Source organism: Rhinolophus ferrumequinum, chromosome 20, assembly GCF_004115265.2.
Source record: "Rhinolophus ferrumequinum isolate MPI-CBG mRhiFer1 chromosome 20, mRhiFer1_v1.p, whole genome shotgun sequence".
In the NCBI taxonomy this organism is placed as follows: domain Eukaryota; kingdom Metazoa; phylum Chordata; class Mammalia; order Chiroptera; family Rhinolophidae; genus Rhinolophus; species Rhinolophus ferrumequinum.
The window spans coordinates 12,831,579-12,975,757 of NC_046303.1; the positions used below are offsets into that span (position 1 = coordinate 12,831,579).

Here is a 144,179-nt window from a genome sequence, read left to right on the forward strand (position 1 = left end):
AACACATATTTAGGTTACTTACAAGAGAAGTGACCCTGGATGGGACCCATAACCTCTTTAAGCCTCCCTTTCCCACCTGCAGAATGCGGACACAGTACAGACCACCACAGGTGGCTGTCAGATTGCAGTGCTGCAGCGCGCAGAAAGCACTGGACACAACATTGGCACTCAGTGTTCTCTCAGTATCAGTGTGGCTGGAATGTGGACTATCGATGAATGCATGGGGGTTTTTTAACGTGGGAGTACAACACTGCTCGGTTTCCAGATGCAGACGCTGGCATGCAAGCACGCACTGGCGTGGGGAAATAATTTTAAAATAGTGTTGAAATTCTAAGATAACAGCTTTTAAAAAGTGGGAGAGAAACTTAAAACACAAACGAACAAACAAAAGGAGCCACAGCGCACCAGATCTTTCTCTGCTAACTTTTAAGGTTCCACGCTGGGGCTGCTGGCTTCTCCCAGGCTGGGGGGGGGGGGGGGGGGTGCTCGCTGGGCGCGGCCAGGTCGCGGAGAGGGTGTGGGAGGGACGTACCTTCGGCTGACAGCTCTCGGTCACGTCGAGTGGCCGACAGGAGCCTTCAAAAGCTCGCTTGCTGCAGGGTCCTTGTGACTGGGAAGTGCGCGGGGAAAGGCTCTTCGACTTCTCCCTGCCTGGGGAACCGCAGCGGGGAGCGGAGGGCTCGGGGCCGCGCGCGTCGCGACGCGGGAAGGAGCGCCGACTGCCCGGCGTGAGTGCGCGGGTCTCCGGGAGCCGCGCGGGCGTCTCGGGACGCGGGGAGCGCAGGGCGGCTGGTCTCGGGAGCTCGCAGCACGCGGAGGACGGGAGCGCCGTGGAGTACGATTGGGTTCAGGTGGGCTTGGCGGGCTCGGGGTTTCCAGCTTGAGATACTTGGGGATGTTTGGCACCGGGCTCTGAGTGCGCTCCACCTGGAGAAAACTCCCGAAGGCCCGTGGCACCATCAGAGGCGGTCGCACCTGGGCTTTTTCCAGCCCAGGAGGCGCCTCCTAGTTCAGGAACCCCTCCAGGGAAGCGCGAAGCGGTGGGGTCCCCCATTACGCCCGGAGCGAGGCTCAAACACCATCGCCTTCCTTCCTCAACACGTCTCTTTGGGGTGCTTTGATTTCAGGGTGCTGTGAAGGAGTGGAAGTGAAAAATGTCTTTGATTTGAACATGCCCCACCAAATACCTGGCTTGAGCGAAGGAAGGGAAAGCACACCACAAAGACTTATTCCTAGGATGTAGGATTACCAGAAAACCCCGGCATGGGACAGGTGGAAGCTGCTCCCTGCCAAGTGGATTTGGTCCTTGCAGGGGAGTTGGTAGGAGCCAGTGAGACACGTAGAGACGTGTATGAAATGGAAGCATCCGATACCTTTCAGATCAGCTTGGTGTAATGGGGGGGGAAATGGGCTTTGGCATATTTACGAATTTAAATCCCAGCTCTGCCTTTTGCTAGCTGGTGACCTTGAGCGGATGATTTAAGTTTACTCAGCCTTAGCTTCCCGATTTAGAAGACACTTCTTTCCCTCTCCACCTAAACGTACATCCATCCACTTGTTACTTTTTTTGGTGTGGGATGAGTAAGAACAGAGATGTGAGGAGAAAAAAGAGGTCCAACTAGAATGCATTTTACTAATTTGAAAAATAACTTCTAAGAAAGTTGTTCAAACTAAGAATTGGAACATTTTTGGAAAAGCACTGGCTTTGTTGGCATGTGAAAGTCTGTACAGTTGTCAAAACCCTTTGGCTAATTGGGCTTTCTAGACTTCTGTCCCAGGTGAATCAAGTCCATGGGAAACCCGTTATAATGTTCTGCCCGTGTTCTTACCAAGAAGCTGTTTTCTTTTATAGGAGTCGCTTGTTTCGGAGGGACATAATTGTCCCCACAACATACATGAATCCAGCTTATAAACCAATTTACAGTCAGGTTCTACTAGGCTGATTTTATAGCCAGAGAAATAAGTGGGCTTTGACAGACACGGAGTTCAAATGACGTAGAAGAGAGTTCAGCAAGTCTGCTGGGCTTACCAGTTCACTCCCCTGGAAAAAATGAAAACCAGAAGCAAACAGCCGGAGCGTATTTTGTTAATGACTTTGTTTTTGTTTCTGGAAGCATATGATTTATTAGAGGAAAACCTAAGTGTTGACTACTACCCTGGTATGCACAGAACTAAGACAGTGAGAGAGGAAGAGCTTAGTTACTGCCAGATAATATCACATAACCGTTAATTATTAACACCCAAATACCCAAGATAAATAGGCAATGCCCAATTCTTAAGAGGAAATACATTTCATCTATTATTAAAAGAGCAAACGTGATTAGTTTAACATTCCCAGGGGTTTAATACTGTGGAGTTTTCATGGACCGAACCAAGAACATTTAAAAGAACTTAAGTAGGGAAGTCTCTCATAATTAGAAAGATGGCTGTAGAAGAATGACTTGTTCATATCCATACTGACCTGGGAGAGGGGTAAGTTGTGCAGAAAGCTAAGAACTGTATTTTCCTGGCCAAAACCAGAAATAGAGTTTGAACTTTTATGCTGTATATTTGCAAGTTCAAAGACTTAAGCAATAATGGACACAGTTTATAGGACAGTGATCAGGTGCTTTCTTTATAAAACCTGTGCTCCTAAGTATAAATGAACTGAAAGCAGAGTATTGAGATTCTCCATCCTAGATATTGCAGGTACAGCCTTGAGCAAGAAACCACGTTTTTCTTTTATTGCTTTGACCTAGAGCCTGGGGAGCAAGATGGGGGTGGGGAGACTGACTCTATGTGTGAAAAAGCAAATTCTTAGCATCTTTCCAATGTTCTTGAGTCTTATCTGTTAACCTTTTCTCCCTATTCTGATTCTAGTTAGTGGTTTTAAATTGCTATGGTTGTTTATTGGCTCAAATACTTATTTAGGGCATCCTTTAAGGACTTTCTCCTTTTCCTTTTGGGACTCCATCTCCCACCCACTACTCATCTTTCAAAAAGACCTCTTGGCATACCCTGTTTCCCCGAAAATAAGAGCTGGACAATCAGCTCTAATGTGTCTTTTGGAGCAAAAATTAATATGAGACCCAGTCTTATATAAGACCCAGTCTTATTTTACTATATTAATAAATATTAATTTTTGCTCCAAAAGACGCATTAGAGCTGGTTGTCCAGCTAGGTCTTATTTTCAGGGAAATATGGTATTTTCTTGGACTTGTGTGGTTCCCTGGGGAGAAGATAACTCAGCTCTCAGGAGATGCATTCCTTCATCCGTTTATTCATTTAACTGATATTTTTCCCAATGTTTGATTATAAAAATTTTAAAACATTCAGAAAAGGAAAGTGGAAAGAGTTTCACAGTGCATCCCCCACCTAAATTCTCTTCTCATTCAACTGATACTGGTTAGTGCCTACTGTTTGCCCGGAGCTATACTGAACTGTAGAGACATAAACAGCAGAGTCAAGTTAGGGGACAACGAAGGGTTTCATTTGGCTGCAGCATAGAGTTTGTGAAGGGCTCATGTGATTTGGGCCTAGAAGGTTATGCTGGAGTCGCATTGTGGAAGACATTGCATTTCACAGCAGGAAGTTTGTACTTCACCCTGGAAGGCATTTGAGGAGAGGGGGTATCTTGTACTTTAAAAAGCTCTTTCGGGCACTAGGGTTAGGCTGAATTGGGTGAAGGGGGACTGAAGTCTGAGAGATGAGTTAGGAGGTTTGGCAAATGTCCTGGGGCTAGTAGCAGTCAAACTGTGAACAGAATGGATTGCAGAAACTGAAAAGAGGAAGAAAGGTGGGTGTTGGTGAGTGGTTTGACAAGAGGACTTGGCTTTAGAGCTCAGGCCTCTACAATATAGCGTGCCATTAAGGATAGGGAAGTCAGAGGAGGAGGAGTTCGAAGGGGATGGTGATGTCTTGTGATATGACTCTGTTGGGTTTGAGGGACCAGTTGGGTACCCACGTGGAGGTATCAGCTAAGAGTGGAGAGACCAACAGCAAAGTCGGGGCTGAACAACTATCTGGACTAGCAATTCGTGATCAAGGGGTGGTTGAATGCGAATGGATGGGCAGAGAAAAGAAGGACAAGACCTTGAGGGAAATCTGACTATGAGTTCTTGGAACAGAAAAAGAAATACTGATGTTCACTGTCACTTAGCATTTTAATGACAGTTCTGGCTACAGTGTTGTTGTAGCCACAGTTCTCCTTGATAACTTACAAGAGTCACAAACTAAAAAACATGTGCGTACCAGTAGAGTGGAGTCGTTCCTACTCCCACGATAGGAGGCAAGGGGCAGGGAATAAGGCAGCAGTGTGGAGGGAAGAGGGAACGTGAAATACTTTTTTATCTAGGACTTAAAATATACAGTGCTTTATCCCTATAAACCATTTCCAAGTGTTAGGAAGCCAGGTAATTTAATGAATTAGTCTATATTTTCAGAAGGCAGCACCTACTTAATGTGGGAACCACAACAACCTATCCTGATGGTGGCCATATTTTCCAAACCAAACCTCAGGTGTGACACATGTTCCCGATGCATGGTCGGCAAGCCTTCATCCAAATATGTAGCAACCCAAATGCCCCCCTCCCTTCCCAATACTTTAGTACAGGCTCAATGGGCTGAATAAATAAATGTTCAGCTCTGTAAACCCATTTTATTAATTGATGTACCACTGACAAGGCAATTTATTAGAAAATAGATTTATTTAGCATTTACTCTGTGGCCAGGGACTGTTCCAAGGCCTCAGCTAGAAGGTGAGGGCAGGGACAGTCCTTTGTCTTTCTGCAGTACCTGGTACAGCTTTATACTGGGGGTGCCAAAGAATTGTATACAAGTGGACACTTTGGTCAACGTTGCTCAAGCAGTAGTTTGCCATCATCAGAAGTGTCTGGACGCTGCTGGTAACCACTTTGAGCACCTCTTGTAATTGCAGAAGTCAAATGTGACTTGTATTCATCTTTTGTTATCGGTATATATTATTACAATTTTTTAAATTAGTGTATTGGGGTGACACATGTTAGTAAAGTTACATAGATTTCATGTGTACAGTTCTGTAATACATCATCTATATAAATCACATTGTGTGTTCCCCCCCCAGAGTCAGTTCTCTTTCCATCACCATCTATTTGATCCCTTTACTCCCATCTATCACCCCCCCCTTACAATTTTAATATGGTTTTCCTTTCTTAAAATGTGTATACATTTTTTTGGCACCCTCTGTATATGTACGTATATCATCTCATGTATCTGCCACTACAACAATGAATAGTAGTGTGGTTCTACTCAAAGTAGAAGTATTTTGTCGAAAGGTACAGGGTTTTGAAGCTGTGGGGCTGAATCCTTCCAGCCCTTCCCATTGGACAGCATTTCTTCCCACATGCTTACCATGTGCCACGCATTGTGTTAGGGATTTGCACACATAGGTTCCTTCCTGTGGTCCCTCTGGTTGGCAGTCTTTTCAGCTCAAAACTGCTCAATTGATTATTATTGGTGGGGTGTCTGCCCTCTGGCCCTGTCTTATTTCCACCCAACTTCTTGAACTCTGTAGGGAGTGTCAAACCTCTCAGAAATGACAGCCCCTGAGGCTGAGTTAAGCAATCACTTCTTAATTCTCCGTAAGATCACACTTTCAAACCCTCTGCTGATTTCTTTCAGAGTGAAGTAGAGGAAAGCTCTATTTTTAATTTGTTTACTTGTTTGTTTGACTCCATCAGTCTTCTGCTTTTCCCGTTGTCGCACTTGTTTATACGTGTACGGTCACTTTCCTCTTTCTCCTTACTTTCCTTCCTCTGTGAGTCTGGAGAGAAGGTGGGATAGGATACAGGGCCACCAGCAAGATTATATTAGCTCTGTAATGGATTGTAATCGACTCCGGTAGTCAAAAAGATTGTGCTGTTTTCTTCCTCCTTCTTTCCTGAAGTTCAAAGTAGCCAGTGGCACAACTGGCAGTAGGACTCGGAATGGGAGTGAGGTCATTACCCCTGACGACTGGAATAAGTGCAGTATTGATTGGCAGGGGCTTAGAGAACTGAGTTTCTTGTGCCTTATTCTAACACACACTCAGTCTGCCTGGAACTATGGGGTTTTGTACAGGTCTCTCTTTTTCATCTTTGACTCCCCCACAAGTTTTAGCAAAGTATCTTACACTTGAGCAGATACCTGGAAAGTCTCTAATGAATTGAGTCCTGTTAAAAGAGAGAAAACTGTATGTGGAAAAGAGTGGAGAGGCATCTATGTTTGAAAGGACCGGGAAATGTGGTTGTTGTAGGAAAGACCGGGCTGGGGCAAAGCTGAGTGGCAAGAAATGTAGAAAGTTAAAGACAAACCCATTCTGAGTCTGTGTGGACCCTATAAATACAAACTCCTTTGTGGAGTTTATATGTTATACAAGGGGGGAAAGTACAGCCATAGCTGATTCCAAACATGAAAACTTCCTTACTGGGTTTCTTGATGAAGAATATTACTAGCCATCAACAAATCCACTGTAAATAATGTTTTCATTTTTGTTTTTCTCTCCCTCCAAGTATTGGAGTGTTTGTAGAATTCACTTGGTTTAGGGGGGAATCCTGTATATTCAGGAACTGTGGCAAAGGCTTTCTTGCTTGTCTCAGAATAATACAGAGAGCCCTCAGCAGCCCTTAGCGTCCTTGTCGCTTCTCTCTGTATTTTGTGGCCTCCCTAACTTCTCTACCTGGTCTCAGTACACCCTTCCAGGGGATGTTAAGCCCATGAATGAGAGACTACCAGGAATACACTTGTAATGACACAAAGTTAGTTTTATTAGCTTACCTGCAGCAAAGGAAGATGCATGCTCAAAGGATCGGGGACATCATAGGAAGAGGCCTCTGAAAGGTGTGGCCTTGTGCTGAGTGGGTGAGAAGGGGACCCGTTGGATTGGGGGCTGTCCAGTCGCCATGGTGGATCAGCAACCCACTATCTCAGCAGTCTTTGTTCAGGAGGTGGGGGAACGAAGTAGGGCTGGGCACACATTGGTAAGAAACCAGTCACTGCCAGCTGCAGTACAGCCCTGGGTCTGGGTATGGAGAAATATTGTCAGTGTTCTGGGAACATGAGAATGTGATTACCAGGAGGTTGATTTTCACTTACTCGGGGATCTGGTATGCATTCACGTTCTCTCTCTCTCTCTCTCTCTCTCTTTCTCAAGCACTGGTCCATTACTTCCATGGCAAAATCAAGTAGTGGGGGATCTTAGTTAATGATGCCACCATCTGCCTAGCCACCTAAATCAAATTTGGGAGTCATCCTCAATTCCATTCTATTTCCACATATAATATTTCATCACTCACAAGGTTCTGTGAATTTTACCTTCCAATTAATTTCAAGGCTGCCCTGTACATGCTATTCCTATTGCCCTGCCCTAGCTTAGGCGTCATCATCTTTATTCTGGATTACTATAAAGCCTATTAAATGGTCTCTCTGTCCCTGTCTTTTTAGTTTAAACCCATCCTTACACTATAGCCATGATAGTCTTTTCAAATTATAAAGCCCTCAGTAGTTTCTGGTCACTAGAGACTGAAGAGTCTGAGCACATCTACAAGGTGTCCTGCAACCTCCTCTATTAACTTCTTCAGTTCCATGCTGCTCTTTATCCACTTCCTACTTTATGCTAATAATATCTTGCCTATGTAGTGGTTATCAACTGCTGTGCAACAAAGTTAGAGAAGGTATAAAACCCATGGCCCAAGGAAATAGGAGAGCCAACAGCAAATGAGGAGAGTGGGGAATTCATTTGAAATTAGCTTGGAGATTTGCCATGGTCCAGGTAAGTAATGGCAAGTCCCCGGTTGAGGACGTGGGAGTAGAGTTAGAGAGGAGTGGGGGAAATGAAAAATATCCAGGAGACTCAGTAGGTGGTTGATTGGCTGTGGGAAGGCAGCAAGAGAGAGACAGAGAGTCAAGAACAGGGAGTTGTCAGCTTTAGTGCTGGAGAGTATTTTTAACCGAGGTAGAAAATAGAGAAGTAGGGACACATTTAGAGAAGAAGATAATAAGGTTAGTTTTTAACTTACTCTTAATTACTTTTGATTTTTGTCAATTCACATACATGGGTGAAAAATCCAAGTCATAGTGCAGTTCTCATAATAAAAATTTAGTCCTCTTCATCTTCCACGTTTCTCTCATCTTTGAAGTCTCTTCCCCATGCTTTCACCTGTTTATTCTAGTATTTCACTCCAATGTCTAAGTATTCTGCCTAATCTGCCTCTTGATTTCTTGATTTCTTTCTTGATTTCGAGTTGTACTTTTTATCAATTTGAGGTATTTTTCTGTTGACTTCCTATAAAGAAAGGAGAGAATTTAGTGCTCTTACATACCTTACTTATGTCCCAGCTTATGTACCTTCCATCCTGTCCAAATGGTTACAGAATTTTTTTGTTGTTCTTGCTGAAATCATATCTTATGTTTATTTATTATGTAGCTATTCCTCATCGGTAAGCTAAGAAGTATACTCAAACTGTAGTGCCTTCCTTGAACAGTTTGATATTCTTCGAGTTAAAAATTGCCTCTTTTTGGATTGCTTAGTTCTCTATTCACTATCAGGACTTCTGTCCAAGCCTGGTGACAGAACTGTAGTATCTTTAAGGATATGATTTTTCACAAACATTCATGGGGGAGTCAGTATGTATTGTTTTTCTTGAGGCTCTTCCCTTCGGCTCCAGTCTGCACTAGCGGCTCGTTAGCAGAACTGTCAACCTGGGGCCTCTCTCCTGCCTTAGTTCCCCTGGTACTGGGACGCCATGTCTTTCTTTTTTTGGTTTACTTCTTTGTTTTGGTGGAACACTTCTGCCAGTACCTTTCTGAGAAGTGGCATACGAGAACCAATTTTTTGAAACCTCATGTAGTACCTGAACATTTCTTTGATTTATCCTCACACTTGTTTGATAGTTTGGCTGAGTATACAATTCTAGTTTGGAAATCATTTTCCTCTTAGAATTTTTGAGGCTTTTTTCACCAGTGTCTTTTAGTTGCTGTTGCTGCTATTGAAAACTGCAATACCATTCTGGTTCTTGACTTTTTTTTTAATGTTTTCTCTCTCTCTCTCTCTCTCTTTCTCTCTCTCCCTCTCTCTCCCCTTCCCTCTCCCCCTCTCCCCGTTAATCCCCCCTCCCTCCCTCTCTTTCTATCTCTATCTTCCTCTCAAGTTTATGGAAGCTGTTCTTTGTCATTTCATTCCTTGATCTGGGAAACTTGGTAACCCCTTTAAATCTGCAAATCATGTCTATACCTCTACTAAAGGTTTTTGTATTATTTCTTTAATAATTTCCTCCCCTGAATTTTATCTGCCTCCCTTTTCTAGAACTTTCATTACTCAGATGTTGGTTTTGGTTTTCCAGAACAAATCTACTTATCTTTTTTCTCCTATTTTTTAAGTCCTTTTCTCTTTTAGTTATATTTTTCTGGGAGATTCGTGCGATTTTATTGTCCCACTCTTTTATAAAAATTTTAAAATTGCTACTACCCTATTTTTAATTTTCAGGAGTGTGTTCTTGTTCTTTGTTTCTTTTTAAGACAGCATTCCATTGTTTGATGAATGCAATGTCTCCTCTTATCTCCTTAAAGGTGTGTGTTTGTTTTCAAAGAGCTCTTCTGTTCCACGCGTTCCTGTTTCTTTTGAGGTGTGTTTTTTTTCCCTCCAAGTAGTTTCCTTTGGTTTTTCTTTCAAATTAGAAGCTTTCCTCCAACATCCAGTGGTTCTTTGCATTCTGGTTCTATATTAAGTGTGAGAAACTAAGTTGCTGGTTGGAAGTTCCACTGTGGGAAGGGATTTGTCAGCAGCTCCCTGGCTCCCTGGAATTGATTGGCAGGTCCAAGAAGTTTCATTGGAGGACCTCATGTGTCAGTATGGATAGGTGCTTTCTGTAAGAGCTTTCATTTATTCCAGAGAAGAATCCTTCAGTCTCCAGTGCAGGGTGAGAGATTGAGGATTATAGTGTTTGCTGCCAGCTTTCTTTGAGCTGAGTGTACAAGGGGTGTGTTTGGGGTACATTCAAGTTCAAGGGGAGCGTTGGTATGCAGTTTTTGATTGGGTACCTCTCCCCCAACTTTTGCTGTATTTCATATTTCCAAGTCTAGAGTTTCTCTGGTTTAATTTTCCAAAGAATACGTTTTCTACAGAATAAGTCTCTCCTTTCCCGTTGGAGTCAGGGAAGGATCAGAGTGTCTGCCTGCTGTTACAGACTCCCACCAATCCTTATGTCCGCCCATGACGCACGTTTGTCCTGTGCAGTGTCCAGTACTTACCATCTGTGAGTGTTTCTGTGGTTTTGTAATGTGAATTAGCTTGTTTCTCATCTATATTCTACTTTATAGTTTTCCCTGAAAAACTATCTGTTCACTTTCCATCTAACAACACAACAAAATTTGACCTGTCTTACTTGCTATTTGGGGAGGCTATGGGGTTTATACCTTTTAAACATGTCTTAACTTTCACTTCAGAGGGGTTTTATGAGAGAACCGAAATAAATGTGTCTGGTTCACTATGTTTTAGCAGAAGGATTAGGTTCTACTTGGACAAGTTGAGTTTAATATACCCATGGGACATCAGGTGAAAAATGGTCTTCAGGCAGTTGGCCAGATGGGCCTGAAGCTTTTGAGAAGAGATATTATTTTGAGCTGTGTCAATAGAAGGTGCTACTTAACGTGATGAGGCCACTCTGGAAAGAGTGTTTGGAGACGAGCAGTGGACCAGGGATAGAACCCATTATGTAAGGGAAGGCAGAGGAAGAGGGAATTATGAAGGAGAACTGTGGGGACGGAGTCCCAGAGAGCAGTTTCCAGGCTCTCAGCCTCACGTGGAAAGGTGCTGGCTCAGGTAGTAGATGCCATCAGCTGTGACTAGTTGGCCATCAGCTGTTACGGGTTAGCCATTAGCCACTAATATAACTGCCATGGCTACGCTGTGGGGGTTGGTTGGTTGGCAGAGAAGCGGACGGCAGATTGCTCCTGCTTCCTGTGTCTCTACCCCAGCCGCCCTCGAGACGATAGTGGTATGACTCCATCTATGGCTCTCTTGGTGTTCCTTTTTGGCCTCACCATATCCTGCATTCTTGTGCAGGGAGCAGGAGCTGAGTCCCTGCATGACAGGAACATTCTAGAAAATCCATGAAAGCACAGATTACAGAAGGCTAGGCAACAATAAATTTATCAAAGGGGTAATGTCAACATGTCAGAGAAGTCAATTAAGATAAAGATGGAAACTTTTGTTTTGAGATTGGAGGTCATTGATGCTTTTGGCAAGATAGTATGGACAGAAACCAGAATACAGCAAGTAAAAGGGTGACAATAGTTTTTTTGCTTTTAGAAATTGCAGACAGAAGGAGTAATAGAGGGCATTTCCATAGCTCAAGCACTAGGTGAGCAAGTCTGTGGGGTTTCTCCTGTTGTCCCCACTTTGGATACTATGCACACTTGATTTTAAAATACTTGTACTAAGGGGATTCAGTTCTGCATCCTTTTGTTCTTGCTAAATCGTCCTTTTGTGACTTTGCTGCAACACCTTTGATTAGCTGTGTGCAGATAGTTTGACGGGTTTGATTTTAGAAATCATTTCCCACAACTCTCCTATCTTTTCAGGGCTGGTGTGAGCAAACCAGACTGTATGGGAAATTCAGACTATTCTGATTATGTGGGGGAAGCTGCCTCTGTGCAGTTACAGGGATGATGAAATGTTTGCAGCGTTACACAGTGGGGTGCAGTGGGGAAAAAAATTCCAGCCCTTTACACTTAGAATAAAACTCAAATCCCAGAGACTGCTGTTAAGGTTTCTGAGGGCGCCCCCAAAATAGCAAACTTCTCTCCATTGCCTGAGTTCTGGAGAAACTAAGAAGACAATAGAGCAAGGCAGGTGGGTCACAAACTATCACCTTAATCCTGAGAGACGCTGGGCTGGGTTGGAGCTTTTACTTCTGGACAAGTGTGCTTCCTGTGACTGAAGTCCACAGCTGAGAAGTCTTGCCCAGCCATTCATAGGCCAACACCAGGTGGAGAGAGTAAAGCACTGCTTCCTGTGGGGACAGCAAGGGAGTTGAGACTAACATGCCCCGTTGACCCAAAATCACATACATTTTTCCACCTCTGACCCCCCCCCCCATGGTAGAGTGAGCAGGAGGGTGGCAAGAGGCCAGCCTCACCACTGATGGAAACATCATAACTGGGAAGAAGTGAGCCTCCAAATATGTGGTAGCTTTGAACACCCTGCATGATCTGATACCTGACCCCATTTTGCAGCACTCTCCCCATCACCTGCTGGACTCCAGACACTCTTGATTCTGCCTCCTATTACAGAGCCTTTGCCATCACTATTCTCCAGCCTTGAACTCTCTTCTCCCTAGATATTCACGTGGAACTCTCTCATGTCCTTCAGATCTGTTCAGATGTCACCTCCTCAGAGGCCCTTCCCTGACCACTGGATCTAAAATAATACCGCTCCTCGACCCCACCCCTCTCTAACCCTTTATCTTGCTTTAATTTTCTTAACAACTCTCATCTCTCTCTTCCCTCTAGACGGTAAGCTTCATAAAGGCAGAGACACTCTGTCTCTTTTGTTCTCTATGCCTAGACTGGAGTCTGGCACATAGTTAAAAAAGCTAAAGATACAGTTGTTTATTAACTGAGCGGTGGTCGCCTTGAGCTTGGAGTTTGTCCCAGCTGTGCGACTGACTGGTGTCATTTCTTGGGAAGGTGCTCCATCCACATGGGCCTCTGTTTTGGAGCTGTACTAACTCTTATCAAGAGTTGCGGTGAAGATCAAATGAGACAATGTGTGGGAAAGAGCTGAGGAAATCAGCTAGAGTAATTACTAAAGTAATCGAAGGCAATTGCTCTCAATAATAATAGTACCTCTCTTGGAATCAGGCAGGAATTTCTTGTCACCTCAGCTAGTGATGGATAGGGTGACAACATTCAGAATTTCCGAGGTTCATTCTCATTTAAAATATCCTCTTCCATCGGGCCCAGTCTTACCCTTCGATTGGCTACACTGTGTATCCTAATTTTTTAATTTGAAGAATGCAGTCATAGTAGGGAGCAAAAAGGCCGATTCTGAAAGGAATAGGGCTACATTTTTACCTCAGTGAAAGTGAAGCATTTCTCAGTGGTGACACGGCATTTCTCAGGAGTCTGAAAGGACTTAGGGCTTCAGCCACCCCCCTCCCCCGTCACTTACCCTCCCTCAAAAAAAAAAAACTAATTTTAAAACCGAAGGAAGTACACTAGAAATTCATTGTAAAGCGAAGTCTGGGCATGTGATTTTTCACTTCTTTGAAAATAAACATGTACTTAAATCACTTGCAATTTCAGCACCTGTAAGTCTTACAAACGGTATGTGCAGATCATCCAGTTTACTTAGAATTCTGCTTTTGTCAGAATTTGCCTGGAGGCAGATTTTGTCACCTTATGTCATTTATGCAGTGACATATGGGAAACATAAGGGATTTGGAACCTTCTAGATCTGGCTTCAGATTTCAGCTTTACTACTTAATGTCTGAGTGGGGAAGGGAGGTCTTGAGAAAATTAACCCAGGACTTGAGAAACTATTCAACCTAGGACTTAGTTTCCTCACCTGGATATATCTTATAGAAAGCATTGGAATTAAGGCTTTTCTAAGAATAGCGTCACAGTCAAATAAACAATGCTGCCTTGCCACAGTCTTTCCAGCCTCCAGTGTGGTCCCACTACACATGCAATAGTGTCCTAGGGCAGCCATAACAAAGCACCACAAACTGGTGGCTTAAAACAACGGAACTGTAGTGTCTCTTCGTCCTGCAGTCTACAGATCCAAAATCAGCATGTTGCCAGGGCTATGCTCCCTCTGAAACCGAGGGAAGAATGCCTCCCTGTCTATTGTTTGTCAGCAATCCTTGTTTCTTGACCTGTAGATGCATCATTTCAATCTCTGCCTCTGCTGACACATGTCTGTCACCTCCCTGTGTCTCTGTCTTTAAATGGCATTTTTTTCCTCTCTGTATTTCTCTCCTGTTATAAGGATACGGGCATATCGGATTCAAGGCCCACCCTAGTTCAGTATGACCTCATTCTAATTTAATTAGTGACATCTGCAAAGACACTATATCCCAAGAAGGTCACCTTCTGAAAGACTGGGGGTTAGAACCTCAACATATCTTTTGGGGGGAAACAATTCAACGCATAAAAATTCATGCAGTCACTTTGGGCAAAAAGCTTAGGAGTCATCCTTGCTTCCTTTTGCCCCTGAGCCATTGTATTTCAGTCTATTAACAAATATTGGTAGAGGTGCCTTCAGACGTCTTCTCACCACCTCCTGGCCCCAGCCTCGCTCATCTCTGCTGGATTATTACATTATTATTAGCCTCCTAAGTGGTACCCTGATCCATCCTTATTCTCCTAAAGTCCTCTGGCTACATAGCATAGCAATAAGTGATCATTTCACACTTCACAATTCTAGTCAGACCATATTATTCCCTTACTTAAAAGCCTCCAATGGTCTCCCATCACAATTAGAATAAAATGCTGAAACATATGAATACAGATAAGATTCGACATGTGTTGTTGCCCATGACTACTCTCCAAACTCATCATGTACCACTTCCTCCTTTATTCACTGTACGCCCATCAACCAACAATAAACAAAGCTTCTTTGCACCTCAGGGCCTTGGCACTGCTTCCTCAAGGCTGGTTTCACCCGGAGATGTGTTTCCCGACCAAACAATGTTTTAGCCCAAATACTTTATTGAGGGCATTTGGAGCAAGGAGAGCCTAGGGTATAGGTGTTCCTCCAACATAATTGTTTGAATGAATAAAGATCACAGAATGTGTTCCATTACGTTTTTAGATATTATAGAAGAATAAAAAGTCTTATCAAATATTGTTGGTTTGGGAAATACTGGGGTAAAGTTTTAACACATTTATTTACAGCAAAACTTCTCAGTGACATAATAATTTAATTCTGAGGGGCTATAGTATGTTGTATTTCCAAACTTACCTGCATAGGGAGTAGGGACCCAGGCACACACAGCACATTTTGGGAGATGCTGGTATTGGAACTATATAGAGTGGTCTTTGGAGACTAATAAGGACTGGCCTCTTATTGCTCAGCCACTTCTTAGCTTTGTGAACCTGGGCATGTAAGTTACATTCTCTGAGGATCGGTTTCTCACCTGTAAAATGGGATAATAATAGTACTTACATGGAAAAGATTAGAAATACATATACAAAGCAATTGGCACAATGCCTGTAGGCAGCATTCAATAATTGGTGGCTCTTGTGTCATTATCATGATGATGCTTTTGATTATGGGAATGGTCTTTCTAACATCAAAACTGTTACATTTTGGGACATGTCTACTTTTTATTTCCCGCTCCCACTCAAAATTTTCCTTCTGGTTGGAGTGAGATTTCAAGGTAAAGCTCCCTATTACATTGTCAGATAACGTTTTCTCTTCTTCCTGATTCTTTTCATTCTCTACCTGCCACATAACTCAGGTTTGTCTCCCTTTCCTGTGAGTCCCAGGATATGGTGGCAGAGATAGGGACAACTAATTCACTAGCATGATTAGACACCACTATCTGATGCCAGAGGGGCAGCCTGTGTAAAAGAGATAGGCACGTAAGTCTCAGTGCCACTTAGTACCAGCAAAAGGTTGTCTGTTACCTTGTGTGGCATGTCCTGTGTCCTTTCTAGGAAAAGAGTGCTTCAAATACCAATTTTAGAAATTACAATGATGACATAAGGAAGATGAACAGTGGATCCTTCAAAATAAAGGTTTTCTTTCACCATTTGTTTGCATGGAAATCATTTTTGCAAAATAGCTAGATTTGGGATTTGAGTTGGTATTTAATTCTGGGTTGCACAATAGCCTATTATTACAGGATTCAAATGCTTTGGATATGCTTGAGTAATTTTCAGAGGTGACTGAATCTTTTTTAAATAAAGGAACCACTTTTTCGTACCCTTCTTTTATTACAGATTTCATGGAAATGTCTGCTACTAGTTGGCCCGTTTTTTTTTGTTTGGGGGAATGCTTTTATTATGTTGGGAGTTACTAAAACCAGTTAAATATGTAAGGGAGCTCCAAATAACTGTTTTAATTACAGCTATAATGTTTATTACATGAATGATTTTTATCCTTTGGTTAGAATAATCTGTAATATAAAATGGAGAAGTGGGAAGGAGAGAAAGGGAAAACAGCTGCTTGAAACATGTGCTGTTTTTTTTTCCTCATTCTGGAGTTTTTGTTTTGGATTCTTTTTTTTTTGGTAGAATACACACCTTCCAGTGGCTTTTTCATGTTGCTTTTCTGGAGGCCTTGCGTATCTAGTTGTGTTGTTGGATGCTTCCACATACAGATGACAACTTGGCAGGATTTTCCCTTTTTGTCTCTTCTGCTGGTCATTTCATATGGTTTCCAGCTCATTTTCCAAATAAGAACATGAGACCAACCTGTGCAGGTAAATGTTTAACAACTGGCTCCCTGGGGGTGGTGGCGGGGAGGGGGACAATACAGGAAAGGCCTGACGTGTGATGTTTGCCGATTTCCATGGTGTAAATATTCCCACCATAGCTGGTTTCACACTATCAACATGACATCATTGAACACAAACTTGGAAAGAAATGCACAGTGACAAACCATCCTATAATCCATCCATCCACGAGTCAATAAATACATAAATAAATAACTCTGGAGCATACATAATAGTAAAATGTAGTAAAATAAGTTGGAAGTGATGAGTTTTGAGTATTTATGACATTTTTAAATACTACTTATGAAGGGTAAGTTTTTATAGTTTAATTTTTAACAATGACCATGTTGAACAGCTGGTTCTCAAAGTTCCTAGAAACCTAATCTTTGGTTCTCACACACTGGCTGGGACGTAGAGAAGTCACTGTCTTGCCCGAGGTCCCCTGAATCAGTCATGGCAGAACCTGGAGAAGTATGAACTCTGATATACGAAATTTCTCTGGAAAGATTTACTTATTAATGTTTCAGTTATTTATTTATTTTGCTACATCCTCTGATGATCTACGAAAAGGTTTAGGACCGTTATAGGCTGTTATTATCTATTGCTAAAATAAGAGTTAAAATAGCTGAATGTGATGGTAACCAAAGATGGGGGAGTGGAAAGCAGGTTGGATGCCTGGCTTTGAGTCTTGCTGGGTCCTACTGCTCACCAGTGGTATAATCTTAAGCAAGTCACATACTTACTTTTCTGGCTTCAGTTTTCTAGTCTGTAAAATGAAAGAATTGGGCCATATGAACATCTGTTATCTCATCTAGGTCTCAAATATCATGTGATTCATTGTTTGGATCCATCAGTTCAACAAATATTTGCTTACTACCAATTATACACCTATTGGTTATGAATTCTACTCCAGGCAGAATTAAATACAAAAACAATAATTATTATGATTATTATAACATCTCACATTTATGCAGAGCCTTCATATTTACCAAAGAGAAAATGCACTTTGAGTCTCTGAGGTTCTGTTGCGTTAGGAGATCAGGACACATCTTCACATAATGTTAGAGAAAAAAGCACCTATTCTAAAAGAACAAACAGAACCTTAATCCTAGGAAACGCAAGAGGTCATAACCAGGTAATAATAAGGAATAAGAAACAGGAACAAGCATTTTTTTTTTTTGCCATGTCTATCCGTTGCTTCACTTTGTCTTAAAAAAGCAAAACCAAAAATTACATTTTTCTGATTATCAGAGTAATTATTGTAGAAAATTTAGAAATTCTTAAGAAGTATTAAATAAGGATAAAATACCATATATCCATTTTAATAGCCTGCTTTTCTTTATCTAATATTTTAGTATATTTTCCAAAACATTATCATAGAGTCATATTCACTGCTACCATGTTTCCCTGAAAATAATACCTAACCGGACCATCAGCTCTAATGCATCTTTTGGAGCAAAAATTAATATAAGACCCAGTCTTGTTTTAATATAACACAAGACCGGGTATAATATAATACAGTATAATACCGGGTATAATATAATATAATACTGGTCTTATATTAATTTTTGCTCCAAAAGACACCTTAGAGCTGATGTCCGGCTAGGTCTTATTTTCAGGGAAACATGGTATATATAATAATTTCATCTTTTTGGTATACTGTAACAATTAAATTGCTTACATTGTTGACTGTTTTATTCTACAGAGCACTGTGATATTCTAAGATTAGCCTGAATCATTTTTATTTATTGAACATTGTACATTGGACGCAGTTTCCAACTATAATATTTAAAGTTTAATAAGATAGTTTTAGCAAATCATATACTTTTGACCTTTAGCTTATTTGATTCTGCCAACATTGCTTTATGTTTGCCTAGATTTTATTCTGTTTCTAAACATTTATTAAGAGGAATAGTTTGCCTGAATCCTTCAATATGATATGTTTGAACTGGAAATAACACCAATGTTTTCATATTATTTCAAATAGACATATGTTAAAGTGTATGATTAACAATTTTTTCTTGCACCTTCTGTGGGCATTAGCTTCAGGTACAGGGTTTATTAGTTTAGAAAGTACTCAATACATGTTCAATAAATAAAAATGATTCAGGCCAATCTTAGGATACACAAAAACACTTGAGAAGGATATTAAGAAAAAAAACACTTCCATTCATGATAATAGTTTTCATTTCATTAGGAGAGATGACAACTGAGCACAGTTCAGGAATTCAGACTGTTAAATGAGAACTGTGTAATGAAAAATGTTGTTGCTTTAATTCTCCTACATGGGAAAGCGTGACTCTAATAGTTATTTGATTAAATGTTAATGAGATCTACTAATGTGACCCAACTCTGACTTTTATTAATTAAATATGTCAATTAAACGAAAACCAGTTTTACCTCTTCTTTAACATCTTTGAGTCAACATCTGCTTACAAGAGAAGTGCTGTAACTACCCTGGTTATTTAAATATTAATGACTTCCATTAAAGGGGGCTGGAGGTTGGCATTAGGAAGATTGAGAAATTAGATGGCATTCTTAGTTTCTTGTTTCTGACCCCAGGGGGAAAAGAAAAAAGAAAAAAAAAAAAAACCTTTTACTGGAAGAACTTCTAGTATATTTTTAATACCACAGATTGTTTTACCCACTGAACCAGTTAGAAAGATTGTTGATTTCAAGCATTCCATGAAAGTAGCTGTTATTAAAACATCAGCACAAGTTCACATCATTTAAAAAATGTTTTATCAGTGCCATAGTGGTCATTACCCTTGGGCTTCTTGGGAACCTAATTTCAGTGTCTAAATTCATTTTGTTCTTTATTATAGTCAATAATAGGCAAAGGCAATTTTTAGCTACATGTTGTATGTGCTTGGGCTTGTTTAAATTAAGTATGGGGAATTCTATTAAGTTAACCGTGAAAGACTTTACAAGGATTATATATTCAATTCAATTATAGTTATAAACTTTTATCTTATGGGGGAAATGTGGCTGAAAAGCTTTTCAAATTTGCTACAACCAGTATTTTCATATTATGCCAAATTGGATTGTGATAAGCATGTGGTTAGTAGATTTTTACACATTTTGTTTTTAAGATGTTTTAATAGCTTGGTATTTTAAAGCAGCAAACAGTCAAAAGCAGGCATTATATTTGCATAATTGTATATTTCTTTTTGCATCTAGAAATCTGAGTGAGCAGCGTATTTATTTATTTCCTGTATTTTACTTAGACTTTAGGACTAAGAATTTGAATCGTGCTTAAACAGGAGTAACGCCGAGTAATGTAACAGCATCGATGTAGGCATCATAATACTTAGCAGGGTCAGGATTAAGTGCAGAAGCGAGACACCCACCTTGGGTGTAAAATTTAAGAGTGCCAAAAAACTCAGTCATCAGGATAAATAGTATGCAAAAATTGATGACAAAAAAATTCACGATGAACAAAATATCAAAATTAAAAAAAAACAACGACGGGATCCGACCCTGCATCTCCACCTGACTCACCTTCCCCTGGTCCTGACTCTGGTTGAGTTCTAGGTCTGATTGCTCCAAGTTCATGTCCTTGGATAAGGCACTCCTTTGAGTCAAGCTTTCGTGATATAACTCTGGTGATAATAATCCTGGCTTTCCTGGTTGAGTTACTAAGAGGTTCAAATCAGCTAAAAATACAAAGGGAAAGCCCATTTTAAATCTAATTTACGTGTTTGTATATAAGTCAGGGAAATCACATATAATTTTAAGCCATTATTATTATCAGCCCAGGTGAATAAGCAAATATCAGATTTGAAGATCCTTGAAGAGCTTTGTGTTAGTGAAGCGTGAGACCTAACTCTTGAGTTTATCAACTAGCTTTGGGGTAGGGACCCAAAGATAATTCTAGAACCCTTCCTCTCTTCCTTCTTTCGTTTTTGTTCTTGGATGCCAAGTTTCCTGATTTTGTAAGAGACATTAGAGGAAACCAGAAATTCACTTAGTTTGTTTTAAATTTCCCTACAAAGTGCCCGTCAATAAGTAAGGTGTCAAGGTTGCTCAAGCTACAGCTGTTCCACCCACCAGTGCCGCCTTCCCCATTTCTCCTGCCGGTCTGAGTTCCACCCACTCTTTATTCACATCCGACCTTGGTAAGCCCTTCCTAGGTTCTCAGCCTGAAATGTTCTCTGCTTCCTGTAGCGGATAAACGGTCTCTATCATTCATTCGGTGGTCAGTTACAGAGTCCTTGTTGTCTCGAGGCTTTAACTAATTCTGCGTTGAATTTACTTTCCAGACCACAGTATTAGAAATATAAATTGTTTCTCCAGTTGCATAGTAAACCCCTGGGTAGCCTGCCATTAGCCTGTTGATTTCAGGATAAGCAGGGATTGGGTCTGTTTTATTTTGGTAGTATCCAAGGGGTTTAGCAAAGGAACTTTACATACAAATTTTTTTTTGAATGAATAAATGAATGCCTTGCATGTAAAATGGTAAATATTTACTCTTTTGATTCATTTGTGGAATTTCATTGTTTTTATCCTAGGCGCAGACGGAATGATGGGTGCCATGTGGAAGGCGACTGTTTTGTTGGTCCTGTTGATATTCAGCCCTGGCGGTGATGGGCTGTTTCACTCTGTATACAGAAATGTCCGAGTGTCCATACCACAGAAGGGAGATGCAGGACAGCCATTGTTTCTTACTCCCTATGTTGAAGCTAGGAAACTCGCAGAAGGTCAGTTTCATCAGAAAACCACTGGGATACTTTCAACAGTTTTTCTTTTTTTGAGCAATTATCCTGCAGGATCCCAAATATGTTCTGGTATTTTTCTTCACTTGTTCTATTTCAAATGCTAGTGATTTGATGTCACATATTATCAGAGTTGTGAGCTAAAAGGAGAGTTCGTCAGGGCCAGTTTATCTAGTTGTTGAGTCCCCGTACTTCTCTTTATAAGATTAGTACAGTGTCTGTCTAGTACTGGACACTTAATAAGGTTATTACCAACCTTAGAACTTACTATGTGTCAGTTACTGGTTCCAAGTATTCTACATAAACTCATTTAAGCATGTCGACAATCCAGGGAGGCATACTCATTTTAACATACAGGAAGCTAAGAAGAAAGAGAAGTTACTTGTCAGAATCCACAGACCCCAGAGGCAGGATTCACACCCAGAACCTGTACTCCCAGTCATGTGCTGACCCCCCTTACCTGGCAAATTACCCAGACATCCTACACCTCAGTTTCCTCATTAATTAGCTGGAGATGTAAGAACTTACCCCAGTTGCAGGGATATTTTAAGAATCAGATGAGAAAATGCAGGTGAAAACTCTTTATGCTCTGTAAATCGCTCTCTAAAAATTAAGTGTTTGTAAATGGGGTTTTCTACTCTTATTAGTAGTAGGAAAAAATGTTTCATTTGGTGTCAACAGAGACTGAAAGTTATGACCTGCCTCCACTCTTCATGCTTTTTCATGCTTCGGTAAATCACAGTGTAGATAAATTTATCATTCTGGACCTCAGTAGGCTCCTGAGCTATAAAATAGTATATAGGTGGCTATTCTGATGAGCTATTTGTAAATGGAAGCAGGGATGGTGGCTGGAGGGAGCTATGGGTGCAGGAAGCGTCTTTAAGAGGGTAGGAGATACCGTGTTTGGTGGAGGAAACGATCCAGCAGAGGGGGGAGGGCAACTCTTGGGGTGGGGGCAACTCTTGCTGGAGCACTTTCTTTAAGTAGTTGAGAGACATGGCATCTGGCACATAGATGGAGTCATTGGTGTTTGCTCTGAAGGACCAACTTTGTGCCCGGTCACAAGCGGATCGGCAGAGTTAATGCTTGTGTCTGGTGCGTTGGTAGGTGTTGCACAGGAGTGTGGAAGTGAGACTGGAAATTTTAGGGAAATGATCGTTTGAAAGATCAAAAACAAATCTATCTACTCCATATGGAAGTTTAAAATAAAACAGCCAATGTCATTGTTCTTTTTCTTTGTTTGGTATAAAACCAAAACAGTGTCGTATCTTAAGGACCCATTTGAGTCCTGTTCATCTCTCTTTTTCTAAAATACACATTGGTTCCATGTTTCACCATCTCTTTTCAAAGAAAAAGTGAAAAACTTTGATAATGTAGTCAGTGTACATTAGTGTACGTTTGATAACATAGCCAGTGGTCATATAGTCAGATAGTGTAGTTAGATAATGTAGTCAGGCTTTTTTAAAAAAAGATTCATTTTTACTTGCTGTAGAAGAGTCATGAGAAGACGGTAGCCTCCTACACTTCGGCTCATTCACTAGACTTATATGAAGAGGCAATCATCAATCCAAATTTACCAAACTTCCTTAATAAGTAGACACTACTGTCTTAATTATGTTCACAACAATAAACCAAAGCAAACCATTTAGTTTCGAGTTGAAAAGGAATTAAATACTCATAGAACCAACTCTACCAATCCACAGATGAGACACAGTTACCTGCCATGACTTGCCCAAGGGGATACAGATAATAGTAACAAACGTGTTTAGGACCCAAATTTTCTCTGTGATGTGCCTGCTATAGTTTGTTTTTCTTTGTTTAAGAAGCTTGTGCTTTACCGGGGTGACCAGATACACACATAAAACGATGAAGGACTAAGGCAGTGAATATTAAAATACTAAAGTATTGCATTTGAGTTCGGCACGCTGGAGATTTTGAGGAGAAAATGATCCCATTGGTTGGCATAGTCCAGGGAGACAGTAGTAATAGTAGTAAATAGTAAAAATCTCAAGTAGCTAGCATTTAGTTATTATATCCTAGTACCTAGCAAAGTGCGCCTATGTAATGGGCACGCAATAAAAATTTGTAGAATTTAAATTTTAGACCTGAATATGTGCCAGGCATTGTGCTTTACACACACCAGCTCCTTTAATTCCCAGAGCAACCCTAATGAAGAATGCATAATTATAGTTCCCATTTTACAGATGAGAAAAATGAGGCCCAGAGAAATTCAGTATCTTACCCAAGACCATTTAAAGCTAGTACGTGGCAGAGCTGGGATTAAAACCTATCTCTGCTAATTCCAGAACCCAAGGTACAAACCGCTGTGCTACGTGACTGGCTGCAGATCTGAGGGTGCTGACCAACATTTGGGAAAACAGACAAGGGCCTGTGCGTACTGAGTGAGGACAACGGCTTAAACAAAGGCATTACATGACAGTGACCCTGGTGTGTCTGGATCAGACACCTGGTAGGATCAAGTGAAATCCACCTGGGGAGATTGTCCACCTCCCTCTCTTTCCTGTATTTCGTGACTGTGAGTGTTGCAGTGATGGTCGTCAGCCATAGCAATGAAAAGATTTCAAGGGAGGTAGTTTCCTCTCGTCCTTTGTGCCAGCCCTGATAGATCACCGTCTGAATAGTGACAATACTTAAAATATTAAATCTGATGTAATGTCACTTTCTAATGTTCTGTTACACAGTCAGAATCTTTGATTGGAATTTTAAGTGGCTGATCCAAAATCTGGTACATCTGGGTATGCAAATGCAGCCCTGATAATACAATTAAGGATAATTTTATTCAAGTACTGAAACTTTTGGAAGCTCTGGACAGATGGGCAGTTTGTTTCCCTAAATCTCTCTTGTTTATTGAGTCTGTGAAAACCCGAGGAACGTGAGTCTTAATATTGCAATGGAACATTTTTGAGATAGTCATTCACTGAAAGACAAGGGAAGTTTCATTTTTCTAAGCCCCAATTAGCTGGTTTAGTTTCCTGTAATTGGAATTGCATGTTTACTTTCTCTGCAGCAAGAATAAAATCCCTACGCTCTGAAACAAAATGAATATAGGAGGCAAATTTTAACGTGTTTACATACACGGCATTTTCACACATTTTAAAGAATATTTTGCTATTGGGTCTTAATTTATTATCACTTAGGGTCTGGTAGTGTCATGTCTATACTGATGATGACCCTAGTCTTGGCGGATGTGAAATGCACCCTGATAAGCTGGTTTATGCCCTTTTTGGGGCACACTCCAATCTTTTTGAACATGGTACTATTACAAACACTGGTAACCGCAGTAAATAACAAGAAGGAAGTGAAATCGCTTCAAAGAAAACCTTTTTCCTTTCTTTAACGGGTTTAAACATTTGTATTGTGAGTCATGGTTCCAGGAAGAAAGAAACTTCTACAGGGGTGTATTTTCCATATTCCATTAATAGACTCTGGAAGGATGAACAGAATATTTGAAAATATAAAACAATCGTTTTAGTTGAAAGAATTTTTAATTATTTTATTGTGGCCTACTTAAAGGAAATTTAAAATTTGGAACAGGATGAACCAGTTTTCTGTGGGCCAGGGAAGTTTTTCAAAATTTCTTAAGATCTTAATAAGGCCTGCTTGCCTTAAAAGGTTTTTATAGAAATAAGCTAATTCTAGTGCATTGTCAGTGTGGCCTGTTTTAGTCCATTCGTTCATCCATCCATCCATCCATTGAAAGTATGTAATGAAAGTCTTAAGTGTGTAACTCAAGCATGCTATGTCCCCGGAAGTACAAAGGTAAACTAGAGAAATTCTTTGCTTTCCAAAAGCCGCTGATCTAGAAGGGAAGGTAGGAAATGTACCTGAGTAAACATAGGTAGCAGTGAAACAACTTTTGAGTCCTCAAAAGGGAGGGTAAGCATCTGAGTCATTTTCAGATAGATTGGTTCAGTCATCTCTCTTCCATACTCCATCCCCTCCAGCTCCTTTCTATTATATATTTTCTGTTTTTCTTGTTCTACTTTGACCGTTCTCATTTTTCTCTGTCTTCTTTCTCGAATCCTCTCCTGTTCACTTAGCTCTCTGTGTTTCACATCTCACTCATTCCCAACCCCTTACTTTTTAGTTCTCTGGCCTCCTTTTGTGAAGGGTGGGGGTCTCTGACTCTGAGAAGATTGATAGTTTTGTGAAAAAATATTTCAAAAGTGTTTTAGGTACAAACTTCTGGTTATAGAAGAAATAAGTCCTGGGGATGGCATGTACAGCATGGTAACTATAATTGATAATACTGTATTGCATATTTGACAGTTTTTAAGAGAGTAGACCTCAAAAGTTCTTATCACAAGGAAAACAAAATTGTAAGTGTGTGGTGACGCTGTTAATTATACTTACTGTGGCGGTCATTTTGCAATATATACAAACGTCAAACCATTAGGTTGAACATCTGAAACTAATATAATGTTATATGCTAATTGTGGCTCAATTGAAATAATGGCCCAAAACAAGTGTTTTAAAGCCTGCCCAACAATGGACGGTGATCTTTTCTTGGGCTAATTTGAGAAAGGAAGCAAAGAAGGGGAAAGGAAAGGAATGACTGCTGGAGGGAAGGGTCTGCTGGGTGGGAGGGCTGGGGGAGGAGGGCTGGCACACACGATGTTTCCCTAAACATCGCTCTTTTCTTTTTCTTCAAATCCTTCTCTCTTCTTTTTTCTTTGCCTTTTTTCTGGTGGGGAGGGTAGATCTCATTGGAAGAGAAGGGGAAGAGCTGGAGAAGTTAGATTAAGCAATTTTCACTGAGGGACCTGGACTGAGCCCAAAAAAGGCAAAGCCTTCCAGACTTCGGATGGCCTGGGATGTTGATAGTTATCCCCCACTTTGCCTGTGCCCTTATTTCATGTGCAGCTTCGTGCTATTGGTTCGTCTACCCGTTTTCATTTGATCCTCACAGAAAGTCCAGGGTGGGGAAAACAGCATCCCCGTTTTGCATAAAAGACAGACGCTCAGAGAGATGAAGTCACTTGCTAAGGAGCCTAGTTGGGCTGCAAACCCAGGTCTGTCCGACTTGGAAATCCGTGCTCTTCCCATTGTGCTAGCCCAGCGGGACCCTCTGGAAACTACCTGTTGTCACCTTTCCTATGTCCCCACCGTAGCCTCTGCTCCCAGGTCCTCCCAGTTCCCAGTCAGTGGATACGTTTCCCAGACAACAGCAGCAATGCTCTCTACAAGCCAGCCTCTTTCCTACAGGTTCTATGTGCGTGAACTCTTCAGGTTGTCCGTGTTTCATAGATGAGAGACTGGAGCCCAAAGAGGTTAAATATCCGCCTGTTAAAAGTGTCACAGAGCTTGTCATTAGTAACCCGAGAATCAGCAAAGCACCAGGGAAAAGGAACTGAGTGGTCCAGAGGAGTTTCCCTTCGGGAAGGCAGATCCATTTTAAAAGCAGAACTTGTGGCTCCAGAGCAGTGGTGTGCAGGGAGAAGTTTAACAACCAGCGGGGGGGCTTGGGCCCTGATTTGGAGCTCTGATTCCCTGAGTGTAAACATTCTCCCTGTGGCTTATTGCACCCTGTCAGTGATGTCACTGAAGGTCAAGTTGGTAAGACATGCGAACCATGGGTACTCCAGAGCCTATGGGCTTTGGCAGCCACCGAAGCACCTTTAGTTGATGGCATGTGTAAAGGATCAAGCTTCCTACCTACTCCTGCCTACTAAACAGTCTCCAACTTAAGTCTCAGACTTAAGTGGCTTTTCTTGAATGAGTCCTTTTTCAAGAAACTATTTGAGACCCTTGCTTTGTCACTACTAGAGAACTCCATTCATACTTCTCCTTCCACTTCCCTACCACACCCTGCGATTTAATTTCTGTTCTTTCTTAACTCCTTTCCAAATCACGCTTCCCCTTCCACTTACACCGCATGACTAATTCTCCAACAGAAGCAGCGTAGGAGGGTGGGGGAAGGAGCAAACTCTGCAGCCTGACTCCTCAGTTTTAACCTCTCCTTGACTGTCTGTGTGACCTTGGACAACTTACTTAACCTCTCTGTGCTGTACCTACCGCCAATGTAAAGTCCTCGGTACAGTGGCCTTTTAAGTGTTAGCTCCTATTAGTATTATTTCCTCCTGGGTGGCCGTGGTTTTCTAAGCATTCCCTCTTTCCCCCTCCTCGTCCCTGTCCCTTTGCTGCCATAAGAAAGCCAGGACCTCGGCCTCCTACGACTGTCCTATCTGGCTCCCTCTAAGTAGCCAGGCGGTCACCCCCAGTTTCACTGCCTGCCTCTCCCCACCGTCCCCAGCCATCCCGGCTTCCCACATGCCTCAACCTATTTCTCTGGATGGAAGTTAACAGGCCTTTTGCTTTTATGATAAGGAAAGTGTGGAGGCCTCCCATGGCTGAAGACTAGTTAGCTATGTTGTTTCTCTTGCAAGCCTCCCCGCTTTGGGGTCAAGTGACTTTATCCTGCCCTGGTCCTCCAGGTGGCCCAATATGAACACTTCAGTTTATTTTACTTTTTAGAGTGGAGCTGAGATTAGGCGATTTTTTTTTTCTTTTAATGAAAGTCTTATTATCACTCATAAAATATATTTGGGGACAAAAAATAAGTAAATAAAAAATTAAAAACTCTGAAAGATGTCACTGTCCTTGGCTCATTTATGTATGTCGAGTATATAGACTTGGCCAGGGCACGTTGGAATTTGCTACAGTAAGTACCTTTCTGCCAGTCCCCTTGTAGCCTTTCTGATCACTCCATCCCCAACCCAGCCCCTGGGAAAATGAGTCCGGGAGAAGATGGAGATGGCTAACCACCTATTATTTCTCTGATCCTTGGGTACATTTTTCTCCTCACTAGGGAGACAATTGAGTTCGGTCGCTCCTTTCTCAGGATCAAATGTGGAGAGTTACGCCGGCTACCTCACCGTGAATAAGACTTACAACAGCAACCTTTTCTTCTGGTTCTTTCCGGCTCAGGTAAGCCTGCCACAGCGCCCTAACGGAACACTGACACTCAAGAGCAGACTGCGCTGCTCCAGGGTAGAAATATTAGCCTACAACCAACCTAAGGCTGTATTTATTTTTAATCTTTTAGATGTTTTCTTCTTTTTCTTTTCTAAAAATAAGTGCCAGTGACTCGGTGTGGTTTTCCTGTTTATGTGCAGGAAACAAATGTTTGCGGGGAGGTCCAACTTTTAAATTCCGTACAGCCTTATTCAGAATATTAATCCTACCACCTTCTTCCTGCCATAGACTTCTTCCTATCTTTTTGTGGTTTTGTTCTAAAAATACCTGAGGGCAGGGATGGGCGAGATTTCTGAAGTTCACAGGTAATAGTCTTAATGGCTGCCCTGTCTGTGGGTTTGCTGGGCCAGTTAATATTCCTGCACTCACTCTTTCATATATCCAGTACCCATTAATTGAGCAGTACTACCATGTTTCCCCGAAAATAAGACCTAGCTGGACCATTATAGCTGATGCATCTTTTGGAGCAAAAATTAATATAAGACCTGGTCTTATTTTACTATAATATAAGACTAGGTCTTTATAACGTAAACAACATAATATAATATAATATAATATAATATAATATAATATAATATAATATAATTAATGTAATATGATAATATAATACCTGGTCTTGTTTACTATAATACAATATAATACCCGGTCTTATATTAATTAATTTTTGCTCCAAAAGACGCATTAGAGCTGATTGTCTGGCTAGGTCTTATTTTCTGGGAAACACGGTATGTGGAGACACAGAGGAGAGAGAACTGAACTCACTCTGGGCCTTTGGGAAAGGGATGGGGAAGACTGGTAATCAGGGATGGCTTCCTGGAGGAGGAAGCCACTCACCCTCTTAAATCTATAGAGACACAAGTGGGTATTCCCTTGTATTTTACCAATCCTAATTAATTACCTTTAAGGTCACATAGTTCTTCAGCATGAACAAATCATTTTAGGCTTATGGATACTGTTAGGGGTATTGGCAGGGGTACTGAGATGCATAAACAAATATTATACCACCGCAAGGTAATTTTCTATTTTTATTTTGCAAATTGGATTTGCTTTAGAAGCCAGAGAAAACAGTGAGAAAGCCGTCCCTCTGGAGGGTGGTATTTATATTTGCATATGATTTACATATAGCAATGCTGTATATATAATGACTAGATAAATTGCTTAATCTAGGGTAGTTTTCAAATTAAATTGCTTCTGTTGGTATGGTTGGGTTGTATTTTCTTGACTTCTCATTCCTGGTTTCCCAACCATGACCTCTGATCTGACATAGTTCACCACATAGTTGTGAATGGAGGGAGGCATGTAAGAAATGGTGAGGAATTCTAGATACTTTTGGGCTGGACTCATCGTAGTCTTCAGGCTGTCACCTACTCTGGGAAGACTTCCCTGGGCCCTAGATAGATTTTCTCATTTCTTCTTCAGTGTTACTGTTGAGTGTGGTAAATGAGGACCCTAGAGCATAAAATTTAAGGAAGGATTCACATGCAGCGTTTGACAAATGCAAGCTGGATACGTGACTATCCTCCAGACTCCTGCTGGTACCCCCCACTGTTGGTACCCAACTGGAAACCAGAGGATCAAGGAGTCTGGTCCATAGAGGTCTGCCTTCCAGGGCACAGAGCAGAGAATGGAACTCCAGGTGCAATCAGGAAAACATCCAACTATCCAGCACGTCTGTCTTAAGGAGAATTGATGTAAATTAAGCCAAGAAATATGACCTCATTCTAACAGGTGGAAATTTCCTTTGTGTTCTTGGAAGTCTCTTAAACTTTATGCCTTTCAGACACCATAGTATAAAAGTGTATTTTTGATATCGTATCTATCAATATTATTGAATACAGGTATTTATCATGAATCCCTTTGTATTAGTTTTCTATTGCTTCTATACAAACATTCACAAACTTAGTGGCTTAAACAACAATAACTTATTATTTCACAGTTCTGGAAATCGGAAGGCCGACACGAGTCTCACTGAGGGCTGCAGTCCTTCTGGAGGCTCTAAGGGAGAATCTGATTCCTTGCTTTGTGCAATTTCTAGAAGCTGCCGGCATTCCTTCGCTTGGCACCCTCCTCCATTTTCAGGGAAAATGGGTGGAATCCTTCTCCCATCGCAGCACTCTGGCTGACTCCATAGCCACTTCACTTTCTCTGACTTGTTTTCTGCTTCATTTTCCTACGGGGAAGGACCCTTGTGATTACATGGGGCCCACCCCCGCATTATCTCCCTACCTGCAGCTCTGTTGACTGATGATCTTAATTCCATCTGCAACATTAATTCCCCTTTACCATGTAGCTTAACCTGTTCACAGGTTCTTGGTATTAGGATGTGGACATCTTTGGGGAGACACTCTTCTGTGCAAAATGGATACCTGAAAAAACTTTGCCTATATTAGTGACTCTCAGGAATGTTCTCTCTCAGTGATTCTCACATTTTATTGTATTTAAGAATTATCTCCGAATTCTCCCAGGATGCTGACTTGTCAATTGGGACAGTCCATCCAATTGTAGAATTAACAGGTGGAGCACACCTAAGAAACCATCACTCCAGCCTGTGGGCCACCAGCCTGTATTCAGTGTTTCTGGCCCCCAAGTGGCCCACATTCCTTTTACCAGAAAGAACAACTAGAGCAGGCAACCCCGGATATAGGCAGTGTGTGGTCCCATGCACACACCTGGGATGAGGGCTGGAAAGGGGGGCTGGGGACACAGCCTGTGGGGATCAGCTTCCCTAATCCTGCTTGGTATTCCTCTAAGGGCCTGTTGGGGCTCAGCATCCATTGCAATCTCTGCCTCCCCCACCCCGACCCCAGCCCCCAGAAACCTGATTCCTTACTTTCTCTTCTGCTTTGGTAGCTGTTTGTGATACCAGTAAGTTCCTTCAGTAAGTTCCTCAATGACTTTTGCATATTGAGTCTTCTTTAGTAATGATTCAGATTTGTGAAAACAGGAATTAATGGTGAGGGAAGTGATCAAATGAAAATAAAACAAAGACCCAGTCTTTTCTTAGGTTGCCGCTGAGCAGGTTAACAGCTGTGTGCAGAATGTAGGTGATGCCCTGGGGTAGTAAAGCTGGTCAGGAAAATGGGCTTAGGCTCTGCACCCTCTCTTGGTTGCTAGACTGAGGTCTAACCCCCCCACTCACTGCATTAAAAAATGACTGAACTGTTGGGGTTCCCCCCTTAATTAAATGAAGTCCTAGCTATGCATCTCCTGATTGGGTTATGTTTTGAGGGGATTAGTACTGTAGGCCTAAACACGTTCTAAGATGATCCCAGCGGACATAAACACCAGGCCGCCATGACAGGAAGAAAGATGCTTAAGCACAGAATATACTATTGAAAATGACAGACTACGCTTCAGGGAAGAGAGGCAAAGATGAAAAGACAGCACCGCTGACAGCTGTCACCCTATGGCAGCCAGGATGGATTGTTCCAAAGCCTCCTTACCAGGGGCCCCCTGCAAAGCCAGGTCTCTGAGGCCCCAAAGCAACCCTTCCTGCTGAGTCAGTTGGGCTATAAATGACGGAATGGGCCAGTTTGGGTAAAGGAGATAAAACATGTGAGAAGCAGCAGCAGTGGTCACCCAGATGGGAGAGAGTTCCTTTCATTTGGCAGATATATTAGTTCCTGGCCTGTCTCAGGGAAGCAGCTGATATTGTCATCCAGAGAGAAATGACCCTACAGAAAATGAAGGTAGAGAAAATAAGAGGTCCAGGAAGGATGCGACATTTGTAATATCCTCTGTGTATTTTTTTGGGTTGCTCTTTGTCAAATTAGTTTTGTTTTCCTGTTATTTCTGTGAGATTCCCCTGTTATTGTATACAAATCAGTGCATAATGGATTCTAGAACTTGAAATTGGTGTGCAGTGGGGATACAATCTGCAAGAGAAATGAATAGGCATTTTGTATGAGATAAAAACTATAATGAAGCCAATAAAAATGGAACAGTTATAATAGCTATTGTTAATTGAACACTGACTCCATGCTAAACGCTGTGCATTTTTGAAACATAATCCTTAAAATAACCACACGAGGAAGGAATTATCCTCATTTTATAGATGAAGAAGGTTACAGAGATTAAATCAGTAGCCCCAAGTTGCCCAACAAGAGATTGGCAGAATTGGAATTTAAAACTAGGTCTGGGGTGGAGAAATTCTTTGCTCTTGTCCAGCATGTGATGATCGTGAGAAAACAGTCACGGAAGGTACTAGACTCCAGTTGTTACAGGTAAGGCTCTTGAGTTAGTCAAGCTTGCATGAAACCTTGGCTCCACTGCTCGTGCCAGATGTGACCTTGGGCATATTTTCTTCACTTCTCGGAGCCTTGGTTTGTTTTAAAGTGAGGCTCAAAATACCCACTTGACAATGGTTCTGAGACAAAGGAGATAATGTGGGAAAGTCCTTAGTTTGGGGCCTGATCCATAGTGAGCAGAGTTGCGATTGTTATTATTTACACATTATCGCAATCCTTATCATTATTAGTTTTCCTGTGATAAACAGACGTACTGTACAGAACCGAGCCAAGCCCAGTGTGGGAGGTTAGAGAAGACGGGAATGAGAGGGCTATTCCAACACGGGAGGAGTTGAAGGCTGGCCAGGAATGTGGATTCATTGCTTACTGGGTGAGGAAATCACAAAGTGAAATTGGGGTTTTTCACATTTAAGAAGATAAAAAGGCGTAGAGATTATTATTTTTTAAAATTAGAATCCTTCTCATTGGAAAAAAGTATCCAATATTTGACTTTTCGGTGGGAATGTAGAAAATCTGTTGGATACATTTAGCCAAAGCCTGCGGATTATTTCTCTCGAATGTCATGGAGCCCAAACCTGAGATTTTTGAGGGTAGGCCTAGGCCCCTTCACTCAGGACCCCGTCTTGCTCCTCGGGCCAAAAGGAATAGCTGGGATTCCTGGAGTCTGAGTATACAGTGACTGAGAAAGACCAGTGTCACGTCGAGAAGTCAGGCTGGGGTAGGGTGCGGTCTGGGGCACCTGGAGGCAACATTTGAGGTGTGCCCTCCCTCAGGATCATGCAGGTGCTGACCCTTCTTAACCAGACACCAGGAAAATCAGGAGAGCACAGGATTAGGTTGGCACAGTCCAGAAACCCACAATCCATGCAAGGGCAGTGAACTGCTCTGCTATCCCTGGGCCAACGCAGAAGGCCTTCTCTCTATGAGTGGGATTGCATGTCCCCGAGAATACCTGGAAGCCTGCAGGACCGTCCACTCTGGGGGTGAAGGTGTGGAATCAGGCCCCCTGGGCCTCACCTGTGCTAGGTTCACTCCCCCCTCTGGATGGCAGAATTTCCTGGGCAACAGTAGAAGTGGTAGAGGGCAGTGGCTCTCAGACTCGCAGCTGCTCCTCAGACATGCCTGGGGAGTTGTACAAATATGAAGCTTTCCTAGCTCAGCGTCCAGCCCCTCCCAGTGGAGATTCTGATCCAGTAGATCTGGAGAGGGCTCAGGGATCAACATTTCTAACAAGCACCACAATGATTCCAGTACAACTAGTCGGAGGGCTTGCATTTGGGAAGCGAGAACTAAAGGCTAGAACACCAGGGTTCTCGTTCTACGTCCACAGTTCCTGGCTATGCAGCTCGGGACTGGGCATTCGTACTCTCGGGGCTTCAGATTTCTCATATAGAAATAAAGCTGTTAAGCCTAGTTGATTTCTAAGGTCCCTTCTCAATCTTACATTCTATGGCTCATGAGTTTTAGCCAGTTTGCCTACTAGACATGCCTGAATGTGCAACCTCAGTGATAAAAACATTCAAGCAGTGTAAGTCAGGGTCTGGATTGAATGAATGAGCCCTTGAACTCGTGGCACCTGTGGTAACTAACCTCCAAGGTAGTCGCCAGCGATCTTCCTTTCTTGGTCTGCATGGTCCGGTGTAAGTCCCCTTCCATGTTGAATCCAGGCCGGCCTTTGTGGCCAATACATCATAGCAGAAATGACGGTGTGTGACTTCCAAGGCTTACACCGGGCAGGGCTGCTTCTGCCTTGGTCTCTCAGCTCACTCAGTCTGAGGGAAGCCGGATGCCATGTTGGGGACTGCTAAAGCCTATGGACAAACCTATATGGAGAGGAGGTGAGGCGTCCACCCTCCCGTCAACACCAACCTTGGCTGACGTCACCTCGCCCCAGTCAAGCGTTCAGATGACCGCAGCCCCAGTTGATAACTTGACTGCAACATTCTGAGAGACCCTGAGCCAGAACTGTGTAGCCAGATATCCCCAAATGCCTGACCCACAGAAAACATGAGAGGTAATAAGTGATTATTGTTGTCTTATGCCATTAAGGTTTGGAGACATGTTATGTAGCACTGGATAACTAAGACAGCCTCTTCTCATATATGCTTGGACTGTGACCGTGCTATCTTGGGACAACTAGAACTTCGGGTGTGGTGACTACTGTGCCAGGTTTTTATGTTTTTTTGGGGGGTGGTTTTGTTTTGTTTTTCCCTCTTAGCTTCAATTCTACCCTCTTACCTGATTTAAGAGTTTTAAACGTGTTCCTATGCAGCTAATATGATGTTAAGCTTTGTCAGTAGAGGGCGCTGGAGGGACATTGTAGGAGGAAGTTGGCTTCTCTTCCTGTTCCCTGTCTGGTGTTTTGCTTTCTCTTGGCCCTACTGCCTACTTTGTCAGGAATATGTGTGTGGGGACATTCAGAGACTCTGCCTTAGCTGGGGACCCAGACCATGGAGACCCTCGGCAAGCATATAGCCCTGGCTCTGTCCCAGTGATGCCCACCTGGCTGGGGCCCTGTCCACACAGACACCACACATCTCAGGCCTTGCCAGCGCGACAGGCTCCCTACAGCTCATTCCCCGCCACAGCCCTCTCACGAACCTGGACCACCTAGGCCCTGCAGGATGGTTTCCCACAGCCCACGCATCACACACACTGTGCACTCCTGGTTGCATGCCTCCTTTCAAGCAAGCGGGCTCCCAACATCCTGACTTCCTTTGCACTCCCTACCCTTCCAGCCACAGCCCGCTGTCCCTGGAGGCCTTTCCTACTTGTCCAGGGACTGTTGGCCATTTTTAGGCTGGGGACCTGTGACCTTCTCGGCCACCCAGTGGGTTCTGCTCTACCTTCTCCAACAAGGTCTGTACTGTAGCCTTGGGAAGGGCCCCAAACACCTTATGAGTTCGTTCATCCTGGGCACGCTCTCAGCCCAGGTAGTCTTTAGAATTCTCTTTACATATTTATGGCTATTCTCCCATTATAATGAATACCTCTTTATATTAAAATGTCCCTGTTCCTGGGTGGACACAGGAAGCCCACCCAGCATGCTGGTATTTGCCCAACTACTGAGGATGTAGCTCCTGGGGCATTCCAACTCCAATCTTGCCCATGGCTGGCAGGGGCCACAACAAACACTGAAACTTGTAACAGAATTAAAGGTCAATGTTTCTGGGTTAAAAATAATAATACCAATTTAAAAAAAATAGAAAAATTTAAAAATTAAAATTACTGTGTGGTTTCTATCTCCCGATTGCACCCTAACTGATATAGCCACCCCGTTCTAAATCCTTCTCTCCTGCCTGGAGACCCCAAGGGCGAAAAGTGTGGTCTGGCCTAAGGAACCAGGAAATGAAGAGGCATCAGGAGCCAGAGGAGCCAGTCTTTTTGTCTCAGCCTCATTCCACCCAATGCCACAGGATCACCCATCTGTACTGTGTTCTTCTTTCTGGGCAGATCAACATGTTTTGCTTCTCCAGGCATTTGGCAGAAGATGGCTTACCCACAGTTTCCAAGTTTACCTGTCTTTGGACCATGCAATCAACAGAGATTAACTAGGGGGAGAGTGTGATGGGCCAGTTTGGGTCAGGTGTTCTTTCTTGGTAGAATCAGCTAAGGCTGCTGGTGCTGTATCATGTGACATAAACATGGCTAATGGGCCCTTTCTATTGTTAAATAAATGGAGTCAGTTCTTAGAGAAGTGGGTGTGTGCTGGACAGATCTCTTAAAATATGTGTCACCACAGATGGCTACAAATCCATTTGTCATACAGCAAAGATTTGGAGGTCACAGACGTTTGTCTTTGAACTTTCACTGTTTATCTTCTCTGTACTATGTACTTAATGGCATCAGGGATCAAGAAGAATAAAAGGTAGGTGAGAGAAAACCAGAAGAAAGTAGCTAAAAATGATAAATTATAGGTCATTCCATCTATCGGCATATTTGAACTCTGCAGAAACCTTTGTGTGTGCCTGATTCCCTTTGAGAAATGAAAATTTAACATAGAGAAGAAAGTAGCTAACTTTTTCAGACATTTCTTTCTTTGCATCAAGAAGGGTAAGTAGGTCCTTTTCTCTGCGATTCTCCACCGCCCCCCCGCCCCCACCTGCCCATTGCCTCTAAAGTTCCGCTTTCTGGCAGGGCACAGAGAAGCCATAACTAGGAAGGAAAAAAGGTGAGAAGGAGTCTCATGGAGTGCAATCTGCCTCAAATTAATGATATAATTTAAGAGTCAGTGGGAGCTTAGAGTGTTGTAAGGAGGCCTCTGACAGAAGAAAGTTTGCAAATGTTCATTTTCCATTGGTAGTGTGGTGGCAACAATCATAGTATAGGAAGATTTAGTGAGTGGTCAACACCAACTACTGTAACTAAAATCCCTCCGAAAAGCACGGAATGTCTTAAGCAAGTAGTTTGTGTGTGCTGGGAGCATGTGTGTAGAATGAAAATGGAATTAGGGACCTATTCACCATCTGGTCACTAAACCAATTGCTTGACCTAAGAAGTCCTACCTTCATTTATGGCATCAGTGCAGTAGCTGAAGTGTCAGCTGAACTGGGATCTGGATGGCAAAATGGGAGTCCATTCAAACATACGTGAGGGAATCTCAAGACATTTACTTGGGGCACTAACGACCTCAATTAAGATAGAACACATTACTTAAACCACACAAATGATCAACCTCTGCATATAGAAGTGTGAAGGGAGCCTTAATTAATTTACTAATTGCACTTCTCATTTTCAGTGGTACCATTTAAAATGGATTTGGGTCCATTAGTGGTTTAGTTGCTGTTTCTCTTACAAAGTGCGAGGTACCTTATTGGGGGTGGTAAGAAGGGGGTAGCTGGAGTATGTACCTGGCCCTGGCCATTGGCAGAGAATGTTTCCCTAATGCATATCGAGATACCTAAGATTCCCTAGTGTCACTCCAATAAGTCCTCTGTATAAAATACAACCATGGTACTTGTGAGTACTGAAATACATAAGTCCCGAGTGGCCCCCACCCAGCATATGAACTTACTGCCTCAGTGATGTGTGTAAGGCCTCAGAAGAAGGTTATCTCCACCATGTCACAGAGAGGAGGGCCCAGAAGGATGGAACAGAAGATGGGTATGGTTTGATGGGGGAGGCAGGGTGGAAAGGGAGACTATCCATGGAGGACATGTCCACATGAGAGCAATAGGGGAGGAGGGTTCTAGTTTAGTTCCATTTAGTTTACACATAGAGTCTCCACTCGGCTCACTTAGACGCAAGGAGAAAGGAAGAAAGGAAGGGTGTTTCTGAGAATCTTTTTATGCACAGCATGCTAAACCATCTAAATGTTTCACTTACTTCAAATGACAGTCTATTGAGACATACGGTCGAGTTTCCACCATCATTGTGAATAAGTAATGGGATGTGCTAATGTGAGAAATTGTGAAATTTCCTTCTGTAGTGATTCTAAAAAACGGACTAGATAACCTGACTCCTTCTAAGCTGTTCACTTTGGAGCAAACCCTCCAACTTCATGAATTGGCCACCAGGGGTCACCAGAAGAACCCAAAGGGTTCTGAGACAAAGCAGTAGTTTCTTGTTCACCAACAAGAAGTGCTGGTTTGTGGGACCTGTTGTTGCTACAGAGACTTCTCACTTAAATATTTAGGATTCGTTTTATATTTAGAATTTTTGTCCCTTCTTTCTTATCATCAGTTTTCACTACACCTCTGTGTCATTTATAGAGATTTTATTTTCTTTTTAATTAAATATATGTAAACACTTATCAGTGAGGAATTAGTCGTCTTTTAGGTCTCAGCTCAAATGTTAGCCTGTCACCAGAGGCCTTCTTTAAGTATTCAATCTTATGTCCCTCATTACTCTCTCATATCACCCATTTATTTAATTACTTATTTACTTCCTCCCTCACCAGAAAAGAATCAGAGCTAACTAAATGTGCCAGATACTGTTTTAAGGGCTGTGCATATATTAACTGTTGCACTCTGCACAACAACTATATCAGATAGACATTATTCTTATTATTTTGAAGCAGAAGACGCTGAGACACAGAGAAGTTAAGTAACTTGCCCAAGGTCACACAGAGGTAAAATAGCATAGTTGGAACTCAAGCCTTAGCAGTCTGTTGCCAAAATCCATGCTTTTAATCATTTGGTATCCTACCGAATGGGAGCTGGTCGGCATCCCCAGCCCTAGAACAGTGCCTAGGAGTAGTCCATGTTATTTGTTAAATGAATGTGGTAAATTCAGATGATAATATATACTGAGGTGAAGAGATTTCCACATGTTGTTAAGTGAATACAGCAAATACAGAGTATTATTTATAGCCTGATCCTATTTTTGAAAAATAAAAAGTATGTATATAGCATGTATAATATCTAATATATGTACACACATATATATCATATATATATAGGGTGCACAGAGAAAAATCTGGAAGACTAAACATCTAAACATCTCATGATCATCTCTAGGGACTAGGATTGGTGGGGCAAGGGGTATTTTTTTTTTTTATACCGTCTTTGAAAAAAAATTAAGAATAAGTACTTTCTTTATAATGTAAAAAGTTTTAAGGAAAATTTTAAACACTTTTGACAAAAATAAATGTCCTATATCTCGTGTTTCATACACTCTTCGATTATAGCTTCAAAATAACAAACACTTTAACGTCCTAAATTGTGTAGAATTGTAAATGAATTAAAGCAGTTGTTTCTCATGTCACTTGATACTAAGCTTGGCAATGTATTTTTTGTTCAGGATGTTGCATTTACTTTCATTCTTTCCTAAGTGGGGGTAGAGCATGGGAGAAGGGCTGCATTCTCACAATTGACGGCTACTGGAAATGTCACCCTAGGAATTGTCACATAATAACTTTATGCCATTCTTCTTGACATAATTATTGTTATATGTCAGGACATTCTGATGTCATATTATATTATAAAAGTCTGCATGCTGTGATATAACTAACTACCTCTTGGGTTTTTAGCATGGAACGTGTAAACCTTTATTTTCCAGCATCCGACTTTTGCATTTCATTCCAGATAAGGGCCGTATCAGTTCATAGGTTGGTTGGCTGGCTCATCAAAGTAGAAAGGTGTGTGTGTGTGGAGTTTTCTTTAAAAATGGGCTTGTTCAAGGGCTGTTGAGATCATTCACCTCCTTCAGGAAAGTACATTTGAGGAACAAGGTCAGCTGAGGTTGGAGGTGTATATGCAGATCTCTTATTATTTAAGCATTCCAAGAATGCAGTGTCCTGAGCTTCCAAGTTGCATAATAAAGATGTTTGGCACTGAGGTGTTTGACTTGACCTTGTAGTGTGGCCTCTCAGGGTCAGGCTATTTTTCTGAGCTGGGAGCTCCCATCCTTGTGCCAGGTCACAGGAAAGGACATGAAAAGCAAGGGGAGGATAGGGTGGAGACCAGAGGGCTTGGAGCAGCAAGAGGGCAAACTCTTCATCACCCTTGCAGATTCTCAGCCCCGCCTGCACATGGAACCACCTGGGAGCTTTTTAAAAAAGACTAATGTCTGCCTCACCCCAGATCAATTGAATTAGACTCTCTGGGATTTGGGCCTAGGCAGTAGTTTTTAAAAAAAAAAAAAAAAAGTTGCTTTAATAGGCAGCCAAGGTTGAGAACCACTGGCTGGTGTGTAGCGCACTGGGGCTTCTAGAAGTTCATGTGCACATTTGGAAGAAGTGGGGGGGATGTTCACTGGATTGGGTGGACCCACAGTATCTCATATTCTGGGAGGCTGGAAGTACTGCCATCCAGATTCCACTGTTTCTCCTCCTCTAATATTCGCCTACTGCTGAGTAAATACAACTACAAGGTGGTCCTGCTCAGTGGTATTGAATAGCAAGTTAGGGGATCTGAAGGGAGATAAAAAATCACTTATTCAAACAAAATACACACAGTTGGGTCCAGGCAGGTCAGGGCGAAGCTGGTTGTATTTATTCAGCACTGTAGAGTTTGCAACTTCATGCCATACTTTCTCTTCTGGGCCTTCAGGCAAGCCTGTGAGGTGGGCATCACGGCCATTTGATGGATGAGAAAACTGAGGGCCCGGATCCCACAGCTTTTACGTGGCCAGGTAGAACCAGACCTGTTTGGCTACCAACTGCAGGGCACACTTGGCTTCCCCTCAGCAACCTTAAAAGGCTCTCTGATTTTAATTTTTCCTGCGTCAACTTATACAACAAACCCTTAGTCCTCTTGAATTCTTCATGGACATTTTAGGCAAGAGGACTAACTTGTGAAAAACCAAGCAGGGAAGATGTCGGCCAAAGGAGCAAGGAAAAACACCAAATGACCCTCCTTTCCTATTCTCTCATTTATAGATGGTTTACCTGAAAACCACCTATACATTTCTAGTATTTATCTATTATAGCAATAGCTAACATTTGCAGAACAAGTGCTATAAGCCACTCACTGGGCTTTATGTGAAGTAATTTATTAATTTATTTCTCCCAACAACCACATGAGAGAGGTACTATGATCCGCATTTTCCAGGTGAGGGAACTGAGGCCCAGAGAACTTAGGCGACTTGCCTAAAGCCACACAGCTAGTAGGCAGTCAAGCCCAGATGTGAATCCAGGGCAGTGCAAGAACTCACACACTTATCCATTGTGCTGTGCTGACTCTGGGAGCCATAGGCCTGCTGAGGTAAGTTCCTAGTCTCACCCCGGGTTCCTACCTTTGCCACCTGTTTCCTTAGTTATAATAATCATTTATACCCATTGTCCTTTTATCATGCATTAGGCATTGTTCCAAGGGCTTTACAAATAGTATCTCATTTAATTCCTTGATGCTGGAAAGTGGGCCCCAGAGATAGCCCCCCATAAGGAGGCTGTTCATACCACCTCCTTTTTCAGCAAGGCCCCCTCGGCCCCTTTCCAAAGCTGCTAAAGGACTCCATGTCTGACTTTTCATGACTGGAGAAGAGAAATCCCTCTAGCCCCTCTGTCCTCATGGTTAGAATCCTGTATGACAGCTCGTCCTGCAGGTTCGCGGCTGTGGCATCCCAGATCCCCTCTTGGGTCAGTCTTCCCTTCTGCCCACAGCCTGCTCACATCATCGAAACAAAGGAAGGCAGTTCTCTCAGACTTACTAACGAAACGCTGATTTGTCTCTATGACTGAGCTAAGTAAGAAGAGGTTGAAGGATTTTGTTCTGGGTTGAAGCAATAGGATCCTCGCTTGCCGAGCCTGGCTGACTGGACATGAAATGATGAAATGAGCCGAGTGTTCACCGTCACGTCCTGCTGTGAGCCTGGTTGGGGCCAGGCGGAGCTTCTTTGAGATTGATCTGGAGGAGCCACTTTGGTCTAGGCAACCTCTGTCCTCACTGCTCTCATACTTGGTTCTTTTTTCTTGAGGATTTTCCCCGGCATTTCCTTCCGTCTCCAGCAGGGTTTCCAGGCTCTTGTCATGGCTGGATCCTTCTTTGCTTTCAGGTTTTAGTTCAGCTCTCAGGACTCATGGAGTCCTTCCCTGATCACCGTGTCTAAAGAGAACCCCTCTCTTTCTCAGCCCTCAGTCACTCTCTTAACATCCCCGTATGTCCTTAGTTGTCACGCTCTTTAGTTGTCACATTTATTTATTTACTTACTTATTGTCTGTACTCCCCATGAAAATGTAAGCTCCAAGAGGACAGGTTTTCTTTTTCACTCACACCTTTGCTGTGTACCTTCTCCTAGCATGGTACCCGACCGGTATGAGGCACTCAATAGATACGTGTTGAATGAAAGAATTAAAGAAGTTTCCGTTGACACCTGAAACTAATAAAAAAAAAGAAAAGAAAGAATCTTCCATTGAGAGTGATAGTATTGACACTTTACTGCCAGAAGCTAATTTTCAGCCTCCCAACCACTGCCAATGACCTTTTCTTGTTGACGTCTCCCACGTCTCCTAAATGAATCTCCCACGTCTCCTAAATGAATCCATTTGTTGCTGTTGTTTGCATGGCTAACATCCCCGTGTTGAATGAGGTTTGCTGTTGTCTCGGTGGGTACCTTCTTAGTGAACAAAATCAGAAAGGCTGTTTGGGCTCTCAGTGAAGGGGACAAACTCACTGAGGACATGGGTGTTTTTTTTTGTGCCTCTTTGGGAAGATGTTGGTCCTATGGGAAAGGACTCTGAAAGTTTAAACAGCTAAAAATATATATGTATGACCGAGCCCTAGGCAGTATGCTGGGTGTCTGGGGGCATAGGAAGGCATAGTTTCTACATTCAACGGGTTGTCTGGCCATGGGCGAGAAAAGGCTTAGCACAAGGTGGACCCCAGGATATGAGGCAAATACTAATCAAAACAACAAAAGATGGCCACCAGTACTCTGCTTGTAGTGGAGAGTGGTCATTAGGGTCTGGGGAGCCATTATGAGATTTATTCAAGGCTGGGAAACACAGAGGATTTGGGTAAGTAAGTGTGCTTAGGTGTTTTCTAGAGGATATTGTGCAGCCTTAGCACTCTGTGTGATCACTGCCTTCTCTGTCCCCTCTAGGGAGATCCACTGGAAGCTCCAGTAGTTCTTTGGCTGCAGGGTGGGCCGGGAATTTCATCTATGTTTGGACTCTTTGTGGAACATGGACCTTATGCTGTCACACAAAACATGACTCGTAAGTATTGCTTGGACTTTGTTTTCGCATGGAGAATTTATCATCTGAACCTGTTATCTGCTCCAGAGATAATTTAGAGTGTACATGGAACCAGTAGGAACAGCTTAACAGTTCCAGGTTATAAAAACATAGCTTTCTGGCAATGTCTGCCCAAGAAGGAGGAGCCACCAGGGTGAGCATCCTGGCTGGGCTGCTCTCACCCTTGAAATTTGGGGGAAAGCTATTTCCTCGCAGTCTGCTGCTAACTCAACCAATCTGGCCTTACAAAAACAGGTGGTATTTATTACTTTTGGGCAAGCCTTTTTGCGTGGGCCTAATGGGTGGAATTACATCCCTAATTATTCACACGAGCTGAACACTGTATGGCTCAGTCACATAAATGATCAGACATCTTGGAAGCAAGATTCTGTGGGTGTGGGCTGGGGTGAAGGAAGGAATGGAGAAGGAGCCACATCTGGCCATAACCCGGGTTTACCTCCGTCTTTTTTTGGGGGGAGGGGGTGGGGAGTAGGGATTGTTTACTTTCCCTGGGCTAGAATTTGAAGGGTGAACCAGTTCATGACTCAGTAGAAAACCATGTGTGCCGATTCTGTGGAAGTTGTTCTCTTCAGTATTGGGTGGGACGACAAGGATTCAGGAGGACCGGATGTTAGGATGATTCATTGGATGGGACAGAGGGTTTATCACGTGGGTTGTTGGTGGGTGTTCTACATGAACCAGTTGCACAGGGTTTTATTTTCAAACTTCATCTTAGATGTAGAAGCCCTCTGGGTCTGGGGAAAAATGAAGGAGAGGAGAGGAGAAGGAAAAGGTGCTGGTGCCTCTTCCCCAGTGTGAGAGGGCAAAGCAATGTCAGACACGAGAAGTGCATTGACGTGGTGAGGACAGGTGGGCGTGTGGGGCTCCTGATCAGAACTAGGCCTTCAAATAGAATTCAATGGGATGCTTTCCCCCACCCGTTCTCAAACCTCTTCTCTGTTTTACTAGTGCATGCCCGAGATTTTACTTGGACCACCACGCTGTCCATGCTTTACATTGATAATCCAGTGAGTATCTGATGGTCCTACCAATGTCAGGGTTAGCCTCTCTTGTCTTTTTCCTCTTTGTTAAGTACATTTATGAAATGGGGGCGGGGGGAGGAGGAAGTAGAGATTCAGGTTTTGCCTTCCTAAAATAGAATTTAATCTATTGAATTTTTTTTTGAGATTTAGTTTCTCTAATAGGTATTATTATATCCGAGTTTGGGAATTTTACTTGCTGCTTTCTCTCCTGCCTCATTTTTAATCTTATGCAACGGCACCATCCAGAATAAGGGATTCATTTCTTCCCACTGATAATACGGCTTCCCCACATCATGGGTTATTATTATATAGTGTCAGGACTCCGAACATTTCAAATAGAATTCTAGATATAAAAAATCAGAATTGGTCATCTTCACTTATCACAGTGAGCAAAATGCCTCATCTCGGAACGAAAAGCACAATTCTCGGCAAGTGCTTCGGAAGCTCAGTCCAATAAACTGCAGAATAAGAGAGTAACTTTAGAGTCAGCTTCTGCAGATTGGGAGTGTCTTTGCCCCCTAATTTCTCTAACTTCTCTCACTTCCCAGATGGTTCAAAGAGAAAACAGGAAAATAGAGGGAGAAAAGTCCAAACATTCTTGTCCCCCCAACCCCACATTTTGTCAACCATCCTCTTTCCTAGTCTGTAATTGCATATGAAATGTCCTGTTCCCTTGGGTGTTCTGGGGGAAAAAAAAAATTATACCTGGTGGTTGGTGCATTCCTTACGCAAATGATTTACCCAACATAAGTAGAAGCTTCTTCTTTTGTTTACAACTTTATTGTCTATGAACTCTCGGTATAAGGAAATATTAGTTTAAAACTAATTCTTAATTGTTCTAAAACCTCTGTTCTACTAAACATGAAACGGCTTAGTGGCCATTTTTCTCACAATAAGGAAATGAAAACACACACACACACACACACACACACACACACTCGTACACACACACCAATCTTTTCTCTCCAGCCTAGAGTTCCCTCTTCACAGGACAGCAGTGCACCCTCCAGATTGCAGAGAGGAGACAACTTTGGGTCTTTTGATCCTGTAGCAGGGGCAGGGGAGAGTGAATTTCTCATCCTTCCATCAACATCTGGCAGGGTCCCCTCTGTGGAATCAGGACAGCTCCGCCACTGACCTCAGGGCAGAGTTTGGTGCTGATAGTTTACTAGGGCTTGGAGAAGGGGAGGGGAAATAGGTGAAAGGCAGCGTCCTCCTGTGAGGATAACTACGTGCATGTACGTGATGCAAAATCTAAGGTCAGGGGCTTAGCCTTTGGAATGGCTCCATTTCCTTCCGGGGTGCTGTCTCTCTCTATGGGGCTCCAAAGCATGTGTTTCTCTGTGTTTATTTCTGCTTATGTGTTTCACCTTCAGGTGGGCACCGGCTTCAGTTTTACAGATGATCCCCAGGGATATGCCGTCAATGAGGATGACGTGGCCCGAGATTTGTTCAGGTAACAGGCCCTGGCTTTCTCTTGGCCTCTTTCAGACCAAACGTTTTTCTGTTCCAATAGGAAAATTCTTTCAGTAGTAGAAGTATTATTGCTGGGTCCTCCTAGTCTAACTGCTGAAGACATTTTAAGAGTACTTCTACATGAGGCGTTCACACTCACACATTTCTCTCTCTCTCTGCCTCTCTCTCTCCCTCTCACACACACACACACACACACACACACACACACACACACACACACGCTCTATTTTCCCACTTTGTTACATGATCCCTGGTAATTGTGAAAATGCCCACCAGAGAAAGTAACAAGGAGAGATGACCCCTTAAGGCATAATTTTAATTTGGTGAAAAATATCCTTTAAGAAACAATGGAAACAGCAGAATTATTCAACCAAAGATGATCTTCAAACCTTTCAGCCAGATGCCTGAGAGGTTTCTGCCTGCTTTCCAGCATTAGATTTAACTCTGCATTTGCCGAGAAGCAACATCTCAGATGTTTGTTTTCTTTCCCAGGTTTCCTCCTTTTGTGGCCTTCAGGTGCAGTTCTTCATTCTCTTGCTGCTTCTCATGACTTTTCAGGCTGAAAGCTGAGTTTGTTAGCTAGTCTCTTTCATCTTATAAAATTACTCTTTTACTAAAAAAAAAAAAGAAAGAAAGAAGGAAAATGTAGTTGTAAGCCTGATCAAACAGTATACCTTTCTTTTTCTTATATTATTAGCTATTTTCAGTATATACGGAGGGTGCTAAAAAAATGTATACACATTTTAAGAAAGGAAAAAATTGCATTAAAATTATGCTCATGGTAAAGTCTTTGAGCACCTCTTGTAATTGCAGTCAAACGTGACTTCGGTATATATTGAATATTACAATTTTAATAGTTTTTTTCCTTTTCTTAAAATGTGTATACATTTTTTTTTAGCTTTCTCTCTCTCTCTCTCTCTCTCTCTCTCTCTCTCTCTCTATATATATATATATATATATATATATATATATATATATTTTTTTTTTTTTTTTTTAAGTGACCTTTTTTGGTCACATTTTTCCAACCCATAAATTATTACTGGTAACAGAGTCCTGAATTCTTTCCAGTCACTAAGCCACCACTGTTTCTGCGTTATAATAATGTACTAAAAGAGCCCTAATGGCCAGAAAGAGTTAACTAGCTCCTCTACTCCCAACTTCCCCCAACACTCAATCTGCTAATTACTTGGTCAGCAAACTCAACCAAGTCCAAAAGTGAAAGTGAATCCAACAGAGTCAGAGTTTTCTGATCTCTGACCAAAGCTTTCTGTTTTCCTGGTGACTGGGGAAGAGAGGAAAGAACAACTTCCCGGCCTTTCTCTCAGAGACATTGTTCTCTCTTCTCTGCTTTCTGAGCCAGAAAAGAATATGGCTGGTGTCTTCTACACTTTCATTTGCTGCATGTCCCATTGTTTTAACATTTCCATTCAGTTTCCCGGGGGAGAGGAGAGATGCCGAGGACCCCACACTTCTGCTTCCAGGTACAGTGGGTTCTGGGAGCAGATTAGCCAGATCCTGGCAGAGGTCCCGCTCCCCTCCCTCTACCTCACACACCTCCTCTTTGCCTCCACAGACATAACCTCAATGGCTGCTCTTACGAATGGACTCAAGTACCATGTCTTTCTCATTGAGTACTGACTCTGTGCTGTCGTTTTTCAGACAGGAAACTTACTTCTCTCCTCTGCCCTACCCTCCCGCCTCCACCACCACCACCACCACCACACCACCACTCTTGTTTAAATCCAAACAAGCTTAGTTGTTTAACTAGCACACACCCTGAGGGCAGAGGTTCTGTATTTAAGAAACACATCAATCCCCAATAAGCCATTTCTTTTTCCGTCTCTCCTTCCCCTAAGATGGTCACAGCTTCCAGTTGACCGTCCGTGTGGATATTTACTGCTGACATGTGGTACATCTCCTCTTGCATGACATGGAAAGAGAGCCTATTTCAAAGCATCCATTGTTTATAGCTGTTTTAGTTCTTTTTGCTTCAGGCTCTTAGGACTGGAAAATAGCTAATCAAGGGTAGTGAAGAAAACTGATTTCAGCTGTTTCCTTTATAGTTTACACTATTTGTTTCCCTTTGTGATTACATTCTTCTCTCCAGCTCTCCAGATGGGTGGCTGGAATAAGAAGGTCGCTTTGAAACCTGTAAATGGGCTACTACAGGTTTAAAGAGAAAACCTTTATTCTTCTCCCTTTGAAAACCATCTTTCTTTTTTTCCCCCTGAAAATCCCATTTCTTTTGACTATTAATAGCACCTGGCTTTAAGGAGAAACCTGCTAAAGAAGCATTTGACATTCCCATTCAGGCTGTTTTTCTATGTATATGGAAAAGAAACTTTTTTTATTAACAAGATGTTTAAGTATTCTTCTTTTTTCCTTACTTGGATTGTGCTCTTGAACCACATTGCCGCTCTGGTTTAGAAAAAAATAATTACGGAAGAATAACACATTACTAACTTTGATTTAGAGTACACCAACTGGTGCCACTCTCCTTCTACCATTGTTTATCGATTGCCTACTATGTGCCAGACGCTGTTCCTGGGGCTGGTAATACAGCGGGAAGTAAGCCCCTGCTCTCGTGCTGTGCCTGAAAGTCTTTCCTAAGGAGCCAAATGAAAATGCTACTGTCATTCTATTCCACGTAGTGGTTTGCATGAGAAATCATATCTATTGCTAAACAAAGCTTCATAACACTGTGACTATGAAACAGGTCTCACATATTAAATGAGACCATGGCATGACCCTCAGGGGGTGAAGATCATGGCCCGGCCACCTCAGAGGTGGAGTGAATGCGGAGGGTGGCTCCTTGTTTGATGCAATACAACAAAACCTTCAAGATTCTTGTTGCTGAGCTTGTTTCGGTCAAACTGTCAGTGACTAAAGCTGCACCCTGTGTGGCTTTTGTTGTAATGGAGCTTTCGCTTAGATTATTTTAATTTGGATTCTCCTGAATGTCTTGTATTAATTATGCCTCTGACTCCATTAGGACTGATCAAATCGCAGTTCCGTCTTCTCGTCTATAGGGCATTGCCATCTCCACGCACCTTCTCTGCCCTGAACCCACCATCTTTCCTTTTTGAAAAAATTATCTGAGGAGTCATTTTTTGCTAGTCATTCTCTCTTGCAACCTCTCTTTCTTCCTGTTGTCCTTTAACATACCTTTCCGCCGCCAGGTAGCCTTTGACTAAAATTCTAATTGTTAGAGAAGTCCTTGGTGCAATGCCAGCAAGTTTGCCAAGTGGAATTGCCTGGAAGAGGCATGCTTCCTGTGCCATATAACTATTGTACCTGAATACATGCGTGAGATACATGCACACACACACACGTGTATTATGCATTATACACAGAGGGAGCCAAAAAATGTATACACATTTTTAAAATGGAAAATTGTATTAAAATTGTAGTACTCGACATATATAAATAACAAAAGATAAATACGAGTCACATTTGACTTCTGCAATTACAAGAGGTGCTCAAAGTGGTTGCCATCCGCGTCCAGACACTTCTGATTACAGTGGACTACTGCTTGAGCAATGTTGACTAAAATGTTCACTTGTGTACATTTTTTTGGCACCTCTGGTATTTTAACAATTCTGCTCTTAAAATTTAAAATTTTAATGTGGCCATGATTCTACATTAGATTTTTAAACAAATCCTCACCATATAATAAGATGAGTCCTTAACTAAAACACAGTTAAATGAGCAAATGCCATATGTAAATCTAACTTACTAAATTTGCCTTTTTCATTTTTCACTCCCATTTAACAAAGACCTACCAAGGGCTTGATATTATTAGCCGATTTTCTGTTCATATCATATGTGAAATTAAAACTCTGTGATAACCTGCTTACGTAGGGCCTGGCTTTGGACACTTCAACTAAAGAATCCTGGTATTTTCGAGCTAGAAGCAAACTGGGAGATTACCTCCTTGAGCAAAGATTGCCAGATAAAGTATAGAGTCCCCAGTTAAATTTGAATTTCAGATAAACAATGAATAAGTTTTTTAATCTAAGTATGTCCCACGTTATAGTTGGGAAATATTTGTACTAAAACATTATTTGTTGTTTATCTGAAATTCTAATTTAACTGGACGTCTTGTATTTTTATTTGCTAATCAGGCAACCCTAGCAATTCTCCAACAAATTCTCCAAGTAAATAATCTTTACACTAAGGCATGTGGCTTAACTGAAATTTACAATATTAAATTATCTATTGCCTTTTCAATTAGCAGGAAGAAAGAAAGAAATTGTTTTTAGCCCGAAGGTTAGAGAGGGAAGGGTGGAGGATAAACTCCTATTTTTATCTCTGCTCTAAAGCCAGCTATTGCCAGCACAAATATGGAAGCTATATAAGGCAGCTTCCCAGATTTAGCTGCTACAAAGATTTTGGTTACTATAAATAATAAATAGAAAAATACACTGAAACTCTATAGTAGTATTTAATGGTGGATTTTTATGGAGCCTTTGAAAAGTAAGTACAGCCAGGATCATGGTGCTTATAATGACCCGTTTTGCCTCTCTATAACCCTTGAACTTTTTCCTCCTCCTGGTTTTGCTGGGCCTCCTTGCCTTTCATCTTCACTGGGTGGTTCATGGCTGTTAGTCTCTCAGCAGGAAGCTGGAACAAAAACCCTGTCTAGATTCTCTGGCATTGCAATCTGGGTCAAAACATTCATAGAGCTCCTGAGTTTCACAAGTTTTTGTTTCCTTTTTGAAAGATTTTGGTCAAGTAGAGAATCATTTAATGATCCAGCCTTTCCTTGCTTATTATGAAATCATTTCTTGAGTCTGTTTAAATCCATTGCAGCATAACCCACTGAAGTGGCTGTTGGCATTCTTTAGTAAATGTGATTTTTGGAACCTAGAGGCCACTGTACATTTACTTCCATATTCGTGGCCATTTGGCAGTTTCCTTTAGACTATAGTCATTTTACAGCTTTTCTGTTCTTTGGTTATTAAAACACTGAAATTCTGGGAGCCCCATTAGGAATGTTCAGGGTTGCCCAGAGAGAGAGGTTGGTAAGAAAGTAAGGTTCTCATTATCTCACCACAAACCCAGGTTAATGAGCTCGTAAGGTTTGCAGAACTGCCTCCAAAAATTGCTAAATAATAGGTGAAAGTTTGTATCATTTGGCTCAAGGGTCCCTCCCCTCCACAGGTAGGAGATCCAAGTTGGTAACCTAGAGATTTGGAAACCTACCCAGAGTACTGACATCTATTGTCTCAACTTCTTAGTATCACAAAGTAAGACCACAGTCCTTTCTAACCACCCACAGAGTGTGGGGTGTTACGCACATGAGACATTGAAAAAAAAATGCCTATAGGAGCTTACACCACAATGGTATCTTATTCTCAAAGGTGAAACCTATTGTCAGAGGATTAGATTGGGTGGCACAGCATGACGCCATTCTGATTCCATGTGATTTTTGTTGTTGTTTTTCTTTTTGCAGTGCACTAATTCAGTTCTTCCAGTTGTTTCCTGAATTCAGAAAGAATGACTTTTATGCCACTGGGGAGGTGAGTTGAAGTCATGTTTTCTTGTGTACTTCCAATATCATGAGGACCGAAATATATTATGACACTTGTGGTTTATTTATTCAGAATGTAAACACACACACACACACACACACACACACACAAATATTAATGCAGCCTGTATTAAAATTCTCCAATTATCCCCCAAATTTCCTCCATAACATTTTTTTTTGATCCAGGATTCAATAAAAGTTCATATATCGGAATGTGTTGTCATGTCTCAGACCCCTACGTTTTGTTGTTGTTGTCATTCAAGACAATGAAGAGTCTAGCTCAGGTGCCCCATAACATGTTCTATTTTCTGAATTTGTCTGAGTCTTTCCTCAGTGGTCAGATTCAGTGAAAATATTTTGGCAAGAACACGATATAGATGGTATTGTGTACTTTCTAGATGTCACATCAGGAGGCACATAACGTCCGTTTGTCCCACTGTTGGTGATGCCATTGTACCACCCCCAGTGTAATGTCTGATTCAGACAGGAACCGTCAATGGATGCTGAAAGTGTTGGGTGACAGATTTAGGGGGAACAGGTGTTCACTTGGTCGCAGATTATTTATCACTTTCAAAAGGAAAAATGTATGTGGTAAGATCTGGCAGATACCAGGTTTTTCTGATCATCTTCCTATAAACAGCTTCTGTTAGTCTTCTATAGAGAAGATCTTTCACTCCTACTCTTCTCTCTTGTTTACATTTTAAAATATCACTGTGGACTCATGGATTGTTATTTCTGTTTGATGTGGTAAAATGTATTGCTATCATTATTGTTTCTGATGCTCAGATTGTTCCCTATTGGGTCAATGGGAGCCCCTCAATCTGGTTCCTATGTCCTTTGGACAGGTCCCATTCGTCTTTGAGCTGTTCCTTGCTTTTTGACACAAGCATATTTCTACAATTATCTTGTACTTCCCCTGTCCTAGCCCTGGAATCAGTCATTTCTTCAGGGAAACTTGGTTCCTTTTAATGGGAAATGGTATTTAAAAGATAAGACCCGAACACTTAACTGTACTCATTGCTACTGGAATGCAGTTTCTTTTAGACTTTGTCTGTGGGCAGAGCTAGGAAACAAAATGACTTCATACAAATACTCATCATTCTAATTCAATATCACAAGGTTCTTTTTTCCCCCATTCTGTATTTGTATGCTCCTTCTTTCACATTGAGGGCCAGGGTTCCAACAGTATTAGTATATTTATTATTTTGCTCAATCCTCTACAATATGTGCAAAATGGTAGTGTATCAGTACCATTACCAACAGGAAACCTCCACGTTACTTTCGATATATTTTTTTTTTGCTGCAATTATTTTTACCCTTAGAATATATTTCACCCAAGTTTCACATCAAAGTACTATGTTTGAAAGTGATAAGATTAATTTTTAGGGTGATTATGTTATAATTTAATATATAGGTTCACTTACATACGCTGGTTTCAATATGGGAGTTTGCTTTCTTCATCCTTGTATATTTGAGGTTATTTTAAAAATGTATAGCAGCCAATATTTTGAGAACATACACATTTCTAGGTGTTAGGAATACAGTTGTGAACAAAACAGAAAAATCTTCTATCTTCATACATTCTAGAGGTGAAGACAGTGATAAATAAAAATATAAATCTGTACCATACAGTCAGGCAGTGATAGGTGTCATGACAAAGATAAAGCAGGGTAAGCGTTAGAGAATGATGGAGATGCTATTTTGGATAAGATTGTCAGAAAAAGGCTCTCTGATTAGGGGACAATTGAGCAGAGCCCCAGTAATATTGAACAATGGCTGCAGTCTCTGGAAGATGAGCTTTCCCGGAAGAAAGAACAGCAATGCTAAGATTCTGCGGTGGACAAAGGTTTGATGTGCTCAAGGAAAAACACAGAGCCACTGTGGAAGGAGCCGAGATGGGAGAGGCAGGCTGACCATGGAGGCCCCTGTTGCCCCTGTTAGAGTTTGAATTTCATTGTAAGTATTATGGGAAATCATTGGACGGTGTAGGGTTCATTGAAAGAATAGCTGGAATCAAATTCAGTTCAATTCAACACACATATCTTGAGTGTCTGCTGGTCTGTGGCATTGGACAAGAATTAGAAATTTAACGATTAATAAGACATTGACTTTATCATACATCTGAATGTCTAATAGTTTAAGTACAATACAGAATGAAAAGTACAATTAGAGAAGTAGCTCTAAAGACAAATAGCACAGGAGAGTGTAAATAGCTGTCGCAATATGGGAACCTCAGGAAAGGCCAAACAGAGGAGGTGATAATTAAACTAGATTTGGGAGGATGCATAGGGGTATATTAGTGAAGGCTCCTTTGCTTGCAAGTGACAGAAACCCTACTCAAAGTAGTTTAAGTAAAACAAGGGACCAATTGATTTGACGTCAGGTATGGCTGGATATAGGTGCTGAAACATTGTCCTCAGAATTTTGTCTCTCATTCTCTCTTGATCTATTCACTTGGCCTTGTCTACTTTGTAATACTTCACTGGTTTCATCCTCAGGTAAGTTCTTTTCACCTGTGTTCTTGCCCCTCCGCCTACTCCAGAGCTCCGGTATAGCCTACCAGCTCAACTTCTCTTCCCCAATAATTCTACCCATATTCCTGAATCTCATATGATGCATTTGGACTCCATGCCCATTCTAGAACTAATAACTGGGGTTAGGGGATGGAACATACAGATTCTCCAAAGTGGTACCTGAGGCCCACTCCAATGGCCTGGGAGTGGGGAGGGATCACAGTGGGGCCCTCACCCTCTGAGAGTGGGAGGTGAGTGGTCTCCACAGGAAGATCCAGGTGATGATACCAGCGGAGAAGCTGGAAGGGTGCTGGGCAAGCATAAACCACAGGTGTCCACTCTAAGGAAGTCAAAGCAAAACAACAGTCTCATTTTTTTCCCAAGGGAATGGCAAGTGAATGGGACCAGAAACTTGTTCTCTTGTGCCCACTTTCTTCTCTTTCTAAGCTGCTTGGAAAGGACATTCTGACTGCTTTTCTTTTTTAAGCCATTCATCCAGTTGGGATTTTGTAGGATCTCTACCAATAATTCCCTGCTCTTCCTTGCCTTTTAACTCATTTCAGAGGCAGGTTGGGGAAAGGAGCAGGAACAGACACTCCCATCATTTTTGGTAGCAACTTTGGGAAATGCCCTGTCTCCACCTCCAACAGAAGAGTGATCTGCGGACCGTGTGATTCTTTGTCTCGCCAAGATGGTGGCCATGTTATTAACCACTCTGTTGAACTTTCAACAAAGCTGCCAAATTCCGGATGAAAATTTTGTCTATTTCATGGCTACCTGATGGTTTCACGCATGTCACTTCCGAATGTGTGTAGGAAAGGACAATTTTCTTTTTACATTCTTTGCTTCTAGGATGAATGCTTTAAAGGAAACCTGTACCTTCCAAGTGATGAAGGAAGATGTGAAGGAAGGCAGGAAGGGCCTGGGGTAGAGACGCAGTGAGTTGCCAGGCAGTGTCGTCTTCATAAGAACTCATGGGATATGTTAAATCTGGGGGCACATCTCTTTCTAGAAGGAGGAGCACTCAGTAATGCCTTGATGGTTTAATATTAGAATGCTATGTTTCTACAGTCTAGTTCGTGCCGTTTGGTCTTCTGTTTACAGAATGGATGGATAGCTGGCAGACTGGATAAGTGAAAGGTGTTCCGGATAAATAATCAGAAGACCTGAGATTCATTGCTGGCTTTGCCTCTCTCTGGAAGCTTCCAAACATATTCTTTAATATCTCTGGTTTTCATCTGACCATCAGAGGGGTTGGTTTTTAAATTAGATTACTTCCAGGGACATTTTGCTTTGCTAGATATTCAGCCGTACTTACCTAGATGTACTCTTCAAGCATCTGTGTACAATTGCAGTTTTAACATAATAGAAACGCACTGTCCCTCTCTCCACCACACACACACACACACACACACACACACACACACACACACACAAATTGTAATAGATTTTGCAAGAAGGAGAAATCCTTTGTCTTCTGAACTCCTAATTTCCTCGCACTCTTAGGGAGACTGAACAAATACTGCCACTTGATTTGTAGAATCATCCTTGAGAAATAAATACGGAAACCAAGAAATGGTTTTCTGCTTTTCAGTGCAAATGTACTGGACCTAAATATCCTTCACATCTGTGTGCTATGAATGAGGGAAACCTGATACTGAAAGGGTCTGGAGCCGCGGTTCAGCTCCCCGACTTTGTGGAAGGGAGTCTAGAAGTAATAATATTACCTGCTGCATAGGCTTGTTTTGAGTGTTAAATTCGATAATCCTCCTCCAATATTTAGAGGACTGACTGGCCGTGGGGAGTCCCCAACACCTGCTGACTGTTATTACCACTCCTGTTGCAATACTGGGTTCATATATTATGGCTCCAAAGCATTTGGCCTAATGCATGTAGAAAGGCGCTGAGCTGGACTGTTTGGAAAGCTCTGCTCACCTGTTTGTGGATGTGGCATTGTCTCCCCTGTTATCCTGAAATCATCTTTGAAACATGTAATTCGCTTCATCTAAGAGATGACCGTGGAGCTTAGAAGTCGGATAGCAGCAAAATGTGTCAGAACCCACCCCAGGCCCGTCGCCACGGCCCTGGAAACCATGGCCAGCTCACAGCCAGAGCCATCATGTGGGCCTGCCCTCAGTGCAAGAGAGAAGCAAAAACTGCTTTCTCTCCATTTCTGCCCAGAACAGCAACTGGAATTAATTTTCCTCTAAAGAGAGACAAATGTGTCTGTAAATCACTCTCCTCCAGGCATGAAAAAAAAAAAAAAAAAGGACTTCAAAAAGAGAAACAAGCTGTGTTTAATTCACATAATTAACTTTCTTTATAAGTGTTATCCTCTCCGAGCCAGTAACTATTAGAGAGATTGCTCTTGTTCTTAAGGTACAGACACACTTTAGAATCCTCTCAAGTGTACATGGGCCCTGCTAGAAGTTAAAGCAAAACAGCCCTCCGTGGAAGGCCGGGAGGTCACAGGAGCAAAGGGGACTGCCCATTGTTCTCTGAGCATGTGGCTGTATGTCCAGTCCCGGGAAAGAGTCAGCGCTTACGGTAGGTTGTGACAATGAATGGGAGCTCTTCCAAAATGGCAGGGCATGCGGTTAAAACCGGACATCTCTTCCTGATCAGCAGGAAGGGGCCTTCTCTCCTGAGAAGCAGTTTTGCAACCGTGGTTAATTTGAGGGTCCAATAAAGGCAGAACTTTGAAGCTATTTAAAAATTATTGAGCTTAATAGGATACTTTATCTTCATTTGCATGAGCAGAGTCCTGCTGGGATCACGGAGTCTGACAGCCTTTATTGAAATCACCGTGGTTCACTGGGTTCCGGTGGCGTGCTCCCAGTAGGTGAGAGCCACGTTTGTTTAATTTGTTTCATACAATACTAAGCACAGTGTTTAATGAATGCTGTATAGTGGCTTCATGCAAGGCTGTTGCTAGATAAAATTGAAATACGGATGATATTTCCCTCCAGCTTCTTTTCATTTCCCGTCCATGGCCCTTCCCCCTGCGCTACTTCCCAGGCCCTGAGGACTCTCCTTTCTACTCCTTTATATTCCAGGGCCATCCAGTGCCCTACCTCCCACCCCTAGCCTTCCTTTTCTTGATCAATTAAACTTACTCCCAACAGACTTGTATTTGAATAGAGGCCAGAGCCTAAGCCATAAAAAGATACTTGTCACTGGGAATTCCAAGCACTGAGATACAAGTAGAGGGGTGACATCTGATGTGGGATGGGAGAACCACTGTAGCCATCGGCCTGCACGCATTTTATGAATGCCGACCCCATTAGCCCAACCCTGTGGTCATTGAATGCGGTAGCCAGAAGGGGGCCTTCAGTGGTATTGAGTTCACTTGTTTTGTTTGTAGGTCCTATTTGAGAATATTTATTGAGAATGGATCGTAAGACAGCATGATACTAAGCACTGTTGCATGCATTACCTGGTTTAATCCTCAAGCTACCGTATGAAGCTGACACTGTTGTTATCATCCCCATTTTACAGACGAAATGACTGAGGCTTAGAGAGGTTAGGTAGGCCTTACTGATATCCCCCAGCCCGGATTGGCACCTAAGCTTAGCCAGACTCCAGAGCCCAACAACTATGAAGGGACTGGTCAAGGACGGTAACCCCGCTGGTGGAGATGCCACCTGGAGCCTGGGTCCTCTCTCCTCACAACTGCACCATCTCCAAGACCTGCCTCTTCCCGCAGAACAGATCCACTTTCTGTAGAAGGGGGTCAAACTTCCCTTCCATATTTTGTGCAGAATCTCTAAGGGTTGTCAACTTTACACAAACAGAAAAGAAGTTCCCTAACTTCTTGGATGTTTCTGTCTCTCTGGCCAAGGCTTAGTTTTAATCATAGAGACTTGGCTTTGATCATAAAGTTTTATGGAATAAATAAATGCAAGTTTCAAATGCTGTAAAGGCTTGAAGGCCTTGGAATGCAATTATTTTCAAAAGTTTGGAACTTGCTGAATTTTATTAGATAACATTCAAGCTGCTGTAACTCTTGAGCTCATGACAAATGTCTAGTTTTGGTTATGCTCATCTGTCTTGCCAATATTTCCTTTTAACCTTTAAAAATAGATCTGTGACTATTTAATGAGTATAATATTAGAAAAGTTAAGTTTTAAGCTGCAACCTGAAAAATTGAACAGGGGCATATGGAAATGTTTGCAAATTGGGTTTTAGGCTTTTGGATAGCATATCTAGGTCGAAGCAACACATATTTACTGATTCTTTAGTTGCATGGAAAAGCACGTGACTAAATCAGAAGTCATTAGAAGCTTTGTCTGAAGTGGCCTACCATGCTGGGCCAAGCAACATGGTGACACAAAAGGTACGTGCTTAGATGAGATGTCTAGGTTGGGGACAGGAAATGCTTAAGTGAAATCTATTATGCAGCTTCACCATTCTGAATTCTATCTACAGTGAGCAAAGAAAGGACTCAATTTATTGACTGTGGCCCAGCACATTCATTGTCTTTATTTAAAAGTCAAATTGTAGTCTCTTCAAACAAAAGGGTTTATTCATGTGGCTGAATCACCTGGCTTCAAGCTAGGTTTCTCCAAAATTGGCACCAGGTCATTTGGGGGAGTGCATCTTTTTCACCTATGTTTGTCATTGATTTAAAAAAAAACATTAAAGGCACATCCTCTCAATACAAAATAAAAATAAGTCATTTGGAAGGTAGCACATACCTTTGCATAAATTTACGTGACTAAAAGTTTGGTACAGATCGAAATGTTTTTCTTATATTCATCTATTCCTATTGATTCTGTGTTTCTTTCTAAGCTCATATTCAAGAGAAATGGATGTTAGGGTAAAGTCACATTCATGTTAGAAGCCATATTTTTTCTTTTAATTGCAGCAGTGTGGTCTTGAAATTAGATGACGCATGGTCTGGAAATGTCTAGGAAGTTGTACAGATTACCACAACACTGAAGTTCCAGCTTTTGGCTTTCCCCATTCATTAATTTTCTGAACTGGCCATTTTAAGGCCACACCTCTTCTCTCCTTAGTGAAAATAATGGTGCAAGTGAAGTAAGATTCTACCCGGAGGCCAGATGAAGTCAAGGTCTCCCTAGCTTAATCCCGTCCTCTTGGCCGCTGCTTCCTGTGTTACTCCATTAAACATAGGCTTTTCACCAGTTTTTGTGGTTTTTCAATGTGTGTATAAAATTCTTTTCAAGGACTATTTCCTTCTTCCCTCTAACCACCCTTGTAAATTGGGGTGGCTCCACCGTTGTCTGTGCTTTGGAGGACAGCTAGAGGACACTGCACTGGTATGACTTTCTCCAGAGGGCGGCTCACCTTGTCTCCGTCTGGGGACATGAGGGAGTTCTCATCAGCCCCATAGAGAGTTCTTCAAAGAGACATTCATGCCAGCTCCAGCCAGAGTGGCTGAGGGAGTGGGGGCAGAGCCGGCAAAAGGACACAAAATGACTTTGACCATCCTCAATCCAGTGCCATGAGTGGAGTGGACAATGCCCCCTTCCCCACTTGCCAGACAGATGTTAGGAATTAGGGTCTGTGGATAGTGACACGTGGAGTCCGGGTTTAGGTGTGGCTCATTTCAAAGGCCATTGCTCATTGTCACCCATAAAGTTTCTGCATGTTTCACCATAAAATGTATACTTAGAAGCACAGCAGAGAATGAAAATAACTGCATTCTTTTTAAAAACTAAACTTTAGTAAGAAATTGTAGACCACTGAGAGAAGCTTAAACAATAGTAGCTGCTAACATATGTGAAATTTCTGTAAGAGGACATTGTTTCCATTATAGTATTATTTTCTGACACGATTTTTTTTTTTCTTCTGGAGGAGCTGACTGAAGCTTGATTTTAGATACGAAATCCTTTTTCCTTCCTTAAAAGTCACTGGGTGGCCGGGGTGTAGTAAGTTTGCTATGAATATTGTTGAAACATGTAAGAAAGGAGAGATTCAGACAGAATACACGATTACAAGTTTCTTTAAGTCCAATTTCATTGTGCTTTTACACATCTGGATAATTAACCAAGCATTACATTCTCTCTAGACTATTTTTACAAGTACAATATGCTCTTAATGTGATTTCCATTAGGCTGTTCCAGGCATCATTTAGGAACTCAGAAAGATTGCAGACCAAGATTCAAAACCACTGTGCAATTGTGATGTTGAGACCTTTAATTCTCGTGGGGGAAATAAAAGATTAAGAGCTGACTTTTGAGATCTTCTGATATAAGAAAGAAAACTGGAGTTTTATTGCTTCTTTAAGCTCCAGCAAATACAAGCAGATGCAAACACACCCCAATATCTCTGGTCCTTCTTCTCAGAGGCGATCTCAAAATATGATCACTATGGGAAAATGAACCAAACCAGAACTATGTTGGAAATTGCAGCTTGAAGCCTCTTTAAATAGTAGAAAGGAATACTAAGGGCAGACTAAAATCCTGATGTGTTGATGGCTAACCTAGTTGGAATGATTGTGTTAGATAAATATGTTTCTACGGCTGAGTTCCTCATTTGAAGTTCACTGCTGAATTCTAAAATACTACGTGGCCTGGCCATGCTTTTCTCCTTTCCTTTTACAATCGCTGTGATGCCGTTCTGAGTTTTTACGAGGCCACGGTCTGATCTGATGGGAGAAGGTTAGTGTTAATTCACAGACTTCGGGAGCTCCACCGGCCAGGTGCTGCCCACATTGGTGAACACCAGCGAGAGATCAGAGGAGCCGCAGGGCTGACGGTTGTGGTGGTGGTTGCGTTCGTCCTTGTTACGGGCAGAATTCAGAACAAAAGAAACAAGAGTTCATAAAACTACAGGATCACTGTTATAAGTCCATAGGGGCCATTTAGTCCATTTCTGATACATCGGACAAGCACACATAAATTCTCCCCCTCCCCCCAAATAAGGAGTTCTAGTCTTTTTAAAACATTTCCAGGAAAGGAAAAATTGAGTAAAATAACACGTACTTGATTTATTGTCTCATTGTCTTTTAATGTGCTCGTGGTGGTCTGAGAATCGTAAAATTGAGGAAGAATAAACAAGTCTGAGCTTGCAAAAACAAGAGAGAGAGAGCGCGAGAGAGAAATATGTGTCAACAAGGAGAGCGAAAATAATTGAAATTTCACTATAACTTCTCGGTGTCTGTTCTCCATAAAATAATCCTATAATTGTCTACTGTGTAACAGCAGCCTGAGTCACTCAACCAATGGAATGAGTAATGAAAATGGCAGTGAAGGATTTGTCACACTGACACAGGCAAGGAAGTGTGTGATCGTCATTAGAAAGCAAATAGTGAGGTAAACATCATTATTGTTAGGTTAGCAAATGTGCACTGAACGTTGAGGAATGTGTTTGGGATGCTGTCAACAGCTACTCTTCTTATTGTCTTGTTTTCCATAAATGGTCAGGTTAGCACACATGTAGTGGAAAACCCCAAGGTTGGACCCCAGCTTGAGGAACCAGAAACCCATAGTCTGTTCCAGGACTATTGACTGAAATGTGATTTGCTGTGAGACATGGGAGGTGTGGAGGCAGCCAGGCCTAGACAGAATTCCAGCGAAGCACGTGACTGAAATGCACAGACCCATGTTTTCATCCTTTTAAAACGTAGGAAGATAATGTTAACCTGAAATTGGCTCAAATGAAAGTAGGTGGAATAGCCTGTTTCATAGTCGATACTCGGAAATTGAATGGGTGTTTCTTCTTAATTTCCTGCCTGGATATATCCCAGATACACACGATGCGCACAGCAGGACGGTGCCATAAAAATGTGGCTGTTTTCGCTTAAGTTTGTCATCACTACCTATACAGCAACTTAAAGTACACACCCTTCCAGCTCAGGGGAAAAAAAAAAAAAGGAGACGAGAGAGGTGTTTTATTGCCAGGCTTTATAACAAGACAACTTGAGTGATGATAACACTGGACAATATACTTTTAAGCGTGTGTACTAATTTCCAGTAGAGAAAAAATGTTTAGAAGTAATGTCAGATAAGCCATTCATTAATCAAATATATTTTTATATACCTACTATGTGCCGGGCAGTGTACACATTGTGGGCATAATAATCCATGAAATGGTAAACTGTTCCCTATCACTTCTGAGTTGAGTTTTCCATAATGTGTTTTCAAAAGAAATTGTGAACGTTACATGTGTTGTACTTTATTCCTTTTTGTGTCTCCTCAAGTATTTATCATAATGCCTTTGACAGAAGAATTGCCCGATAAACCATTATAGAATGAAGGTTATATAATACATCTTTACCAGTAAAATGATTACACAAGGAAATTTGCTTTTGGTGGGGTCATCTTACAGAAGTTTTATTTGATAAATGTTCACTTTTGTGCTTAATGAGAGAATATATAGCACAATTATGCAACAAACCAAATTTCAGACATGTAAACACATCTTTATATTATCACAAGGAAGCTAAAATGTGTTCATGAGTATGAATAGATAAATTGCTTTGATTCAGTACTTTGCCTAAATAATTATTATTGCACATGAGGGCTGCATCAGCTAGAAGATTTTGTATAAATTAACGTAAATTACATTTTTTATCCTGACTTGGAAGGAGTTTTGTTTTGGAAAGGGTCAGACCAAGTTTAATTCTCGCTCTACCCCTGAACCTCTCTGAGCCCCAGCGTCTTCATAGTGCAATGGGAATAACGATATCTTCAGCATATGATTATGCTGTGGAATAAATGAGTTTTCTCGGGGCTTCCCAGTCTTTGAACTACAGACCCCCAGAGAGCCTTGGAAATATTGCGAAGGGTCTGCAGACTCGAATGTACCCACGTGATGCCTCTAGTCCATTTTGAACATATATGCATTGCTGTTTTTCAAATGCGTGTAGGCGAATTCAAGATTCATTTATTCAACAACTATTTATTAAGCATTAACAAATAAACAGCACCACACACAGGGAATACACTAAGAAACAAAAACAGACAGATGTCCCTGTGTTCAGGGATCTTCCACTCTCGTCTGGGTAGGGCAATAACAATTCAAGATAAATAAGTAAAAGTGTGCTAGAGAGTGATAAGGATTAGGACGGAAAAGGAGAGAAGGGGCATAGAAAATATTTTTTAAAAAAGGAGGAGAGGGAGGGGAAGAAGAAGTAGAGGAGGAAGAGGAGGAAGAAGAAGAGGAAGAAGAAAAATGAAAATTTTATACAGGGTGGCCAGGGATGACATCCCTCAGAAGGCTTCCCTTAAGGAAGTGAGGGAGATCTGGGGGAGAGCATTCCAGGAGGTGGGAAGAGCTAATGCAAAGGCCCTGGTGGGAAGACCGGGACAGATCACAGTTACAGCTGTGGTCCAAGAGGGGCTGGAGAGGACTGAGCAAGAAGGTAGTAAAGGGCAATGTGAGTGGAGTAACCAGATCTTGTCAGCCCCTATGTCTCAGAAAAAGCACTTTACTTTAAGGGAGAGAGGAAGTCACTAGAGGGTTTGAGCAGAAGACTGGCATGATCTGATTTATGGTTTAACAGGCTGTCTTGAAAATAGACGGACAAGGATGAGGGTCAAAGCAGGGGGCCAGTTAGGAGGCTCCTGCAATAATCCAGGTGAGAGATGATCGTACCTGGAGCAAGGTGATGAAGTGGGGATGGGAGAAAACACTGGATTCTGGACATGGGTGATGGAATAGGTTGAATTGATAAGATTCACTGATGGACTTTTGTGGGGTAAGTCCACTTTTGTGGACTTTTGTAGGCCAAGATTTTTGGTCTAACCAGTTAGAAGAGCAGAGCTAACATTAATTGAAAGGGAGGCTGCAAGGAGGGCTTGGGGATTGGAGCTTCGTTTTGAACATATGAAATTTAATATTAAAAATACAAGTGGAGGTGTTAAGAAGGCAACTTTTTATTTTTATTTTTATTGGGGAACGTTGGGGAACAGTGTGCTTTTCCAGGACCCATCAGCTCCAAGTCATTTTCAATCTAGTTGTGGAGGGCACAGCTCACTGGCCTATGTGGGAATCAAACTGGTGACCTTGGTGTCATAAGCACTGAGCCCTAACCAACTGAGCCAACCAGCTGCCCCAAGAAGGCAAATTTTTAATGGAAAAAATACAAAATGATTTTTAAATATACTGAACTAATAGTAGTTTTGCCAGCACAATCTAAAAGCTGGGTTATTATTCTGATGGTTGTGTCCACAAAATCTTTTGAAACTGCAAAAGAACCCTGTACTAGGAAACAGAGGCAAGTTCAAGTGACAATTTTAGTGGCCAAGAAATATTATTTCCCTTTTCCTTTGCCTTCAGTACATGTTGATTTCAAAGTTTGCAGCATTATACAGGTTTTGAAATCTTAATTTTGGCCTTGAGATTTTTATTTTCTTTTTTAATAATGGAACTTTCTGGTAAGAAAAGCCCTATGGATGGGCTTACCAGAATTGTGTTCACTGGTACATGTTTGTGGGGTTTTTTTGTTTTTTTTTTTTGGAAGGAAATTAGAATGTTCACTTATTATTTTTTGTGCACCTAACTGGTGACTTGCATGTCACGTGCTGCTACTTGGGATGGCAAAAGGAGTGAAAGACAGAGCTCTTTGCTATTATGGAATTTTCAGTGTGCGGTTAAGTCAGACTCCTGTGGAGAAACTGCTGTTTGATTGTTGTTCTCATGAGCTTAAACACACAATTTTATTGGCACACATGTGTGATGACTCCTTTTAACATCTGCCCTTCTGTCAGTCGTACGCAGGGAAGTATGTGCCAGCCATTGCACACTATATCCACACGCTCAATCCCATGATGTCGGTGAAGATCAACCTGAAAGGAATTGCTATTGGAGATGGATATTCTGATCCGGAGTCGGTAGGTGTCTGCTTTTCATCTCCATTTTGTTCCTGAAGGAGAATAAATCCCCTTTAAGAAGATGGAGGCTCCTCTGACCTTAGAGACCTAACCCGCTAAAGGGAAATACTGTTGCCCAGTTGACTGTCTAATAATTTCAATCTTCTAGTTTTTACCAAATGCTTTAAGGTGTCAACTTACTATGTCAGCCTAGGTTAACTGTGCGGGCATGTGTAGGAGTTCATGTGTGTATATGTGTGTTGAGTGTATATGTTTGTGTGTGTGTGTTATGTGGTATGTGTTGTCTGTGTTTTGTGTATATCTGTGATGTGTGTTTGTGCAGTGTGTGTATGTGTATGGTGTGTGTGTTAGTGGGTGGTGGGTGGTACGTGTGTAATGTGTGTGTGTTGTATATATGTGTGTGTTGTGTGTATGTGTGCTGTATGTTTGTATGTGTGTGGTATGTGGTGTGTGTTTTTTGTATATGTTTGTATGTGTTGTATTTGTATTGTGTGTTTTGTGGTACGTGATGTGGCGGGGGGTTGTGGGTGTGTGTGTGCGCGTGTGTGGATGTGTGTGTGTGTAATTGTCTTGTTTGGCTAGTTCCAGCACGACATTGACAAATTACAAAGAGTTATGTCAGCAAGCAATGGGCTTCCCTAACTTCTCTCTTTCTCGCCCTGTGGCATTTGTGTTTGTCTCTTTTCCTCCTCAGATCGTAAAGGGCTATGCCTCATTCCTGTACCAAATTGGCTTGTTGGATGAGAAGCAGAGAAAGTATTTCCAGAAGCAGTGCGATGAGTGTGTGAAATACATCAAGGAGGAGAAGTGGTTTGCAGCCTTTGAAGTGAGTTCTGAGGCCTGTGCTGCCTAGAGAATGAGAACCGTCTGAGGAGAGTCACCGGAGCACCCGGTGCTCTCGGGCTTTTGCTGTTAGTAGAGAAGGTATATCTGTCACACTGCCCAAGATTTGGAGGCGAGGTGCGTGGCTCCTCAAGAAAAACAGAGCTGCCTGAGTTTCTCGGGACATACATTCGCTACGTTTTCAACCAGAGATCACTTCAGGGTGTTTATCTAACTGTGTCTTCCATGTCCTGTTTTGATTTCTCTAAGCGCTGTGCAGCCCTAAGGGCACACCCTATATCATAAGGGAATCAGAAGAAAGGCAGCCTAGAAAGTGGACTCATATGCTTCAACACGTGCTCTACACCCTCCGGAAGGGTACTACCCACCACACACAGGGTTTCAGCTGGAGAAGTGACCACAGTGTGTGACACATGTCACGTGGTCCTGTGTGTCAGGAACAAAGATGGTAACGTGTAGTGATTTGAAACTTTTACAAACAGCTGTTGGTGTTTGTAAATATTGTCACATGGCTCCTCTTAAATTGAAATTGAGACTCCAGTAATATGGCTGTAGTCTTCATCCTTTGTTTTTGTTGTTATTTAACATGTAAGACTACACCAAATAGTAGAATACAGGAGGTTGGGTTTTGTGTTTGTGTGTGTTTGCCAATGCAAAGACCATGTGTAAACAATCTCCCGTAGGGGGTTCTTGCCACCTCTACCATAGAACCATCACGTTTGACAAAGATTGAATTTTGAGGACTTGGATTTTTTGTTATTGAAAGCACATCCTGTAATACTTTACCTAACACATTATTGTTATTAAGACTGAGGCCCAATATCAATAGTCTTCTAGGCACCACAGGTCAGCTGGTTCAGATCAAAACAGGAGACATACAAGCTTAGGGAGAAGGGGGATACTGTAAGTTATGCTCCATTGTACCAGTGGGTGCCGGGCCACTCACTACCTGATATCCCCGCCCCCGGCAGTGACTGTCCTGGCTTAATAAATTCTGAGAGCAGCCAGCTGTGCAACTGGATTGAGTTCAGTAAGCCCTGAGCCATCCCCAGGACGGAGGCCAGCGGGCTCCCCTTTCTTTGTGTGAGGGCACCTGCTGTGGCTGCAGAGTGTGGATTCAGAATTTCTTGTGATTGTAAATGTGAACGAAGAGGGATCTTATCGAGGACCTGTAGGATCATTCTTCAACTTGCAATGACTGTATTTTCAAGCCTGGTTTTAGGCTACCTGCTGTGGTAGACAGAAAGGGTTTAAAAAGGACTAAACCTTTAGAATTTAGAATTCATATCAAATTTTACATTGCATGAGACCAATCTGTGAGACATTTGATGTGTTTTTGAAGAAGGACACAGGGATTAAAAATGTCAAGAGCAAGAATATTTGATAGGCCCAAAGGGATAAAGAAAGCAGAGAGATGGCCATGGTGCACAATGCAACAGCCATAGGATTTAGTGACACTCTTGAAAAGTTCCGGTATTTTGTGTATTCAGAGATAGTGAGAAGATGGCCCCTGAGGTTAAATAGGGTCTTTCCCAAACCAGATTCATCCAAAAACAAAGAGAAAAACCAAAAATACCCTTGAAGTATGCAGTGTCTCTCTAACCACTGGTCCAATATCTTGAGCGATGAATTAAAACATGAAGACCTTTGCTTTTTCAAGGAAAATAGATAAAACAGGAAAGTCAGCAAGTAGTGGGGTCAAAAGTGTTTCAACGTCTGCAGTAGAAGACTCCAAGAAATCCTGAAACCTAAGAAAAAAAACCAATGTCAACATCTCAGGCCTCCATACCTGTTTGGTGCTCTGATCCCTTAGAACGATTTAGTTAATGAAAGAGCAGTAACTCCGAGCTGGAGGGAACTTCAGAGATCTTCTCTCCTGACACACATGTGCATATCCACATTTCACTGAGGAGGACGCTATGGCCTGGAGAGGTGCCATCCACCGCCAAAAGCCACATAATAGACTGGCAGGCCTAAGGCTAGGATTGTTCCCCCATTTCCAACCTAGTATTTCTCCTGTGGTAATTATGAGGCATTCTGTAAAACTCCTGCGGCCTCTTAGAGATTCTGCAAGATGCACAATGGCCCATGTCTAGTCCCGTATTGCCTCCCTTACCATGACAGTGTTCTGGATCACAGAGTTCTCCTCATGAAACAAGTTTTGACCAGAAACTGGATTTCACAGGTCTTGACCCCCTACCTAATTTGTTTGACAGCAAATGATTTTTGTTTCTGAAAATCAAATCCATTCTTAACTGTCGAATTTATATTCCCATTGGTGTTGAGGATAATTTCTAAAGATGAATTCCAAAAATGCCGTGTGCATTCAGGATTCTTGTGAACCTATACTGTCCCTTCTGGGTGGCCAAATTAGAAAAAGACACCTCCTCTGAGCTGACATAGTCCTGTGGCTTCAGGGTTTGGCAAGCAGATGCCACCATTGTGTGAGCATAAAAGGTGGCCATTTCTCCAAGCACAGCCCTGAGCCAGGTTACCCAGCCTGGCAAGAAGATCTTTGGCTGGTCCTCTGCCCCATGTCACCCCCCAGCCAAGCGTTCCCGTGTGGTGCACAGTCTACACAGCCAGATGCAGTGGCCCTGGCCTACCCTGGCATTGGCTAAAGCATATGTACTACCCACCCCCACACTTCCACACCGATGATCCTTTTCATCCTTGGTCCCTAACCCCAGGGCCATAGTGACTTCAGTAAATTAAGCTGCTTCCTCTTTGATAAAGAGAACTAATCTAAGAAGCCCAAAAGCATGGCCAGAAAGAATTGAAAACTAGGAGACAACTGCAGTCTGACTGTTGGGGAGCTGCTGTGTGTGTGGTTGAGCATGCAGAGTGGGGAGTCATGACCTGAGTTCGACTCTCACCCCTGACCTTGTAAGTGAAGGGTCCTTGGCAAGTGACTTAATCTCTATGTGCCTCAGTTTCCACACCTGGACAATTAGGATACTAATATCTTACCTCATAAGAAACCTAAATTCATACTTACTAGATGGTTTTGAAAATGTGCTGAATTCATTTCTTAAAATCCTTTTTACAAGAGCCGCTTCCAACTCAGTGTCTGCATCCCCAAAATCCCCAATGTGCCATCTCTCTGTGACTTTTCCCTTCATGTCCTTGCTCTACCCCAATCCTGCTTCTCCCCTACTGCTGCTGCTTCCCCTGCAGCCCTCTCCAGTGGGGGTTGTTTTCCCTCTTCCCTACTTTGTATCACTTGGTTGAGAGGTGGGGTTAGTGTCCCCCTTGTTCCTCGTTGCTGCTTCCGGATCATGTTCCCTCCCTGCTAAAGTGGTAAGCATTGACTCTCACGTCCTCACCTGACACCACCCACCACTTCTTCTCGTAGTGATCGACCCACCAACCCCTGCCTTACTCCTTCTCACCCTCAGAATATTGTAGCCGCTGCCTCACTGTCACCCTCTCCAGCCTCGTTCTTGTCATTATTTTTGGTGATTGCATGATCCGTGTACTACTTGGTCCCTCATTTCCTTCATTTCCTCTCTTGCAGCGATCTTCTCCTTTTTACTTGAGCTACTCATTCCCATGACCAAGAAAGAAAAGAAAAAAGCCCACAATCCCTCCACAGTCTCAGATGCAAACATCTGCACCGCCCACCCTCCAGCTCACTTCTGTGAATGTACCAACTCGAATAACAGTACTGTAGCCCCAGGCTTTCAGTCCGTTGATGCTACCTCTTCGCGATCCCTGACCTCCCAAGTCTTAATTCCTCTGATTACCCAGCTTAAACCCAAGGCCAGTCATTATACACATTCCTAGCCTGTGCCCCTTTGGCACTTCCATCCACACCTTTGGCCAAACTACCATCCTGGCTGAATGCATCTCTCTACCACTCCGTGTCTGCCTCTGTGCAGCCAAACGTGGCTAGAGAAAAGCACACAACCATGCAGACTGCTCTCACCCTCAGCTGGTGACTGGCTTTTTAAAGTTAGACGTCCAAAGGTAACTCCTGCCACCTCCAAGCACCTGCAGGTATGTCCATATCCTCTGTCCTCTCTCGTGCTGTGGCTGAGTGGTCAGTGGCCCATGTTGTAGCAGTCCTTCCCCACAAGGCTCACTGCCACAGCCAGGACTTTGGGGCTTGCCGTTTCCTCCTCCTGGAATGTTCTCGCCTTAGATGTCTTCATGGCTCGCTTCCTCCCTTCCAATCAGGTTTTATTCAAATGCCACCTTTTAAGCGAGACCTTTGTTTCTTCGTCTCTATAGTGCCCAATACATTCACACACAATATGCCCAGAGGCACCCGGGGCGCTTCTTACTACCCTTCTCCTTTTTAGTTTTCTCCTCAGCACTGAAACCACTCTACCTTACGGCACATTTTACCTAGTGATGCTGGTTTATTGTCACCCTCTAGAATATAAGCTCCACGAGGGAGGACTTTTGGTCTGTCTGGTTCACTGCTGTTTCCCCATTGCTGAAGACCGTGTCTTGTACAGAGAAGATGTGCAATCAGTGGTCGGTGAATGAAACGATGCAAGAATGAAAAAGTTATTGAATAAATGAAACAACAAATGCCTGTGTATTTTTGCCCACCTTGACGATTTCCTTCTTCCTTTCTCCCCTTTGTCTCGACCTAGGTAATGGATAAACTGCTAGATGGTGACTTAACAAACGACCCTTCTTACTTCCAGAATGCTACAGGATGTCCCAAATACTATAACATTTTACAGTGCACGGTAATGACATTTATAAAACCATGACAGTAGTTGCTTAAAACTTGTGGCAAAGCCAGACTTCCTCCGATTTGGGAAATATAGCTGACTTTATACTAGACAAATATGCCCCAACTGTATTTCATTATTTGGTCTACTGACCTGTAGGATTCCAACCCCCCCCCCCCCCACACACACACACCACCACCACCACCACCAATGTTGTGTACATTATAATCTGACCATTGAGAATGGTCAGAGAATGTGTGATATTCCAGATAACTCAAAACAATCTCTGATTAACAAAATGTCTCCCCAAACGAGCTTGTTATACAGAAGTTCTTTTGTGGAGGGTAGAGGCCAGGCCTGCAGTTCTGGGCATCACGTCCCAGAGTTCCAAGCCTGTAGTGAGTTTCTTAAAAATTCCCACATTATTTGTTCTGTACTTAAGACAGCTTGGATAATCAAAACTGCCAAAGCCTTTGTGAAAATATTTGCTTTGTCTTACTTTTAACTTAAGATGTTTCATGCATTTAGCATGGGCCTCACTTCGAGCCCTCTGGAGTATTTCTCTAAGTATTCAAGTAGTTTCTTTCATAAATGTAGGCCAAAGTTGATGTCTTTTGTGTAGAATTAATCAAAGAAGACAAAGTGAGCCAAAGTGGCCATTTGGATTGTATAATCTTCGTCTAGTGTATATGACAATGCATTCTGTTTGTAAAATTGTCTTATTTGTGAACTATTTTATAAATACCGTCAGTATAAAGTGAATTTCAGTGGAATCTGCCAGCCTTGTGGTTTTGGATTTAGATTTTACCAAGAGAAAAACACATGGTATCAAGAGAGAAACAAAATTTCTGACTAGATTTGTTTCAAAGTAATATCGTCACAGCAAAAATTGTTGATGATGCACAAAATTGTTGATCTCAAGCTCTAACAGTTTTTTGTTCTTTGGTAACTTTTAGTATAATGAATATTACAGGGACTTTTATGCAGTATTTTTTTTTAAAATAAGACTCATGGATAACTTTTCTTTTGTCTTATGTCCTTCCTAAAGTATCATCTGTTTGTACACTCTGTATGTTCCCCTTTAAATTATGGTCACCTGATAGTTTTGTGTGTGTTGTTTTAATAAACAGAATATGGAAAAGAAGTCCTCAGCTTGTAACCCACCATGCCATCACTCTGGCCTCATGTGGTCATTTGATCTTCTTTCCGTAGCTCCTCCGACAAGGAGCAAATTGATTTTGATAATCTCACCTCTTCTGTTTCCCTATCTTTACCTCCAATGGGGCTGTTAATTGGAGTCACAGATGGCAAAAGATTCCAAAAAGGAAAATCCAATATTTGCAAATTGGGTGTTGACTCTGAGAGTTTCATCCAGATTTGTTGTTAGTAAAATTTAAATTATCTCAAAACCCACAAGGTAAACTTTTCTGGGTGGAGACATAATAGTCATATCACATCTATGTTATATTATGAGAAATTTGAAGCTTTGCCCAAGTTTTAGCTGTTCTGCCACCTAGTTCTATCCCTAATATCTTTCTGCTGTCCCCTTCTACCAGGAACCTGAGGACCACAGTTACTTTGGGAAATTTTTGTCCCTCTCAGAAGTGAGACAAGCCATCCATGTAGGAAACCGGACTTTTAATGATGGATCCAAAGTTGAAAAGTACTTGCGAGAAGATATGTTAAAGTCGGTTAAGCCATGGTTAACTGAAATCATGAATAATTACAAGGTAAGAGAGTTATTTCAGTTACTGTCTATTTTAGGAAGTATTCAGATTACCCAGATCAGAGGCGGCTTTCTTTGATTTGTAGTTTGACTTCTGTCACTCTTTACTTTTATGATGTTTTACAAATATAAATTACAACCCCTTCACTGCTTGATTTCTTTGAATGAAAGGTTTTATGTTTTTGCTTTCTAAATTAAATCACTTTCCCCGATCGTTCCTAAAATGAAATTCTCTTTGGCACATGCCACTTCTAGTCAGTTCTTGGGAAATAAGTATAGCAGAGCCGAAAAAATGTCTGGCCTTGTGTAATCCAATTTTCCCTTATTGTTTGTTTTATAAGATTAATCCCAGTGAAGTCAGGGAAATATGAAATCAACTGGTTATTCCAAAACTGCATTTTGCTGAATAATCGTATTCATTCACATTGCCCAACCATAGTTTGTTTTTTATGTTTTGTTTTGGTTTGGTTTGGTGTAGTTTTTTTGTGTATCTGCATTAAACCAAACACTGTGCTAGGCTGTCAGGTTGAAGCAATGAATGAGAAAGGGTCCCTGTTTTGAGGCATGTAAAGTCAAACCCTATGTTTTCTGATTGTTCTGCCTGATTTGCTGCCGGAGGTACCAAAGGAGTGAACTAGTGGAAAGGAAGCCCCGAAGGTTCAGGCAAAGGAGCCATGGACTCTAGAACTCTGTCCATGAGGGAAGACACCAAGAGCAAGTGACATAGGGAAAGGTCATCCTGGGCAGTTTTCCCCGCTGCTGCTCTTCTCACCTCCTCTGCTCTTCCAGGGCTGTCATCCTCTGTCCCACGCATGGCCTATGGGGCAATGTTGCAGGATAAGTGTGTTTAAATGATGAAGGAGACCACCACCTGAGCTGATCCCCTCCCTCTCTATTTCCTGGCAGAGGCAAGAGTCATATTTGGGAAATAAGTATAGCAGAGCATTTGGGATGTACAAAAAACAGAGCCGCCAGTGGCCAACACACCTTTGTCCGAAATAGAAAAAAGGCAGCCTCTCAAGATACTTCCATTCTATCTGTCAAAAAATTGTCCTAATATACTGCTTTTATTTGAACTAGACCCTTTACTGCCGTTTTCTGCCACAAGAAATACACATTCTAATAACGTCTATATTAGGAACAGTGTCCCTCGATGTTTGGTGTACAACCTTCAGTACTGTCTGAGGGAGTCCCTGGCCAAGTGTGCCATCACTAGATTGTGTTTTGGAATATGCCAGACCTACAAGGCCCGTTTTCTGGTCCTGCCTCTAGTACAGAGTTTCAGTCCCTAGACACACAAGCCTTTTTGAAAATAATCTCAGCTCAATGGCAAGCAGAGTCTACAAAACTATTATATTAATCTGCAGAACTTGATGAAACACTTTCCAGGATAGAAAGAGTCTCACTAGATGAGGTCAGAATTTCCACCATTCCTGTGTTTGGTTCTGTTGGGGAAATGTAGGGACCCTTTGTGCTTGCCTGCCTGGAGCCTTCTCTGACCACCTTCATGAAGCACTGCTGTTAACAGTTGTCCTCTTCTCTGAGCTCTCAGACCGTGTTGTCTCTATTGTCTCAATGTATAGGCCGTGGCATCAGAACAAGGTAGGTTGGCTTAAAACAGTACGCTCACAGCGATGTTTATGTAAGACTCAGGGCTAATTTGTCATAGAAATTAGTGCCCATGTTTCTATTCATAGGAACCTGAAAGTCTCTTTTCAGTACTAGATTCATTTTAGCCAAAGTGGACTATTTTCTGATGGGCTGAGGAAGACCCTCATCAGTTTCTGGGAAGTCATAGAACTCCTGTGTTATTCCTGTGTCTGACTTTCTGAGTTTCTGAGACTATGTGAAAACATAACCTTTTCTTATAATGACCTATAAGGGATATGTACTCAAAGTCATTCTCTTTTCAGTAATTTCAGATGTCTGGGTGGTAAATCGAAATACCGTATTAGTAATTTTCAAAATAACTAGAATGAGAATCTGTTGGGCTATTGGAGTTCTTCATGATTAAACCAGGTCACAGTATTCTCAGGATTTTCAGGGTGCAGCTGAATCCTGGTAGTTATCAGCATGGGTTCTCATGGTAGGTGTTTTGAGTTTGATTTCTGTTTCCACCATTCGCTGGCTGTGTTTCTTTGGGAGAGGATACTTAAATGTTAAGCTTCAGCTTCCTCATCTGTAAAATGGGAATAATAGTAGTACTTATAGGTGAGTCCCTGTAAGGTTTAAATAGATTATATATGCAAAACACTTACAATTAGTGACTGGGCTGTGAACCCAAGTTAGGTGCCGTTTCTGACCTCGGAGCCCAGCACGAAGCTTGGGACCTGTGCAGGGGCTAAATGGCTTCCATGTGGGCAGTGAACTCTAGCACCCAGGAGAGGCAAACATACAGCACCTACAGGTGTTTTCGTTTCTCAGATTTTCCTGGCTAAGTTCAACTAAAATGTAAGTTCATAATCAAAAATCACTGAACATTCATGTAAACAGGCTACCGTCACTGGGAGTAAGCAGAAACAATGACAACAGCTGTGGATATCCAAGGCACTTCAGGTACAGGAAATATGAGGGACCGAATATAAAATAACCATGTATGGAATAAATAAAGACATACGAGTTTGGACAATTAAGTTCACGAACTTGTGGCAACAATGTCGCTAACCTTTTTTGATATCAGAGGGATTATTCATTATGAATTTGTACCAGCTGGACAGTTAACCAAGTTTACTATTTGGAAGTGCTTAAAAGGCTGCGTGAAAAAGTTAATTAACCTGAAACTCACCAACAATTCATGGCTCTTGCATCACGACAATGCACCAGCTCACACAGCACTGTCTGTGAGGGAGTTTTTAGCCAGTAAACAAATAACCATATTGGAACACCCTCCATACTCACCTGATGTGGCCCCCAATGACTTCTTTCTTTACCTGAAGACAAAGGAAATATTGAAAGGAAGACATTTTGATGACATTCAGGACATCAAGGGTAATATGATAGCACCTCTGATGGCCATTCCAGGAAAGAGTTCCAAAATTGCTTTAAAGGGTGGACTAGGCACTGGCATCAATGCATAGCTTCCAAAGGGAGTCCTTCGAAAGTGACTGTAGTGATATTCAGCAATGAAGTATGTAGCGCTTTTTCTAGGATGAGTTTGCGAACTTAATTGTCAGACCTCGTAAAAGTGGAATTACAAAATAGGCAATAAACAAGAAACTATCGACTATGACTAGGCCAATTTGAATGAAAACCAATTAGAACTATTAAAAAAGAAAAAATAAAAAAATACCGTTATTGAATTTAAAACTCAGTGCATGAGATAAAGAGCAGATTAGACATTACTGAGGATAATATTAATGGATTACAAGAAACTTTAATAATGAAAGAATTGTTGTGGGAAGAAAGGAACTGATAAAAGTCTTGACAGAAAGTAGATTTTACTTAATACATTTTACTTCCTTTAATCTTCCCTTTTCCTACCCTTCTAAAACTTTATCTCCACTTCAGCTGTGGTTCGAATTGATCCCTTAGCATTAGAAGCACTTGGGAAGCTTGAAAATAATACGTAATCATGGCCCACTCCACCAACGTTGTGATTTAATTGCCTAATATAGCAATTAACACATAGTAGTGTGTAATGAACTTGGAAGGGAGGAAAGGGGGCAAGTAGGGAGAGGGAAAAAGGACAGAATGACAAAAAGAAGACAGATGATCTGCTCATTTATACCATACGGTGTCTTTATGTCACTGGAGGCTCACAGGGATGTCCCAGATAGGACTCAACCCGGAGCAGTGGTGACCGGGTTCTTGTCTCTGCCCAAGAAAGACTTCAAGAGGGAGACAAATGCAGGAAAGCAAAAGTGATTTATTGAAACTGAAGTACACACTTGAGAGGAAAGTTTGGGATGAACTCAGAGAACCAGTTGTGCTGAGAAAGTCACAACCACGGGTTTTTAATCCCACCCAGGGTGAGGAATTAGTGAGGTCCCACTGATGTGGTTCATTCAGCTCCTCCCCCTGGGTGGGACCCTCCGTTTCCCGCTTTTCCTTCCTTACTTGGTTCCTCCGGAACTGTCAAGGCATCAGATGCATGATGGGAGTCTTAGCAACTGCAATGCAAATGACGTTATAACGACATTAAAATTAGCTAAAGGTCAGGTCCCCAGTCATAGGGATTAACCTTACTGGGTGAAACTGGTTCTCGTTTTTCTCCAGCTGCAGGTGCTGGATATAGTCCCTTGTTACTTGTGTAACCAGTGAGGTACCTCACTTGGTATCCTGGAGGAGGTTGTCAATTTCCCTAGGTTACCTGTCCTACCTCATTTACAATAAACTTATATTCAATTTTAGTAAGTGCAAATAATTCACCACTGTAATTACCATTGATTATGTTATGTATATTGTGTCCCTTCCTCTTTTAAACAGCATTTTTTAAAAACAAAAAAAGCAAAGACACTCTCATACATTAATTGTAAGTTGTATCCTGATTTTAATAATAACAAAATATGGTAGGGGATGGATAGGACATCTCTAAAGTCTGGAAATACAGCCCATCTTCCATAAGAACTACTGGCTTTGAAAACCCTACTCTTTGTAAAGTTCTCCTGGTCCTTAGTCCATTCTGAGAAGTTATACATTCTTGTTACATAAGCTAAGAAGTTACAAATTCTTGTGAGGATTCTTGCTAAAGATCTAAAGGTTCTGAATATGTTTTCAACTTCCCTTTCTCTGTCTATAGTTCTTGCCTTTCTAAAAATACATGGGCTATATTTTCAAAGACATGAGAATGACAGAAAGAATGTGTGGTGGTGGTAGTGATGGTGTGTACGTGTGTTTCCTGTGTGAAAACTTTATTCAACAAATAGGAGCCACAACTCTATACATAAGCGGCCATTTCGATCCAAAGCAAAACATTGACCTTGGATTTGAGGCGGCCTCGCCTGCTAAATTATCTGGAAGGCCACTGCAGTTTTAGGAGGTACCATCTTCAAATGCCAATTCTTAACCTTCACATGCTTGTTTTTTTAAAGGTTAAATTGCCCTAGACTAGGACTTAGTTTGCTGTGTTTAAAAGTTCATCTAAGTCAGGAAATTGTAAATATAAAGTTACATTTCCCTGTCACTTATCATTCTGCAGCTCATTAAATTTCAACTAATTGCATCTTCAGAATCCAGGATCTTAATGTTTCTCAGCTTCACTGCCAAACTGAAATGTTAACACCCGGGTCGTTAGAGTTTTATTTACTTGTCCTGGGCTATCAAAAGATCTTCGTTTAGAAATGGGCAGTTCCTGATTAATGGCTTTGACTTAGAAGTTTTAAAGCTAAATATTTCTAATAAAACGAACTCATTCTAATTGCTTGCAGCATTTCCTTAATAACATCTTCTGATAGCAAAATGTCAATAGTAAAAGTGGCCAGGAAACTAGATTTGATAAGCGTCTAGCGTACCAAGAAGAATTTAACACTTAAATGGACCTGATTCTTCAATGGCTCAGTTGGAGTCTAAGCTTCCATCAAACCATGATGGGAAAAGTCTGGCTTTGTTGACTGTAAGCTGATGTGATCACTCTTCCAAACCCTTTGAAGACAATGAAGGGAACACCAGTGCCATTCCATGAAAATTTGTGGGAGGAGGAAGTAGCTTAACTTCCAGTGAAGCATAACTGAAAGAGGGAAGCTAATCCTGGGGCATTCGTTTTATGTAATCATAGCCTATAGATAAGCAGCTGCCACTTTACAGGCAAATAAAAATAGTGTCCATTTATACTTTGTGAATTCCTTTTACCTGCTTCAGTTATAATCCAAGTACAAGAGTAGCATTAGTTGTTTGTTGTGTTTCGTTTTGTGAAACGTACTTCTGGGCTTCTTTGATTTTTAAGAATTTCAATGAATAAAGGGGAAAGATAATACCCATAAATTATGAAACAGACTTTGATTTCACCCAAACTTGCCATGCTTTTGACACCTTTTCTTGTTTGTCCTTTAAATTTATGTTGGGATGAAGTGTTTAAATGAGAGCCAGCATGTATTTTGATTTTCTCTTATTTCTCGGAGCCATGTGATGTTATGTTCTGCCGCGTGCATGTTTGTTTTAAATTGCTTTGTTTGGTGAGCAGGGTCATTATTTTGCAAGGACTTTATTTTGTTGTCATTTGAAGTTACCTCATACTCAAAACATTAGGAGGTACATTGGTGATTTATGACAACAGGAAAAGTAGAATTTATTCTGGAGCCACCCAAATATGGGTGAGGGTGGTGCGAGAAGAAAGATAATAAGTGACCATACCATTGCTATGCAGATTCCAAGAATCTAAAAATCATTAAGCTAAGAAATGCATACAGTCAGCCCACTGTGTCTGCGGGTTCCCCATTTGCAGATTCAACCAACCATGGATTGAAAATATCTGAAAAAAAAATGTTATGTTATTGCGATGTAGTTAGGACTATGTAGTTAGGACTAAGGTAATTGCATCTGTACCGAACATGTACAGACTTTTTTTCTTGTCATTATCCCCTAAAAATACAATATAACACCTATTTGCATGGATTTTTAAGAATTTCAAATACTTGTTATATTTTTAAGAAATATAACAAGTATTTACATTGTAATAGGTATAATTAATCTAGAGATGATTTAAAGTATACAGAAGGATTAGCGTAGGTTACATGCAAAACTGGGCCATTTTATGTAAGGGACTTGAGTATCCATGGATTTTTGTTATTCACGGGGGTCCTGGAACCAATCCCCCAGGGATACCAAGAGATGACTTTATTTAAATTCAGTCCCTATGAAATCAGCTGCTATGAAATAAAGGCAATTATATCAGTTGACTTTACTTTAAAAAGATAAATAGAGAAAGGGGAAAGGGAATATTCCTTGTACAATAAATGTCAACCCACTGCAGCAGTAGTTTCTCAGCTTTATTCTCCATGTCATTGTGTACCAGGAGAAGATGCAAAACGGTGACACAAATGTTCTAAAAGACTGAACTCCTGGAAACCGGTGGTCTCCAAAGCAGTCTGTGCTCACCATCCTCCCCAGGGGTGTGGGAGGAAAATAGTAAAGCTTTAATTTTTTTTAAAAAAAAGAGAAAAGAAGATAATAAGTTTTGGTAATATTTACTAGAGTGGCACTGGGGCGCTTATTTGGTCTGCATGTTAGGGAGTCACACATCAGACGCGATTGAGCCAGAACGCAAAACCAATCTTTTGGTTTTGGTTTTTCCAAGCGTCATCACCATCATCCTATGATCACTTGAGTCTGTTTGCCACACGATGGGACTCCATGACCGGAGCTCTTCCCACTGCAGTTTTCTCTCCTTCCATCTGAGCATGGATGACTTGATTCAGTGACAGTTGGCCTTGGTCTGTTCATCCAAAAGGGGAAGCAGCATTCCCACTCTTGCCCTCCCCACTGCCAGAGGAAGCCACAGTCACAAGCTCCGGGGCTCTTGGCAGGTACTTCTCAGCCCTGGATTTGCCTGGCCTGCACTATAGAGGTTGTCCAGCCACAGCCCTGCGTGGGTCAGCCTGTGCCATCTACTTGCTTATAATGATCAACTCCCAAGTGTTGTCCCCGGGGAACAGTCAACCCCACAGCACAGGGTTCCTATGCTAAATGACACGTGACTGAATGAAAGCCAGAATCTTCAACCCAGCTTTTCGAGAGAAGAGCTCTGGGGCGGGATCCCCGACTTCTGTCTGGATCTTCCTACCTCCCTGTGCTCCTTTCACTCGGCATATTCATGTCTGTTTCTTCAGCCTCCTGACAGTCCCCATATTTGTTACGGTGACGTGTACAATCCTTGTGAGCCTATTTGACATTCTCTGGAAAGAAAAGGGAAAAGGATGCTTTACTTACCAAACAAGGGGAAGTTGTGTTTGGGGGAGAAAAAAACTAATTGCGAGCTAATGGGCCGGCTTGGATGAATAGCACCATTGACAGCGTGGGACAGAGAATCTTGCTCCTGACTGATACCAGGCTTTCCTGTATAGATGAAATCATAAAGAGCACAGAGTACCAGTTAAGACTCCTTTTTCTTTTAATTTGGCAAGGAAAACTACGTTGTGCAACCAGGTACTTGCCCTCTTTCATGAGGAGATGCGTCTGGTTGGAGACCTTTCACTACCTTTGCTATTCACCTGGGCGTTGATAACCACAGGTGGGGGGTAGACTTGCAGAAGTGGCTTTCCTGGCTCTTGGGAAGAATGCTGACTTACTGTCACTTTCAGCCCTCTCCTAAGAAAAAGGCAAAGTAATCTTCATTCACCAAGAACTAGTTTTCTCAAGCTGAAAGGCAAGTTTGTTACGGGAGAAGGCGATGCCAGTGGGTCTGATGCGTCTCTAGGCCAGAGTCCAAGGTGGGCTGCGCCTGGGGAAGACTCTGCTGCTGGACGCGCAGGGGCCTCCCTTCGCACTGTCCATATTCTTCTGGGAGCCTCCAAGCACCTTTGCCTTGAGGGCTTTTGCAGGTTGCTTAGCATTTCTCCTGCTTCCTCCTGTGACCAGGCCACTCTGTTCTCTGTGCTCCCCCTCCGGATAACTTCAGCAGGGAGGTCATTTTCCTGTCCTGCCTGGGCAGAAGGGAAAGTTGGGTGGCAGGGACACTGCATACTCACCGCAGGGGCTCAGCTTTCCTGGGTTTTCTCCTCCAAATCCTTGATGCATCCACTCAAGTCTGGGAGCAGGGAGCTGGACTTGATGGCAAAGGGCTTTCCTACAGCTCCTGTCTGCTCCTCCTGCAACAACTGAGGCTGTTAGAGCACCTTCCACTCCGCCACATGAAATATTTTCCAGTTTCCTTAATCCAGTTTCACGAACTGCAGATTGCTCCTCTAAGAGTGGCTCTCCTTGGAAGTTACTTCTGTCTTTTGGCAACTGTTGACAAAGGGACCAATAATCTTTGCAGGATATAGCAAACCTAATGTATATGGGTATGTGGGTGCTATCCAATAGAAATAGAATGCAAGCCACATATGTAATTTTAAATTTTCTAGAAGGCACATTAAAAAGATAAAAAGAAACGGGTGAAATTAATTTTAAGAACATATTTTCTTCAACCCCATATATCCAAAATGTTGTATCAACATGCAATCCGTATTAAGAAATTATTGAGATATTTTACATTCCTTTCTTTGTACTAAGTCTCCAAATCAGTGGGTATCTTAAATTTATAACACTTCTCAATTTGGACTAGCCATGTTTCAAGTACTCACTAGCCACAGGTGGGTTAATGCCTATAGACTTAACTGTTATAAATTATAGCATTTTTCGTTTGTTCCGTGGGGCTGTTTCTTGTTGGTTAGGTTGTGTGCAATACTTATTATGTCCATTTAGTAATGTGGGATGAGAAAGGAATTGTCTCCTTGACCCACCTTTTAGTAGGGTAATAATATTGACAAGCATGTGACAGTCTTTGGAGATGACCTTGGTGTGGCTTTGAAGATGACATTCTGACAACCAGGCGGGACATTCCTCTCTGGAGAGACTTGTCTGGGGGTACGGGGCGGGGGGGGACGGGCCCGCTCCTGGGCATTTCAGGTTTTTAAATCCAGTTATTGACAGGGATCAGAGGAGACTCTTGAGAGGCGAGAAGATCAGAAAAGGGCTATGAGACCAGACCCTGAAACAAGAAGCAGAGCAAAGACCCCCTAGAGTGGGTCCCCAGGACTTTTCCATTCAAAGTGGAGGAAAAATATTATTCTCGGTCATTATTTAAAGTAATTTTAAGTGTGCCATTCCAGGTAGTTACATTTTTTCCAAAGATCCCTGGTTAGGAGTGATGGCCTGCTGGATCTTTTTCAAGTTGGCCTTGCGTCTTGTTCCACTCTGGAAGCAACCAAATTATTTAGACTTAAGTTGCAAGAAAGCAGGAATAATTTTCTTTGGCCAAAAGACATTATTTGTATAATCGCTGGATTCTCACTCAACCTTGTTTTGCTCCACTCTCAGTTTTCTTTACTCGTCTTGGCAAAACCAGCTGGGAGGGGAATGATAGGCACATGGGGGTATGTATTCTAAGTTTCTATTCCCTCTTTCACTGTCTTCCCTTCTCCTTAAACTTGGAAGCAAAATACGTCTCTTTTGAAGAACAACTTGGTTGCAGAAATAACTACTGTTTTATTCAATTGTTGCATTATTTTTCTACCCAACCTTCTCCAGGCAGACCCTGGAGACTCAAGCTTCCTGAGCATTATAGGTAGATATGCCTGCGGAATTATCAGGAAGAAGGACTAACAGTGTAAGCAATGGACAGCTGGGACCCAGGCATTGTCCCTGACAGGATAACACTCTGCCTGCAGTCGGGAGTGTTTTCTTGAACCTGATATTCTACCGCTGAAGTTCAGTTTTTCTTTCGCAGCGGAGCTTTTGAGAACCCCTTGGGGATTACCCTAGGTTGAGTTGGATATTAGTGAAATTAGTTCTTTTCTGCTCAGGAGAAAAGCACTGGTGGGTCATGCTAATTGTTTCAGGCAGAAAGAACTCCTAGCTAGGTTGGAGTTTGTAGAATGATAAAGGAAGGCAGCCAGAAGAGGAAGTGTGGAGGGCTGCTTTGTAGGAGTTTCATTGATTTAGCATCTGTAGGGAAAGTGTCTTTAAAAAAATTTTTTTTGTTGTTTGATTGGTGAACAGGAGAACATTCAAACTAAGACAGATAGCAGCCAACTGGGAACACGGTACAGCCTGGAATAGCTTAGGCTGCTGTTCCATCATTTCCCCAAACAGGAAACCACAAAATGTTAGAGATTAAGGTCACTAGATCACTGGGAAAAGAGCATAACTTTGTCTGCAAAGTATTATGATGGATTGTAAATGGGCCAAAATATAAGCATAAATCTTTCGTTTAAAAATGCAACAACAAAAATCCAGCCTCCTCACAAAAGCACACTTTGCTTTCCTGTTAGACTCAGACTCCACGGCCTCCTTCTGCAGCGTTTCAGTAATTTTCCTAATAAGTGGAGAAGTACATGGGCAAATAGAGAAAAAAGGTGTGTGTTCTCTCTCAGTAATACGCATGTTATGATTTGGATTTTTTTTTTAAGTTAAAAGTTTTAGATCGGTAAGGGGCCCTCACGTGATTTATTTTCAGCCTTATGCTTTTATACTGGTGAGAATGAAATACACACACACACACACACACACACATTTATATGCATTTCTACCCCCAATGCTTTCTTTCAAATATTCAGTTTTACAGACACCATTAAAAGCACAGATGTCTCTTCTTTTCCCCTTTGAATATCATGTGGCACCCCCTAATTTCATTGAAGTCAAAATCTGAGTTTAGACTCTGTGGGATCTTTTTAGTCGAGTCTGTAGGTAAACTGGTCTGCAGGGAGCTTTTGCTAACACTGTTGGTTGTTTTATATCTGCCTAGAAAAGAGTTACCTTTCACAGGCATTCACTATGTAAAATAAGGGTTCATCATCATCTGCTTCTGCTCATTGGATCTTTCCTGGGGAGAAGTTTCTTGCTAAGAGAATTAAATTTATGAATAAACAGTTGATTTATATGTATCCTGAGCTTGGAAGGTTCATGGTTTGAAAATGTTCAAATGACTAGATTTCCGAAAGATGTAAGTGAAACTGACTTTTGTTGACCCTTCTTTTAAAGAAAACAGAGATTGAAAGAGTAAGCTTGCCTTTCGTCTTCTGATTATTCAGTTTTGAAAAGTTAAAGAAAAATCTGGAGCATCAGGAGGGCAGAGGTCACATCTTTTCATATCTGTCCGCCAGTCCTTAGACGCTTCATAACTATTGGCTGTTGAATAAGCAGAGATTCCGAGGGAGCAGATGAAACAGACAAACAAAATGCACTCCTTCTGTAAGTGAGCAGACACTCTTTCCTCCAACTCAGATGAAAGCCACTTCCCTTCCCTTTCAGATGGAAGTGAATGTCAGCTGCCTGAGGATCCAGGAAGGAAATGAAATAAAGGAATAGAGTTGGATTGAGACCTATTGATCTTTCTGTTTTCCCCATGACAAAGACATGGATACGGACAAATATTTGTCTCTTCTAACAAAAACAGTAGTATAAGCATTGAATAAATGACAGCTGCCCTTGCACCTCCGTGGGGGTGGGGAGGGACCCGAAGGAAGGGGTGGGACGGTGTCTAAGGGGGACAGCAACTGGGCAGTGTTACTTCATTGTGGCCCAGTGGAAATACAGGCCCAGCATGGTCAGATCTCCCAGGGTTTGAATGCTGGCCTCTAGTTGCAAAAACAACATCACTAATGTAGACTAAATTAATCTATCTGCAAGCTGAATGCCGGTAGTCAGTTTTAAACCTCTGTACTGCACTCTAGAATTTTATTTTTCAGGTTATTCTTGATGAGGAGTAGCAAAAACATTGATAAAACCCTGCTCTTCAGGCCACAGGACCTTTTTTACATCTCGTATCCCATTTGGCTCTCCTAACAACTTTAGGATGTAGACACTCCTCTTCCTAGGGAGTGTGTAGGGAAAGTTAAGGCTCAGCATAAGTAGATGACATAGCCAAGGTCACTCTGTAAGCACAGGCCTCAGGAGGCTGAGCGGAGGCTGGGGCTCAAGGCTTCTGTCTGCAAGTGTCATACTACTTTTATAAGCCCCTGCTGTTGGTTTCATCAAATCAATGACCTCGTGCCGCTGTGGTAGAATTCTTACTCTTACATCCTAAATCACAGTTGTAATCCACAGGTAACAACTCATTTGGAAATTCTGGAGCTATGTAACAGCTATGTTGAGCTATTCAAAGGCAATGATAATAATAACAGCCAGTATTAATTGGACAGGTAGTATATGCCTGGGAAGCAGACAGCTTTACCCAGGTTACGTTGTGTAATTCTTTGAATGAGGAAATGGAGCTCGAGACAGGCTGAGTGACTACATTAAAATAATCTTGCTAGTAAATGGCAGAGGTAGGAGTCCAACCCAGCCACAGAGCTTGGGTTCTTAACTATAAACATGTATCCTTCATTCCAGAGTCATACTTACCTTTAGGTTTGCTCCTTGCATGTGGAATTGCAAACAGAATGTACCACCTGTAGAATGTGTTCTTTTGGGGGATAGTGATGTAGGCAGGGAGGCAGTGTAGAAAGGCCTCTTAGAAGCACACAGTTGGGACTCAGGCAGATCTGAAGTTGAATCTGTCACCAGTTGGCTCACCTCCCTGCTCCTCTGTCACCTAAAATAGGATAAATAACACCTGCCATTGCGGTGTTGTGAAATCATGGATGTAAAATGGTTACAACATAATAAGAATGAAAGAGTTCAATTATTATTCAAAAATGTCCTTGTAAAAAGCTGTGCTTTTTACCACACTTTTCTAGCATCTAAGCATGGGGAAATTCCTTGCGATCTTGAGCCCCATGCTTCAGAACTAAAAGTTCCTTTAAAAGAGTAACTTATGAACTTAAGGCTTTGACTACCACAAAAATACTGCCAACATGCCGTGCCCAATGTGTGTAAAAGTCACAGTGAAAGGCATGTTATTTCAGGAGTTTGAATACATAGAGTTCAGGTTTATCCTGGCTGGATTTCCTCCTGCTGTAAGCCTTTGTCTGAAAGAGTGAGATTGGTCACCAAGCATTGGACGCACAAAGACCATCCACATACTCTGAAGGTTTGCTTTAGAAGTGCTTGGTTGAATCAAGTCATTTTCAAATTATCAACCTGCTTGAGAAGGAGGAAGACCTAATACTTACTGAACTCTCAGTTTGTGACAGGCAGTGTGCTAGGAGCTTTGTGCACATCTCATTCATTCTCACTACACTGCGATGTAAGTCTGATCGTCTGATCGTCCAGGAAAGAGAACTGAAGCTCATGGAGGTTAAGCCTTGTGTCCAGGGCTTCCCGGTTACTGCACCCTGGGGCATGTGTGCACCGGTCTGATAGTGCATGAGTTTGGATTTCCAGCTTTTAGCAATAGAAACACCTCTGATTACTTGAAGCATGAAAGGAATAGACGATAGGTCACAGAGTTCACAAAACAATTGAAGAACTGGAGTATGGAAAGATAGAGACCAGGGAAAATTCTGGGGATCCAGGTGGCAAAACTAATGGGCAGATTCACCAGGGAACCCTGGGCCACTCTGCCCATTATTCAGATTCTAGGGAAAGAGCATTTGAGTGCCCTCACTGAGGTCACATGCCCATCCCTTGTGCAGAAGAGACAGAACACTGCTTGCCAGTCTCCACTAGGGCTGTATCCTTTGAGGGAGTGCGAGTACACTTACCAGGAGAAAGAAAAGTAGACCTAGGCAAGCAAAAGAACAGACGATCACTACACAGCATTACAGAAAGCCTGTAGAGACAGCAACTGACTAGACCCTGTAAGTGTTGTTAGGTTTCACAGTAAGGGCTGTGGAAGGACTGAGTGTTAAGGGAGGTCCCTTCTCAAGGAGCTGATGCTATTCCACAGCTACGTCATCACGGCCACTCCCTACACCCAAAGTGAGGCATCTGTCACCAGCTGGGTAATGCCTTGACACACATCCTTGTCCATAGAACCAAAGTGAGAAATGACTGAGAGTTGTCACCAGACTTGGACAAACAGACCAAGATCATTTCTGAACTGGAGATGTGAACTATGACACACGCAACCAACTCACCATTTCCATAGGCTTTTGGAAGCACGAAACATTTAGCTCTGAGGAGTCCGTAAATGCTTGTTGGTCTGAAGGAATTTAGTTGTAGTCTTGAGGAGTTCTAGGTAGAAGTTTGGAAGTTTGGGATCTAGGGCACCTTCTGGTCCCTCACTGTATCACAGTTTCCGAAAGTGGAGGTGGGCGATGTAACCCTTCTCATCCTGATGGTGAAGCAATGTGAGAATAAAGCCATGTGTACAGGAAAGCACTTCAAAAAGTGAAGAACATAATAAAAAGGCCTGTCTCATCTCTGCGTTTTGACAGGAAAAAAAAAAAGATGCTTGTCATCCAAATCACCTAGTGCCATCTCTTACAAATGCTTGAATTCTGGAATGTGTTTCTAAGAGCATCTATGAACAAACTAAAATTAGGCTTTTTATCTAATTGCCATGAAAAAGTGAGAGCCAGTAATATTTGAGTTTGCAGAAATGATTCCCCAATAAAGACCCATCTTTTGCCTAACAGAGATGCTTAACTTCTTGGTGTTATTATTTGTTTTATTATTTTTTCATTATAAAAGCATCCTAACCACACTTACTAGAAAACAGTCTAGTGAAAACAAATCATCCACTCTTCTACTACCTTAACGACTAGTATTTTGATGTATTCTTTTCCCAAGTTTGAGCATCTTTTTATAGTAATTATAAGGCACAAGTAATGGAATCATAGTTTTTCATTGATTTCTCAATAAGAAGTATTTTCCTATGTCTTCGCATAACCATCAATTTCAACAAGCTAAACAGTCAGAACTCCAAGTACTAAAAGAAAAGAAAATTATCTGAAAGAAAACTCTTGTGCCTTTGCTCCTGAACTGAGGCCGTACAGTGGACTAGAAAGGCAAGGGAAGAAACTGGTGTTTAGGGTGCTGCCAGGTAAACCAACTCCAACCAGCCCGTTCCTTGCACCGTGTTTCCTTAGACTTGCTACTGAGAAGGGAAGTGTAGCTAAAAGCTGCATTCATTTCTGTCTCCTCTCTGTCTTTAGACCTTGTTGCTTAAAATACCAACCAGCCTCAGGGGGAGGGTTGCCCCAGACTGTCCCAGTTTTAGCCCAAAAGTTCTGCATCCTGGGAAATTCCTCAGCCCAGGGCAGACCGGGACAGTTGGTCACCCTACAAGGAAGAAATGGAGCAAATGTGTGCAGATCCTTCATAATTGCCCAACATGTGGGGGTTTCTGCCTTGTGGGAACTTCTCTGACCATCAGGATGTGGGGAGCCCACGTGTGTCTGTTGGCTTCGAAACCACCCACCCCTACACTGCACCCACCTGATTTCTCAGCTCACTGTCACTGAATCCTGCAATATCCCGCCCACTTTACCACCCAGAGGCAACTGGATATTCCGGGGGGGGGGGGCGGGGGCTGACGAGAGTAAATGTGACATACGGATACAAATAAAAGCTCTGGAATTCTTATATTTAATGCTGACAGCCTTAAATGCCAGCTCTGAAATCACTTTGCTTGATCATTAATCTGATTTCTTTTCATTTGACTTATGTGCCCTTTAGAAGTTAAAAATGTTTTCCTTGCTTTGCCGAGGAAGGATTTCTATTTGCCCCCCAAAGTGGGTGTTCCCTACATCATATTCACAAAATTATGCAGTTCAGCCCTTCGCTGCCTCATTCCAGGCTTAGTGCCCTTGTGCATGATGAGTCTGGAAGAACAGGGGACACAGCTCACGGACGGGCTTCAGTTCAATTCAGTTCAACAAACTAAAATGTATTTGAGTGCTGTACACCTAAGCCTATTTTTGCTATAATCTGTGGATTTCCATCCCTTAACGATGAAATTAATCGAATGAAATCCCTTAAATCGATTTCAAAATATGCTGATAATGGTAAGGCAGGAGAGACACTCAAAGACACAAGCTTTTTGTTTAGTGGTCACTGAGAGGAAAACGCGAGATACAATTGTGTGCTTGATGGGGAATCAGGATCTTTTCATTGAAGTCTAGAAGAGGAATTACTTTATAGATGATTATCTTTGTAAATCAGCTATAATCAGGCCTTCCTAGAATGGTGAAGTATTTAAGCCTTGTTTGCTGGTACAGATCATATTTAATTGTTTCCATACTGTCGGCAACACAGCTGTAAGAGTTTTGCACGGGCCATAAGTATTCAAGGTCTTTGAGGCAATTTCTTTGTATAAACAATGCAAATTTTTATTGCTATAGTGGAGTTGAGTTGTTTTTTTCTTTTTTAAGAGGCTTTAAATCGACCAGGATTTTTCCCTTTGGATTTCTGCTTCAGAGTGTGGAGGTGGTGATGGTGACTGGATAACATGAAAGACCCCACGTCCCAGCAGCAGAGGCCCAGGGCCCTTTCATCTTAGGCTGAGCTCTGGCCCACTGCTGCTTGAGGATTTGGAGTGTGTAACAGTCCTGGGCTTTTCAATTATGTGTAACCCTTTTAAGAAGCCTACTCCAGGAAGGCAGGGGTGGAAACATATGCAGCAAAACATTTTATATCCAAGTTGAGGATGCAACCAAAGGTCTTTACTTGAGCCGAACCAGAGTTGAGGAAAACCTCCTTGCTGGGGATAGAGTGACCATACCTTATGAGAATTAATATCATGTGATTGCATAAAAATAGCCTGAGAAGAGTAGAAAACAAAGGAGGAGGTTACTCAAATTTCTATCACCTCATTAATCAACTGTATTCATTTTTTAAAGTTTCATTCCATCTATGTGAATAGGCATACCTATTTTATTTAACCACTTACTAATTATGGAAGTTTTAGATTGTCTTCAAGATTTCATTGTAATAAGACTAATGAATATAGTTACATAACTTTTTTATTCCTTTAGGTTTACTTTTATAAAATACATTCCAAAAACTGGGGTTCTGGGGACAAAGTTTCAACATTGAAAGTCTTTGTGTTGAAAATGGACCGTTGCTTTCCTGAAGGGTAGTGCCACTTTACACTGTCCCGGTGGTGTCACAACTTCATCAGCATTGGGTATTATCTGAATTCTTTTCAAGTAAATTGAAACTGTTTTGGGAGAAAAGATAAGAGTTGCCTTCGAGTTATTTCCACTATAATATGTCTCAGTTGGGGGGTGGGGGGCGGAAATATGTTCTGGGAAAGAAAGGACAGTTCTCAATGTTGACAAATGGCTATCATAGTTAAGAAAAGATGGTGGAAGTTGCCTGGCAGACATAGTTGTTGCCTCCAACAAGTAACAAATATGAGGCACCTGCATCTGTCTGTCTACCTCAAAAAATTATGGTTGCCACTGCGACATCCATGTGGGAGGGGAGAGCAACTGGATTAACAACCCCCAAGAGAATGGCCAACTCACCGGCTGCTGCCGGGCCTGGAAGCGAACTTAATGAAACGCAGGCCTCATGAAAATCCGAGGGTGTAGGACTCCTCAGTTTCACTAAAATGCTTTCACTACAGCCCTTTTCCTTAACACAGCTGCACATCCAAGTATATGATATCACTGGGATACACAGCATAAACACGTTTGCAACGAAGAGAAGTCTTTATGCAGATTCTTCTGAAGAATCAATCTTTTGGCAAAATTCAAGGGTTAAGACAAGGCTTGAGTTTATTTCAGGTTGTTGGTGCATATGCCCAACTGGAAGAAAATGTCCCCACTGATCTCTGGGGCCGGCCTCTCGGAACACTGCATCAGGGAAGCTCACGGTCCCTTTTCCGGCTCTTGCGCCTACGCATGCGCACACTTCCTGTAACCTAGATAGCATCTCTGACTTCACTTGCTGAATCCTGCGTTTTTACCCGGCTCAATTTCTTTTAGGTTCTCATCTACAGTGGCCAACTGGACATCATCGTGGCTGCTCCCCTGATGGAACGCTCCTTGATGGCCATGAATTGGAAAGGATCCTCGGAATACAAGAAGGCAGAAAGACAAGTTTGGAAGATCTTTAAATCTGATAAGGAAGTGGCTGGTTACGTGCGGCAAGTGGGTAACTTCTGTCAGGTATGAAAACGCTCTGTGGCATGCAGGTCGTGGAAATGGGACAGTGAGGTTTACACCAAAGCCTGAATACCCACGAGGCATGGCTGGCCTTAAGCAGAGTCACACTCCAGCCAAAATATGTCTTCTGTGGTCCCACTTTCCACAGAGATGACCGGTCTGAGTTCGTATTAAAGTGCATCAGACTTAATGTAAAACCAGACAAAAGTGGAGGTATTGTTCAAGACATAAGATAACAATCAAAAAGGCATACTCAGCCCTAAAAGGCGAATCATTAATGAGAGAATTAGTCTATTTGGGAACAAAGGGAGCTTGAACATATTACTGGACTACGGTTCAATGAAATGTCCTCTGACAAATCTGTGATCACACTTGTATTTTACACATAGAGCCGGGGGCAGAATCCCTCTAGCTGATCCCGGAGTGCGACCTCCGCTGTGTGGGTCAGACGTTATTCCTGGTCAGGCCTGTCCGATGAGCCTCAGGTTTGCAGGTCTCAGGCCTTCAACGATAAACAGGGCTTCTTCAATGATTATATCACGGTTACACGCTTCATCTGCAGAAAGCGTTTGGAGGAACTAAGAAAGCCCCTCGGTAAGCTTTTGCTTAGTCAAGAAGAGAAATTTAAATCTTCCAGACTCGATCTTTTTTTCCCCCACACTTTTTTATTTGAAGCAACATTGGGACCTCAATTCTGTACCTCTGGGTATTTGGAACTATAGCTTTCTAAATGCTCGAGTTTTCCATTAGGCAAATCTATGGTCCAAATAGAAATTACTCAGAGACATGCTACCTTACACGTATCGTGCTTTGGGGTGATAAATTAGAGTTCACAAAGAGTTTCATTAGGGCTCACTGGGTTATGACATACTTTACTCATTTATGTTAGAAGAAAGGGGAGGTCAAGTAAAATTACGGGTATTTTAATGTAGAAAGCATACCTTTGCTTCCCCACCCCAGTCATTCTAACCACTAAATCACATGCAAGAAATTTAAATCTTGCACGAAATGTTAACTACCTTGGACAAAGGAAACCGTTGAAAGACATATTTCTGGACTCAAGTGAGAGGAAACTCTACCTTGGAAAAGTTATAACATTATGGTTTCTAAATCAAGATAACTTAGACCAAAGAATTAAACACTGGTAGCATGACAAACTAAATGACTCAACAGAAATAATTCTGGCAGTATAGATAGAGGGTGCCAAAAAAAATGTATACACTTTTTAAGAAAGGAAAAAACTATTAAAATTGTAATACTCAATATGTGCTATTAACAAAAGATGAATAGAAAGTCACATTTGACTTCTGCAATTACAAGAGGTGCTCAAAGTGGTTACCATCAGCGTCCAGACGCTTTTGATTATGGCGAACTACTGCTTGAGCAACGTTGACCAAAGTGTCCTCTTGTATACATTTTTTTTGGCACCCCTGGTATATATTAGGTCCAAACATGGGACCAGGGAAGGACAGAAAGAAGAGTGTATGTTTACATGTAGAGAGATCTGGGGAGAAGATGGAAAATGCTGTGTCAACATCAATACTTGCCTCCCCAAAGTTGCATTCAGGTTTCCAGCCCCTAAACTACAACTTTATGGTAGTTCATTGGTTTTGTAGCCTCTTGGTCCCTGAATCAACTATTATTTTCATGGGGAGAGGTCTACCGCATGTCACTCTCAGCTTGTTGCCCTTCCCTTTACTTTGAAAGCCTGACCCTTTGTGGTAGGCAGACAGAATAATGGGCCCCCAAAGTAGCCCTCTTCCAAATCTCTGGAGCCTGTGAACATATCATATGGGAAGAAGGGATTAAGGGGCTACATATGGAAATAAGATTGCTACTCATCTAACCCAAACATGGGGAGATTATTCTGGGTTATCCGGAGGGGGCTAGTTTCATGACAAAGGCCGTTATAAGTGAATGAGGGAGGCAGATGAGTCAGAGTTAGAGGGACAGTTGAAGATGCTAACCGCTGGCCTTGAAGATAGAGGAAGGAACCTGGACGCAAAGAACGCAGGCACCCTCTAGAAGCAGAAAAGGCCAGGAAACGGACTCTCCCCTGGGGTCTCCCGAAGGAACAGAGCCCTCCCAACGTCTTGATTTTGGTCCAGTAAGACCATTTCGGACTTCTGACCTCCAGAATTACGTATTATAGACGTTTACGTGCTTTTAAGGCACTAAATGTGTGGTACTCTGTTATGGCAACAATAGGAAACTAAAGCACCCCTCGTGCCTGAGTAAATCTTCAGGACTTTCAGATGGATGTGTTCAGTATTTTGTCCAGCTTTTCTAGTTGTCCATAGGAGGAGGATTGAGAGCAACAAATCTGCCTGCCAGGATAAGATGTGGCACTGGCTGCTCTGTCTTTTTTTTTTTTTTTTTTTTTTTTTTTTTTTTTAACATTCTATCACAGATATTTTCAAAGTTACAGTATAGATTCTTACTTACCTTTAAATGATATTCCACTGAGTTGATGTAATTAATCTTTCTTAATTCTCCTCTTGTTGGTCATTTCATATGTGTTTCAGCAGTTTCGATCTACATCCACTATTTAAATAAATCAGTCAAAAGATATACTATGATGTTTTGTGTGCAAAATAACAAAAGAGAAAAAAGAACAGAAAATATGGCAATAAAAAGCATTGCAGGGGTGGGCTCTTCTACCTGTATTTGTGCTCAATAATGATGAAGATAGTTTGGGCTTCTTGAACACTAAATATATGCCAGATGTTATGATCGGTACTTCGTGGATATTATCAGAACAGCCTTGCACATTGCATGATTCCTTTTCCATTTTACATATGAGGAAATAGACTCTGAGAAGGTAAAGAATGAATCCAGTATCATCCAATGACAGATTGGGATTCAAACTTTATTCAGTTTGCTCGCGTAGCCTGTTTGCCTGTGTCTGTTGTATCGCCTCTGATATTTAATTCCCAGCAAAGTGGGGAATGTTAAAAATCTTGTTTGATTTTTTTCATATGTCTGGAAGCTATTTGTTAGGTGTCCCTCAGGTGCAGTATAAAAGAGATACTTGCCAATACTCCTAAGGGTTTAAACATACCTCCAGCAATATATTAGAGCCCAAAGATAGTTTGTGGCTGGAATCAAAGATATATTAGTTTAATAATAAAATGCCCAGATGTTTTTATTTCTGACTGTATCCTCCCATTCTGACCAGGTGGTCTGGCTGCTACAAGGTCAGCAGGATTAATGTGATAAAGTCCCTTCTATCAAGGAGCTTTTACTCAAAGGAGGGAAGGGATAAAGGCAGACAAGAAGGAAATATATACATTATTAAATAAGATCAAGTCAGAAACTAAAACTGGATGATGAGAAAGAGCATCAGTGACAGGTGGTGCAGGCACTCGTTTGGATGGTGGATGTAACCAAGAAGGCTGTCTGCAGAGGTGAGCTACTAGGGCATGAAGGGGTCGCCATGTGCAAAAGTGGGTGAGAGTTTCTGGGCAGAGAACATCGAAATGTGCTAAGAGGCACAAATAGGCTGGATGTAACTGAGGAAAGGAAGGAGAACCAGTGAGATTGGGGTGTGGTAAGGAGTAGGGAAAGAGCGGAGATAAAGCTGGAGATTTGGCTGTGGCCACATCCTGTGGGTCCTTGTGGGTCAGGGTAGAGTTAGGATCCAGAGAGCTAGTCACCTCCCATATGATCACACGCACACTCGCACACACACACACTCACACACACACACAATACATACAAATACGTACACACATACATATATTCTGTCTTCTGGAACTTGATTACACCTTAGCCAGTGGATTGAGCGCTGAACTAGAAGTCCTCACTTCTTGCTCTGGTCCAGGATCCTTTCCAGTTCAAATTCTGAAAGTTTTCATGTTATCCTCTTTGGTATCATGACGTTAACATACAAACCCTTAAGTGGGATCTTTTCTCCTACAAGAAAAAACATTTGCTTTGTTGTCGACATCTTTCTGTCTGAGGGAATTTTTTTACTTCAACCATTGATAATTGTTACTGAATTGAACTGTGCACCATATTTGGTTATATATGCATACGAGTATGTGTCTTTGTATGTCTGTGTATTTACACACATGTATCTATAACATATATTGAAACAGTATGAGTATTTGAGTCAGGAAGACCACGATTTGCATTCTGAATCTTCTATTTAATAGCTGTATGACCTTGGACAAGTTTCTTACCTCTCTGGGCCCCAATTTCACCTCCTAAAGAATAGGGGTAATAATAGCACCTACTTGCTGTGGACTGAATTGTGTCTCCCCAAATTCATATGTTAACACCCTAACCTATGATGTGACTATGAGAGACAGGACTGCTAAGGAGATAACTAAGGGTAAATGAGGTCATAAGGACAGGACTCAGAGCCTTATGGATCTAATCCCTTAAAGGCTAATCCCACGGATGGGATTAGTGTCTTCAGAAGAAGAGACACCAGAGAGAGCTCCTTGTGCGCTCTCTCCCTGTCTGTATCTCTCTCTGTATCTCTCTCTCTCTCTCTCTCCCTCTCCCTCTCTCTCTTCTTCTCCTTCTCCCTCTCCCTCTCCCTCTCCTCCCCTTTCCCGCACCACTATATGAAGACACAGCAAAAAGGCCAGAAACCAGATGGACCACCACCTTGATTTTTGTCTTCTCAACTTAGGAACTGTGAGAAAGATTTCTTTTAAGAACAATAGTCTATGGCATCTTCATAGGATTGTTGAGGGGATTCAATAAACTAATAAGTTTCGAGCAGTACCTGACTCATAGCAAATGTTTGCAGGCATTTTTGTCATTATTATCACTTATAAGAATATATGTAACAAAAGGTAAATGATACATAGGAAAAGTCAAGATCAAGGAAAATGTTTGATTGAAAATCAGCCCTTAGGGGAATGTGGAAATAGTAAAATTTAGGCCATTAAGGGCAAACACGAATGTTGAGCTGCCAGAGAGCGGTGGCCATGTCACTTGTCCTTTTGTCTGTTGCACGGCTTTAGAGGGAGGATCCCACCAGAACACTCAGTGTGTCCTCCAGATCCTCTGATGGCTGCCTCTGCCGCTTGTTATGTGACGTCCCCAGCCCAGCCTCGTGAACGTTGCAGTGCCCGGCTTTGCCCATGTGTCCTGCTCGGCTCTGTGCATCCAGCTTGGGAGGCCAGCCAGATTGCAGCTGCAGGACACCTTGTGCCACAGAGGTGGGAAAAGGGATTGGCTGCCACTCAGAAACTTGTGGCAAATATCACACAAAGCCCGCTGCCTCCTCTCGTGAATGCAAAACACATTGAGAGATGAGATGGCACTTTTCTGGCTGCCAAAAAAACGGGTAACAACAGCGGCAAGGCCCACATGTGTTTGTGATAGGGAGTGTTTCACCACGCGGCAAGGGATCCGCATTTTATGTAGGCGACTTAAAAATGTTGGCGGGCTCCCGCCCCCTTCAAGCCTCAGCATAGGATCGGGGGTAGAGTGTGGACATGAGGGCGGAATGAATGAGGGAAAAGAGCTCCCGTGTTAACAAAGGCATTCTCTGTGAGGCTTAGAGTGAGGATACTGTCCAAATGTCAAGCGTCTGATAATGAAAAAAAAAACAGACCTTAGCCATGGACTTGCTTTTCAGCATGAGATACACAAAACAGAAGCATGTGTATGTGTCTGCCAAAAAAGAAACCTCACTCTCTGCCAAACTCCACAGCTCTTAATTTAAAAATCGAAACCCAAGTAGACTTGTGTTCAGATGGTTGCTTAAAATGTCCACTTAAAGGGACGACAGCTCTCCCCGGGGAGCAATGGGGTCCTGAGAGACGGAGCAGGTGTCCCCAGGTTGTCCCACCAAGCGATGCCTGGGGAGACCAAGGGCCGCTCCGGCTCGCCTTCAGAGTGAGTGAAGAACAGGTGTCGTTTGTTGTCCCTTGCTGGTCCTGGCCTAGAGGTAGCAAGCCTTTCTAAGGTACCTGCACCAGTCTTGGAATTGGACAGGGCCTTGTTGTCATCGGGGTCGTGGCCTTTTCTGAGCCTCCGTTCGTTCATCTGTAAAATGCCAAGATTGGACTGAGTTCTCTCTAAGGTATCTTCTAAGAAAGAAGATTAACTCCCAGAGGGACTCCGTTAGCAGGACATACAAAACAGTATAGTGGCCTTCAGAGTATACATTTGTAGGTATAGACATTTGCACACACACCTGCTGTCTGTACACACACACCTCACGGGTATTGACTCTGGCGTGTATGTGTATATATATATGTGTGTGTACGTATGTAAGTAAGTATATATGTGTGTATACATGTGTGTACATGTGTGTGGGTGTGTGTGTGTGTGTGTGTGTGTGTGTAGAAATATGTTGACTTATGAGTGTTAAAATATAGATCAGAGGTCTGCTCTTCTTTCCTCCTTGGCAGTAGCAACCCATGACCGTCACTACTGAGGCCACCCTGCTGCTCCCTTTCGGGTCTTTTTTTTCCCCTTCTCTGTCAGAGTTTCTGTTCATGATCTCTTTTGATGTTCTCACAGCTTTTGAAATGCAGAATGTTTTGTGCTTACATCACTGAGTCGTCATTTCAACCCCAAAGAAGTTTTGACTCCGTATCTAGAAATATGAAATTGTAGTCAGAATACTGGCAACGCTGATGAATTTCTTTAAGTACATTTTTCTAGAACAAACTTCATGAAGCTAAATTTTCTGACGAAAGCGTTGAAACCGTTTCAAATTTTTCTATCTTTATTCCACTGAAAATATTTTGGTTGAGACTCATTATTTTCCATATGAACATTGAAAGAGAAGTTGGAGTCACTGGGCAGTTTTCATGCTTCTCAAATCTTAGTAGCTATAGCTTCTGCTATTACGACTTTTGCGTAATTTCCGACAAGTCTGTTTTTCCTGACTGCAATTTAAGTCATTGTGTTTTCATTATCAGTATCAATTCAATTTATTCAATAATTTCAGGATGGATTATCTCAGCTAGGTAACATTTTACAGCTGGAACAAATTTTAGGTTTAATTTTCCAGATGGGGAAACTGAAGCCCAGAAGTTAAGTGACTGTCTCAAAGTCCCCTACCCATTTCAGGTCGGAGCTGAGATTAGATTCCAGGCCTCCTGGCTTCCAGCCCAGTGGTTTTCTGCTTCATAAGACTATTCACCTCGGGAATGACACATTGGCAGCCGTATGCTAGTCTAGTTCATATTGGAACCTGCATACTTGTCTGTCCTAATGACAGCAGGCCTGAGAAATAATGTATTCAACATCCAGAGTTAGCTCTGAAGTCACACGCGTGTGCCCACCTCCTATAGATAGAGAAAGTATCAGGGTTTTTTGAAAGGTACTAGAGCCTAGTAGATGGTGAGGCGAGGCTCATCCAGTGTTAAGAAAAGGTATGGCTTTATCTGTGGACGTTTGATATGAATAAAAGAACAGATGCTAAAATTGGCTAAAATGAGCAGAGAAAACATGGTGGGTGGAGCCTTGGAGTGAGAGTACACAGGGCTGGGCACAGGCAGAGGGCACAGTCTGGGTTTTAGTCTGGAGCCTGGAGAATCAAAGCTGGGAGAGACACTCAAACATGATCGTAGGGCCGTGGTGGTTGGCAAAGGGGTGAGTGTTTGTTGTTTAAGCAGTGGGGAGCCACTGAAGGTTTGGGGGTTTTCCTTCTCAGTCAATTTTCTTTTTATTTATTGTGGTAAAACAAAGAACATAAAATTTACCATCGTAACCATTTTAAGTGTACAGCTCAGTGGCATTAAATACATTCACATGCAACCATCACCACTATCCATCTCCATAGCTCTTTTCATCTCGTGAAACTGGAACTCTGTCCCGTTAAATCCTGACTCCCCGTTCCCTCCCCCAAACCCAGGCAACCCCCATTCTACTTTCTGTCTCTATGAATTTGACCCCTCTAAGTATCACCTATAAGTGAAGCATACAATACCGTGTTTCCCCGAAAATAAGACCTAGCCAGACAATCAGCTCTAATGCGTCTTTTGGAGCAAAAATTAATTTAAGACTGGGTCTTATATAATACGGTAGTATGGTAGTATATTATATAAGACCCGGTCTTATATTATAGTAAAATAAGACCGGGTCTTACATTAATTTTTGCTCCAAAAAGCCCATTAGAGCTGATTGTCCGGCTAGGTCTTATTTTCAGGGAAACACGGTACATGTCACCATGGAAAGTTTTTAAGTGTATTTGCAAAGCTGTCATTCGAGAAGTTTAAAATGGCAGCAAGAGGATGAATTCAGGGTGGAGAGGTCAGGGGAGGGGGATCTCTGGGAACTACAGAGAATGTTCGGAGCTTTATTGGAAGAAGGGTCTCGTCCTACTTCCTCAGACTGCCTTCTTGATGCTTGATTCTGAAATAGAGATGGGGCGGGTGGGGGGGCAGATAAGCTTCAGAATGGCCAAGTTGTGAGGACCCATTCCTGTTCTAGAGGCGGTGTTTACTATGTAGCCGCACCAACTTAAAAGCTAAGTATCTACAAGAAGAGCCTGGCATGCTGGTGTCATCTCCTCAGGCGGCCACAGGAGCCAGCTCCAGTCCCCTGAAGCACAAGCTATGACTTAACCTTGACTCCGACAGGGTTTGGCTTAGGGCGACCTCAGGCGGGTAGCCAGCCGACCCTCTCCGAGGGGGATTTTTCCTGAGTTTCCAATAGGATTCAGACCTTCAGCTAGAGGTTACATCCAGATAAACCAAAGGGAAGGAGCCTGCCACCCTCCAAGCTGAAAGGTTTCGGAGAGCCATGACCAATGGTAGGTGGTCTGGTGTAAGGCGAGGAAGGTAGACGGTGGAGTCAACAAACCTGGTTTGAATTTCAGGTCTGTCACTTACTAGCTCTGGGCTGGTTCCTGGTTCTGTAAAGTCTGAGTGAGATCGGTTACTTCATGGGAATATTTGCAAGCCCTCGGGCAGACCTGTGGTCTGCCACACACTTTTTTATCCACAGTTTTATGGAATGCTAGTAGCTTGCTTGTAGCTCACATGTGATTGTATGTACTAATTTATAAAGGAGGAAACAGAAGTTTCACCTGAGAGAGTTGTTTAAGGCTTCAACTGGCAGTAGTAGCTGAGATGTGACGATCCAAATCAACGTTTCCCCTGTACCTCGGTGCCTTTGAGTACCTGAGAGGGCAGTGGAGTGGGAGAGACGGAATACTCTGCTTGGCAGGATCTAGGCTACCTGTCTGCCCTTGGGGTGTGTCTGTGGTGGTGACAAAGATGGGGGTGGAGTGCTGGTGATGGACAATATTTAGCAGCACATCTAGTCCACATGGAATGACTTGTCCCCTCAAGGAAAGGGGAGTGCCTACAAGAAGGAGAAGGATGGAGAAAGAATGGTGTGCAGCCAGAAAGCATAACCACAGCTTCCTAATCGTGCTTTTCTAAAACTAACCTTAACTTTATTTTGTTTCTTTGACTACACACACACAACGAAAAACAATGGAGAAAAGAATAACCACAGTCCTTGGAGCAACAGGGAAGGTCAGAGTAGGTATTTGAATGTTTCCACAGATAATCCACAGAGGGAATGGCAGACAGCTGGCTATCTGCCTTTGTGGGACTTCCTGCTGACCATTCTTTTCTTTTCTTTTCTTTTTTTTTAATTTTAAACAGTTGTAGGAGAATTATGAACTCTTTCTGAAGGAAATGCCAGTTCCAGAAAGGTCTTCAGCATGTCCTGGCTTGCACTGACAAAATCACAATAAGCAAATAGCCATAAATGTGACTTTTGCATTTGACTGGTTGAGAGGGGATGAGAAGTTAAGACAATGTTTAATGGGGGAAAGTATCTGTTAAACAGATTTGAGACGATGATTACCAAATGCAGCTAATTCCCTGGGGAAATGTTTTGGCTTTGTTACAGAAACTGTTCAACAGACTCTTCCTCTCTCTCCCAGCTCTGTTCCCTTCTACAAAGAGGGAAGTCCTGATTTATGGTTCTTTGTCTCCATCTTCTAGACCTGGAGAAAGTCCTTCTGTCCATTTAGGGGACTCAGATTGTGGGCAGAAAGCCGGAACATAGAAATCAAACCACATGTCCACGTCCTCAATAACAAGAGTTGTCGTCATCAGAGAGCTTCATGGCAGTCACAGATTGGGCTCTCCAGAAGCAGGCATGGAGGCAAAGTTTGGGGTGCATGATGTTTATTAGGGCTTGACACCTGTAAAAATAAGGAGCAGGAAGCAGAATAGGCAGAGAAGGAAATCAAACTGTGATACAGGCCTGGCAAACCTTGGCCAACCTTGCAGGCAGCGCTAGAGACAGAGTATTTTCCATCAGAGTATCCCACATCAGACCAAAATGACCGCCTGCCTCACTCAGTCACCAAATGTGGGTTACCACAGGGCAGGCATCATCTTGGGAAAGGCTTCTCTCTGCAGCTGACGCAGACTCTGGAGGAGCTAACAGCTGGAGGCTGTCTGCTGACTGGACCCCCCACAACTGGGCAGTAAGTCCATCCCTGAAGGGGGATCTGAGGGTGCCTCTCTATGTCTACCACAACGGCCACCCAGATAATGTAGTGCAAGCTTTCAGGGTTGGGGCGGGGCCGGGGAAGACAGCAACAGGAGCTGGGAGTTCGCCAAAGACCACATGGGATATGGGTCTTCCTTTGTTTGCACAATGTAAGTATGTCTCCTGCCTGCATTAGAAAGATGGAGCAGCCTTGCTTTTCAATTCATATCAGGCTTCCAAGATCTTTCAGGAAAAAGAATGAAGAATTGTCAGTAATTTATTTTCCAGTTATTTATTACTATTACAGAATAAGGAGTCACATGAAAACTTAGGGGCTTAACACAACAATGTATTTCTCAGTTATGTGGGTGGAATGGGCTCCGCGGGGTGGTTATTCTGCTTTACATGAGGTAGACTGAGGTCACACATGAGGCTGCATTCAGCAGGGAGTTTGGCAAAAGATGCCAGTCCTTTTGAGGCCAGGGTTCAAAAGTCCCAGAATATTGTCTCCATTGCATTCTCTGGGTCAAAGCAAATCACAGAGCAAGGACAGATTCATCGTGATGGGAAGAATGACAAAGAACTTGGGACCTTTGTTAATCTGCACATTTCCTAAATCAGTGTGTTTCAACCTTTATAGATTCCCAGGCCCTGTCTCCAGATATGCTGATTTTATTGGTCTAGGATAGGACCTGAGCATCAATGTTTAAGCATCTTAGGGAATTCTAATATGTAGCAGGTTTGGGGGAACCCTAAACTGCGATGTCTTTTTTCCCTCTGTTGATACTGAAATGGCCTCCAACTTGCAGGAACCCTGTGTGGCTTATGTTTGGATAAACTTCCGTTCTGACACCTAAAGTGCTTTCTAAATCCTGACCTATTTTACTTATTTCCAGGCCAACCAGAAACCTGAGAGCCTAGTTTTACTCCTAACAAACCAGCCATTGATCTAAAGCATCACATTTAGAAAAGTGTCCTCTCGTCCACGGTGTCTACTGCTGTGGCTCTGGTTCTCTGAAATCTTCAGCCAAAACCTGACGCTAAATTTTAGACCTCAGTCCCTGCCATGCATTGTAGGTTTACAAGTGGTCTTTGTTCTCTCAAAACACTGATAGACCACTGGTAATTTAGACTTGGAGAAAACCTCTTTTATTTATTCAAAACATCAGCTTCCTTTTCCCAACAGAGTTTTGCCCTGTACTAAAATAATATGATCCTCGTGTGCAAACTCTGTAGGTAGTAGTGTGTCTTTGTTACTTTCAAAAACATCAGCTTTTGAACAAAAGATACAACCAGATCAAGCAGGATCTGTGGTAAACACCATCCAGAGGGGTCCTTAGCAGAGACGTCCACCAATCATAGTGAACTTATTTCTGGGTATTGCTTATTATTTGCCTATGGATACTGATTATTGATCAACTGCTTAATGGATTGATTGATTCCATGTCAAAGTAAAAATAAAAATGCATCGATGTAGACCAAAGCCTTGTCAGGAATTAACCTAACACTTCCATGAGGTAATTGTTAGGTTATTTCGTAAGGGTTCCTAACCTGGGGGTACAGGCCTGTGGTTCAGATTCAAGGGGTCAGTGAACTTAGAAGGGAAAAGAATTGCATTTTTATTTTTACGAACTTCTAACCAAAACAGCATTTCCTGCCATTATGAATTATGGGATTAGCATTTCCTGCCATTATGAAGGTAGGCAGCAATCCATAGCTGCGTTCCCAGTACCTTTGACTTTCTCACTGATAGAAAGCAGAAATGCTTTCATATCAAATACACGGGTGGTCGGAAATACCCCGAAACAACATTTATGACCATCGTGACTTTAAAATTACAGTAGTTAACAACCCGCTGGTTACTCCTATTGAATGTGTTCATACAGAAGTACTTTGCTATATCACAAATTTATTTTTATATGGATAATTTCAATGCAATGGCTTTATTTGTAATCTATTTTATTTATATATACACATATATTATGTATTATATAGAAAGGGGGATGCCAAAAAATATATACACATTTTAAGAAAGGAGAAAACTGTATTAAAATTATAATACTCAATATATACCGATAACAAAAGATGGATACAAGTCATGTGTACATATTTTTTTGGCACCTCGATATATAGACTTATACATCGAGGGTATGTAAAAAGATTATTCTGAGAGGTGTCAATAGGCTCCACTAGAGAGCCAGGGGTCCATGGCACAAAAAGACCAAGAAACCATATGTTAGACTATTTGAATTGTTGAAAGTAATTTATAGACCGTCCCCAACCCAACGACAGACCACCTTTGGTGACCCCAGATTGAGGAGTTACGAGCTTAGCTATCAAATAGACTTGAATTTTACTTCTAGTTTATTACCTTGGCAATTCTAGTGACCTGTGTCACCATACTCAAGTGACATTACAATATAGGGATTAAGGGACTGGATACTGTGTTAGACCTGGATTAGCTCCCTGTTCTTCCACTTCTAGCTGTGTGACCTTGGGCAAATTACCTAACCTCTCCAAGATGTTCTCATCTGTGAAGTGGAGATAATATTAATACCCACCTCTTCATGGGAGCGTTAATTTTTAGGATTCATTGAGATCGTGCTTATTACACATTACTCGACCTTCTCCCTGGCACCTAGTCAGCATGTAATAAATATTTATTCCTATTGCCCTTATTGACCTCTCTCCTAGCATTAATGTGTTTTCACAGGGCAAGAAGCTCTCCCCCTGTGTCACAGGGTCCTTAAGACCTACTGTGCTGTAAAGCCTCAAATGATGAAATGGGCCAAATATTATTTATCAGACAGACCTGGAACTAGTGCAGTTGTATCCAGTTTTAGCTTCACTGTAACAAGGAAACTGTCTTGGTGAGAGGTGCAAGAAGTAGAGAAGGCTAGGGAGGTGTTCCACATTTTGCTGCGTGGCAGTCTAATAATAGTAAATGAAAGTGGCTACATTGAATAATGAGATATTTGAAAGCATTGGGTTCCTTCTAGTTGAACAATAATCTGAACCACCCCTGTTGACAATAAATGGAGCATCTAGCATTTTTGATTTTGTTTTTGTTTTACCTTTTGTACTTACCTTCGAATGCATGGGAACATGGAAGAAGGGGAATATAGGAATTTAGATTTAGAGAGTAAAAAACAATCTATCAAAAAGAAAAGAAAACTCCAAGTATTTGGCAACTTGCTTTTCTGCGGTCCTGCATGGAGATGTGGGTGTTTGTTTTTGTTCCTAATATTTATTTTTTTGTGCAGCAACTGGAGTCCCAAGATTTAGATTCTGGCACCAGCTCTGTCTTAAAGCTGCTTACCAAAGGGCGTCCTTCCCATGTTTGCCTTTGTTTCCATTCAATTGCTTCTCTGTATCCTCCCCACTTACTTTTTTTAGAGGTATGGCCCATCTCATCATCTCTGTGTTGGGCAGAAGAAAACAGCACGACAGAGAACATGTTAAATTTCTTAAAGATTTATTTTTGTGAGTTTTACAGCATTGGTAGGTAGTTTTTCTTTTCATTTTTTTAAATTAAAAATTGAATAATGACCAAAGAATATGTATAATACGTGTGTAAGGTAAAACAAACAATGATAAATGAACACCCTTATACTTACTAACTAGTTTAAGAAATGCAGTATTACCAGGAGCTCGCCATCCCCAACCCCGTCCCCTTTCCTCATTACCCCTAGAGGTAAACCACTGTCCTGGATTATGTTTTTAATCATTCTTTCCCCTTTTTAATTAGTAGTTTTACTATAGATATACATCTTCATAAACAATATTTGACCTTAATTTTAGAGAAAGGAATTATTCTGTATGTGTTTTACAGCAACACTTGCTATTCAGTGCTCTGTGAGATTCATCCATGTTGATATGTTCAGTTGTGCTTCATTCTTTTTCATTGCAGCATAGTATTCCATTGTGTGATTGTATCATCCATCCGTTCCATTGCCGATGGACATTTGGGTTGTTTCCAGTTTTTTGCTACTACAGCTATTGCTATCGTGGACATTCTTGCATATATCTCCTTGTGTCTGTGTGCAAGAGTTTCTCTAAGAATAATGCTTGGAGGTGGGATTGCTGAGTTTACAGATCTTCAAGTTCGTTAGATAAGGCCAAACTGCTTTCCAGATTGATTGGATTCTTGCCAGTGATGCATAAAAGTTCTGGTGATTCCACTGGCTCCCCAACTCTTGGACTTGTCCCTAATCATCTTTTACCTGGGCTTGTTAAGTTATAATAAGTGTCCTTTCCCGTGTCCAACATTTCGTGGTTTGCCTTCTTTTTCTCTCGCTGTCTTTCCCATCTTCCCCTCTAGCTACCATCAGATCGAAGCATCCCACACTTGTCATGTCTCAGACTTGGTGCTGCTTTGGTTGTACAAATGCATTTTTCTTTCTGGATGTCCTGTGCTGAAGTCAGCTACCCAAAAAAATCCAACTGAAAAAAACCCAGAAATTTATCCCTTCATTTCCTTTTACATCAACTCATCAACCGTGGCTCAGTATAAGAAGCAAGTAATAAAAGAGATTTCAATGTATGCCATGGATTTATAGGCAACCCTAGACCACAGGGACAAAAATCTGAATCATCTTCCAACACAGTACAAGTCCCCTCCTTTCCATCACTTTTCCATTGAAACAACAAGAAAGTGAAGTGATTTATCCAGCAGCTTTGCTATGAGACTTAACAGAAAGTCAAGAAAAAGAGTAATTGACAAATATTACCCAGTTCTTCAGCTAGCATTTCTCACATCTGCTTTATAATATCCTTCTCATTGCCCTGATTTTATTCATTTCCTAATGTTTGACAGAGAAACCACAAAGGATTACTTAAAATGAAAAACACTGATTTTATACAAACCAAGTTTTAAAAGGACACCATTTTAGGGACACTAAAAACAAAACTGATGGCTACCCCACATTATGAATTCTAAAATGAAACAGTTTTTGCTTTGTGGTGTTTTTAGAAAATGCCCTAGTTTTAAAAGTGGCTTAAAGAACACTCTATGTGTTTGAAGTTGTTGTGTTTAAACTTTTTTCCTTTTACAAGAGCCTCCTTAGCTGGTCTTAACTAGTCTCCCTCCTCCCCCATCTACCCTCCTCCCTGTGCTTTTTCCAAAATGCAAGTCTGATCGTGTTTTCTCCTTGTTTAAAACCTCTTACTGCCTCTGTGCTACCTGCAAAATAAAGTCCAATCTCTTTACATAGAATAATGAAGATGTTTGATCTGGTCTCGTCTTCCTTCCTAACCTGAACTCTCTCTCACTCTCCCTCCTTCTCAATTAGAATTCTAAGAAAAAAACAAAACACCTTATAATTCCCAAAACACACCTTACTGTGTAGTCAGCCAGCAGTTCCTATGGGATGCCCTCCCCTTTCCTTAAAGGCCATTCCTACCCCTCCGACAGCCTGAAAAACCCTCATTTGCCTCTCACAGCTAAGCTCTAGCACCACCTCAGGAAGCCCTTCTTCTCCCAGAAGGCCGCCTTCTCTGTGTCTCTGGGTGCCTCTCCTATTGCTTGTACGACGGGTGGGGTTGCATTTAACTCTGCAGTTGCCTTCCTCCCCTGCTTGACGCTGAGATCCCTGATGACAGGAATAATGTATGATTTATGTTTGGAGGAAACAAACCCCTTAGCACAGCTCCTGGCGGTCAGTAAATATTCAGCGTATTAGAATTAAAATTAAACTGGCCCTACCTCCTGCCCGCACCCCTCTTGTGTGTGTGTGTGTGTGTGTGTGTGTGTGTGTTTTACTACTACGATTATCAAGGAATGCTATCTATGGTTGTTCACCAATTGGACACACCACAGTGTCTTCTAGGAAATAGACTACACACGCAGGGATAATGAATAGTTCAAAACCATTCCATTTCAACTAGAGGATGCATTGTTTATTTCAGTGGATGACTTTCCTTTCTGCATTACATGGGAGAAAAAAGAAATATTCTGGGAAGCAAATTTATGGAGGGAGTTGTAGAAGTTTCATTATCTCAGTGGCTGACTAGGGTGTCCTCTCCTTTTAAAAATTTGATTTTGGTATTGGGATTCTCCGCCCCCGCCCCCCGACCCTTTTTAAAAAGAAACACACAGCTTTCTTCCTGAAAATAAAGGAAATAATAAACAATAGCAACTCCCAATTTTACTCAGATTATTTGCCAAGAGTCCTCTTCGTGTGGGTCTTTTTCATTAGAGAAGACTGATTAGCATAAAAAGAATGCTTCTAAATTAAGCTACCCAAAGATGCACTTAGCTAATACTCAGGGAGCTAATTTATTGTATTATTTAAAATACAAATTGGATAGCAGATCTATTTACTAAGGTTTAACAGCTAGGCAATGATGCATAATTTTCTCTTAGCTGGTGAGTGGTTGTTTTTTTTAATAATCTATTGAAAATTTAACAGAGAACCATTTCATTATGGGAAGTGAATAAACACTGAGACGTCTGACATTTAAAGTAGTAGTCACACATGGAGGATGGGTTTTAAAAATTAGTAATATTTGAGGAACAAAGAGGGAATTGGGGTTTGCTTTTTCAACAGTAACTTTTTGTTGTTTTAATTGGAAGTGTAACCAGATTCACAGAATTGCTCATGGGAATGTTAAACAGAGCCAAAGAATAAACAAGATGGAGCACGGGCTGGGGTAGAGGAATGGGCAGTGCGATGGAATAGAATAAAGTTCTGTTCAGAAATGGCCGCGGTGCCATCCGCACTGAGGGCCCTGTTTTGGCGTTGCACTGTCCTTGGTTTCATAGCAAAACCGTGTGCCTTGTTTTAGTGCAACAAATGGCACAATGACAACGTGCTCTCGGGCATGTTCTGTATCCTAAATTCCTGAAACCTGCGGACATTTGCAGGTCCAGGATCGTCTTCGGCTGTGGCTCAGGAACACAGTTGAATCTAGGTGCCCTGTCCGGTCAGGAGTTGTCCAAAACCAGACCAGCTCTGGAGTGTCTCGGGGGCACCGATACAAACTGACGGTGGTGGTATGGTCTTCAAACTCGTATTGCCAATTATGCAGTGGGGGAGGCAGGAATGACGCAGGCAACCAGGACCTTCTTGTCTTTCTGCAAACATTTGAAATCCGGCCCATCTGCTATCCTGAGCCAAGGTTTCAGAGAAGGTTTAGACCTTATAATTTACCCATTTGGATGGATGTTTCTTTGATGTATTTCGGGAAAGAGGAAGAACGCCCAAATGTTTCATCTTTCCCCAGGAGAGCCAAAATGTCAGGGAACCAGTGGTCTGAGGGTGAACTGGCTTGGGAGGGAGGGGGAGACCCTAATCCGTCATGTTTGCCAATTCCCATGGTGTGAACACTCCCACCTTGGCTGATTTCAAGCTCCCCACGTGAAGCCACTGAATGTGGAGTGAGGCAGCGACGTGCACAGGTGTGAGAGAGCTCCAGGACACGTCTGCCAGAGCCACCCCCCATTGTGGTTTGCAGGAAACAAAACTTGAGCGGGCTGGCCGGCTCTCTTTTGCACATTATGCAAAAGCCAGTGAGGCAGTCAGGACACAAGTCCTCAGAACAACGGCAGAGAGCGTGTGTGCCATAACCTCTGCCCTACCCTCCCCACTCTCATTCTGTCCTCCAGAAGAACATGACAAATGGAGATTATGCCGCGAGGTATTGAGTAAACGTAATTAGTGAGCTGGATTGTGCTTTTCATGTCTAATATAAAAACTGGACGTGGAAGAAGTGAAGTTTCGATTCCTTTTCAATTGCATCCAATCCTGTGCTGTCACGTGGGTTCTTAAAAGGGAAAAAAGACAGAACAGCTTTCTGCCATTCTGCTGAGACAAGTAAGGTCTTGCTTGCTTGACATTTCTGTGTGGGGAGAAGAGAGTGTTTGGCATTGCATGCGGTAAAAGGGGGTGGAGGGGAAGAAGGGGATGGGTCGTGGTGTTAGCAGGCTGAAAGGATAAAATGCACCCCAGACAGTTAAGTCAAGTGTATTGACAGAGGGAGGAGCTCATATTGAAGCTGCTTTCTTACTTTAATTGGGATGTTTCCCGTGGGAAGGAAAGATTCATAGCATGGAAATAAAAGAAGACTGGAAGAGAAATATTCCCCGTCCTGAAGAATACATTATAATCCTTCCGGAAAAAAAGCATAAAAATGCATTTTATATTTATTAATACAGTAGCTTATGCTCTTCCTCCACTCTTAAAGGGAAAAAAGTATCCCTTTGACCATAAAGATAATGACATATGATGACCATTGCTTCAGAGCTTATTGTTTATCTATACGGCACACGGGGCAAGCTTCATACATTCTTGGGGACTGGGTGCCATGTAACATTTTGTATGCATTATCTCTTTGAATCCTCCCGAAAAGTTACATAGTCTTAGAGTGACCAACCATCCTGGACTGCCTGGCACTTTTTCAGTGCCCTGAAAGTTTATGTTCCCAGAAGTCCCTCAGTCCTGGGACATCTGGTCTTCCTCATTCTTCATTTTACAGATGAGAAAGTAGAGGCAGTTAAGTCACAGCTGGGTTCAGACTCAGGTCTGCTGAATCCTGAGTTCACGCTCTTCATCACCCCACATCCCTCTTCTCCTTTCCCTTCTCACCATCTATCCTACGAGCCTACATCAGTTCTCCCCTAAACAGCTAGTCTCCTAATTTACCTCCTTACTCCTTCCAAATCAACCCCCTCATTCCATATTAAGCCATCTTTGTGGAATGCAAACCTGGGTATATGACTACCCTGCCTAAAACCCTCCAGGATATATGCAGCGTAGTCAAGCCCATAGAGACAGACAGCAGATCAGTGATTGCCAGGAACTGGCAGGAGACGGGTGTGGGAAGTGATTGCTAATGGGTATGGGGGTTTCCTTTGGGGTGATGAACACATCATGCAACTATTTAGTGGTGATGGTTGCACAGCATTGGGAATGTACCAAATGCTACTGGACCGTTCACTGTAAAATGGTTAAAATGGTAACTTTATTTTATGTTACGTGTACTTTAACACACACACACACACACACAATGCTACAGGATAAGATCCATGCATCTCTGCAGCATGTCATGTGGGACTTACCTGTTCACCTTCTCTCTGTTTTCCCTCTGATCCTTTGTAAATGGAGCCATTTGCAGATTACAGCATGTGCCATACAGTTCCGGGCCCCCCTGCGTTGCAGGCGCAGTTTCTCCTCTGTCTGCAATGCCTCCCTCCCCTCATCCCACCCACCACTGTCTTCCTAGCGAGCTGCTCCTCCAAGACCCCCATGAAACCTCCCGGGACACATCTACATCAATCTGCCCATTGGGAGTTTCCCTCCATATTTTGTCATCTAAAAAGGCACAACTGGGAAACCTTTCCTGCCAGGTCCAGGTTTCTAGTTTCAGGGAAAATTGTATCATCTCCTAAAAAACAAAGTGGAGTAAAGCTTTAAAGTGTTTTCTAAAACCCTTTTAAAACCCATGACACATACGTGACCCCCTGGACCATGTGGAAAACCGCGTGTGGAGGTTTCAGCTCTCGTGTGGAAGCACCCCAAACGTGCAGTTTCTGGTGATGAGACCGTTTCTACCCAGGGAGCCTTGAGATGACTCTTGTCACATTTTGTCGTCTACCTCTAAAAACTGTGGCGTGGTCTGTGTCCTTGACTTGTGAGTGGTGTGCAGCTCAGCCATAAACAAGGGAGTGGTTTCTTTTTCAGCACTCAAAAGTTTATTTTTAAGGTTGACATTGGTGAAATGCTATATGTGAATCTGCTAGAGAACATACTTTGAGAATTTGTGGTACATGAAAAAGACTGTTCCAAAATGAGCTTTTCTTTCCAATTTTCATGACACCATTTATGATGTCATCTGGTCATTACATATGGCGGCTCAGAATTGTACCGGAAGTTGGGGGGTCACTGAGAGTAAGAATTACAACACGCAACCCTGTCATCTCTTCTTCACCACCTAATTATCACAGACATAGAATGTGTGTGTGTGTGTGTGTGTGTGTGTGTGTGTGTGTGTAAATACCAGGAGAGCAGGTGATCAGGAAGAAATGCACAAAGGTGAGGTCATAGTAAACAAATTTCTATTTGTATTCTCCTTCAAGGTACATAGAGAATTGCCTTGTTTGTCACAGGATAGAAAAGTTCTTCTAAACAGTGGTTCCCAACAAGGAGTGCTCTTTGAACCAACAGCATCAGCACTACCTTGCGATTATTAGAAATGCAAATTCTCAGGCCCTACCCTTCAGAATCCATACATCCAGGGTGGGGCCCAGCAGTCTATTTTAATGAGTAGTTTTTTTTGTGCCATGTTTGAGTTTGAGAGCCACTGTTTTAAACAGCTTCCATAAAGCAAGATTTTTGATGCTAATGTGAGACCACAATATTCTCGTTGGGTTGATACAAACATTTTGATCCTGGATTTTGAATAAGGATAATTGTTGGAAGAATAATGACAACGGCTAATGTTTCTTAAGTACCATCTCAGGCCTGGCACTGTGCTAAGTGTTTCATGGATATTATTGCATTCATTTCTCACACACTTCACAACTACCCCCCGTGGTAACACTTCTTTCCCTAGTGTATAGTTAGGGAAACTGAGGCTTGGAGAGGTTAAGTGACACAGTTGGTTTGCGTTCCATCATGCCCCTGCACTCTGCCTCTTGAGCCCAGACCATAAAGCCCTATGCTATCCCCCCATTAGCTGTAGCTCTGGCCCTGGAGGCAGGGTGACCTTAGCTCTTGGGTATTCATTTACTGCTCTTCTGGACCATTGCTGCCAAACTCATTTCCAGTTGAAGCAGCTGGGTTTTGTCACAAACATGATTTTGTTAAGAGTCCTCAGCTGAGCTGAAGTTGCATAAAAATCACTCATCAGATTCCTGTCAGAGCCAGAGATTTGGATGGGAATTTTCAGGAAGAGAATTCTAGCCTGGGAGTGTGAGGACAGCAACATTTTTTCCTTTAGAGTCACATGCAGGGGCTCTTGTCCCACATCTGTTTACTTTCAGTCTGTGACCAAAAGTGGGACACATTGGGTTTCCAGGAGCAAGCCTGCACACAAATGGTAGGTGGGCTCCACTGTCATTGCAACAGGCACAGATGACAATTGATGGAGTGTAACATAAAGCAGGTGTTTCCAATTGTGTTGGAGGAGTAAGTCCAATCTCACATCTCTAACGAGGGTCTACTTCCCTTACCTACCTCAGAGGGTTGTTGAGAGGTGGGTGAAATGTTCTGTGAAGAAGCTATAAAGTTTGGTTCAAGAGTAAGACATTATTGTGTAGGTACAATGACTTGATTAAAAACACTGGTGTTTGCATCAGAAGCCAGGGTTCTAGTTAATTGTCTCACTTACAACTGTGGGACTCGGACAAGCCACCTAATGGCTCCAAATAGCTCAGTCACCTCGACGCTGATGTGAATGGCACTCTCTGCGGTTGTGCAGGGCACAACTTGGATTGCTCTGAGCAAAATAAAATTTATCTAATGTTGATCCCACTTACCTCACAGCAAGGTTGTATGTAAGATAGTGGGTGTTGGGAGAGATTAATATAATGAATGCACCACACAAATACATTTGTATGGTTTTTTCTACCTCAGTTCCTTTCAGACTGAAGCAGGTAAAACGGGACTAGCCTCTTACAAAGGGCCATGTCATCGTGATTTTTGCTGACTGTGATTCAGCAGCTAGAAGTTATGGAATATGATCCTTTTACTACACATGTTCACTCACTTCGTTTACTACTAACTCCTGTCCGTTCTCCACGTGGGCCACGGGACATCACAGGCCACACTGATGTCTCCTGCACGGTCTCCCAACATTCAGTGTCAGGCCTTCCCCTTTTGGTATTGAATCATGAAGGCCTCCCCTTATCCTCTACGTGGAACATTTGCTAAAACTAGAGGCTTTCTGAGTATAGAGACCAGTCCCCCTTTTTATCAGTGTGGAGCTCAGCACAGGGTGGACCCCTTGTAGGTCCATGTGTGGGTCTGAACTCACCTCAACTGTTTTTGAGAATGCTTTCTACATTCTGAGAGGTGACACAGGTGTCCACTGTTAGCCAAACTCTTGGAGTCTTCGCTTAAGTTTACTGCAGGTCGTATGTTAATTCTGTGTAAAATTTAAGGGGACATGTACTGAGATCTCTATTTTACTCTGAAAGTGTCAAAAAGATAAGATGGGTAGTAGAATCTATATGTGAGAAAATGAGGAAAGTGGGTATTAATGAATCTAGATTGTGAGTATATGAAATTCTTTCAACTTTGCTGTATATTTGAAAGTTTTTCATAGTAAATGTTGAGGCAAAAAGCATGTTCTAATTCTATGCTGCTCAAAAAATAGCCTTTTAGAATTTCAGGTGGCAAGATTTTTTTGTTGGTTGTTTTTAATTTTGGAGCATCACAGTATCCCCTTTATTAATGAATGGTAACGGCTAAGATGGGAGCTTTAGCTCAGTGTGGAGGTCAAGCAGATCAACTCATTGAAGGATGGAATAGGGTAGATTCCTCCATCCTGTTTCAGGCAGAGCTGACCTGGGGTAGGTATACGCACCGCGGGGGCCTAATCAGGTAAAAATCACCCCATAGCATTTGGGAGCGGACAACTCCCTCCAAAGAGGGAAAAGACAGGGAGGAATATTCCAGTTTTATGAATGTGAACGATAAACACAACTTTGTGTAAAATTAAATGGCTACACAATTTAAAAACTTGTCTACCTTAAGCTACCTATTATTAAAACTATCAACAGCAAGACAATCGGCATATCCAAAGGCATGGATTGATAGCATATGTTCTATATTCCTGTGAGCTTTCAGGATACTTTAATCTGAATTAATACTTTCCATTTATTTAGAATATCCATTTCTCAAAATTTCAATGTTTCTTTTGTTTTTCTTCTCTAAGGTCATTGTTCGAGGTGGAGGGCACATTTTACCATATGACCAGCCTCTGAGATCTTTTGACATGATGAATCGATTCATTTATGAAAGAGGATGGGATCCTTACTGATGGATAAGCTCCTTTCCGAAAAGACAACGTTAAGGGTTTTAATCTTTGAAAAGAAAAAGAGTTTCTGTTTTCAAAATGGAAAATAGCATATAAATAAGATAATTTTTTTTTCTATCTGCAAAATGTTTCTCATCAATAAAAATTATCCTTGAAACAAGCACGATTCTGTTTGGGAGGGAGAGATGGTACATCACACAATTAAATTTAAGAAAATGCTGTGCATGAGTAAGGATTACATCTTTTAACTTAAAAGATGGACAGAATGGATGCTGAGATACCGATTCAGGTAGAAATGGATAAATGAGATGTTGGGACCTTGACGACGAATTTTAAATTCCTTCTAAGAGTATGTGAAAAGTGCAATAAACGGATAGAGCTGTAACCATGTCTTGTTCTGTAAATAACAGAACTTTGTCAGACCGTGCATATGCAGATGTGTGGTAAATGTTATTGGTTAAGAAGAGCTGAGTTAGCACTCCAAAGAAATGGGTGAAGTTATAACAGTGGTGGGGAAGAGACTTGGAAAGAATTCATTGAAATAGAAATCTTAGATGTAAAAGTAATGATGTACCAATTGATGATAAGCAGAGGACCTTAGTCAGAGAACATATTGAATCGTTACCTTTCCTTTCTTTCTTTCTTTTTTGGAACTTGTTGGTTCATTTGAAGTGTACACATTTCTCATACAGCCTGCATGCCGCATTAGTTATGAGCTATTTTTAATTTGCATTTTAAATTCTGTATTTCTCTTAGCCAAATAAACAATGACTTACTTTAGTGTAATTAATAAAATATCAAAAAAAATTTGAGATAATCTGGCATCAAAATGTATACATTTATAAATATGTATACATTAATAATTTTCTAACCGAAATATCACATCTTGGCACATCTTTCCTATTTCTGCATCCTGTGCTGTCTCTGAAATTCTACAGCGTGTTTGGCTTTTTCCACATCATTACCCTCTTATATTACCCATCTATGAATTGGCTCGCTGGAGAACTAAATTTAAAAGCCAAAGCTTTTTCTTGCTGCAAATATTTTATAGAGTTCATTTAACTTCTTGTTTTGTGCCCGATTCCATTCAGGTTTTTGATCTTCCTTTGTTTTTTATATATATTTTTCACTGGGCCCATATACTACAAGTCATCAAATCAAACATTCTGATCAAAAGCAGACTTTAATGACTGCAGAGAAAACACTGAGGGAGAGTGTGCAAAAACTTGTACATATGGCCCCATCTGCAAGTCAAAACATTTGCATTTGCTCCCACAAGTATGTCGTGCATAGGGAGACCTGGGAGTTAGTCCTGTGTGTATCACGTAAGCCCTGGACGTTTTTGGATAAGTCACTGTACTAGCTCCCCAAAATCTCAAGGTAGCCAGAAGAGGAGATTGCTGGGATTCCTCCCGGTTCACATGTCATTGTAGGAGCACCCATTTCATAAGGATCCCACGGGATGATATAGTCAATGTTCATTATCCATGGATTCCATGTATCTGTTCACCACCTCGCTGAAAATTGATATGTCATCCACATATCAATACCTGGTGTCGTTCAGGAACGTGCAGAGTGATGAAAACTGTGAGTCACCCCATGTGCACGTTGTTCACCGAAGTCAAACAAACCTGCACTGTCCCTTCTCGTTGCAGGTCTCCTCCTGGAAACAAATGTCTGTTTTTTCCGTCTGTTTAGTACCACATGTTTTGTATTTTTGTTGATTTTGCTGTTTAAATGGCTCCTCAGCACAGAGCTAAATGCTACCTAGTGTTCCTAAGTGCAAGAAGACTGTGATATGCCCTATGAAGAAAATGCTGTGTTAGATCATCTTCCTTTAGGCACGAGTTATAGTGCTGTTGGCCATCAGTTCAACATTAATGAGTCATCTCTTCGTCTATTGTTCTTTAAACGGAAACACACGTAGACTGACGTTATGTATTGACTGGTTGACAAACATGTTGTGACCAATGGCTAGTAGGAACCAAGTCCTGTATTTTTTCCTAGAAGCAATGGTTCAGAGTTCTTAATTCAGTGTTTACAGACACGTTATAGAAAATAACTCCTGAGAACAAAGAGACGCTACTGTTTTTATAGACAGAACACTAGTGTAGGGAGTGACACAAAACAATAGCTCCATAAATGGAAGTCACAGGTGTCGTCATTTTTATCATCTCCCTGCCCCAGGCACTAGGGCAGTGGGGAGCGTGGAGGGGACAGGTTGCCAGGCCTTCCCAGGGCAAGCCTAGCCAACCTCCCTGAAGGTACTGTCCTAAGGAGACTGGATCTGGTAGGTATTTTCCTTTAAAGAAGGAAGGGCAAGGTAGTTCAAAGATGAAAGAAAAACAAGCTTTTTACATTTAATCGAAGAGAGTCCTTGGTAGAAATCTCTAAGTGGCACACGCACCCCTTGGGATGCCCAAGACAATCCATTAAGGTGCTCTGCCTTGGTCCAGGTGTGAGACAGATTTCTTACCTGATTGCTATTACTGTGCTGGGGAGTTGTAAGGAGGAGAAGAGAGGCATCTTCTCATAGTCCTGGGTCCGGCATATGGCCAAGAATTGCAATTTACGTGCCTAAAGGATGGTATCAATGTGATGAATTTCGTAAACAAAGCCTTCAAATAGTGGGATCTTTCTAACCCTTGGCCATGTGATGGGGAACAGCCAGGGAGGTCTCTGGTACCACACACTCATGACAGCGCATTTAAATGACATGTAAGACCCGAGAGTGAAGTGTGTGTTCTCTCATCGACAAAAAGACAAGCGTTGCAGGCAAGCTGGCACTTCCTGTCATGGCAAGTGGCTGCTGTTAGTATGTCATCTAGCAGATACTTTTTAAAAAAGTAAACACACAGTTTGTCCTTTCAAGGTCGAAGTGATACTTTAACAATTAGTGAGAAAGTAATTTCTTTTCAAAAGAAATTTAATCCATGGCAAGAGCATTTTAAAAAAACATGTTTGGATATATTCTCATCAACTGTGTGCACATTACCAAAAAACACCTTCAATCAGGGAAAATTTCAGCAAAGGTCTATGCATAAAAGATAGATGGAATTGAAAAATGAGTTCATAAATTTCAGCTAATAATGTACTTCTTCCATTTGGAGCCACATATCGCTGTAAAGTTTCTTTTTCAGCTCTGATGGACTCTGAAACCGTGTCCAAATAAAGTGAATAACATACAACCAGATGTTTGACTTGGCTATTTCACAAAAGGGTAACCCAAGATTTTTCAAACATGACAAAGCATATTGAACACATTGATCCTATTAAAAATATGAGCAGTAATTTTTTAGAAAGCAAAATAGTTTGTACTACTAAAAATTGAATACAATTTTTAAAAATTTAGTTGAATTTCATCTTTAGCCTTTTACAGTTTCTATTTTGATTGATATTTTTAATATAAATATTTGTGCAACATGATTATACTTGATAGATGAATGAATAATTATATTTTTTGGTATGCCGTCAGCAACTTTTTAATGATAAGGGTGACAGGGCATAAAGGGCTGGAGAGCACAGAAAAAGTCTAAACTTAACAGTGGACTTAAATTTTGTACTGATTTTGTTAAGGAAAAAAAAGCAAGGCATTTAATAATACAGTGTGTGTTCATTTAGAAGGAAGGAAGGAAAGGAAAGGAAAGAAGGAAAGGTGGGAGGGAATTAGGAAAGGAGGGAGGGAAGGAGGAAATAAAAGCGTGGGAGACACAGAAGCTTTGTAAAAAATAGAGTGTCTCTGGGAAGACAAATAAGGAACTAATGACAACCGGAGAGACGGGACTGGGTGTGGTGGGGCATCAGTGGGAGGGAAACTTAACTCTCAATGTATATTTTGAGTTTTATACAATTTTGTGCTTATGTTCTATACAATTATATGTAACATCTGGCCCCAGAATTTCCGAGAAAGAACTACCCCTTGAGTCATTTTGCTGTGGAAGCAGAGCCCTGACGACAAGCCCTGATGGACTAAATCTGCTTGGCAGATAGCTTTGAGGAGAGTGTTTGGGTTCCCTGGGCAGCCGGACAGTGGGAAGGTGACAGTGGCAGAAATACAGGAAAAGGAGTGGTGAGAGGAGGTAGAAGGGGGAGGGTGTGGCCACGTGTTGGCTGAGACCAGAGGAATTTCGAATTCTGCAGAATCTGGAATTAGGAGCAATGTCAGCACCGGTCTCCCCATCCCCAGAACACAGAATGTTGTTGCCGCGTTGTGCTAAGGCCAGGGCTGGTGAGTCGATTTGACCTTTGTGTGGCAATTGCAAAGAGGCAGAAAAATGCTCCTGTTGCAATGGGCTGTCTGTTGGGAGTCCTGTGGAGGAGGTCCGGAAGGGCCCAGCCTTGCCCTCTGAGAGGTAGTTCCCACATGGCGAAATAGGCCTTCCCTCTGTTTCATTTCAACTGTACAAGTACAGACCTAATTCTGTGAAATCAGAGGTAATCATAGTACCTGGCTACCCTTTTTAAGCCACTAAAATGCACCAGATGTTCAAGACATCACCAGGTGGATGGTTTTCCCATTTCACAGATGAGGTCATAGAACTTCATACACAGAGAAACTTGCCTGAGTTTCTACAGTCAACGGCAGAGCCAGGTCCTATTCAAACCTGGGTGTCTCTCCTTAAACCACATCCTCTTTCCACGGAAGGAAAGCACACTGCCCCCTGATCCCAAAGCTCTCTCTCACCTGACGACATCTATGGGTCAATATTGGCTACTCCATCCGGGGTTTGGGTGTGTATCATCATTCAGAACACACTTAATTTTGAAAGTTGTCTAAACAGGATTCTTAGAAACTTCTAGACACAGTATCTGCTCCACCCAAGAGGAACTAATTTAAATTGGAATGATGATTCTCTGGAAAGTACTGAGAGCTTTCATTTAATTATGTATTCATGTGAAGTTCCTAAGTCTTCTTTTATCATGTCACCAAAACCATGGTACATAAGGCTGGAAACCAAGAACTAAGGTCCTGTGACTGATTAACTGCTTGACTTGAGCGCTGATTTACTTTGGAAAACCTAGCATTTCTTCCTTTGTTACCCCACCTACTCCTACTGCATATGGGGCATGGCTGTGTCGGTCATTTAAGCCTCTGGTTCTGAGCTCACAAACCATTTCGTTCTTCAGACTGAGCCCTTGGGGGTCGAGCTCGGGCTGACCAGGCGAGCTGCAGAGATGACTGGTGGGGAAACCTGTTCACCTCCAGCATCACACAGGAAGTTTGAACCCTGCGATGCAATGCAGCTACCTGCACAGTTGTGCTAACGTTTTCTTGCCTACTGGAATGGTCATTGCTATTATCATTCTGAAGATTTAAAAAAACATTCAGAAAACAAACCTGAAGGGTGATTGATGTTGTTGCCCCTAAGACACCGAAACCTAGGAATTGAAAGCGGGCCGTGGTGATTTATATCTGCTCGACCCCAAGGAAAGACATCTGCTCAATCATTTTAAAGGGATTTTTGGTAACCAGGAGTGTAACATAGGGCTGACTGCATTCCCCCGGGCTCTGTGCCCTGGAAGAGAAGAAGGCAGGCCCGTGGTTGCTGCGCAAATGGATTTAACAGGAAAATTCGTTGCATCCAGCCAGATCTATGATAATAAAAATGTTCATCTTTTTCTTAAATTTTTAACTTTCAAATTGTGCATTGCAAAAATTCAGTGAAAATACCTCCCCCCCACCCCGCCCCGCGCCCAATTCCGCACCGTGGCCAGTAGTGACCAGTGATAATTCATCCCAGGCTAAGGGAGGGTAGGTCACTTTGAACTCAGTACCACCAACACAGCACCCAGTGGGGGAAGACAATTACCCTTCCCCCCAAAAAAGGGTATTGTTCCTAGAAGAAAGGGGACCTGGATGCCAGGCAGTCAAGAGCTAATAAACGTCCACCACATGCAGAAATCAAAGCTCCGTAAAGATTAAAGCCAACCTCTACATTTAGACCTGCAGTGGGAATACACATTGGTAATTTTCCTAATTTCCCAATGACTATTTATAATCATTACAATTTGCACGTACATCTAGTAATTGTTGCTGATACTTGAAGTTTTCTAACATGAATCAAAGGGGAAAAAGGAAGTAAGTGCCTGAGAGAATTGGGGCATGGTGGGTAGGGCATGGCGTGTAAAGAGAATAGGAAAATGAAGATACCCACGCAAGCGTTATGCACAGAAAGTGCCCTGGATCTCTGGCCCCATCATGGTGACCATCTTACACCAGAATGTGCCACATTAAACTTCCTTTGTGACCAATCTGCTCTTGGTGCTAAAGATACAAAGACAAATTTAGCCCACTCCCCCGCTCCTGAGACCTTGCCCCTAAATGGGGGGGAGGAGGACGTGTGAAGGTCAGGTGGGTCACCACTGCATAAATAACTGTAATCCCAGAGCACTACCTGCTCTCACAGAGGAAGGTACAAAGCACTGGGAGAGCAGAGAATAGGGAGTGACTATTTACTCCTGGGGAGAAGGAGTTTTCCAAACTGAGCAATGGAGAGGAAGGCCAGACACTTTCCAGAGGCAAAGACTAGCACTGACCAAGGCCTGGAGCATAAGAAGTTGGGGGCTCGGGGGGGGGAGGGGGCGGCTGGAAGCACCTCCTGTGTCTGCCTTCTCTTATTTTCATTCTCCTACCTCTGAGAGTTCAATTATTTTGTTGCAAAATCTGAATTCTCAAATGATTATCCTTAACTTCTGTAACGAAACAGGACTAACTCCCACATTCAACCGATTGGAATAAATTCCTAAAAACTAAAGCCACACTTTAGTTTTCCAATCTTGTCTCTGTGCAGTGAGGGAACGATCTAGAAGGCTGTCTTCCTATAAGTCCATCCATCAAGTGGCGTTAGTGACATGTGAAATGGCATTTCTTTATTAAAATCCCCACATGCTACATGGTAACATATTGGGACAGGCTGTCATTTACCAATTTCCCATCTCCCCTGAGAAAAGAAACATTCTTGAAGAAAGTCGTTTTGAAATGCTCCCATAGTGTGACTCACTGGAGGGAAATGTCAAAGCCTTTCGGGCAAAAAATAAACAAAAGTGAAAAAATATGTAGATTCTACCCCCAAAAAAAAGGCTTGGAGTGATGTTGCACTGGAAAATTGAAGCTGATCTTGGACGGGATAAAGGGACTAGTGGAGAGGGATTTTGTTTAGTCAAATGAGGAAGTTTGTTCAGGGTGACATTTCAGCAGAATGTATTTCCCTGGGGACGGAGGACAAGGCATCGCTAATGAGACAGAGCTCCCTCAAATGAGCTCCTTCTGCCCCTGAAAAATCTTACCATGTGTTAGTCTAGAGCCTGACTACAGGTCTGGAAAGAACTCTAGTTTCTTACAGAATGAGAAATAGAATTCTCTTTTGGCCTCATAAATAAACCAAGCTCCACGTAGCTTTGCTTCTAGATCAAATTCTTACCTTGATGGCTGGTCAGAGAGAAGAGGAAGATGCACGAGCCCACTGAGCATGCGATTCTGAACCCAAATTCCACACTTTCTGTAATTTCCAACTCTTCGGTGGCAAACTTTTCTCTCTTCCTTAGGCGGCAGTAACGAGTTGATCGTCACATATTCAATTTGGAAACATTACAGGGACAAGGAAAAGAACTCAACAATCCGGTGTCATTAGGATACACCCAGTTATGAAAACTGAAACCAGGTGGTTTAAAAACACTCACGCCAGCAATTCCCAAGGAATGGTCTTTTAGTAAAGACAGCCCTGGGAAGGCTAAGAATGCAGAGAGGTTTGTGTTATTCTCTCCTGCTTCTTGCTCCACACAAACCCCTCAATTCCCAACAGAGGTGCCATCAAATAAAAACCAGAGATCAGATCTAGAGAGACAAGGAAAGCATGGAAAACCTTGGAAAAGAATCAAAGGAGGTAAATAGATATGGGATCCTGAAGCCCCAGAGGACAGCGTGTGGTGCACATCTCAGAGTGCGGTGGGTTTTAGGCTCCCCTTTCTCTCCCCAGTTCCCGGTGCAGACTCAACAGCAGCCTGGTCTCCAGCGCCACCGGTCTTCAAGATGAGCTGTTTCTTCCCCTCTGCCCGAAGCCGAGTAAGAAAACAACTCGACCTTTGGCGTAGAGAGCACGTGATGATGAGTTTCTCTGGGGACAGAGGTTTATCACCCGGAAAGATGGCCCTGGGGATGGGAATGTTGGCAATGCATGCTCCTTTTCCATGTTTACTAAGTCAAATTGATTCTGGGCATCTTCATAAATAAACCAATTGCTAATGAATGGCATCACGATAGGTAAGGAACAGAGAATTGTCTAGAAGAAAACAGAAAGAATGATAAAATTAATCGTATGTGCCTCAAACTAGACATACCACGTAAAGGCTATTTCTTCTCACATCTGCCTGGACAGATTTCAGAAAACCACCATCAAAGGGTCCTGTATTTATTGGAGAGAAAACTTGAGGTTGCGTGGGTTGGCTCTGTTGTTCCTCAGGAATTGACTCTTTTTCTGTTCACCAGGGCAGCTGTTTCAAATTGTGTCCACTCTCAAGCTCCAGTGACTGCTCCCCTTACTCTCAGCAAATGGCTTTGCCTCCTACTTTACTGAGATGATCAAAGCAACCCAACACTGGTGTGGGGACAGAGCCCCAAAAAGCAGTTTCCAGGCTCTCGGCCTCACATAGAAAGGTGCTGGCTCAGGTAGTAAATGGCCATCTACTGTGATCAAATGGCCATCAGCTGTGGCTAGTTGGCCGTCAGCTGTAACCAGTGAGCCATTGGCCACTAATATAACTGCCATGGCTACGCTAGCAGGAAAAAGGGGATCTAGCAAGAAGATGGTGGCTGAGTCTGCAAGCGGCGCAGTGAGGTTTGAGAATTGTGTTGCTCCTGGTTCCTGTGTCTCCAACCCAGCCGCCAGTGAGAGTATAGTGGTGTGATTCCCCTACCTATGGCTCCGTGGGTGTTCCTTTTTGGCCTCACCATGTCCTGCGTTCTTATGTGGGGAGCAGAGACCCCGCAGACCCCGCCTGACACCCCGCACGACAACTGGATCGGTCGGTTTTCCTCCGCACCCCAACATGCTGTGGCAGCATCACTACCCATATTCCCCTCCTATCACAGGAAAATCATGACCTCTCTTCTGAGCTTCCCACCCACAGCTCCAACTTTCCTGATGGAAATGCAAATTCTACATGACCAGATTGGTCATCTTTCCCCCTAAACCAGCAGATTCTCTTGGTTTCCCTTTGTCTTCTGAGAACACCGCTTTCTCACCACCACCATCCTTCTCTTGCCCTTCTCTCATATTCAGCCAGGGGTCAAACCCTGTTTGTTCTACTTCAGCAATATCTTTTGCATCTCTCTCCTTTTCTTTCCTGTTTCCAGACTATTGCACATTCTACGGAAACTTTTCCCTGCTTCTAGCCTTTCCATCACCAGTCCCAACCATTAATCCATCCTAGACAATGTTGCTACTGTGTTTCCCCGAAAATAAGACCTAGTTTCCCCGAAAATAAGAATCAGCTCTAATGAATCTTTTGGAGCAAAAATTAATATAAGATCCAGTCTTATTTTACTATAATATAAGACCGGGTCTTATCTAACATAATATAAGACCAGGTCTTCTATGAATTTTTGCTCCAAAAGACGCATTAGAGCTGATTGTCTGGCTAGGTCCTATTTTCAAGGAAACACGGTATTTCATTTTCTAATGCACAACTCGAATCTACTCACCCAATGGCTGCCAAGTACTTTCAAGTTAACATCAAAACACCCTGGCTTTGAAGACCTGTCACAATCTGACTCCAACCTAATTTTGGGGCTTCTTTTCCCAGTGCTCAAATACATCCAGTCAGATGAGATTATTTGCCCTCTACTGTATTCTATCTCTATTTTCTCTTTGCTCATGCCTCTCTTTCTGTCCACGCAATCCAAGTGAAACACTGCCCAGCCTTCCAGGCTCACACAAAGTGCAGGATGTCTTAAGCTTTTCTCTTCCCTTGGTTTCTCTCTTCCCATTCCTGCCTCAAAAGAATTGCTTTCTTCTCGGCATTATCTGTCTCATTTCTGCAACACACATTTCTGCCTTGTGTCAGAGTTGTTTGAAGTTTTCCCTTTTTTTGTTCTCCATTTGAGCAGTCGACTCCTTGTCACTTGTCTCAGGGAGGTAAGTGACAGAATGAGAAGCGGAAAGATTCTGGCTTTTATTTTCTGATAGCCGGAAGCCCAAGGGGAGAATAGGGTTTGAGAAAAGTTTAGTTGCTTGGGAAAACAGAGGAGAAACACCAGATTCAAAGGAAATCCCCCCAGTTTGGGGAGAGAAGCAAGTTCTGCAGGTTCTGCCTCCTGGTGGGGGGCAAGACCCCTGAGAGGAACAGATTTTGGGTGGGGCGTCTGGGGAGCTGAAGCCATAGGAATAGATGTTTTCAGCCATGCCCAGAGCAGCAGATGGCCACCAGGAGTGAAGGGACAATGGGGACAGACACAGTGTGATGGGCTGATTAGCAGAAGACCTTCTCCAAGGTCTTTGTCACTGCTTAAGACCCTTGAAACTTTGACATAGCTCCCTGGGGGCAAAGGGGGGAGAGCAGAACAATAATTGAGATGAAATTTCCCACTGACCCAGCAAGGTGAGGTGCAGAATTTAAAAAATATATATTATAGAAAATAAAGAGACTATTTTTATCACCTGAATTTGTGGATTGATACTCATTCTTGATATACTGTTTAAGTAGACATATTACAACTTTTCCCTTGAGAAAGAAAACATGGCAATTCAGCAATATTGACTGAATGCTCACTGTGTGCGGGGCACTGTTCTAGATGGTAGAGCTATCGCAATGAACAAGACGGAAGAGCCCTCCTCAGAGACATTACATTTTGGTGGAAGATCAGTGGTCAACTACGTACATACTTTGTGTGCTGGTTTAATATGATTTTAAATCAGTTTGTTTATGATTTAAGTGAAGTTGTGTTAATCCCCTTGTCTGTGACAAAGACAAAAAAAAAATGTGGCTTTGCTCTAAGTATGAAGCAAGTTGTGTCAGGATGTCATCATTCTACATCTATTTTCGTTGATAAGTAGTCAGCATCTCAGCTGCTGAAGGGCCCCACTGAGAGCTTATCAGTAAGAATACGTGGGGAAGCAACTCTGCCAGGGACCTTTAGACTAGAAATACTGACAGATTATGAGGACTATTAGAGAGTTTCAGTTTGGGCGAGGTGACTCTTCGCTAACCTAAAAACTCAATGAAGACCCTTAAGACATTTGTTCCCACTGTGGCCAGGGCGGCTCTTCGGTCGGTAGTGCTGTTAAACTACGCAGCAGTCTCAGGAGTAATAACCTTCCAAGCAGCTCAGCCCTCCTGTTACCGTGTTTCCCCGAAAATAAGGCCTAGCCGGACCATCAGCTCTAATGCGTCTTTTGGAGCAAAAATTAATATAAGACGTGGTGTTGTTATGTTATGTTATGTTATGTTATACCAGGTCTTACGTTAATTTTTGCTCCAAAAGATGCATTAGAGCTGATTGTCCGGCTAGGTCTTATTTTCAGGGAAACACGGTAACACTGGCATCTTTCTTCCCTAGCAATGCGCTCTAGCAACAGGGGACTTTTACTTTTTCACTGGCAGCTGGAAATCAGCTCTGATTGGTTGCTGTCTCTCCCCAGGGCCTACTGGTATAAAAAAGTACACTTCATATTAAATTTGGACTTTATTTTTTATCTCCCTTTAATAAAAATGTGATTAATCTGTCATTTGTTTGGACTATGTTATTTCTTTATTTGGTTTATCAAGAGATATGGTCCTCTATGCTACTGGCTTCTGAAATTATTATAATGCCCACAGCAAACCTGTGCTAAATAAATTACTGACAAAGACAGAATCAGTCTCTAACATTTGCTGTCTCCCACAAAACAAACGAAACCAAACAATGCCTATAGAGATACATATTGACTGGTGCCATAAACAAAATCAACGCAGGGTACAGGGATCAAGTGTGATGGGAGGTGAGGGCATGATGACATTGGGTGATCAGGAAGGGACAGGCTGACGTCTGAGCGGGTCTGAAGGAAGGGCAGAAAGGAGTCTCGCCTGTATCTGAGACACTACACTACCAACACTGCAGGCCCAGCAAGGGGCCCAGGCCCTGGGAAGGGACTAAAAGCTCAGTGGCCTGATCTGGGAGGGGCTGATGATGGCTGAGCCATGGGATGCAGAAAACCAAGGTAAAGACTTGGGACTTGCCCAGCTTTGCTTCCCCCACAGGGCGCCAAGCACACAATATGTGCTCAGAAAGGATTTATTGACTAAAGGATGAACCGAGCGTGGGTATTTATATCACAGTGAGAAATAATAGGTAACACATAAAAATAGGAATCTTTAGAACACAAATATGATCCATAAGCCTATAACTCCAATACAACCACCTGTAAACTTTTAATACTAATCCTTCTAGTCTTTTATTATTTGCAGATTCTGCTTTTCACATTGAAGACAATGCTATGTCCTGTCTTCTTCACTTAATCATACTGCCATTTTTAACATCATTCTTTCACTAAGATACAGTGGATCTTTTAGCTGGTTTCAGCATCTTCGGCAAAGTGGTCATGAGGCCACTGACCCTTTCAAGGGCCGCAGTAGGTGCTCAGCAGCTACTGAATTTTATGAGGAGGGGGATTGACGGGCCACTAAACCCTGTAGACAGAGACAGACTAACAGCATACTGGCCCCCATGGCCCTGCTGGCCCTGGCTTCAGGATGCCAAAGGCTGCTATCTAACACAGGGCATGTCCCTGTGTCACAGTGCACAGGGATTTGTCAACAATAGGTGGTACCTATGAAATTCTCCCCTCTCCATCTGGCCTTGAGGCACTGGGACATTTCCTAAAGAGGCATTTGGTTCCTCTTGGGTCTCTGCTCTTCCCTCTAGTAGCTGACCCCCAGCTCTCCCTAATTCTATTTCTGGGTGAATGATTCAGCTTGATTCGGTGTCTATGACTTGTGGCTTCTTGAAGGAGCCAGGCCATTTTGGAACACAATGAAACATAGCTCAAACCAAGCAAAACTACCTCAGAGCACAGCCATACATTGGAAAACAGAAAACATATTTATTTTCAATGTCCAGGATTATAAACTCTTCAACTATAAAAATAAACATGTATCTCAGTTCAAAAAAATCAGAAATGACTTCATAAAAATCAGGCAGCAAGCCTAAGCTCTTCTCTGATGTGGCTTCCTACCCTTCCATCTGCTTTGGGGATGGCTCTTTCTGGAAGAGCCGTTCGGCCTGTGCTGAGGTGTCCTCTTCGACCCTGGAGAAGGATAAGGGAGTCTTCATGGCCAAAAAGGGACCCCCACGCTTAAGTGTTTTTGGAGTAAATGTATATTTTACTCTCATGTTTCCTCAAAAATAAGACCAGGTCTTGCATTAATTTTTGCTCCAAAAGACTCATTAGGGCTGATGTTCAGGGGATGTCATCCTGAAAAATCATGCTAGGGCTTATTTTCCGGTTAGGTCTTATTTTCGGGGAAATGTAGTAGTGAAGCAGCCTTGCTAGAACCTGAAGATGTTGTCCACTGGTTACTGAAGCTGCTCTTGCCCCTGAGCGACAGATGAATTTATTCAAGACTTGCATTATTGAAAGGAAAACAAATGTAAGGCAGGAAAAAATTAATGGGAAGTTTAAGGGAAAATACAAACCAAAAACAACCCACCACCACTAAGGAATAACCCTCCGCCTGGCTGAAATAATTAGAGCCATATGGAGAAGGGAACCCAGGTGCCCAGGTGGGGGTTTGTGTCTGAGGACAGAAGCAGCTGCTCTTTAGCCAGCGCGGTCCAAAACCTTCAAATCACCTGCAAAGCAGAGCGGTCGTTGCTTTCTTCCTCTCTCTCTTCTTCCCTCTTTCCCTGCAGGACTGGGAATGTTATAGGTTGGAACCTTTCCAGGTGAGAAGGCACGGTGTGATGGGGCTGGATACTAAATGGGGGTTTGGGTGCATGCAATGAGCAGAGCATGTAGGAGTGTAGTCATGGTTTCTCATCCTTCTCCCAAAACTCTGGATTTCAAAATCGGGCTCCCATCCAGGAGATAATAAAAGCTGCATTCGGCCGCCTCTCTGGCTGTCCTACAATCATTTCATGGTGGGTTGTTGGATGCTTTGAGCTTAACCAGACCTGCACATATCCTCAGTCTAATTCCATCATGTGGCTTCTAATGCCATCATATGTGGCCTCTGGCAAGAAAGCCATTTTCTAATTGCTAATATCCTCTCCCTCCTGCATTCATCCTGCCAGAATCATTTACAGCTCCATGTCTGAATCTCCCCAGAAAAGATTTTTTTTCCCCTCTTTGGCAAGATGGTTTCCAGAAAACAACCCTCTCTACAGGACAAATAAATATATAAGAGTTCACCAGCAGCGCAGTGGTGAAGAATTCTGGGATCTTGGTGCTCCATAAGAGAAAAGAATATCACAGAAGTTCTTTGTGTAGTTTTTTGTTTTCTTTTTAATTTATGGCTTTTATCACATTTGTGACTTCACCCATTTAGGGAAGATCATTAGCTTGTTCATCATATCAACACGTTGTTAATGTTTCAATTCATTGCAGAAGCCCTTAAAAGACGTTATATAAGGTCTATAAAGACAGGAACTTCTGTCTATTGTATTCAACCCCATATTCACAACTCCTAGTAGAGTTTCTGGCACTTCGTAAGTGGTCGTTAATATTTATTGTTAAATGAACTGAGCTAATTTCTAATGGGAAACTGAGAGTCGAGGCACTTTTTTGGATTTTGTAGTGATCAGTGTGAAAAGGAACTGTGTATCTATCTTGGAGTTAAGAAGGAAAATTTTGACCCAGTTTCACTCTTAGGAGCAATGAGACTCTTAAAATAGACTTTTATCTACTGACTTTAAATTTGCAAGCTACCACTAGATATTTCGAAAGTCAACCCTTTCTTCCATTACAAATAAAAACTCTATTTCGTGTCATGGCGGTACTCCTTTGTCAGTTACAGGCTAAGCCTGCCAGCAATAATAAACAGATTGTTCCCCGTATTATGCCTGAGAAGAGGATTCTGGATTCCAGTAAAAGGGATGTACTTGGAATTAAATGTGCTAAGATGAAATTTTCTCAATCCTCTTCATTTTGGGGTAAGCAAAGCAAAAGTGAATGTATACGAGTAGTTCTGAAAATACTCCATATTGTTTTATTTTTAATCATTCTTAGCTACTTGATCCAGTGTTGAGGATTTGAGAAAATATAAAATTTCAACCTCTGCTTTTCATAGTTAGAAAAAAAAGCTCATTTAATAGAAATCTAACAGCTGTTGGCCAAGTCCCAGGTGAAACTGTGCAGTGATTCTTAAGTGACTTTTTTTTAAAAGTCTCTCTTATTTATAATGAACTAAAATCCAGACTTCTGTACAATTTTTTCCCAGAGAGAAAAGTCTGTTTCACATGTGTTGACAGCTAAAGAGAAAGCCAGTGGTACTCCCCATAGTAAAACCAGGCTAGGATGAAAGAGGGAGAACAGAATCCTTTGACTGAATTTCAGATGCAGACCTAAGAGTTTTTTGGGTTTTCTTTGAACCTCAGCATAGGGAATATGTACCAGCAAAAGATAAAACTAATTCGTGATGATGTCAGACCTGGAACTTCAGCGCCTTCTTCCACTTCGCAACTTGCGTGTGGAATTCCAGTGAAAAGAAAGCATATGCAGGAAGAGATCTCCAAGGTGCCACTGAAGCTGTGGGAATGGACTTTCCATGTTCCTCCTGTTTTGATAGTTTTAAAACCAATTACCATGAAATGTATTTATGACCCAGTTGTGGACTGAACTTGTGGATGTAGCTATCTAGAAAAAGGAGCAAATGAATGCATCATTTATCTCAGATAACTGCTGGTTAATGTATTAAATGTTCAGTGCAAACCATTGTTAACTGTGGCAGAAGTGATCATAAATAATTGTTCTGTGTGACTATTACTGAAATCTAAAAAGTAAAAAATGTTCCTTTTCATGCCTTCCCCTGTTTTCCACTATTTCAAAATGGAATCCATGCATACCTACTAGGATTCTGCCTCACAAACAGGAAATGTGATTTACTAGCATTGAGCCTCTTGAGAGTTAAATGGATTTGGCTATTGATTTCTTACCAGCATTAGCTGGGTTATTAGAAATGTTTTTTTTTTTTTTTTTTTTTTTTTTAATTTGGCTGACAGTGAGGTCAACAGTATAACAGCATTACCACCCAAAGCAGCTTTGGTTTTTGTCCTTAATTAGAATTTTCATAACATAGCAGCTTGGATTTGCCAGGGATTCGTGCTTTAAAGGGATTATGTTGAAGATTATAAACGTGGAAGCCTCATGTCACAAGGACACTTGTGAGTGTTTCAGGATTCTTGTCACACCCTCAGTTGCTGTGAAAGTGTAGAGCACTAAAGAAAAATTCTCTTAAGGAAAAGGCTGATTGGGAGTTGGCATGGCAACTGTAAACAGGACCCAACCTTTCCCGGTTTAGAAAGTTCAAACAAGTCTAGGAGCTGGAAGTAGAATGCCAGAATGCTCTGAACACCTAAACGAGGAGAAGATAGCAGAAGTGCTCTTTAATTAATTAATGAAGATAAAAATCAGAAAACAGAGTCGTGGGGTAGTGTTAGGGCAGAGCTGAGGAGGCCCTCATTCTTTAGTCTAGCGGAAGCAGAATATCAGATGGCTGAGATGGGGCCTGCGGCGGCCTCCCGGGGCAAAGGCATTGTGCTGTTCCGGGCAGTTCTCCAGCCCCACCGGAACCAAGGTGACTAGCTGCACAGACTGAAAAAGAGCACTGCCCATAAATCATTTAAAAGAGTCCACAATTAAGGAGAAATGGTTTCTAAAGAGCACTGCCTCCACGAAAGGAGTATGGAATGAAACAAATAATAACATGAACTGGATCTCAATGTGAGCCACTACCCTGTGTGGCGGTCTTGCGGATGTCCTCGGCTCCTTCCTCCACAGAAAAGCAGAGTCCTATTCACATGAAGGAATGTAGGACTCTTCTCAGACTGCCAGTCAAATGACACATGTCGATGACATTAATCATGGATGCAAATGATACTACCAACCATGCCTCCCGACATGCAACACGTTTACATATTCAAAAGGCGACATAATATCAAGCCTCAAGGTGCTTGCAATTCATTTAGAAGAGATAAGGCTAGGACGTCCGGACAATATTTTAGAATACTTATTAAGCAATAAATAAGTAGCTGCAAAAGGACACTCTTTGGGTTCCGGAGTCTAGTTTAATCCCATTTCAACCATTTAGATCCTTGTGTAAGAGTTTTAGTGGGTATAATTCCAAATGGGGCAAGACACAAACATTGCCAAATACATGCCTTGACAATACTTTCCTAAAATGGAAATGTCCTTATTGCTCTTATTGACACAAAAGAGATTGAAAGCAACTTAAATATCCGTTATCTGTGTCTTATATAAATGTGATGCATTCCTTTATTTTTTTAAACTAGAGAATGAGGAAGCTCACCGTGTACTGCTATGGAGAGATCTCTGTATCACTCAGTGTCCAAACAGGAACGTAGAAACCAGTCTATATATTTCAGACAACGGTGCAATGTAGGGTGTTGGTTATAAAAACTGCTAGAGGTTGCTGAGGACCAAAGAAAGAAGGGGGCTCTTACCTATAAAGACTGGGAAGCTGCCACTGTCCCTTCGCTGGATCCCATGAGTGGCTACTCACTGCTGCTACTGAAACCACCCTCGGGCTGCTGGAGCTTCCAGCAGTCAAGCCCTGTTGCCTGTAGCAGGGGAAATGGTTAATCTCTTCCTCCCATACCAGACCCTGCTGCCTGTGCCTCCCACTGGAAAAGCCTACCATGAAATTGGCTGGAAGAGTGAGCCTGGAAAGGGAATGGAATGTATCTAGAAAAATGAATTTGGATAAAACAGCCAACAGACACAATTCGGTACATCCATCCTTTACACAGATCACACATTCCATTGCACCCATGCAACATCGTCCTTCTACCTGACAGAATGCAACTAGATTCCTCATACAGATGAATCCCTCCTAAAAGTGGACAATACGGAGTGGGGCCACTGCAAGACAGCAGCTTCAGCCACCACATTCACCTCTGGGTGACATCAATTCCTCTTTTCTTTTTGTTACCACCTTGGTTACTCCATAAACTAAAGGCTAACTTGTAAAGTTAATCACCAACAACACTCGGTGTTATACACAGCAAACAAAGAGGAAAAGACGCATAGCTGCTGTAGTTCTTGTTCTGGTAACTTGTAACACTAGTTGACTGATAATGATAATCGATAATGATAACAGTTGAATAATAATTGATAATGAGCTTCTTCCAATGCCCATTCTATGTTCCCTTTGCCTTTAACCAACACCTCAGTTGTTTGGGGTTCTCTCTGAGCAGGATGACTCAAACCTTCATTTCTGAAGGATCTGAGTCTTTAGTAACGTTGCAGGTTGCAATACTCTGCCAATTACTTTTGCACAATGGGAAGAGTTCAATGCAATAAACTTGCTACCACGTGGCTGGTTGGTCTCCCTGGGGAATGATGCCACATCAGGGTTCAGCATTGGTCTCTGCTGTCAGCAGATTAGGCATTCAGCCGTGACAGTAGCCAGATCAGCCTTGGTGAAGGGAAGTCCATATTGGTAAACTCCCATTGGATATGCACAGCTTCTATCCCTGCCACAATGCCCATGCTCCACAAGCCTACTGAGCCAGCCTCGGGGTGGCTTGGAAGGGGCCTGACTGACATCCACAGGATCAGCCACCCTGTCAAGTTGATCACTGAGACCCTCATCAGTGGATATCCCTTGGTGAGCATTCACATCAAACAGGGCCCATACAGAGAGGTCCATCTACAAACCTCTTCCTCACACTCCCTTGTTACCAATATGGCAGTCAAACCACTAGTCCCCCATGAATTGGTATGTACCCCTTCCTCTGGCCATCCCTCCATCCGGACAAAGTGTATAACTGCTCAGTGTTGGTCTTGAGAGAACACCCCTTAGCACATCCCTGACTTGGGCTCTAATGCTTCAGCAGTCCGTGTCTACTTGGTGTCTTGAAATTGTGAGGGACCATCTGTGAACCTGGCCCAAATATTTTCTTCACCTGTCAACTGTCAATCCCGAAAGGACACAGGTGTGGGATGAGAGGGAGTGAAAATGCAGCCAGAGGAGGAGCTGTGGGAGTCTGAGCTACCTGCTCATGATACTTTCTTGTGCATTCAGGACCTGCTCAGCTCCACTCTGGTGTAACTGTTCACCCTGGATGATGGACTGCTGCTGTGCATGCCCCACCTGATCGACAGCTTGCAGGATGAGGGTATCAGTCAGCTATTGCTGCGTAACAAATTATCCCCAAACTCAGCACCAAGCATTTATTACCCCATGTGTTTTCTGAGAATCGGGGACCTGGGAACAGCTTAGCTCAGAGGCTGAGTCAAGGTTTCTCACAAGCTTGCAGTCAAGCTTTACTCACGTCACGGTGTCACTAGACATGCAATAGACCAGTGGTTCTCCAATGGGAGCAATTTTGCTCCTCTAAGGATATCAGGCAATGTCTGTAGACATTTTTGGTTGCCACAGCTGACGGTAGTGCTGCTGCTGGAATCTAGTGGGCAGAGGCCAGGCATGCTGCTAAACACCCTACAATTCTCAGGGTAGCCTCCCATATCAAAGAATTATTTGTCCCAAAAATGTCAACAGTGCCGAGGCTGAGAAATCCTGCTAGTGAGCCTCCTTTCACTGTGGTTCCCACACAAAACTGGCAGCTTTGTGGGTTACCCAATACATTGCTAAAACAATACACTCAAAAGAGGATTATGTTACTTCAAAAATCTAAAGAAGTAGAAAACATTGTAGCTCTTTCTTGGTAGGTGGTACAATGTGCAACAAATTTCCCTTCACTTTAAAGAGGAAATGCCAACATTTCCCAGACCACTGGACCCCTAAAAACTTCACTGAAGTTGTAGGCCTTTGATTTTTCTTGGGGCTTCTCTCCCACCCTCTGGTATACATATGTCTTATTAAGGCATGTAGGATATTATTAAGGCATCTAGGCTATTTCCTGCTCACCATATCAATAATATAATACATCAGCACGATGCCTGGGCAATATCAAGATGATCAAGTCCCTGCAGAAGAGAACTTGTCAGAGAGCAGAGGAGTCAACATAGGTCTGAGGTTAAGACAGTGAGGGTGTTTTGCAAACCTACTAGTTGAAAGCAAACCCTCCATCTGGAAATCTTTCCTAATTTGGTATCGAGGGGAAAAGCATCTGCCAGATCAATAGCAAGCTGCGTACAAAGTGCCAAGGACTCTGTTGTGTTATCCACTAAAGAGACTACATCTGGTCCAATACCTGAATAATTTTACAAGAATCCACAGTCATTCTCCAACAACCATCTTCCTTCTCCACATGCCAAACAGATGAGTTAGAGGAGGATATGGTAGGATAACCCCTGAACTGTTCAAGAGTGAGATGGAAGTACAAATCTCTACAATTCCCCCAGAGGTATAGTATTGCTTTCTGTTTACTCTTATGTAGGAAGAGGAAGTTCCAGGAAGCTTCTGGGAGGTCCTGTCTACCAGAATATGGCTTACTACACAGGTTAGGGAATCAATATGGGGGTTCGTAGAGTTACTGAGGGTGACCTATGACCACTCTATTAAGGAATGGGAAAATAATCAGAGTGTGGGTGAGGGGACCCACTGGCACCCTGTGAGGCAACCATAATCCAAATTTCATTCATCACCTGACTTCCACAAGCGACACCTGCCTCCCACACTTCAGTGGTCCAGAGGCATCTGGGGACTTGAGCGATTCGTATCAGCTCAGAACCAATGTCCAGAAATCCTCCAAAGGCTTTGGATATTCCCCTTTCCTCAGTGCACAGTCACCCTAGTGACATGGCTGCAGATCTTTGGGAAGACTTAGAGATTTATGCTAGACACTAGGCAATGAATGATACAGGGTCTCTTCATCCAAGGTTGGAGTTCTCAGACCTTAGCATGCATTGGATCCAGCTGAAGTTCTTGATAAAACCAAAGACTGCTGGATGCACCTTCATAGTGTTTGTGTCAGTAGGGCTGGGAGAGGGTGTGGACATTTGTATCTCTAACAAAACTCCCAGGTGACACAGTCTGAGAATCAGTGATCTGAGGATTTCTATGTCTTTGAAATGATTCAGGTCTGAGACTTGGGTGACAGACTATGACTCTCTATTGAACAACTCAGGTTTCTGTTCACTAGACTTGGAGATTTTCCAATTACATCGATCAAGTAATTCTCCGTAGGCTGCCCATCTCTTTTGGTCCTAGGACCACCATGAGCAATTAGCCTCCATCATCTCCTTGCTGGCTGCTCCAAACATCTGCCCTTCACAGTAACTACACCCGCCTTGCTTCAGGCTGTTAAGGGCTGCCACTTGGTCTGGCCCTCCAGGAGGCTGTCATTCACTGAAATCAGGAAGTCTATTTTAACGAAGGTGTCTTCTTTCATCGGTGGGTCTCTTAAGAACCCTCGAACAAGAGAGTTAGCTTGAAACATCTGCCAGGTCTGGAGAAGCCTGGCCACAGTAACATCAATCAGGAAAGATCTTTCCCATGCTCCTCACTACTCTGTCTCCCCACATCCCCATCCTGGAAGGGACAGAAACCGCCTTTAGCATGACAGGGTAATGAGAGCAGACACACTGGATGGGCAAAGAGACAAGAAGCTGATCACAAACCCCATCTCTGCTGCAGGCTTCTCACTTGCATGAGGGACAAGAAGAGGGGTTATCTGCAAAGCAAGGTTTTGATTATGGCATGAATTTTAATTACGAAAATAAGTGTTTCGTGCTTTGAAGGGACTGGAAATGCATCTGTATTACTTAAGAGTGATCAGATACTCACGGGTCTGCCTGCGTTTCCATCCAGGTAGTGGTAAAGGAATATCCCATGGAGCGGATTCTAAAAAATACTGGGAAATACAACACAGGTTGCTTTGTAATTGAACTCTCTAAGACCTGCTTGTTCAAGGTTCCAGCGATAATGGCAAAGGATGTGGAAACACATAGAGATGGTAATATCGCCCTAGAGAAGGCAGGAGATAAAACACGGTGCTCCCAGACACAGCCATGGCTCCTCAGGTCCCCACAGGACCACAGAGACAGGCAGCCGTGGGTAGTGCTATCCTGAGCCATGAGGACCCCGGAATAGCCTAGAAGCACACCCCTGGCCCTTATACCCTCTTGGCCCTCCCTCACACCAGATTGTTCCAGAGACTCTGCTAACGTGCTTACACACTCATGGGGCACAAAACAACCCCCGTGTACTTCTGAGGGTTCACTAGGAGAGTGGCTGAAATGACAAGCAGTTTCATGGAGTATCCTCCAGGCGGTTTAGACTTTCAATCTGCCTGAATTTCATTCCTGAACGACCCCAAACCATTTATGGGAAAGCATATCATTTCTTTCCTTTTCAGTAGATGAGAAGATAAGCATTTTAAACACAGCATTTAAATATATAGATAAGTCTGTTTTTCCGACGCTGCTCTTTTCCTTAGATCCATTAGCCTACGCCTCCGCTGGCACCAGAAGAATAGCAAAAAGGCTAATGGGACTGGAGCAGAGTGAGAGAGGAGGAGAATAATCGGAGATGAGATCAGAGAGGCATGTTCTTGGGGGAAAGGGTCACAGTGGGCCTTTCAACTCTGAGAGAGACATTGCAGGGTTTTGGCCAGCCGGTGATACGATCTGATAGTTATGAAGAAGATCACTCCAGCTGCTGTGTTGTTCTGTGAAGAACAGACTGGGGGTGAAGGGCCAGAGTGAAAGCAGGAAATTATTGAAGTAATCCAGGTGACAGATAACCGCTGCCTGAACTGGGGCATTGGAAGCGGAAGTGACAAGAAGGAGTCAGAATCTGGATATATTCTGAAGGTAGAGTCAGTGAATTTCCAAATGGACTGGATGTGAAGTGTGAAGAAAAGAGTGAGGTGAAGAATGATTCTAAGGTTTCTTGTCTGAGTAACTGGAAGGATGGACGGACTATTACCTAAGTGTGGGAGGGACAGATTTTAGGGAAAAGACCAAATGTTCGACATGTTTATTTGAAATATCTCTGATATTTGAGTAGAGATGTCAAGTAGGCAGTTCACTACATAAGTCTTGTGTTTAGCAGAGAGATCCAGGTCGGGGCAATTTGGGATCTTTAAGACAGACACAGTATTTAATGCTATGTGAATAGATCTCCAAAGGAAGGGGTAGAGACAAGAATGAGGTCCAAGGACTGGGACCTGGGGTTCTCCAACATCGAGACCTCGTGGAGATGGGAAGAAACCAGCAAAAGAGCGTGAGAAGGAGCTGCTTGTCCGGTCAGAGGAGTATGGTATCATTGAAGCCAAGAGAAGACAATGGTCCAAGAAGAATGGCTGGATCAGCTTTCTCAAAGGCTGCTGACAAGCAGAGCAAGATGAAGATCAAGAATTCACCACTGGATAGAGGCGTGGCCGTTGGTCAGTTGCCAAGAGCAGTTTTGGTAAAGCAGTGGGGCTGAAAGCCCTAACTAGAGAAAATTCAAGAAGATGGGGAAGAGAAAGATTAGAGACAGTAAGTATAGACATCATTTTTTTTCTAGTAGTTTTGCTGCAAAAGGGAGCAAACAAATGGGGTAGCAATGAGAAGGTCAACTGGGGTCAATAAATATTTCTTTTTTCTTCTAAGATGCATGAAACGGCAGCATGTTTGTACTCCTATTGGAGTGATCCAGTTGAAGGGGAGACGCTGATGATGTAAGAGAGGAAGAAAGAACTGCTAAAGTGATGTATGGGTACTCATCCAGGCAAATGGGCACTCTCAAACACTGGTGGGGAAACTGTGTTCTGGTTCAAGCTTTTTGAAGGGAAGTTTGGCATTATATATCAACATTATATGACACGCACATATTCTTGCAGACAAAAACAAATATTCTTTATTTTCAAGATTCTATTCTACAGATATACTAGCATCTATGTGCAAAGACATAGCTACGTGTTATTTCTTAGAATGGTGTATATATCAAAAGCCTGGGGGAAAAACTTAAAATGTATATTGATAGTGGATGGTCAAATCCATACCCGGAATACTATGCAGCATTGAACAGGAGGTTGAGCTACATCTTCTGTTCTGGGGGAAAAAATCTCCATAATTACTCATGTGAAAAAATATCAAGGTACAGAAAAGTACATGGTATGCTTCCACCCATGAAAAAAAGCAGGGAACAAGATGATACATGGAGTTATATACAAAACATATATGTGTATAAATGCATAGACCATTTCTGGGAGACGAGGACTTATTTTCCAGTGACTGTTCTTTTCTAATGTTTCAGTTATTTTTAAGAAGTGTATTTATTATTTTGCATTAAGTAATAATAAAAAAGAAAATACCTTTGGTAAAAAGAAAAATAAATTTAACAATTCTGTTTGTGCATTATTTTATTCATGTAAAGAAAATTTTCTCATATAACATTTAAGGGAGAAATGCTACTATCTTCTAGGTTGTTTTGGAAGGTAATGGGGGAAAAAAGTCCTTTTAAACTGATTTTTACTGAACCAGCAAGGTTTTTATGCAATAATTAGCAATATTGGAATATAAGTTCTCATTATATACACCAAATGTAAAAGATTTTTAGTTTCAAAGTGTATTTCTGTGGGGCACACAATAGGCATCCAATAAAACTTGTCGGGTTGAATGGATCACTAATTAGATGAATGTCAACCCTAATCATTTGAGAAATGGAATTCAAATACCAAACATTACTGAGGCTGCCTTCTTTTAAAGGTGTGTTTGCAGGTGTGTATATAGGTATGTGTATTTCAAACAGATTAGCATCTTTTCTTTTTATTTTCAGTTTATTGGGCAGAATATAAGGTGCTATGCACTAAACCAAAAAGTACTTTTTATACAATTTGGAAAACTATTTAATCATATCATTCACAGTTACGAAGTTGGGAGGAAAAAGAAATCAATTTCCAGAAGCAGAAAGTGTCCCTAAGGTTTGGGTTTAAAAATGCACCTACGCTGAATTTAAAAAGTATTTTTAAATATAAAGTTTCTCAAATTAATAGTTCTTAAAAATTAGAAAAAAAAAAAAACCCATTAGATACTTCTGAAAAAAGAAAGCAGAAATTCATCATCTTTAGCGTCTGTCAGCTTGGAATCTCTTATTTAGTATTTTCATGAGCTACATTCATTTTGATGATCTTGATGGATGATAAGACCTTGAACTGCCTTCTGAAACATCAGGTCAAACTGCATTTCTTTCTATGTTTTTAGCCTAAAGCGTATGTATTGTAATCAAATCTTTTGAAAATTATCACTATATGCTACACAATAGCATCATATATAATAATTCTTCAGTTTCCCAAACTCCAGGATTATTTAAGCATTAGGGATTGTCTGCTATTTGTTTACCCTTCCATGCTTTTTTCTTTCCCTAAGGGACTGAATTATTTATTAGTTTCCATGCTCTGCGCTAAGTGCCACTTCTCTCCCCCTTTTGCAGCTGGAGTACATGTACATAGGCGTATTTTATTCCATTATCAATTTTAAAGTTCATCTGAAGCTAAGGAAATAATCATTCATTGTGACGGAATTACTGGGGTGATAGTACATTCTCAAAAATATTAGGATTGTTTTCAATATTTGGTCTATTTCCTGCTCTTTTGTTTGTTAATAGACAACAATATGTAGGCAATGTATAAAATCTTCACACTGAAGCGCAATTATTTGTAGGCAAGATCCACACCTTGACAGGCTTCTCAGACCAAAAAAAAAAAAAAAAAGCTGGAACTTGATTTGCTGACAAAGTGCTCCTCTATTTGAATTCAAACAGCAATTGATTGATGGCTCATTCTCAAGCCATGTGCGAGTCTATACAAAAGCTATAGACCAATATTTTTCAAACGTTATGGTGCATACGAATCAACAGGGGATTTTGTTAGGATGCAGACTCAGTTCACAGGTCTGGGATGGGACCAGAGATTCTGCATGTCTAAAAAGGTCCCGGGTGATGCTGATGCTGCTGGTCCATAGACCTCACTTTGAACAGGAACTTATAGAGCAGTGGTCCTCAATCCCGATTGCATATTATGAGGGAACATAAAAAGAAAGACAGATGTCCAGGTTTCACTTCAGATCAACTGAAATCAGAATCTCTGGGAATGAGAGTCAAGCATTGCTAAGTATTTTGAATGTTCCTCAAGTGCTATGGACTGAGTGTGTCACCCCAAAAATCCCTATGTTGAAGCCTTGGCCCTCACTGTGATGGTATTTGGAGATAGGGCTTTTGGGAAATAATGGGGTTTAGTTGAAGCAATGAGGGTGGTGCCCTCTTGAGAGCCCTCATGATGGGATAAGCGTCTTTATCAGAAGAGACACCAGAGAGCTTGCTCTCTCCACCATGTGAGACATAGTGAGAAGGTGGCTATCTGCAAGCCAGGAAAAGAGGCCTCACCAGAACCTGACCAAGATGGCACTCTAATCTGACTTCCAGCCTCCAGAACTGTGAGAAAATAAATCTCTGTTGTTTAAGCCAATCAGTCTACCATATTTTGTTATGGCAGCCCTAGCTGACTAAGATACCCGGTGACTCTAACGATATGTAGCTAGGTGAACAACCGTTCTTCTTAAAGTCTTTTTTTTTTTTTTTTAAGCATGTTTTCATTTCTCTTGGGTAAATACCTCGAGGTGATATTTCCAGGTTATGGAACAGATACATGTTTAACTTTATTTTAAAAAACTGCCAAACAGTTCCCCAAAATGACTGTACCATTTTTGCTCCCACCAGCTACGTACAAGAGTTGTAGTTACTCCAAGTTCTCACCTTAGTGATGTCAGTGGTTTCCTTTGTTTTTTTTTTAGTTCAAATAGTTCTCTTTTATGAGATATTAAGTTCTCTCTCACTCTCTTTTACTTCTGCCTACTTTGAACATTGCTATGATTGAATAATCGTTGCTACGACTAAAAAAGATTTTTAAAAATCTACTGCTGCATTTATTTTTGTCAGCTCGATTCCTGGAAGTAGAATTGCTGTGTTGAAGGACATGTTTCTCTTCACATTTATTCAATGGATATTGTCAGGCTGCTTTGCAGAAAGACTTCAGTCATTTACATTTCTATCAGAAGCGTGTATTTTGTACCAACTTCCCTGCTGGTAGGGTGTTACCAGCTTCAAAATGTTTTTCCTTACTAGGTGTTACTTTCTTTCATTTTCCTGATTACCAGTGGGGAGGAGCATCTTTTCACACAAGTGGTGGCCATTTGGATGCGTTCTGTAAAAGACTTATAATACTCTGGGGGCAAATACTTGTCAGTGTTTTTCTATTTTAAGGCTTCCTTAAAACAACAGACACACACTCATCTCTACAATGAGACCAACCTTTGAGGAGCAGTTTAGCATAGTAGTCAAGAATTTGAGCCATTGGAGGATAACCTACAAACATAAAGAAAACTACAAGTGTAATAATCCTTTTACCCAGCAATCCCACTTCTAGGAGTCTACCGAAATTTACATGCGCTCAAGTACAAGATGATAAATCTACAAGTTTATTCACTGCAGCACTGTGTGCAACCATTAAAGCTTAGAAAGACTGCAAGTGTCCAGTTACAGGGAACTGGTTGAACAAACTACAGGCCGTTTCACAATGGAGTTCTAAGAAGTTCTAAAGAAAAAATGAGTAAGGTTTGTTTGTACTGATACCGAGAGATCTCCAGAATATCTCATTAAGTGAAGGAAAAAAAACAAGGGGTATGTGTACAAAGGGGGAAGGAGTTAAAATAAGGTTATATATCGACACACACACGTACACACTTATATATGCAAAAAAGAGAAAGAAACGCACTACACTGGACATGTAAGAAACCATAATATCTGACCATGTGTAGAAGGAGGGAGCAATAGGAGGTAGAGGGAGCAGGGATGGAAATTAGCAGTGAATATTTTTCCATTTAGTTTTGATATTGAATTATATAAATGCCTTACCTATCAAAAATTTACAACTAGAAGAAATCCTAGAATTGAAAAACAAACCTAAATATATAACAAATGGGTAACATGATCACACAGACTAGCTGTAGAAAGAAACACACTGATTTTGTGAAAATCAGTGAACTCATAAATGATCCTCGAAACTAGACCGGCAGAAAAAAATCATTTGTCATCACTGAGGTTGTTACTAACAAATTCCTCCCACTGAGAATTGACGATTAAAAGCACTTCTACTTCCCTAGACCAAAGTGTTTCTCAGGGTAACCAAATACGTAGCTCTCGTCCTTTGCTAAGGAATGGCGGCTAAGAAGCATAGAAGAGATGATAACATTCGGAAAATCATCATTTTTTGTGATTTCTAACAAACATGAATTCAATCAAGGATTGTGAAATGGAGTTGGCCATTAAGTGAATGGCGGAGGGGAAACTGCACATCTGCATGGCATTGAAATAACTCCACACAGGATGCTTTCTGGTCACAAATAAACACCATCACTCTCCAGAAGCAAGCTCAGCAGCCATCCCATACCCCAGAGGACAGTCGGAGTTTCAGTCATGGTGGATACCAGATGGCATGTGCCTCCTAATGGAATGCCATTTGAAACACAAAAGCACCCAAAATGTACTCTAGACAAAATTTAACATGAATAAGCTTATAGCTCTAACTTCCAATTTACAGGAAATACAGGGGACAGAAGAGCAAGCTAACTGACCACATGCGGAAGCAATCAGACAAACATTGAGCAAGAAAATTAGTAGATGATAAAAAGGACTGTTTTAGATTTTAATTACCTAAGGGACATACAAACCAGATAAAGTGCATGGTCCAGACCTAAATCCTGATTTGGACAAGCCAGCTTTGGGAAAATATTTGGGGGACAATTAGGGTAATTTCAATTGGTTTGAGATATTGGATGCTATGAAAATGTGTTGATAGGGAAAGACAAAGATTATTAAAAGAAAACAAGCCGTTTATAACATATGATCTTGTTTGAGTTAAAAAAATACATGTATGTGTACAAGAATATCTTGAAATACATATAATAAAAGATTAACTAACACTCAATAGTCTCTGGTTGGTGGATGTATTCGTTTTCTATTGCTGCCACACAAATTACTAAAATCTTGATGAATTAATACAATAAAAATATGTTATCTTCCATTTCTGCTAGTCAGACATCCAACATGGGTCTCACAGGCTAAAATCAAGGTGTTGGAAGGGCTGCATTCCTTTCTTTGTGCTCCAGGGAGAATCTATTTCCTTGCTTTTTCCAGTTGCTAGAGGCTGCTCACATCCCCTGGCTCAGGGCCGCTCCTCCATCTTCAAAGCCATCAACAGGTCAACTCCTACATTGCATCCCTGTGAACTTCTCTTCTGTGTCCCTCTTCCACATTTAAGGATGCTTGTGATTACATTGGGCCCACCTGGATAAAACAGGATACTCTTCCATCTCAGGTTCAGCTACTTAGCAAGCTTAACTCAATCCGCAACCTTACTTCCCCTTTGCCATGTAACCTAACATGTTTCCAGGTTCTGGGGATTACGACATAGATACTTTGAAGAGTCATTATCCAGCCTACCACAGTGGAAATACGGCGTTTACTTTCTTATCATAGCTTATCTACACTTTCTGGCTTTCTACAACGCACATATACTAAAGGCTATTCTTCATTTAAAAATAAGTATGGTGATGAGGGAGGAAGCAATATGGTAAGTAGTCATAGCGTAATGATTATGAATATACACCTATAGTAGGAATAAAGAAAATCTGACCTAATTACATGTGAATAGGAATTGGTGGCTTGGAAAATTTCCAAGTTCACACAGTGACTCCTTTGACCACTCTGGGAATCTACTTCTTGCTGTTATTCCACTTGTGACAGAATCATGTTTTAAAATTCTATAGTTCAAACAACATGTATGAAAGGGGAGATATTATATTTGGGAAAATGCTATGTGTCAAAAAATTACTCTACTGAGGATGAGGACACTGAGCCAAAGATTCATGTGAAAAGTATGACTAATAATTTTCATACACTGTGAGTTCAACTCCTACCTCTGTCACTTATTAGCTGTGCAGCCTTGTGCCAGTTATTTAACCTCTCTGTGCTTCCACTGCAATATCTACAAGATGAGACTAATAACTGTACTCTTCTCATGGGATTGTTGGTGTAGTAAGTGATTTAATACTTCTAGAGGGCTTAGAATGGTGCCTGGCACACGATAAACACTTTGTAAATGCTAGTCATTGATGTTCAGTATTCTGGCAGGTGTTTGTAGTCACCTGTTTCAGATGGAAACCCACCATGGAATTTTAGTTAAGCTGGTACTTATCATATCCCATCACCTCAGGGAATCATAAGAGTCATGCACTGATTATCACTGGGGTTCCTACATGCAAGGATACTTGAGTGAGTAGCCTAAGGGTGTCACTATTGGAACTTTTCCCAAATGGCTAGTTTCCCAGGAACACCCCACCAGTGCTAGCACAGTGGCTAAATAACACTTTTGAAGAGTCTACACTAATTTTGCCCAGAATTG

General features: G+C 42.0%; 1 protein-coding gene across 3 annotated transcripts; it reads left to right on the top strand.

Annotated features, from left to right (window-relative positions):
• The first annotated feature begins 541 nt into the window (after nucleotides 1-541).
• CPVL (carboxypeptidase vitellogenic like) lies at nucleotides 542-114,203 on the top strand. 3 transcript variants are annotated; one of them, XM_033088525.1, is made up of 13 exons: nucleotides 542-851; nucleotides 20,948-21,136; nucleotides 27,981-28,099; nucleotides 42,877-42,991; nucleotides 43,979-44,037; nucleotides 45,429-45,508; nucleotides 50,984-51,050; nucleotides 64,254-64,376; nucleotides 65,071-65,202; nucleotides 69,824-69,922; nucleotides 71,464-71,637; nucleotides 90,026-90,208; nucleotides 113,516-114,203. In XM_033088525.1, exons 2-13 carry the CDS (start codon nucleotides 20,959-20,961, stop codon nucleotides 113,618-113,620), a joined length of 1,434 nt encoding a protein of 477 aa, XP_032944416.1. In that variant the 5' UTR covers nucleotides 542-851; nucleotides 20,948-20,958; the 3' UTR covers nucleotides 113,621-114,203. The 3 variants fall into 3 exon arrangements, with proteins under 3 accessions (XP_032944416.1, XP_032944417.1, XP_032944415.1); XM_033088526.1 differs by having other exon boundaries at nucleotides 90,026-90,190; XM_033088524.1 differs by having other exon boundaries at nucleotides 542-728; nucleotides 113,516-113,620.
• Nucleotides 114,204-144,179: the final 29,976 nt, after the last annotated feature.

Excerpts from the sequence above, each read along its gene's own strand:
- CPVL (XM_033088525.1), top strand. The coding sequence starts at position 20,959 with ATGATGGGTGCCATGTGGAAGGCGACTGTTTTGTTGGTCCTGTTGATA. Across the intron at positions 28,100-42,876 it reads TCTGGTTCTTTCCGGCTCAG|GGAGATCCACTGGAAGCTCC; the intron begins GTAAGCCTGCCA and ends TGTCCCCTCTAG. Across the intron at positions 69,923-71,463 it reads ATAACATTTTACAGTGCACG|GAACCTGAGGACCACAGTTA; the intron begins GTAATGACATTT and ends CCCTTCTACCAG.